Source organism: Filicampus tigris, chromosome 12 (assembly GCF_054856515.1).
Source record: "Filicampus tigris isolate MCC_2025a chromosome 12, RoL_Ftig_1.0, whole genome shotgun sequence".
NCBI classification, from domain to species: domain Eukaryota; kingdom Metazoa; phylum Chordata; class Actinopteri; order Syngnathiformes; family Syngnathidae; genus Filicampus; species Filicampus tigris.
The window spans coordinates 4,005,827-4,150,005 of NC_141228.1; the positions used below are offsets into that span (position 1 = coordinate 4,005,827).

Genomic DNA, 144,179 nt, shown 5'->3' on the forward strand with positions numbered 1-144,179 from the left:
TCATCACTGCAAAACCAATACAACAATATGCAATATTCTTCTTACAGATCGATGTTATGCATGTAGCAAGAAACACAAAACGTTCGACTCTGTTGTCACCCATTGAAACTCAAGCACTCTTATGGTTTGCCAAAGTGTTGCAGGGCTTCAACTAAAAACCAAAAACAAAGGAATGAAGTCGGTAGTAATAATTAAAAAAAAAGTGTCACAGCTGCTTTGATAGAGCAAAAAAAGCCACTCAACGTTATGCATCAGATCATTTACAAAGAGAAAGCAATCGCCAAACACCATTTGAGAGCTTTCTAATATGTTCCTCTTTTCAAGCCCACGGACCACAATCCAGCCCACTCACAGCAAACAGCAGGCATGTTCCATATCAGGAATGGCCATGTAAGGCAGCCCACACAGACCAGCTCACTGGCCCTTGAAAATCACAGAGCTGGCAGCAAAAAACAAGAGAGTCAGTACCTTTCTACTCATTGACACAGTCACAAATTTTTAAAACAAGATCAGTTTAATTTTGTGAGGTTACTGTTTGAATAGTTCAAAATTTGATTTTAACACAAATTCAGTTTATAGAGGATGAAATCATGAGTTAATTACGAGGGCCGAGAGCTGGGTGATACGGAAAAAAAAATCATGACCCAGGCCATTTTATATCACAATAACGATATACAGTACCATGATGTATTTTGAGTTATTCTATAAAAGATATCTACAACACAACATGAGTGCTTGCCTTTTCATGCTTTATTTTGACGTTGCATTAAACAGACCTGCTTCTAATGAGAAATGCATCTAGTAGTGTTGCTTTATACTGTATAACATTATCCAACGTGAACAGAAGCAAAGCAGCCTACATATTTGGGGAAAAATGTACACATGAATCTAAATGAGAGGCATAAAAGTAATGTTTCTGTAACTTGACTTAAAAAAATAAAAAGATGAGCACTACTGTAATTTAATTTTGAGAACATTTATTGTGCAGATCTCAAAAGCCATCCATTTTTCTGAATGTAGTTTTAATCTTCTGGGCCACTCCTCCCGGCTGACGTATGGATGCCGAAATATTTCCTGTTTAGCTGTTTGTGCAGCATTATTTTGCTAGAATTGTCTCCCCAGACACTTTTTAAGATAAGATAAGATAAGAAGATAAGAATGCCTTTATTGATCCCACAGTGGGGAAATTTTCATTGTTACAGCAGCAAAGATATAGGTCACACAGGGACGGCGGCATAATGTGGCCATTAATGTATAACATTGACGGCAAACATTCAGGATCAAACCTATGTAAATATACGCAGTAACATGTGTATATACACATGTATATACACACCAACATACATCTACATAAAAAGTATGAGGAACACTCATTTTGGCCTGTACATAGTACAAAAGAAAAATACTCTAAGTAAGTGACAGTGCTGCAGTGCTGTAGTGAAATGTAAGGAACAGCATTGGATAAAAATAAAACTAGACTAACAGTAGTGGGGAATGTTAGGTATTGCACAATATGAGCTCAGGTGCAGGACTGCACAATTGCACTAATGTCCGCCAGTTTGTAGAGACTACACAATGTTCTTGTTAAAGAGTCTGACAGCAGCAGGCAAGAAGGAACGGCGGAATCTCTCCTTTGCACAGCGAGGGTGTAACAGTCTGTCACTGAAGGAGCTGTGGAGTGCTGTTAGGGTGCCCTGGAGGGGGTGGTCCGGGTTGTCCAGCATTGATGACAGCTTGGCCAACATCCTCCTGTCCCCCACCGAGTCCACAGAGTCCAGGGAGCAGCCCAGGACAGAGCCGGCCGTCCTGACCAGTTTGTCCAGCCGCTTCTTGTCCCGGGCCGAGACGCCGCCTGCCCAGGTGACCACTCCCTGGAAGATGACCGATGCAACCACCGAGTCATAAAAGTTCCTGAGGAGTGTCCCCTGAACCCCAAAAGACCTCAGTCTCCTGAGTAGGAAGCGTCTGCTCTGACACATCGTGTTTAGTATGGATGTAACGATATCCAAACGTCACGGTACGATATCACAATATGAACCTCACAATACGATAATTAACACAATATTGTGGGGAGGATGGTGAAATTAAAAAAAGCTCACATTGCTGCATCACAGCCTGATATCGATTAGTCAAACCATAAATCGATCCCTTTAATACGTTTTTTTCCCATAAATTCGTAACTTTTTGAGTTGCGTGAGATCTCTTCACTATGCAAGGGTAACGTATCAAAACAACATGGCGGAAGCATTGAATTCAGTGCAAACAGGTTTGAAGGCAGATGTCTGGACGTATTTGGGGTTTAAAAAAAACAAAGACGCAAGACGCACGTCGCAAGTCTTTGTGTTTTGTTGAACTGAAACTTTGTGAGACAAGGAATGTGAATGTCAGGTGTTTAAAGTGTGTTTTTCGACTTTATTTAGACAGCCTGCCCTGTGGTTGGAAATGATTTAAATGACTATTTATTTGGTCAGGTCATGTTCAATAAAACATCCTGTGCATTATTAATGTAGCTGCATTGGGTTCAATTTTTTAATGGAAATACTCAAGATACGGGCACTTTACCCTATTTTGCCAATCCGTCCTCCGTCTTCCATTCATGACCTGGGCACCCTTCCGTCATCGCCCCTCCGTCCTTATTCATAAAATTAATCGTCCTCCGATCCCGTCCATCCTCCCTTTTAACCCATTAAGGCCGCGAGCGCATAATCATGTTTCTACCACTAGAATCGGGAGCGCTGTTGCGTCTTTCCACCCTTAAAGCCGGGAGAGTGTACATCATTTTCTTTTCTTTTTTATCCAATTCTCGGTCCCTTAACCAATGAAATGCATCAGAATATATGACGTGAGCCCGGAGAGGATGCTCCTGAATGCTTTTGAGTCATAATGGCGCACGGCGGCGGGAGTTCTGAAATGAGTCACGGTTGTTATGACTGGTTGTTACGTGATGTATCAGTTCCTATGCAGTTGCTATGGTCCTTTTATGCTTTGTCCTTTATGATGTCATATAGGCCTGAAGTCTTACAGTTTAAAAGTTTGAGTTACACAGTGACACGTCAGTACGTCAAACCTTCTTTGAGTGAGGATGCAAACTCTCATCCAGTCCTGATCTCTGTTGTTACTTTGTATTTTAAAGACTTTTTACTCTTCAACTTCCATGTCATATCTGCGCATGGGTCCAAATCCCGATCCTCACGTAACAACGGTAGTGATATAGACGACGCGCTTGTGGACTTTTAACCAGTAGAACCAGTCGAACGTGATATATGGTAATGATCAGAGGTGGGTAATCCAGGTCCAGAAAGTAAAAACCCTGCCACTAGGGATGGGAATTTCGACTAATTTGCCCGACGACTATCTAAAATGTTATTTGCGACTAGTCGACAAGTCTATAAGCAAGAAAGCGTGAGATTTAATACATATTGAATTCAAAGTTTAAAATGCTAATGTTTTGTGTATTTACAGTAAGGGTTATTTTAGCCCAAACATTCAGGACAGTTTGTTGATTTGAATTATATTGATGTAACAACTGACTGAATAAAAGTGAACAATTGAAAGAGAAATGCATTTCTGATACATTTGCCAATGCAATGCATGGCATTTATTATGAATAATGTAATGAGTAATGGTACCGACTCCGAGTCCAGCAGGGTCTCATTCGCCAGCACCATGTTAGGTGCATTATCATGCACACAGGCGACGGCTTTATTCTCTAGTGCCCACGTACCCTTCTCAGCCAAGTTTTCAACTGTGTGTCTTTCCTCCAAGGCGCATGAAGCACACAGCTGCGGAGATGTCCTTCGTCCACATACGTCATAGTCATGTAAGATTCGGTGGACGTCCAACCGTCTGTAGCAAGGCATTGGCCACATAGCTGACCCGCTCAAACGCTCGTAGTATCTCCTCTTTCATTTGGTTATGGCTACTCTCGAGTTGGGGCGTTATTGTTTTGCGACTTGGCACAACATAGCCTACTCAGACTCGATATACAGCATTAATTTTTCTAACCATCTGCCCTCAACAAAAGAAAGCGGCAGCATATCGCGTCATTTTACAAATTAGTTGGGTAAGTTTCGGTGAGCATTGCAGCGCCTGGTTGAAACAAACGCTCTTATGCTCGTCTGACTGGCCCCGCCGCCATCGACCTGCAGGTTCACATCGAGATTTACTACTCCGGGAGAGTGGTTGCAAGCGAGTTTATGCTTACAAAGCCTAGAGACGACCTTGTTGTCATCTGCTGCATCAAAATACTCCCAAACGGTGCCGTTATTTTTCGTGGTAGCTACGACATCTTCAGAATTTACTTTTCTTCCTCAAACTTAGTGTCCCCACCCCAATTGTTAGCAATTCCCTCTCTTGGTGCTCAGCTTGTTGACAGAGGCAGAGGCGTGAGGAACAAGATCGGTGATACTTAATGCAGCATTGAACCGACTAGTAAAATACTAAACGTTTAATAAATCGTAGACGGTTAAACGACTAGTCGCACACATCGCTACCTGAAACAATTTGGCTTTAGCCACAGGTGCTGCTACTCAACTGGCAGGTAAACGAGCTCAGTTGATTAGAAGCACCTGTGGCTAAAGGCAAACTGTGGCAGGGTTTTTACTCTATAGACTTGGATTGCCCACCTGTGTTTATGATATATGTTTGTAGACAATGACAATATTGACGGTTTTGTAACAGCATAGAGAAGAGTAATTACCACTCGATTTAAAAAAAAAAAAAAATAGTGCTTCTCTTGCACTGACACAGACAGCGGCGCTGGCGTGAGCATGAATGACGGTTTGGAGAGATTTTTATGCTCTAGAGATGTCCCAGACAAGGACATACTTCATACATACATGCAAAGGGATAAGGTATGTACTACATTTTAGCAGTTAGGAAAAACAAAATTGCTATCCAATTTTTCCTCTTCAGTGAAGTGGGTGTCCTGTCACGTAATCATGGTGTTACATGTTTTGAACCACTAGAGGGCAGACTATGCCTGTGAATACAATGTTACTGCAGGGAATGCACATGAAAAAGAAAAAAAAAGCATGCTACAGTGTTGCAGACAGTTAATAAAGGCGGAGAACAGTGGTCTTTCTTTTTAAAAGAACCCAACAAAACACGTGTCGGTACTTGACCGGGTTAGGGACAAATACAGGGTGGACGAAAACCAAAAACAAACCAAGTTAGAGCAAGAAGTTTCTACTATTTGCAGTATTGGTTCTCCGGAGAATGTCTTCCATATTAAAGTAAAATTGGTACGGTATGAAATAATTCCTTATGTGAATAGAAAAATTAATCAAAGTGATCGTGAATCATAAATCGAGTCAATTGGGCCCTTGTGACTCGAATCGAATCAATTTTGGAAAACTGAATGGTCAACAAGCCCTACTAATAAGACGTCATAGAAAAATCTTCCCAAACTTACAAAAACAAAAATCCCACTGTCAGGCAGGAGCACGTCGGCGCCAACCGCTTCCTCATCCGACAACGAGACGTTCCGGGACCCGCCCGTCTGGTTAGATGGCTTTGAACATGGCACCCAGGCTCTGATATTTATTTTCTTATTTATTTATTTATACAGAAAGGATGTAACCTGACCCGCGTTACAGACAGGGTTATTTATTATTTGCTGCAGCACCGGCCTCGTCTGACACAGAATCAGCAAAACAGTCGTCGTCAGTGAAGGATTGACGGACCTTCCATCAGTACTGTCTCTGCAAAATTGCGAGAATGATTCAAAATTGTCCGAACCTGATCATGAAAATGCCGCAGTTGAATTGGGGCCGGCCGGGGCGAGACGGCTTTCAACGCCGCTATATCACGGCTCAATTTCTTGCAGGTAAGTATGGCTGCGCATTAGTCGTCATGTAATAGGTTACGTGAGCTATTATAAATTCACTTTAATACAACCACTGACCAGTGTAACCAAGAACACATTTGGACGCAGTTCACACCTGCATAAAAAGTCCAGACCTGCGTGGAAATACACACCCATTGGCCTCCTTAGCAGCAGTGACTGTGTCCTTGACCCACTGACAGAGTGATATGCTGCAGTGAGAAAACACCAGATGAGGCCCAGGTCTACCGGCCAAGAATGCTCGCAGTCAAGATTACAGCAACTGCACTTGTCACAAATATTCTCAGTGCTGTATTACAGAACTACTTGCTCTCAGACATATTTTCAGGAATAGGCAGCACAGAAAAAAGTAGTTGTGTAATTTGCTCAACAATGTGTACACGAGCCATTAAACACTCATTTATTTTATAGGTCCCCAACAAACGAGTTAAGTGAGGTGGCTGTCCACCCCATCCTGTGACTCTGCACTGATAAGTGGTATAGAGTCAAACAACAGAGTTAAGGAGGGTCAACGTTTTCTCAAGTACATGCATTGCTTTAATTATTCACTAGTTATTTAAGCAAGAAAATTTCAGCACAGTTCTTGTCACATTCTTCAGCATGGGTGGGCAATTAATTTTGCAAAGGGCCACATGAGAAACATGAGCGCTAGTAGAGGGCCAAGTCAACATACTAACTAGGGAGTCCCGATCACATTTTTTTTGCACTTCCAAGTCACTTGATTTTGAGTAAGTGGGGGGATGATGGGTATCTTTAGATAATATGTTTGAATTTGGCTATAAATAAGCAGTAGTCGTAATCAAGTAAAGAACTTAAATATATTATTCTTGACTTCTGAAGAAAATTTAAATATTCAATCTTTTCCAGCCAAAACCGATCATCTGAAAATCAAGTGCGGTCCGGATTTCTAATCCAGTCGATGGAATTGAGACAACAATATTACTAACCTCAACTTTGCCTATATTATTTTGCATGTATTTAGAAAAAGCCTATTGTCTTGGGAGCAGCACGATGGTCGACTGGTTAGCACGTCCGCCTCACAGTTTTGAGGTCGTGGGTTCGATCCCGGATCCGGCCTCCCTGTGTGGACTTTGCATGTTCTCCCTGTGCCTGCGTGGGTTTTCTCTGGGTTCTTCGGTTTCCTCTAACATTCCAAAGACACGCATGGTAAGTTGATTGGACTCTCTAAATTGCCCCTAGGTGTGATTGTGAGTGCGGATGTTTGTCTCTGTGTGCCCTGCGATTGGCTGGCAACCAATTCGGGGTGTCCCCCGCCTACTGCCCGAAGACAGCTGAGATAAGCTCCAGAATCTTTATGCGACCCTTGTGAGGATAAGTGGTATAGATAATGGATGGATGGATGGATATTGACTTGGTTCAATAAATTGTGTACATTATAGTATGTAGTCAAAATCAAGCCAAATTAAAATTCAATTTTTACACTTAGAAAATAGTAACATTCATTTTGTGCACCAACCGCCAACTAATATAAGCCATTCATAATCAGGACTCCCAAATATATACAGTGGGTACTAAAAGTATTCAGACCCCTTGGAATTTTTCACCGCTGTAGAAATGTAGAAATCTTAGTAAATTTATGAAAAAAGAAAAACTGAAATATCATATGGTCATAAGTATTCAGACCCTGACGCATTTTATTGAGTGCAAGCACCCTTTTGAGCAAGTACAGCCACGAGTCTTCTTGGGAATGATGCAACGTTTTTCACACCTGGATTTGGGGATCCTCTGCCATTCTTCCTTGCAGACCCTCTCCAATTCTGTCAGGTTGGATGGAGAACGTTGGTGGACAGCCATTTTCAGGTCTCTCTAGAGATGCTCAATCGGGTTTAGGTCAGGGCTCTGGCTGGGCCAGTCAAGAACGGTCACAGAGTTGTCTGAAGCCACTCCTTTGTTATTTTAGCTGTATGATTCACATCATTGCCCTGTTGAAAGGTGAACCTTTGGCCCAGTCTGAGGTCCTGAGCACTCTGGAAGAGGTTTTCCTCTAGGATATCTCTATACCTGGCCACATTCATCTTTCCTTCAATTGCATACAGTCGTCCTGTCCCTGCAGCTGAAAAACACCCCCACAACATGATGCTGTCACCAACATGTTTCGCTGTAGGGATTGTATTGGGCAGGTGATGTGCAGTGCCTAGGTTTCTCCACATATACCGCTTAGAATTAACACCAAAAAGTTCAATCTTGGTCTCAGACCAGAGAATCCTATTTCTCATAGTCTGGGAGTCCTTCATGTGTTTTTTGGCAAACTCTATGCGGGTGAGGCTTCTGTTGGGCCACTCTGCCATAAAGCCCCGACCGGTGGAGGGCTGCAGTGATAGTTGACTTTGTTTAACTTTCTCCCATCTCCCTACTGCATCTCTGGAGCTCAGCCACAGTGATCTTTGCGTTCTTCTTTACCTCTCTCAGGAAGGCTCTTCTCCCACGATTGTTCAGTTTGGCTGGATGGCCAGGCCAAGGAAGAGTTGTGGTCTTCCCAAAATTCTTCCATTTTAGGATTACGAAGGCCACTGTGCTCTTAGTGCTGCAGACATTATTTTGTAATCTTGACCAGATCGATGCCTTTCCACAATTCTGTCTCTGATCACCTTGGACAATTCCTTCGATCTCATGATTCTCATATTCTCTGACATGCACTGTGAGCTGTAAGGTCTGATATAGACAGGTGTGTGCCTTTCCTAATCAAGTCAAATCAGTTTAATTAATTTAACACAGCTGCACTCCAATAAAGGAGTAGAACCATCTCAAGGAAGATCAGAAGAAATGGAAAGCATGTGAGTTAAATATGAAGCTGAGTGTAAATTAATGAGAGTTAAAATATGTATTTTATGATACAGGGAAATTTCCGGGAAAATGACACAAAAAGTGAAAAACTTCAAGGGGTCTGAATACTTTCCATACCTGCTGTACCTCGAGTTGAAACAGTGACAGGTTGTGATGCATTTTTAACACTTACCTCAAAAATAAGTAGAGTGAGAATTATTTTGTTCACAATTTCACAAGGCATTCGACTAGCTGGGAGCAGATTACAGAAGAGTAGACACACACGCACGGACAAGCAACATTGCGTTGAGTCAATATCAATCAAATGAACATATTTGCTTCACTGTAATGGTGCAAATATATTGTCAATATCAACAATGGATGAAATGTGGAGTCACAAATGTGACAAATGGCGTCAAATAGGTCAAGAATATGGTATGTCATGTAAAAACGTATAGTGAATAATGTACATATATTGGCATGTATACATTATGCTGATATAAATATATAAATGCAGGTATTTAACATTAATTCTTAAAATCAGAATGGGCTAATTCTGTGTCCAAAAAGCATAAAGGCTATAAAGCTGCATATCTGGCCTGGTCATGATGAAAATGATCATAACTTGCTCAATGCAGCATTACAGTAGATGTCACACGAATCGCTCTTGAGTGCGACAAATTTTAAAAAATGGCTTAACTAAGCATGGCCGGAGGTGTATTTTAGTCCAGCCCACTATCGGCCCTCGTGCGAGTGACGTGCTCGCGTGGTGGCCAAAATTCATCTCAGCCCACTCGGTGAAAGGCTTATTTTTAGGCTTCTTTCTACTCCCGCGTCGGCGCGAGCGACAACTGCTGTTATAGGGATTATGGTTTTTCCGCCCGGCCAGGACCCCCGCCCCCTCTTGTAATGGTATGCCCCAGTTGCAGGTGGGAGGTGCGGGTTACGTGACGTGACAATGAGGAAATACAAACACGCTTGAGCGCACGTTGCTATCTCACATGTTGCGATGACAGTTTCCCACACAGAGACGGATGCACCACGCAGCTTGTTGCTGCAAAGTAAGCATAAGCAAGCTACTCACCCACGTTCCCCCTTAGCCGCCACCTTCCAGATCGTTTTCGCAATAAAATTAAATGCATTAAATGCAAAACAACTTGTGTCCACGAGTATATTGCTGACTCAACTCAACTGACGTTGGCACATCAAGGTGGAGTTCATGCACTTCTTCTGACGTTCACTACTTCCGGAAAAACAACATAGCAAACTTGCTCTGTGTATGGGTTTGCTGGTATGCTTTTATTTTGAAGGCCGGAAAGGAGAGGAAGTGGAAAATAAATAAGTAACTTGTTGACTGCCATTTCTGGCGGTCTGTTGAACCCAAATAATTATACAATACGAGAAAAAAAAAAACCCCGGGGCTCGCAATGGAAGTAAGCACGTGTAGTTTGGTAAGTAGTAAATTACTGTAACGAAGTGAGTTATCTTTGTTGTGGTTGCATTCGTGTTTTGCAGCGTTATGTTGTTTCCGAGCCTGTTGAATGCATTGCGCGGCTCGCTGGATGGGAGGGGGTGCGGGCGAGAGAGAGGGAGCGGACGACGAAGGAGAGAGAGTGTGTGACTGGGTGGATTGAATGGTTGTTGTACTTGTGTTGGCGTCGGCTACGGCCCAGAGTAGCCGGTTGATTTAATAAAAACGCGTTCATTGAACTACAACTGATGGCCTATCATTCGGAGACGCTACAGTACTACAACAACAGGACAGAGAAAGCGAGCAATATTCCCACCTTGCCTCCCTCCTGTGAAGTAGACCGCCGAGACCGAAAAAATAACAAGCCGAGCTTCAAAAGGGGGCGTGACAATTTGTCGTAAATCTAATCACAAAAAAGCCCTTAAATCACTACAACATCTTTTGGGCGGGGGGGCATTTTAGCACTGATGTCATTTTTACATACAAAACCTATAAGTGCCAATGTAAAGCTCATCCAAGTGTCCCTTTAAGCCTCTATCCCACTGAGGGGCTAACATTTCTGACTGTTGAAGAAAATAGAAAAAAGCATGTTCACATCAGGGTTCGTCATGGTTCATTCAAGGTCACAAATGTTCGCCAAACGATTGCCAGACGTTCGGCAGACACTCGCCTCTACTTTTCATGTTGCAACGGAATTTTGAGTATGTTCTTTGTGACAAAGAAAAAACATTAAAATTGTTAGCAAACTATCGGCGAATGTCTGGCAATTTTTTTGTGAACATTTGCGACATTGAACGAACCTAGAGGAACTCTGACATGAACGCAACATTCTCTGCCTTTGAAAACACTCGCAATTGTTCGCCGCTCAGTGGAATAGGAGCTTTCCCACCCAGCACCAGACGTCTTCTGGACGTTGGATTTTGGGCTGAACCTGGTCGGTCCGTCTTAGACTTGATTTAGCCCAGAAATAGTCATTGAAAATTGGGCTGTGTTTGGGTCATCCAAATCTGTCCAAATTTAGTCCAAAAATAGTAGTTGAAAACTGGGTTGTGTTATAGCCCCTCCAACATAGTCCAAATTTAGCCCAAAAATAGTTGTTTAAATTTGGGTTGTGTTTAGCCCGACCAATGTGGTCCCAATTTAATTCAAAAATAGTTGTTAATAATTGGGTTTTGTTTATCCTCTTCATTGTGGTCCAACTTTAGTCCAAAAATAGTCATTGAAAATTGGCTATTGTTTTAGCCCATCCAATGTGGTCCAAATTTAGTCAAAAAAATAGTCGTTGAAAACTGGGTTGTGTTACACAGCCGGTCCAATGTGGTCCAAATTTAGTCCAAAAATAGTTGTTGATAATTGTGTTGTGTTTAGCCCGTCCAATGTGGTCCAAATTTAGCCCAAAAATAGTCGTTTGAATTTGGTTTGTGTTAAACCGTCTTTGTTGTTGTATTACTGTTTTTTTTTTTTCATATGTGAAATTCTTTGTTAGTTGCAGCTGTTGTGAAATGCACTGTATAAATAATGTTGCATTGCTTTTAGTACTGCATGATGTTAACAAACTATCGTCTCAAAAATGTAATTTTTCTTGGCTATCGTAATTGGCATTTATTAAAGATATTTAAAATCAATGTCGGGCGGCACGGTGGTCGAATGGTTAGCACGTCCGCCTCACAGTTCAGAGGTCGTGGGTTCGATCCCGGCTCCGGCCTCCCTGTCTGGAGTTTGCATGTTCTCCCCGTGCCTGCGTGGGTTTTCTCCGGGTACTCTGGTTTCCTCCCACATCCCAAAAACATGCATGGTAAGTTGATTGGACACTCTAAATTGCCCCTAGGTGTGATTGTGAGTGTGGATGTTTGTTTGTCTCTGTGTGCCCTGCGATTGGCTGGCAACCAATTCAGGTGTCCCCCGCCTACTGCCCAAAGACAGCTGGGATAGGCTCCAGCACGCCTTGTGAGGATAAGCGGTATAGATAATGGATGGAAAATCAATGTCACTCCTGCACACCATTTTGAATGCGGATGGACTTCCTGGCTGGCAGCCAATCAGAGTGATCATCACTGACACACTTTGCAGACTGACGTTGATGTTTTATACATTCAATTCATATCTAAAAAGTACCATGACACAAAATATATGAATTTGCCACAATTCTAACACATGCATTCTACTTTATGAAACCATGACTGAGCACCGCACAACAAACAATGACCTCCCTGCCATGTTAACATACACATATCACAGAGTAGGTTGAGATTGGCTGCCTTGTGACCATGTCACACGCATGCGAGCCGATTAGTGGACCGGACTAAAACTTTTTTTCCCCCAAATGTGTCCGGTTAGGGGCTTTCACTTTTCAACCAAGTTTGGATGTTTTTTGAACGGACACAAGTTACGTCTTTTTAACCAATTTTTGCTGGGTGGGGTGGGTTGGGTTTGTTTCTGTTTGTATTTTGAATATGTTTTGTATTTTTTATTTCATGAAACCATGACAGTAATTGGTCTCACAATCAATGACTTCTCTACCATGTAATCTGTTGACCATCACTTAATAACAAATAAAATGTAGCATACAGACATTTTCTAGTCTATGCATTCAAATTGTTGCCCAACTTCCACAGGCAAAAAAGAAATTCAGATTGTGGTATTTGTTTACAATTTCTTGGAGCCAGTCAGGAGTTGTAAACAAGCCGTTTCGTTTGATGTGTTAAGAGCTTGTCACGAATCTGAAGATAGGAAACACAACGTTGCTGGACTGACATTGCCCTAACGGCCACAGCTGGAACCCGGAGCCAGTTAATGTGGAAGCCAGTTGAACCATAACGCGGTAGCCTCCACATCAGGCTAAAATAATAAATTCACGGCCAACTTATGACTGGTTGTGACTTGATGTATAATTTGCTTTGCAGTTGATATGGTCCTTTATTATGTCATATAGGCCTGATGTCTTACAGTTTATAAGCTTTAGTTACTCAGTGACATGTGGAGTACGTCAAACCTTCTTCCAGGGAGGATGCCTCCCGTCCAGCTCTCTGTAGTTACTTTGTATTTTCGTTGATAAAGACTTGACTCTTCAACTTCCGTGTCATGTCTGCTATCGGTTCCAAATTTCACTCCACACGTGACAGAATGCACTGAGCCATCGTGGACCCAGCCGACTCACACACAATTCATCAAGCCGAAAATGTCACCAGCTTCTCCTAACCATCCCTCCACCTCCAATCAGGCAGTGACTGTCTCACCGGCTGCTGCTTCGCTCTTTCACTGGGAACCTCTTGTGTCGCTCCTCCACGATGGGTCGCCCTCGGCGCAAGTCTCAGTCTGCTTCCTACCGCCCTCAGCCTGCCGACCAGCCCCACACCTTTTGTGTAAATTCTGTCTTTTCTTCCACGTTTCTCTCATCTTTGCCATCTACTTGTCCTAGTTTTGCACGTTCCCCTTCTAGTTTAACACCCGATATTTTGTTTTTAGTCTCAAATTTTTCTGACTCGAGTAATTATTCAAGCCCTTGTCAGTTTTTGTCACATTTTTCTGATGATCCCTTAGTGTCTACCCCAGAACCCTTCCCTTCAGACCCTTACTTGGGCACCCGTTTAGCCATTTACACGGGACCCCAGAGGGCCACCAACGTAGGCGCCTGAGTAGATGTTCTGGTTACTCCCGTAATTCAGCCTTTTCCAAGTCACGTCATACCGAACCTATACCCAAGTCACTCCCTCTCCGCCTTTTTCATCATCTCGTTCACTGCTTACTTCTGAATCTAGTCCCGTTTATCCTGTTTCTTCTAGTTTACCTTCCTCACTATCTGTACTCCCAGCTCCTTGTGTCCCTTGTGCTTCCCAACCTCTATGGTGGCAGGCTGATGAGACAGAGCCCAGTGTCGGCACCTTGGCAGCTGCAGGGCCCCATGCCGGCTCCTCAGCAGTATCAGGCTCCCGTTCCGGTGCCTCAGCAGCGCCAGGCCCACTTCCCGGCGTCTCGACAAATACAGGCCCCCGTCCCGTCTGCTACGCTGGCACAAGCTCTGCGGCCTCCTTCCGAATCTTCTATGGTGGCGCAAGGCTTCTATGGTGGCGGCTGCCCTCTAACCGGGCTCCGGCAGTGCAAGTCCTGCGGCCGCCTTCACCTCCTGTGTGGCCCTCTGGAGGGCCACCGGACGGCCCCGTCAAGAACCTCTCATCTGGCCTCCGGGTCCCCCACCAGACTGGCCCCATCAAGAACCTCTCGTCAGGCCTTCGGGACGGGCTCTGGATTGGCCCCGCTGAGAACCTCTCGTCTGGCCTCGAGGTTGCCCACCAGACTGGTCCCGTCAAGACCCTCTCGTCTGGCCTCCTGGACGCCCACCGGAAAGGTTCCGCCAGGAACCTCTCGTCTGGCCTGCTCCAATCTTTTGTTGATTTTGGTTTGATTTAGAATTTAGTTTCATGCTTTCTTTGTGATTCGTTTATATGTGTCTGTCTCATTCGCTTATTGTATCCACCTGTGCTCGGTTACCAGATCCCTTGAGTTACTCAATCAGCTCCCTCTAACACTATAATTCTTGTCCAGGTGTTGCTTGTTGTCTTGCCTGTTTGTATTTGGTTTATTGTTTTCTTTCAGTTTTTATTGGTTCATTGTCTTTGTCACGTCTAACTGCTGTTTGTCTTAATCCAAGCAAAGATGGTTTCCTCATGTTTGTTGAGTTACTTTCATTCTTGTTGTTTTGTACATATTAAGTATTTTTGATTTTTGGCCTTGTTTGCCTTTTGTTATTTTAGATTCTGGGCTTAAGCTTTCAATTTCTAACAGTCAAAGTTAGCAGAAGGAGATCTTATTCTTACCTCAATGAGAGAGCTCGTGTCTCGGATGAGCTGCCCGCTCATGCACTCGCCGCCACCGGTCAGCCAGTAGCCGGTGTTCTGCCAGAGATTCCGCTCGGCATCACCGGTGCGGCGTGTGATCGTTAATAAGAAGCCCATTCGAGAAAATGGATGGAGGTATAAACTAGGCAGCCAAGATGCTCCGTGTCTACCTTCAGCCGTGTTTGCCACGGCTGGCCAACCAGCCAGCAGCATCGTGTTTGCTACAGAGGCGGTCTGTTGCGGCTTACGCTTTAATTCTGTCCAGCCAGAGGTACAGCAGCGGCGTCCCAGTGTGAGGAGGGCCGGCCAGTGTGCATCAATTTCGGATAAATACAAGCCCCGGAGGTCGGTTAATCGAAATGTCAAAGTTGGACTTTAAGAGCACCGGACCACGTGCAGGGGTGGACCTCTGAGAAAAACTAAGTCAAGCTAACACTTTAAATGTAATCTATAACAACCTATGAGCAATTCAGCTAAGGAAAAAGCTTCTAGGAACGCAATATGTTTGAGTATCTTGGTGACTTATGACATGAAACGACATATGTGGCATGTAGGCTGCTCATTTCTTGCTCTTTTTGGTCACACATGGGAATGCTAATCGTTTTGTGATATTTTCAGCGGTTGAAGTGGGCCTAAGTAGAGATGTCCACATGTATTGGGGCCGATTGATCCCTGTTATTTTCACGATATTCACAATGTTATTTACAACGACTTTGAATGGCAAAATGTAATCGCTCCCCTCGTGATGTCACACAAGGATTGGAGGAAGGGGAGGGGGTGTCGCCAAATGGCTCATTTTTTGTGGGCGGTTCTGAACTCGTTAGTTTTGCACTTATTTCTCCAAAACAAATTGATGAATGTTAAAATGCAAGCTAATACCATTTTCCTGATTAAAAAATACATACATTGAGCTTGTCATTGAAAAATGAACCGTCCTGGCTGAATGATCACTTTAAACTAAGTTTCTGCATTGACGTTAGAGCGTTGTATGTTTTCAAAAGAGTGGATTTATGGCTTGTTAAAACGCTTTGGACAATATATTGTGTAGATAAAGTATTATAAAAGTGCACTTTATTTGCCATTTACTATTGTGATTAAATTGGATGTTTCCTTTTTTTGGACTATGACAGGTTTTCTGCAAAAGTACTAGTAACTCATTCGAACTTAGTTAAAAGGGAAACGAACATCAATCGCAGAGTTGGGCTACCAGCAGCCTATATTAACTCATTCACTGCCATTGACAAAGTTACTTGTCTTTTCACAGTCCAGCCATTCAATCCCAGGAACTTATATTATATTTTTTTCTGTTTTTTTTCAAACGTTGGGGTAAAAGAGGGTCTGAAAATGTCCAGCAGTGAATGAGAGAGAGAGTTGCGGTGGTCGGCACAAGCTGCAAAATAGATCTAAAATTAGTTAGGGTATTACCGTACACCCCCGGTATCATGAAGAGACAGTAAAAGGGTGTAAAAAATTGGAATGCCGCCCAACCCTAATACATATGGAGTAAACTATGCTTTGTGAAATACAATTTACTTAGAACAACTGTGGTAACCCAGCGACAACAGTAAATAAACATGCAACCTATAGTGACATGGTCAGCTGCTGTATGTGCCAGCAAAACTAACAGAACTCCCAAATTCTTACACATATGTTGTTGTTTTTTTCCACACAAACACTCACACCACAAAGCTCACTACCCCTGTCCTCGTCCAGTCCTGCCCTGTTCCGTCCTGTCCTTTTTTACTACTCATCAATTCCTCACAGAGTGTAGTACCGCCTTTCCTGTCCACATAAAATATCCTATGTAACGTTGTTGACTGCATTTCCAATGAATATATATCACGACACAAATAATAACCCCAGAGGAAGTATATCAAGCTGTTCCGGCAGAAAAAAGGCATACTGATCCATTATACTGCATGACCAAGCAGCCGAAGAGAACAAGTTAAAAAAACAGACAGGGGCAGCCAGGATAAGTGTTTGTGCCAATTAACAGGACTGCAGCCTGTCTGTAAGTCGCAGCATCCAACATCAAAAATGGACCTACTCCTTTAAATATTTGGACAGATTTACAGTATGTGCACATTCAGCAGGGCAGACATCATTCCGCTTTGCTCAGGCTGCCGACACATATCACATTGGTTCTGACACACTGACACAGTGGAGAATGCAGAGAAAGACATTCTACTTCATCTATTCCCAAATTTTATCACAAAACCTTTTCTCCTCATGCAATTAAAACAGTCCTGCATGGATCAGCACAAATCCCAGTACACTGTTTCATGCTGACACCCGACAGAAAAAAAACATTTCATAAAGCAAATACACAAAAATCAAAGCAGAGAGGTCAAATGTGATCAATTCTTGCATACTAATGTGTGTATGTGTGGAATTTCAGACATTCATTTCAAAGTGTTGAGATAATGCAAGGGTGGGCAAAGCACGGCCCTGTGGTCACTTACATTCCACTTTGTTTTTTTTAATCCAGCCCCCTGAGCATTTACTTGCATTACAGACCCCTGTATTATTTGCTGCATTCATTCAGCCGGCTTTTTGTCCCAACATTTGTTGATAAAATATATTCATATATAATAATTCATTAAATAATTAATTTATTGTTACATATATGTAGCAGATGTTACATACATAAAAAATTCTGGAAATTTGATCAAATAATTGGTTAACTAAATGTGATAAACATTAATGGAATTATTAATGTATTAATTATTACTTCTATTATTTACCTTTTTGTTTTATACTGCATCTATATACAACCTGGCCCATCTGTCCAATTTGAAAATCAAATGTGGCCAGCACAAAAATGTTCCCACCCCTAAAGATGACCATATGTGAAATGGAAGCCTGTAACTAATGTGTATTACTGGCATCTATACATAAGAGGTGGATGCATGCTATGGTATTCCCAAAACGACTTTTTGGACTAAAAGGCGAACACTTTTAGCACTCGTCACTACCAGGCAGACATTCCACGTAATTCCACTAACAAAATCTAAACATAGCAATCACGCAATGTTGATCTCTTATGACATTATGTTCTGCCATTGATCAGTTGCGGGAGGAAAAGCTTGCGGGAGCGTCAAGTCAACTATTACGCGCGCACCAGGACGCGCATCAAATATGGCGCTTCTTCAACTTGACTACTTTGGCTTTGACTTTGCCAGCTGTAAACTTTCAAAAGTGCTCTACCTGGTTAGTGGTGTCGGGCGGGAGGTTCTTGATGAGTATTTTCCGCCTGTTGCTAAGCCCTTGGCGAGTTTTAGCGAGCCTCTTCTCTATCTCCTCCGGACCCAGCTCGGGCAAGTCACGGAGGCTTGTCCATGGCTCCACGGGCTGCGCTGCCGCCGCCGCCGTTTCTTCATCATCCGGCTGCTGGCTCTCGGTGCAGTTCATACCCGGGAAAAGTGCACTCTCCCGGGCTAGAGAGGAGTGGACGCTTGGCGGCTGGATGGATGACGCTGCCGCCATTTTGGATGTCTGGGAGCAGAGTGAGCGCGAAGAGCGATATCAAGGCAGCGAGCGAGCAGGTGGGAAGCAAGTGAAGAGCGCGGCTGTGTGGCGCTGACTGTGTCCGCGCGCGCGCGTGTGTGTGTGTGCCTGCGTGCCAGTGAGACAGAAGAACTCCACTCGACGAACTTGAGAAACAATATTTTATCGCAACATTAACGCTACTACGTAACGGATACAGTAAACAACAACAAAATGGATACGACAAAATATAGATACGCGACAACAAAATACAAATCTTTTTATTCCCAGAAAGACCATATGTCACCGCAAAGAGATGTAATAAAGAGACAAAATTGTGTTTAAATGATGTCAATATGTTAAGATCAAGAAAGTCATGACAATTTTAGAGGGTTCAAAAAGCGGGGAAACATGTCTTGTTTCTAATTTAAGACAATGGAATGTAAGAAAAAGAATGAAGCTGAGATTTTAAAGCAGGGGTGTCAAATTCCGCTCCTCCGGGGCCACCTTCCTGCATGTCTTAGAGGTTTTCTCCTGCAACACACCTGATTCAAACGATAGGGGTCTGCCCCCTGCAGAACTTGCTGATGAGCTGATCATTTGAAACAGGTGTGTTGCAGCAGGGAGGGATGGAAAACAGGCAGCAAAGTGGCACTCGAGGACCGGCGTTCGGCACCTGTGTTTTAAGGCCTCACAGTTTTCTTAAAGTGGAAGTCAACCGCAAAATTTCCTTTTCAATATGTTCTATGCACCTCTATTGGTCTAAACACAGCATTCTGATTAATATTGCATTCCATTTTTGGAATATGAGTTAAGCAGCAAAATTGATGACCATCAATACAGTGATACCTATACTTACGAAATTAATTGGTTCTGGAAGAAATGTCTTAAGTAAAAAATTTTGTAAGTAGAGACGCGTTTTCCATGTAAATGCCATAATCCGTTCCAAGCCCCCCAATATTCAGACATAAATGTTTTATAAAGCATAAAAATGCATGAAACCATGTAACAAATACATGTTACAATTAGATTATTGCACGATAAATTACAGTTGCGCATAGTGTAAAAAAAAAACAAAGAATAGAGTAAGGAATAAAAATGATGGTCGTTTACCTTTTAATTGCCATCCTCATCGCTTTTTGCCCTCTTTGGTTCATGTTCTCTCTCAGAAGTGGTTTTTGCCTGGCGTTTTATAAACAACTGATTTAGTAACGTGGCGACTGTCGATACATTATGGTCATATTCTTTGGCGAGACAAACAAATGCATCCCCTTTCAAATATCTATTATCTCTTGCTTTGTTTGTATGGACAAAAAAACGATTTTCTCCTTTTTTTCTTTTCCTCATTTCTAATTCACGTAAAACTATCGGAACACCTCATGGCCCGAGGGGCGACTGACGAGGACGTTTCATAGACATACGTATCTATGTATCTACCTCTGCACACATAGACACACATGGTAGAGGTCCCTCTTAGCCAATGGGATGCCAGATGCTAGGCTAGCCAATGGCAGAGCAGCTATGAGTATGTTGCGTTCACGAATCTCCGGAGCTGCGAGTAGCAGTCCATACTGCGAGTATCACGCCATACTTTTACCTTTCGCATCCTGAAATTTCTTTCGTAACTAGAGGCAATATTTTTTGTTGAGGCGTTTCATAACTTGAAAATTTCGCATGAAGAGACGTTCGTAAGTAGAGGTACCACTGCACTTAGAAATGGGCCATGAACAACTGTAATGTCATTTTCAGTCAACAGAATTGACAAAATGGCCGACCTCTGCGATGTCTAAAAACGACTTGATTTTGCTGCTTAGCTCTTATTTGACAAACACAATATTTATCAGAATTCCTTGTTTCAACTAGTGGGCCTGCATAGAACATATTCTTGAAAAAATGTTTATGTTTTTAAACATTTTTTTTTCAAGAATACGTTTCCAGCAGGCCCACTAGTCGAAACACGGCATTCTGATTAATTTTGCGTTTGTGGAATATAAGTTAAGCAGCAAAATGCACTCGTTTTTAGCCATCTCTAGGGGCGGCCATTTTGTCTTCTGTCGACTGAAAATGACATCACAACTGCTCACAACGACCAATCACGATGGACCTGTTTTCTGAATCTGAGCTGCTTAATTTATATTCCACAAACGTAAAATTAATCAGAATGCCGTGTTTCGACTAGTGGGCCTGCTGGAAACGTATTCTTGAAAAAAATATGTTTGGGTTGACTTCCGCTTTAAAGACCATGTGTGGAGTAAATTTGGCCAACCATCTTTTGAATAATACTAACGGCTTCAATGGCTACTAACATCAAAAGTGTTCAATGGTCCAACATGCATCATGCCAATAACCTCCTCTTCCTCCAACTCATCAAACACCTGGATCGCCTCAGATAAGTTTAAAATATTGCTTTCCGAGTCACTTTCTGACTGGCTTCGTACACTTTCCATGTTGCGTACTGCCGTCGTCCTCTTGACGTGACGTGTCGTTTCACTTCCGGGTTGTCGCTCGCCAGGATCTCACTTTGGTGAAACGATTACTTTGTCGAATACACCAAATAGAAATGATTTTTTTGTATGATATTGTATTACTTTACTTAGTCTTCATTTGGCTTTTTCTGAAATTACTTCACACTTGAGCTTTAAAGGACTGTCCACAAATGGTATATTCCAAGGGGCGCAAATCACCATGTATCAAATATAAGACTGTTTTGATTTTTTTGTTCTGATTGTTGTTGTAGTAGTTGGCAGTGGTCGCGATTTCAAGCGAGCTATGAGCTCCCTCAATGCACCAGTATTGGAGAGACACAGACTTAGTACGCTGGTCTCGCTGTCCATTCTGGCACTCGAAACGGGTATCTGGTGCCGGTCATCAATCTCGTTAAGTTCCTGGTGGGTGTAACGAATGTTGGCAGATCTTATGGTGCATAAACAAACAATGAAATAATACAAAAAAAGAGCGCCATAGAGAATAGTTAGCCGATGCGCATGGTTGCGCTGGCTAGCATGAATGCTTCTTGGCTATTATTAGCGCTACTATACACTGCTGCGGCTCATTAATGAATGAGTAAAAGAATTGCGTGTCTATGTACCAACGGGGTGCATGCGAACCCAGCTGTTTAAACGGGTTTCAGAAGCCTTCCCAGCCTTAAGCCCGCATCTCATTGAGCGGCGGGCTTAGTGTTTATGCGTGTGTGTGAGTGAGTGAGTGAGTGCCAACAGGCGGACCGACAAAAGAGGCAATGAAGCAACGCGAGTGAAATTGATGACAAACACGTGTCAAATCGAGTCCGAAAAAACTAATGTGTCCATTTTTTGTCATCGAGCAATACGTCGATATAGTATTTATCGTGACAGGCCTATAGACCCGTGTCCGTTTCGAGTTACACTGCAGGTCCAAGTGCCTAGTTCGGATTTAATGCCTATTTACATGCATATTTCAAGTGCCACATATCCAATACAGTATGTGTGCGTTTACTTGCACAGAACTTGTGAAACATGCACAAATGCTCAAATTGCACATAAATAACGATGCAAATAAACCTGACACGGACATCAAATATACATGAGATTTGCCAGTTTCACATGTGAAGAGGTGTCATAAAGCACATCACTGACACCCCCAACTCATTTGTGCAGGCAGCCCCCTCACTCCTACATCTCTCCTTTATTACATTCCCATCTAATGTCATCTCATCTTCCTAATCCTTTAGACGAATCTACAATAAAAACCAAAAAATGCACATTTTTTAGCCCGAAAAAAGAGATACGACTGCGATGTGCAATCGACACATTTCTTCTCATACCTGGAAACCACCAGAGCTTCCTATTTGCTTTTATGGATAACGTGACTATGAATGGTTGTGTGCTTGCCTCTTCGCTACGCAATGTCATGAAGTGAATGCCAAACCTAACAGCCAAGCGAGCATGCCTGCCCACAGAGGGTGGAGAGCTGCTCCTGGCAAACACCGGGAACACCGCTTCCCCGCAGAGCCCTTCCAACGCCAGTGTAGCTTCTTCAGGCTGCATGAGTTTCTGACGGACAAAACACTTTAGAATCATACATTCACACTCATGCGGGCCCACGGACATGTCAGGAAGCACACTTCAACCCGCTTACAAATATCTCCAGCACAATTACACCCTAATCTGTCTCGAGATACTGAAATCAAAACCCCCACCTTCCAACCTCCATGTTCTCTCTCTCTCTCTGCCATCTGTGTGAAGTGTTTCTTGGCAGATCGAGGTCCAGACAATCACAGTTGTCGGTGGGTGAAAATGATCTCGCATTGCCAACTCAACTGAACTGTCTTTGGACTGGTTGTAGTAAGGGGCCGGAAGAACCTGGGGCCCAGAGTTTGATTTCAGATCAATTGCAAATGCGTTCCTGATACAGTTCATAGAGATGAATTGCGGCAGAGTATAAAGGGATCGAAGAATACTGCATCCAAAGTAGAAGGAACCGAGGCGACAGTTTGCACGTGTACAAATCACAAGCCGCCACCGCCAGCTCATCACCTGCCTAACAAAGCTAATGCTGTCAATTAACACTAATCTGTTCATTTTACACTTAGGCGAGCACTCCAGAGACAACCATTTGCATACAAAACATTTTCCCTATTATGTCACTTTTAAACCACATTCACATCTAACCACTTGGCAAGGTCTACTTATTCTTTAAGTGGAAGTCAACCCAAACATATTTTTTTCAAGAATATGTTCTATGCAGGCCCGCTAGTTAAAACATTATGATTAGAGATAGACCGATATGTTTTTTTCAGGGCCGATACCGATTATTAGTAGTCAAGTAGGTCGATAACCGATATTTGGAGCCGATATAAATTTTTCATAAAAAAAGACAATATTGGCATCAAAATCTAAAGGAAAAAAAGAAAAAAGTCTCAACTTTGTTGAAACGTCTTTAAGCATATGTTTATTGATCAATTTTTCCCATTTGCATAATATAGGTGTTTTTTTAAACATTATTACTATATTTTTTTTGACAATATACATCTTTTATCAAATTCTAACAAAACGTTCAGGGAGTACCCAGGGTCGTAGAAGACAGTAAATGAAGTTCTCCAAAATTTCAAAATGACAGAAATTTAACTTTCACATATCTTTGTTTTGATTTCAACACACTTTTAAATTGATTTATTATTGGCCTTCAGATGTTTTAAAAAGGCAGATGCCGATATTTTTCAAAACGCAGAATATTGCCGCCGATAATCGGCCCGGCCGGTAATCGGCCCGGCCGATAATCAGTCCATCCCTAATTCTGATTAATATTGTGTTTGCGGAATAGCAGTTAAGCAGCAAAATTCGACCATTTTTAGCCATCTCAGGGGGCAGCCATTTTGTCACTTCTGTCGACTGAATATGACAGCACAGATGCTCAGGTAATGACCAATCATGGCTCAGCTCCAGAAAACAGGTGAGCTGTGATTGGTTGTTGCCTGAGCCCCGAGGGTCTGTGATGTCATTTTCAGTCGACCGAACTGACAAAATGGCCGCCCCAGAGATGGCTAGAAATGGGTGGATTTTGCTGCTTAACTCATATTCCACAAACGTAAATATTAATCAGAATGCCTTGTTTCAACTAGCGGGCCTGCATAGAACATATTCTTGAAGAAAATATGTTTGAGTTGACTTCTACTTTAACAAGAATCATAAACTGTTTCACATCCAAAAAGGACATTAACGGCAAGATCTCGTGTGAATGCTGCTGACAGATTGGAGGACATGAATCATTGAGCGGTTGCTCTCTGATAACAAGGCAACGAATTGTTTGTCACACAGGCTGATTTTTGAAATGCATGAATCCCTTGTGCTGAACATAATTCCGATGAGACAAAGGCTGTTGTTTTCACATTTCCCGGAGGCACTCACACTCGGAACAATCAAATAACCCAAACAGCAAAACCACCTGAAGCTGCTCTAAATCATTCCCTAAACTGCATCTCTGAAGGTGTTGGGACAAATTAAACCATGCACAGTATAATTGGCTTATGCTTTACAAATGAAGTAGAAACGCTCGTTAGCCGCTCACCAATTTTATAAACCAGAGCCCTGTCGGCGTTTGAGCCTGTCAGCCATTGAGTCAGAGCGTTTTGAAGTGGGTGGGAGTACAGAGAGGAAAATGCTCGCTGGGACTGAGAGCGTCAAGGCGTGGGTGAGCCGAGTGGCACCTGGTTTGCGCTCGGTGGGCGTCGGGGGCGGGAGAAGAGGGGGGGAAAGAGCCCAGAGTGAACCCTGAGTGGAAAAGTGGTTCTTGCATGTAGGAGTCGACGGCTAACGGGGCCGGGCGCCTACTTCCACTGTGATTGCAGACATCTGCCTCTGTGGATGGAAAATTGGCTTTGACAGTGCTCCCCCTTTGGTGTAACAATGACTTGCTTTAACAAGAGATGCAGGGGCTTGTGACCTATTAAAAACAGCTGACCTGAACACATGGAGAAGATAAAATAGAGAGTTCCCTGTCCAATTGATGCCCCACGCCCCCCCCCCCCAACACACACATTTTCGCCGTCATCAGCACACTCTCAAACCTTAATGTCAGGGGTATTATTGTTATTGGACCACAATATAAATCCTGCATCCTATTTTTTCCTGTACTATCTATCTATCTATCTATCTATCTATCCATCCATCCATCCATCCATCCATCCATCCATCCATCCATCCACTTTTTAGTAGCACATGTTCCCTCAAGCAGAATGTACTGATTTTTGCGTTCACTATGTCCAGACAATGTGCAGGGCTAATGTATAGTTGTGTAAAAATGATAATACAGTATGTCGTCGATGTCTTGTGAAAAACACTTAAGTCCAATTTCTCCGTTTTTTTCATTTTTACGCTAATGAGTTTTCCACATTACAGACGCATTAACGTGAACATTTTAAAAAATGACAAAATTGGACATATGTGTTTTTCACAGGACAATGACGATATAATAAGATGTGTTTTCAAGTCAAGCGAGTAAAGGTAAAATGTAAGTGACAAAATGGCCGCCCCCGGAGATGGCTAAAAAGGGTTGGACTTTGCTGCTTAACTCATATTGCACAAACGCAATATTAATCAGAATGCCGTGTTTGAACTAGTGGGCTTGCATAAACATATTTTTGAAAAAATATATGTTTGGATTGACTTCTGCTTTAAGTTAAAGTTACTTCCCACCACTGAGCGCAATTGTATCACTCACCTAGTATGCTAGTTAGTTTCAGCTGTTGCTTCCAACATGAACTACAATGAAATAGAAAGTCAGAAAAGGTGTCAAAAATAATTGATTAATTGATGACTATTTTGATAATCGATGAATCGTTTAAAGTCAATGTTTAGTCTGTAGTCCTTCATGAAAGCAGACTACTTAATTAGGGAAAATGTGTTCTGTAGTAATGCAAATGGAAGCGTCGATAGAATAATTGATTCTAAAAATATTCGATAGCGACAGCCCTCATAGAAAATGTTCCTCATCAACGCCCCGCATGCCAGACTTCGCATGATCACTCAAGCCAGACGACTTTGGAAAAGTAGGGCTGGGAAATATGCTGCGAGTGCATGCCTGCTGTACTTGCTGGCAGAGCAGAGTGAAATGACCCAAGGGTTCTTGGACACTGAGCTCTGTGCTCTAATTTACTGTCTTTGCTTGGCAAAGTCCAGTGAAGTACTAGTGACAGCAGAAGAGGCAAGAACATTCTTTCGTATGGCTCCGTGAGCATGACAGCTGTACTGTGGCATAATTGCGCAGTCGCCGGTTTGATCCCTGTATCCGCTATTCGGACGATTAACAGTATATCCGCTCTACAGTGGGAGAGTTTACACAAGGCCATTTTGAAATGAAGACAGATTATTTTGCCTGCTCATTTGTCCAAAAACAAACGTGTGTCAACATTTTGGGAAAATGCTGGTACAAGTCAAGTGGCAGATGTGTGCATGCATGCGGACATCGCATTCATTGATGAATACTGCAGTGGGACGCAGGTCTGTTGTTGTAAGTGTGTCGCCCTAGATAATGAGCTTGATAATGCTTTGCAAGTGAAGTGTACATTTTACTCCACCAGCATTTCTCCCATTACTCAAGTTCTCTACTTGAATTTACACTTTTGAAAAAGACCAAAAGATCAAGCATGTGGTGCTAATGTTAATGGAAATAATTTAGTCCATTTCAATAGCCTATTGCAGATATGTGGGGGACCAAAACTGCCAAAATCAAAAGTAAATAAAAGTGAAAATAATAATTTTATTTACTTTTGACTCTGGCCGTTTTGGTCCTGAAATGCGGAAAGAAATGTTATCCGAATGAGGGAGCGGACTTAAAGGGGAAATCAACCCAAACATTTTTTTTTTTCCAAGAATGTGGCATGGGTTGAACTATTCACCTATTTGGTAGGTTGATGGTGCTCGCTGCACTGACATATCGATCAACAAATTGGCAAATAGCTCAACCCAAGTCACACTTGAGATCGCCCCCTCATTTGAAGAACATTTCCTTCTGCACTGCAGGACCAAAATTGCCAAAATCAAAAATGACTCGATAAAAAAAAAAAATAATTGAAAAAATAAAATAAAATAATATCCAGTGGGTAGAGAAAGTATTCAGACCCCTTGCAGAAGGGGTCTGAATTCGCCAAAATCAAAAATGTTCATTTTATTTCTCATTAATGTACATTCAGCACCAGCACCCTATCTTGACAGAAAAAAAACTGAAATGTAGACATTTGTGCAAATATACGAAAAAAGAAAAACTGAAACATCATATGGTTAATCAAACTGATTGGACTTGATTAGGAAAGGCACACACCTGTCTATATCAGACCTTACAGCTCACAGTGCATGTCAGAGCAAATGAGAATCATGAGGTCGAAGGAACTGCACAAGGAGATCAGAGACAGAATTGTGGCAAGGCACAGATCTGGCCAAGCTTACAAAATAATTTCTGCAGCACTAAGAGCACAGTGGCCTCCGTAATCAAAGCATAAAAGGACCATAGCAACTGCAGAGCAACTGATACATCACGTAAACAACCAATTGTAACACTTTTTTGATTTTGGCAAATGGCTGCAATGACAGAAAGTGATCCATTTCAAGGGGTCTGAATACTTTCTGTACTCACCGTATATAGAAATAAGAACAACAAAAAATCTATAATACAAAATAAAATTAAAAATAAATACAAAAATAAAAATATTCAAAAATAAAAAATAGATAAATAAAAATGTGGAAATAAATACAACCAGTTAAATATCAATGTATTTATTTATTTTATTTGTTTCTATTATATTTTTTTACATTTTGGCAGTTTTAGTCCTCCATACAAATAATGTTTTAAGTAAAATGTTGGTGTTATTCATTCTCATATAAGCACAAAGCACTACATAAAGTACATAAAGTACGGTATGTTAATATGTGGAGGCAACAACGCTATCAAAACTGCTACGGCACATGCAGCCCAAGCACTCAGCATAAGAAAAAAAGATGGACCGGTGTTGGGTCGTGGATGAAGCGCATTATTATTCACGACACATTCTAACTATGCTCCAAAATGGTGACCTCACTATATAAGGCACTACATAGAGGAGATGAGTTTCCTGCACGATTTCTAGCCTAAGAAAGAGTGCAGTATATCTTCTGAAAGATTGTCAGATGTGGTGCTTAGATATCGAGAAATTGCCTGCAGCTGTGCTTGGCCAACAGTGCCTGACAAGCTAACGAAGTTTAAAAGACACTTAAGGAGTCACACAGACAGAGAAATGATGCTGCCCGCCTCAAGGATAAACAGTGTGTCCATCAGTAGATAACTACTTACAGTAGCCTATAGTTTGAGTGCTTAAAAGATGAAAGAGATGTGTACCATTTCGCCCAAAAATTCAATGTCCAGTTCAATGTCCGTTACTTTGCTCGTGAAAGTCGGCCGAAGTTTGCAGTCGGAATCCGTAACGGACGCTCCGGATTAGAGCCGCAATGGGCAAGACGAGATCGGTCTAACAAAAAAAAAATGAAAAAAAGTTTGTTGTTTTTTTTCCCCCGTACAAAAATGGTTATACGGCGTACACAATTTGAAATGATCAAAAAACGTATAAAATACAGGGAAAACGTACGTATGTTAATGAGCCAACTAAAACAGCGCACATTGTTAAATACCCTTCTGACAGAGTCAGAAAAAAGTAAACATTGTCCAGAGTATTTATTTAGTAGTTATTAGATTGTGCTCATATGACTGTTGTGTCTGCATGATTGGGTTGACTTCCTCATTGATCAAAGTAAGTAAAGTAAGCTTTAATTACACTGGCATAATCACCTGTTTTCTGAAGCTGAGCCATGATTGGTCGTTACCTGAGCCCGGAGCAACTGTGATGTCATTTTCAGTTGACGCTTCAGTGTGGGCCAAACGAACAACCAGCACGTCTACGGAGAGATCCCGAGGCGTTTGCTTTGTTCAGTGTGCGAGACAGCCAGGACAATATGGTCTGTTTCACCATGACAACGATGCTAGCCACAAGGGCCTGAGCATCCGACAGTCCCTGGCCAAGAAGAACATTGATGCGTAGGAGAAAAACTTTAGAAGCATTCTACTCTGCAGGTACAACTATATTATGAAAAAGTACAAATGAAAGACAACACAAATTTAACTGTAAAATGAATTTTATCACATCCACATTGCAATAAATCTCAATTTGATAAGCTTATATGATACAGTACAGGAGGGGGCGATGTACATCCTTCAGTTTGATTTAATGTTACGTCTGAATGCACATACGGCATATAGAACAGCTGCTGAACACTGTTTAAAAACCTTTGACAATTTAAAAAAAAAAAGAAAAAAAAATTCAAATGCCCAACACAAAAATCTAAAATTAAAAAAAAAATAATACTCTCACACATAAAAAAAACAACAGGTGATTAGTCTGCTTGGCCTGAAATTGAGACTTGTAAACCCCGTTAGCCAACTGAACTCCAAACACTCATCGAATAAGAGTAGTCTAAGTATTGATAAGGAAACAGGTCAATATTATAACAAGATTATAAAGATGAATGAAGTCTTAATATTAAGAGCAAAATCTTAATGTTACAGTGAAAGGTGTAATATGAGAGACAACGTTGTAAATTAATGAGTGCACAGTTATAAGTTTATGCTCTTAATATTCCGGCTATAGTCTTGTAAAATTTCAAATTCATTAAATTAGATGTCCTTACATTACACTTTGAAAAATGACTTTTCCCCCCTAATATAGATACGTTATTCGTGCAAAATTATGACTCCAAATTCTGTTTGTCTTTTTTGTCTTGTCAGTGTGGCCCCTCCTGCTTCATAGTTTGACAGACTCATTAATTTTCTAACGAGGCACGCACGCCAAAATAAGGAAAACAAATGTACTGTAGCTTGTAGGGCTTGTTTGCATTGCTCACAGCAGAATACGACACTTCAGCTTTTTTTTTTTTTTTTCAGTTATTTACCTGCATAAAAATGTACCGTTGTTCTCTTTCCATATCTACAATAAATTTTGGAGCTTTGACAATATGCAATAAAACTTTGAAAAACTGTAAGTCTCATGTAAAAGCGAGTAAGTATGAATTCTTCCAAGTACTGATTTCCATCCAATATGGACCTAATCAAAAATAAACCTAAAACATATCCAAGGCATCCTTAAAATCTCAAGACACCATGAACACTTCGATTTCAAGCCAAACATCAGAGGATCATCAGGCTTACTTGGCAACAATAAAAATGGAGTGAAAGCTATCTATGATTCTCCCTTTATACTACATAAAGAATCTGTGGAAAACAATAAACATATTTGTACCAAAAAGTCAAAATTTGACCACATAATCAAAACCACTGAGAGCTGATCGGGTCACGGTGGCTCTTCATCAGGAGGAAAACTAAGTGGATTAATCAACTATATTCTATAGTACTATCTTGAGGAAAAATACAACAATTCATTCAATAAAAATGCACACGCACACAGTAAACAAGTTCTTCCTGTCATTTTTCTTGTGCGGACCAGCTACCACATAGAGAAATGTCCTCGCAAAAAAAAAAGAAAAAAAACAAAAAAACAAATCATCCACACACACTTTTGAGTGGTTCGACCACAGAAGAGAGAGCAGACAGGCCTCTCCTCTGCAAAACAGCAGCATCACTCCCTCCCATTCTTCTTCTTCAACATATGGTTTTCAAACTTGGCCATTTCTTAGCTTCCAGTACAGTTCTGAAGACACGTCGCCAGAGTCTCCAGGTATCAGGGCGCAGCAAATTTTCAGCAGTGTCTAAAATTGTTCAGCTGGTTGTAAAGGCTGCCAACTTGCTTGTTGTGAGATGATACAGAAAGAATGTTCCGTCCAGAAACTGTACACACAAAATAGTTCCAGTTGAATCACGCAAAGCCGTTTGAGCGTTCAATAGTCTTGACGTCCAGCTTCGGGTCCATGTGCTACGTTGTCTTACGAGTAGTACATCCACAAAGAGTGTATTTGATATCAAGGGCATCACTCAAACGGCTTTCCGTTGTTGAATTGCAAATCACACAGCTCGTGATTGTGTAGAAACGGCAATTGACTCAACAATGCGCGTGTAGACAAATATCACACGAGCGGCTGCAGCTCGTTTCTGTCCGGCAAAGTTGAATAAATATTTGTATTATTTAGAACAAAAAAATCTTTATAGTGTTTTTCTATTTGTGTAAATGATCTTAGAATGTTGTTTCCTTGTAAGGTTTATGAATGTGGATAGCGAGTCCTGTGATCCAGTGGTGAGGACAAGTAACACACCGAAACGATCCACTGCTTTGCGTTCGTGTTGGCCCTCCACGGGAAATGAAGCTTGCTCAAAGGATTAAGCCTGCGGCTGCTCCAGTGAGCTTCCCCCGAAATGGCCTTTTTTTTTTTTCAAGGTTGCTCTTAAGAGTCCGGAAGGCCCGATTCCTTCAGAAAACAAAGTAAAGAAAAAAATGTTTTCCCATGTTCAGTGTGTGTAAAAGAAACACATTTTGAGTTCAGGTCTTTGAAATAAAAATATCGGCAACAATGTGAAGTGTCTTCTTCAAAGCCTGTTTCCCGAAATTGTAGCCCTGTCGCAGATCAGCACTCGGCATCCACGCTGTGAACGGTGACCGCCGCTTGGAGGTGGTGCGTGTGCAGCGGGTGATGGTGTGTGTGCGTGTGTCGGTAGGGGTAGAATTTGTGGCTGAGTAAGGCTGCCGTCTGAGGGGGGGTGTCCAGGTCCAGGTCATCGTCGTGGTTACTGACATCCACGCCCGCCGAAAGTGGGTCGTTGTTACCCGGTGGATTCTCGCTGTCCTCTTGAGGGCTCATGGTGCTGTAGCCTGGAGAAAGCACATGAAGAATGAATGAATTCATCAGCTTTACAGTGTTCCCCCACATATGTTGCAGTTCATCTTTTAGACCCCCAATAAATCGTTCATTTTTTATTTGTTTTTGTTGTTTGTCTTCAACAGTACACAAGCAGGTCCAAATTTAGAAAATGGCAAATTGTTTCAACACATTTCTTTTGTCAGTACCTTCACACTGAGGCAACACACAGAGGCTAAATACGGTAAGCTAGCTAGCAAACAGCGACACAAATGAAGAGACAGAACATGGGATCACCGCGACAGAAATTGTTTTCTAGTCACTCTCACTTTTGAAATCGAGAAATGTTTCCACATTGTGCTGGTGTTAAATATTACCGTGGCATGTCAAATTTGGCGTTTGATTCGAGTGTTACGCTGTCTTCAGATAACTTCACTCACAAAACAACACTTTTATTCAGGCTATTTGTGTTTTGTAAGCAATGTTGCGAGTCGAAACACATTACAAAACTAGCGATTTACAGAAACATTCCGTTTCTTAGCAACTAAATAAGGCAACATATTACACAAAACTACGGTGCCCTATAAAGACATTTCATTACATTATGTGCTGTCAACACTAAATATCGCCATGCACTGGGCCTTCACAGGTGCTTTGGGTCACAGGGGACGCACCACAGCCGCTCATTTAGAACACACCAAACATGCGGAAGAAGGTGCTCTGGTCAGATGAAACCAAAACGCAACTTTTTGGGCAAAATGTAAAACGTTATGTGGTGGTGGCGGCGCCATGGTCCGGGGGCTGCTGTTCTTCAGCGGGGACAAGGAAGATGGTTCCGATTGATGGGACGATGGATGGAGCCAAATACATGGCCATTTAGGAAGAAAACCCGTTGGAGTCTGCAAAAGACCCGAGACTGAAAACAAATTTCATTATTTCAATTAAATTGATTTTCTGTTTGAACAAATTGCCACACAGTTGAGCGCTAACTGCCAAAATGCCGGCCGTAGTTTGTGGGAAGGTGAGTTGCATCAGCGACGCAAGTAAGTTGACATGCTGTAACCCACCAGTGGATTAAACAGAGCAACATTGTAGCAATTTGCGCAGACATTATTGGTAAAACTCTGTATACTCCCTCTCACTGCTATAATTCAGTTATTTATTTATTTTTTCTCCTGTCAAAAAAGGATCCCAATATGTCCAATTTATTGCATTGGCACAAGAAACAGGACCAATTAAAAAGCAGTAATAAAGGCCTCAAGCCTTTAAATACAACCACATAGAGTACATGAGCATTGAGATAACACTCTTTTTGGCACCCAAGTCCCTCCCCAGGCTAGTTTCCACCATATGTTGCCACACAATGATAATAATTAAAAAAAAAAAAAAAACATGGATATGCGTGTATATTCTTGAGCCATTTCTCTTGTTCTTGGACATAACATCAAACCTGAGGTCGCAGAAAGGCTTGCTAGCATAGACGTTAACTGGCCCAACGGGACAACCAGTGATAAAAGTGATGCAATAAAAAACACTGAAAACAACCCAGAGATCAGAGCACAAATACACACAAAAGTACCCGACTCCAAACTTAATGGACATAAGACATAATGGAGCCCCCCCCCCCCCGATTTAAAACAATTCCCTTGCACCTTGATGTCTGTTACATGCTTTCGTGTTTTCAGGAGCTGGCCCAGACTTAGCAAATGAACAAGTGCACCCCGCCCCACATACTGAATGCTATGTCGACACTAAATTGTCCTTTTAAAGACTTTGTAGGAGTATTCCGAGCAGAATCACTCCAAGGCAATACTTAAGAGCAGCCGAGTGTAGGAGGACACCTTTGACCCAGCGCAGAGAAGTGGCGCCTTTAAAGTGTCTACTTAGTAATGTATTTACTTTTAATCCCTGATGGACTAACACCCACTCTCTCTCACGCTATTTTTTTCCAACTCATCTTCCTTTGTGTTGCACTCAGATGTCTCATCTTTCGTCATTTTTGCATCTTGGGGAAAGTGGCGAGTGGAAGTGTCCTTGAGTGAGCCACTGAACTACTATCACCTACTCTAGTCTTGATTCCCTGCATGTGGAGCAGTATGACTATAGCATAGACGTGCTACATGAATGCCAGCCATGCATTGCGCCATTTGGCTTCCACTGAACTTGACCTCATCCTCTGTTACACAACGTGCATCTCTCTATAGCTTCATCGTACGTCGCTACGCTCTTGAACACTGCGCTGAAAGATTCTCGTAGCCCACTCATCTTCATCATTTGTCTGTTATCATCGGTTACGCAACAGCTAGCAGAGACGCTCTGATGCGGTGCCTTACGTGGGTGTGAAGAGCCCACGTGAAAGGAACTGTCCATCCACCCACATTCAGTGAAAGCCAGAGCCTGGCTGCTAACACACTCACAATAGGACGTGTTTAAAAACAAGACGCCCCATGAACAGAACATTACAGTTGAACCGTAAACGTAAAGGACCGTAATTTCGCGAGTATAATACGCTCTCTGTATAATAGACCCCACGACCCAAAATCACCCTTCGGATGCATTTTTTGCACTCGACTCATGTATAATGTGCTCCCCCAATTTTCTGTTATCTATGCCCAAAAGTTGTGAATCTCTCATGTTCATACACATTTTTTTGGGGGGGCGTAAACAGAAGGGTTGTCAACACTTGAGCCAACAGATATGAATATCGGTAGCGGTACCAAGATACAACATGTATCAACAGGGACGTGACAACGGACTCCTTTCGGCCATTTTTCGTGAGGTGACCTTCGTGTGGTCACGTCGCGCAGGTGGGTTTTGCACTCATCTCAGACAAATTAGCTCTGCCTTGTTGAAAAAGGGTTTTCCGCCTCCATTTACAGATATGATGTACAGTGGAATCTCTTCTGTCGCCTCGTTTTCATTTTGATGATTTTCATGCAGTATTTCGATGTTTATCACACGCACGGCGTGATAACTCATCTTTGACCGCAAAAAAGTGCTGACAGCTATCTGCAACATTTATATCGACCACACTACATCATTTTGAGATATTTGGGGACATGCAGACACAGTGACGTCAAATTTGTACAGGGAGGAAGAAAATTGCACACGGAAGAAAATTCTACACGCCTAACCTTGAATGGGGGGAGACGCAGGGGAGCTGTCCAACGGGATAAGCGAGCCATCTGTGACATCGACCGTGTGGGAATCTCAGGTAGCCAAACAAAAAACAGGCAGACGGAGTCGCACTGCAGAAATGGCTTTTATGGCACACGTCGTTGTTACCTCTGCTTATCTCGACTCAAAATGCTTCTCTTTGCTCTTACATGTCCCTAAACAGCCGCAGACCGCTTCGCACAGACACTCAGCCAGAGGCCATTCTATTGTAACAATGGAAAAAGTTTCCAACTTTTCTGCCCGCTTTTTGAAGCCTTTAAAATGTCAGAACGTCTTTCACTCTTAACATATTGACAGAATTTAAACAATGGTGTGTATCTTTATTCCACCTCTTTCCGGTGACATTGATCTTACAGGGAAACAAATATACATATTTTAATTTTCATTCATGTGGATTGCACACACTTGGGCGTTGAGAAAAAAGTACACCTCATGAAAACGGGTGCGAAATGAGCAAGTTACAACTTCATTGCATGGATTGTATTTCGATAGGAACGTCAACCTCCCCAACATGGCCGCCATGTAGACCACGTTGATAGCCAGCTGCTTTCAGAGCTAAGAGAATATCCACAAGCATACAGTGCTAACATATTTAGTATTATTTTGTATGTATGATCAATACAAATAGAGGGGGAAAAAAAGACCAAGACATGCGCCAATTAGTTCCTAAGGTGATCGATGGTTGTTACAATGACTATTTGGAGAAATACTGTTGCTGTTTATAGTTTGAGGAGCCCACTTTTATACAACACATCAGGTAAGACATGTTGTTAAATAATGCTAAGTGAGCAGCGAAAATGATGTACAACTGGAGCACTTAGAAAGGTAACATGTCATTTACAGTAACTTCATGTTCTTTCCATCAGACAAGCAAGTCCACTTTGAAGAGTTGGATGCCTTGTTGTTGTTATGCTAGTGTTAGCCTAACGACCAGAAGTGAGCACGCCGCCCTTCTCCAAATTCGGAACTGGTGAATGCTTATTTTGAGTCCATTATGTTATTGTAGAGCTGAAAAAGGGAGTCGGAAGAGGTAGATCACAGAAAAGAATGAATTAAACATACTACTCAAAACTATGAGAGTTTGAGAGGATAAACTAGGAAGTACTGTAACCCCTGAAGTCCAGTGTGCGTGGAACATACTAATCAGTCCTTAGTTGTACTCTAATCGAGTCTTTTGGGGAATTGTGTCATCACAATTCTGACATCACAGTTGCTCACAACCAATCACGGCTCCCCTGATTTCTGAAGTTGATTTAACTGTTTAACTCATATTCCACAAAGACAGTATTAATCAGAATGCCATGTTAAGACTAGTGAAGGTGCATAGAACATATTATTGCAAATATTTTTGGGGGGTTGACTTCCGTTTTAAATGCAGTTTGTACTTGAGCAATTACGTCAAGTCGAACGACCTCAAAGTTTTGCCACCCATGCATTTTCTATGCTGCTTATTAGGCTCGCGTATGAGCTAAAGCCAATCCCCGCTGAGAGTTGGGGCACAACCTGGACTAGTTGCTTACTTATGTTTTAATAGTTTCAATAGTCATTTCACAAAAACTGCATGATGCAACGGTTTGGCTGAGACAGTGCGGATGCATCCTGTTTGATTTGAAATTAGAACAAACTTGACCACGGTTTGTGTTCATTTTACAGACGTGAACACGGGTGACCTCTTGGTGATCCAACTATTTTCTACATTGCATATCTGTTTTAGGGTCATGGGGGAGTAGGAGTCTATCTCAGCTGACACCTACAGGCAATTCCGAATGTTCAATTAACCTACAAGGGGGCTGGCTCGTGCTGTGGGGCGGCAAAGCTAAGCGTGCACCAACTCGACTGTACTGCAGTCCCGTCATTCAGCGTCAGCAACTCTTCCTGAAAAATTACAAGACTTTTTTTTTTTTTTTTAAACATCTATTCTTCAAGAGTTAAAGTTTAGAGGGAACCAAGCAGTCTCGTCCAACCTGACTGACGAAGTCAGTGATTAAAAGATGTGTCCTTATACTTTTGTGCCAATGAGAGTTGAAGTAAGGTGCCTTACCATGGTCACTCTCTGTGCCAGATCTTCCCCAGTACCGCCGTCGTCGTTCTGGAGTGTGGGTGTGTCTCTCGATCACCGCAGCAATAAATCGAGTATTACTTACTGCAAGCAAGGAAAGCACACACATAATTTAGATGGAACACAATGTGTCAACATCTGCTCTGGAGGCACTCTCAGAGTTTCCAGGAGAAAAAAAAAAGCGGCTATTCTTTCAAAAGTATCCTCTCTTATTCCACAATTGGATATTGTAATTCTTTATCCGATGTGTATTTTGACAGGAGAATGTCAGAGACCTTATTATTAAGTCACCTGGGAACTGTCTCTGATCTCGTCACACTGCAATGCTTTATTGACACTCTCATTTGAATGATTTCACCGTCAGGTGATACCGCGAACATAACTTACTTATGCCTCGGTCCTCGTGGCTGTCATCATCCCTCTCATCTCTGTCATTATCCAGGTTGGACATTCTCACCGACATTTCTGGTGCAACGGCGGGAAAGATAAGAAAGTTGAGTCACAATGTAAGATCAATTCTGTTAAGATGAAAATGTGTGACGCATCACACTGCATAAAACCTAGGAACGCTTCAAAAGAAAAAAAAAAACAAGACTGACAACCAATTAGCGTTTAGAGACACATACTCCAACAACACCATTCCATGCTTTTTAAGTGAAATGCAAAGACCAGAACAAACAGAAATGAAAACAAGGCCTCAGCTGTGCTGATCAAAACAAAAGACAGACTAACAAATTGAGCATCTGACTTTCTCTTTCTCTTCAATAACCGGCACAATCTTCTCTACTTGCAGCAGGGCTCGGTCATTATTCCCCGCCAATAGTTGGATGGGGTTTGTAAATTTGTTGGAGACGCAGGTGATGCTTTTGAGTGCAACAGTCTTACCTTGTGCTGCCAGTGGCGACATGTGCTGATGCGAGCGGCGGTGGATCTGGTGTCTGTACGCGTACACGGCCAATACCAGCACCATGATGCATCCCATAATACCCCCGGCAACCGGACCCACGGGGGCACCCTTGATCATGTTCAAAGATGCCACCTCCTCGTCTGTAAAAGAGACAAAGAGGCGGAGGTTGGAAGTTAGTTCGAAAGCATTTGAGATGATGCGACAGCGAGCCAGAAGCATATTAAACAAAACGACTGCTGTGCTACATTGTACTTGCATTTCTTTTTGCTCTCTAAAAAACATGCAACTGCAGAGGCAGATGAACAATATGCCTGAAGAGGGGGAAGAGTCACTTAGTGCATTTGTGTGGTCTACAAAGACATTTCTGCTGCACCATAAAAAAGAGATGCTGATGTTTTTTGCTACCGCAAGTGTCTGGACAGTTCTAGAAATCACAAACTATGTAGGCATTAAGTGACTGACCGAGGAGGCCCATGGTGTCCACATATGGACTCTTTGCACCGACAATGCCCCCGAAGCACTCCTTCTGCAGGGCACAGTACGGCTTGTCCAGATGGGTCTTGCCATCGCTGTCCACCATGCACCACTCGCAGTCCAAAACACCAAAGCAGTCGCTGAAACAGAATACACTACTATTAGTATTTCATTCTTTTCAATCAACAGGAAAAAATACAACCTTTTTTGGGTTGTATTCTCACAACGATAATCGTCTTCACTGGTGTCTGGTTTTGAGTTCTCAACTTTATACTCAAATGTGATGTAATTGTCCTCTTCTTCTCAATTTTCCCATTTGTTCTTTTGCCTTTTCCACACAAGGCTTCCTACGGGCTTATGATTGGCTAATATACATGTTCAATACAGGTATTATAATATCACCAACTGATCATGTGACACGCTTGACAACCTGCAAAGGTTTTTTTTTTTCATTTGGACTACATCTCCATTTTTGTAGAGCAATTTCTTGTAGCGGTGAAATTGTAAACGTCAGGGGGAATTTCAAAGTCAACTCCAATTTGAATTTCTACTCATGACCACTAGATGGCACTGAACAACAAGTTACAAGAGCATGGTTAGTTGGTCTCATCCTGGAATTAATCTACTCCATAGAACAAGGAGCATCAATTAAACTTTGGAGGACTTCTTTCTTTGCGGCCAAAACGTTGCTAAAGGCTCATTTATGTTGCCTCAAAATCCACACTATTCATTTGCACTTTATTGCTTTGTCCTACCGAGCTCTCTCTGTTTGGTTAGCTTGCGAGTTCTGTCGTAAAAACTCTGGTTTGTGAATCAACTCTTGTTTTAAAGTGGCCACACCTCATCCCGCCTTTTCAATCCCATAAATGACTTCCGGCGAACAAACGGTTTGATTGGTTTATCACAACAAGAGATAACGAAATGCTAAACATGGCTGCCTACACCGCCAGTGACAAAAAACAAATGTCCATGTGACGATGCACAACCTCACTTTATTTAACCGCAAATGACCGTGGGTCCGCATGAGACCTTGATTTGGCCTGGACCCGGACCACAATCCGCAATTTGAATTTACCTGCACTACCACCTAGTAGAATTCACTAACTAGATAATTCAGTGCATGTGTTCATACGCGATGTTCGTGTTCACCTGCTGCTGTATCTCTGGCTGCAGCGAGTGTTGATACATTGAGGCAGTGTGTCTTGTAGACTGGGATCGATCACGTTCAAATTGATTGGTTCCTGATGTACCTCACAGCTCGGATTTCTGTCAAACGCAATACAGAAAATACATTTAGCATGAAATGCGTTGCACTGATTGTTGTCTTTTTCATGTAAGTGAATGCAAAAGAGCCCCCAAAAGATGAGAGTGACAGTTTTTTGATTATAACAAAAGGAGAGAAAAAATATATCTGATGACGGAAAAAAAAAAATTAATTGCACGTCTTCCTGAAAGCGAGGGCGGACGTGACACTCAGAGGCTTGTAATGCCTGATGAAAGAAGGTGGGTGAAAGCAGAGATGCGAGAGACACTGAATGATGGACAGTTCGGCAGCAAGAAAGGAGGACAATTGGAGACAGCGACGACAACAAGAAAGGCACAACACTGAGAACAAGTACGAAAATTCAGTTAAAAACACCCAGACATTGACAATGGAGCTAGGAACATACATCCCTTGACATTTAAAACAAGCACACATGCATTCAGGGCATAACTCTGAGTCGGTCACAAATAATTGCATCTCTGACACTCAAAAAGATTTACAAGAAATGTTGTGTGGATCAGCACTACTGACCTGTTTTCAGAATTGGTGAGGTTGCCAGTACACTCATTCACCTCTAGAGGGCACTCACATGGGCACTCGCACTCATTCTGCTCCATTCTAAAATGTACAGAAAAGTGTTTCAATGAGTCCGAGGGGAGGAAATGTTGATCTTTTAACTCTTCTCAACAGACACCTAGACAAACATGTGTGCACTTCAAATTTGGAAAGAGGTAATTGTCTCGTGAAACGGTACCTGTGGCAGTTGAGACAAAGGCGGTCCACTGTGCTGCAAGCGCAGAAGGCCAGAGAGTCACATGTCTCGTTGACGATACCGGCAAAGGCGTTGGTGCCAGGTATTCGGGTCAAACGATACTTAGAGCAATGGCTGCCGTGGACAAGGTTGGTTAGGTCCCCCTGAGGAAGACAAGACAGTGTGAATATGAATAAGATAAAAGTGAACTGCAAAACACAGCAAATAGAAACACTGGTCCGATTTAATTAATTGACTCTAGCAAGCTTCAGACATAAAGTGAGAACCTCGATGCCTAATTCAATGTTGCACCACCTCAGATGACCACGTGGGGGCAGCGTTAGCTCACATAACAAAGGCTTTCCTTTAGCCTGTCCTTACTATGATGCTTGTGTTGAACTTGTAGAAACGCTGCACAGTTCGATCACTGAAGCTGTTGCACAGGTTCTTCTTTACAAAGTTGGGGTGGTTCAGTATATCATTGGCAACCAGTGGCTCCTGGAAAGAATGATAATAAAATAATAATAATAATTAAAAAAAAATGTAGAATAAGATTTTTTTAAACATGTCAGCGACACTAATATATTTTATGTTAATAATTATCTCGTTTCTATTTTTTTGAATGCATAACAAAATTGTGAATGTCGTGGGCCATATAAATGTCCCAAATGTCAATAGCAGCATATTTTGTTGTCGTAGTCCAATAATCTATTTGTATGTTTTTTGTGCATTTAAGCCTTGTGTCCTAGTGAGGATAAGCGGTACAGACAGGGTCGCTTTTGCCAATGAGCTTATCTGGGCTTGAGCCCAGGGGCCTACTTTACTCAAGGGCCTAACTTTTTTTCTTTTATCCAAATTTGTTGATTTTCCTGTCAATCACAATAACATTCTTGGCATGAGTTGACCAACCCATAGGCGAATCTATGCAGCGCAGTGGCCGTACTTATACTGTCTTCAAAGTCTTAACCGTTTCATATTATTGTGCCACTTGTTGACGTCAGTCACTTTGCCGCTGCATAAACTGGCTTAGAAGCCCGTTCTCCGGGACCAATAGCTGAATGCCAAGTGGGCCTATCGGAAAGCATGAAACTCCAAATTATTCCGCCATTTGTTTATTCATCAGTCAGTCATATACTGTAGTTGCGGCATCCGTGGACCAATCACAAACCCGTGCGATGGACTCTGGACATCACGTGACTGATCCCCACGCGCATGTGTTTACACAGCCAAGCTGACAGGAGCGTAGCAGCGGCAGTCTAGCGGTCAACATTCTGTCCAAGTGACTTCACATCTCACTTTGATGAAAATGACAAAATGAGATACATGTACAAGATGACAGGTTGGATATCACGGATGCAGCACGAGTGCTTTTCCAACTATCAAGACGGCAGACATCACTACACAGGTGAGTCCTTGCGAGCATACAAAGCCTTCTAAGGTTACAAAGTTTAGGGGCATATGTATGTAAAATTGCATGGCTTTAATCTTGTGACAAGCATATGGCAGGATCAAAGAGGTTGCCTCTGAACCAGGGCTGGGCTGGCTGGCTGGCTGGCTTTGCGGGCGGGCAGGCGGGGAGCAGCGCAGGTGGGCGGCTGTGGCAGCGGGTGGCCCGTCGACAGGCCAGGCACCCTCGCCTGCGCGCGCACTTGTATATGTCCGCTCGCATCATGGTGGCTGCTACCAGTGCAGAGCAAAGTGGAGGCCGGCTGGGGCTAACCAGCCTCGCTCGGAGCGTGTGAGAAACGCGGCGCTCGCCGAACTGCCCGCAACAGGCTGGTGGGGCATCTCACCTCCGTTTTGTACGTTTTTGTACTTTATTACTTTTTACGTCCTATTTTGAGCTGAGCAAAGAATTGAAGGCGCAAAAGTGCACTAGGTGTACTAATTTGGGTAAGTGCTATCAAAAAATATTTTGTATTCATAGAAGTGCTAGAAAAAATGCACTATTGGTCTATAAAAACTATAGTGTGTGGGTGAAGCTTTTGATTTGTTGGCTATTCTATTTCGTCCAAATTAATGAATCTGTTTGTCAATGTTGAAAAATGAGTTGAGCATCTCAGTTAGCGTTGGGGAGAGAGGCCTATATTTGATGGTTAGCCCCGGGGCCGATGAGTAGGTAAAGGCGGACCTGGATACAGACGATGGATGGATGGTTGGGTGTCTTGTTTGGGGTTCTGTACCTTGTGTGTGATGTGCTGTTGCTCTGCAGGGGCATGACCTTTTGGGTCAATGAGAGTGGGATGGGCCACCAGGTAACCTCTGTCCTCCATTATAAAGCACCTACAAGACAAACACACACATTATATATATACTGTATATATACATATCCAGTTAAAAGAATGCATGGGATGTTGTTGTATCACTCTTCTCGCCGGACCCAGCAATTAATTGCACACATTCTGCCAAATCCCACCCGCTCCTCCACACCACAGCCTCTCTCGGTTAATCCTGTTTTATATGGCCTCTGAATGACAACAGAAAGGACGTGAAAGGAGTTGCAGCTGGGGGCAGAAAGAAGGGGAGGGGTACTACAGGGAGGTGGGAGTGAAAGCATTACATAAAGTTAAAAAAAAAAAAAAAAAAAAAAAACCTTAAGAAAGTATGTGGGGCAGAGGATACAGAAAGGCTCATATCCAACATGAATACTAAGATAATCAGCTTATCTCCTCTTCCCTCTTTTCATTTTTCTTCTCTTGTGAATTCACCGATGCACAAAACAGAAGAAACTGGGAATTTGGTCAGAACTGACAGTAAAAAGACAGAACATAGGAAGAGAAGCAACAATGCACACCAGGAGGAGAGGAGACCGCATGCAAATCTTCCACCCAGGCCAGTCCACCCACCTGATCTTGTTTCCCTTGTCCTGGTTGCAAATGGGAAGCAGGTCCAACAGAACTTTATAGAAGTAGCGAAGGGTGAAGTCTATACCCATCACTGCAACTGCATAGCCAGGGGCCATCTGAGAGCTAGAATCGGAATGTGGAACATAACCAGGGGCACAAAAAAGGTCAAAACATCTTCATTCAACTATTTGCCCTCAATAAATCCCAGCGCATTTGCATTCTGGAAACTGTTTATACAAACTACACTGTGACAGTCAAAACACGACACTAATCTGGATTGATCAAACGCGCAGATATTGTCTATGGACTTGCTACTAAATAGTTCTTGCTACACTGTTGCAAGTGGTGCAATGGCTATCGTACGTTGCAATTTAGGCTCACTGAAGTGGAAAAGTCAACAGGCTAATCTCAGCTGCAATTACATGCCTCTCAAAAGCTCCGGCTAAAGAGAGCCTGTGTTGAAAAGTTCTTCGCAAATGGTGTGGGTCACTGTTGCATTTAGACAAGGCATGTGGAAAAACAATGCTGTGCTAAAAGATTGTTGGGGAGGTGGGGGGCGGGAGTAAAAATATGTTCGCAGATGAGCAAAATGTACATACCACTGGACACCTTTGGATTTTTCTCATGAATTCCGACAAGCAAGAATTATATTCTAATTGCCCTACTTCATAGGGAAGTCGGTAGCCCTTGTTTACTGGAATTTAATCAATCACGCAAGACGTGAAATCCTCTTTGAATGGCAACTGATTTGTAGTTATTGAATTCCTTCTTCTTACCTGGAGGCATGGATGGTGTGGCTGATGGTCACGACGTAGCCTGCGCCGCCCACATCCAAGTAAGGCCCAGTAAAGGTGATGAGGCCAGGGTTAGCCACAGCGTGCTGGTACCTGGTACATAACACAGCAAATAGCCAAGAGAGAGTTTGCACATCTGGCATAAAACTCAAAAGGAATTCCATGATTTGGCATGGCAGCATTTTCGTACAGTAGGAGGTATAGAACAGCTACATTCATTACAATTTGTCTGGAGAGGGGTCTAACGATGAAATAATTCAAAACATCTTGACGCAAGAATGACTGGAAATCATTGTGCACACATTCAGTACGCCTAACCACACACATGCGCGCGCACACACACACACGCCCCTTCGCTCCATCCAAAGTAAGCCTCACCATTGTCTGCGGGTGGGGTCAAAGGCTTTGTCCATCAATGATCCAGGGTAAATCCGGAGCACCCCACTGGGCGTTGCTATGTAACGGCGCACAATGTAGCAGTTGAGGCTACTCATTTCCATTAGTGTCATCCACTCATCCGTGACGTGACTGGTCGCCATAACCTCGTTCCTGACAGAAGACTGCGTGGTGCAGGAAGAAACAGGAGGGAGTGTGGGAGCACAGAAAAGAAGGTAAACTGGTGATGACGAGGGACAAACATTTCAGGAAACACGTTTTGTCAGACTTTTGGGTTGCTCAGATTTGGGATTTGAAAATAACGGGTCAAATACTCGTCATATAAGCTCCTTTTGAATACACCAAGAAAGTATCGTTGTTGTATTGCAAGGGTGTCATGGATGGACCAGTACTATAAGCTTTAAAGAACAACTACTCCAAATTGTTCAAATTATTTTGGTGCAAATAATTATAAGTACATTCCAAAAATATTCACGTTTATTTATTATTTTGTTGCCATCCATCTACCCATTATCTTCCGCTTATCCGGCCGAGGCCGGGTCGCGGAGGCAGCAGCTTCAGCAGGGAAGCCCAGACTTCCCTCTCCCCAGCAACATCTTCCAGCTCTTCCGGAGGGATCCCAAGGCGTTCACAGGCAAGCCGGGAGACACAGTCTCTCCAGCGTGTTCAGGGTTGTCCTCGGGGTCTCCTGCCGGTGGGACATGCCCGGAACACCTCACCAGGGAGGCGTCCAGGAGGCATCCTAATCTGATGCCAACTCAATTGGCTCCTCTCAACGCGGAGGAGCAGCGGCTTGACTCCGAGTCCCTCCCGGATGGCCGAACTTCTCACCCTATCTCTAAGGGAGAGCCCGGACACCCTGGGGAGGAAACCCATTTCGGCCGCTTGTATCCGAGATCTTGTTCTTTCGGTCACGACCCACAGCTCATGACCATAGGTGAGAGTAGGAACGTAGATCGACCGGTAAATTGAGAGCTTCGCCTTTCGGCTGAGCTCCTTCTTCACCACGACAGACCGATACAGGGTCCGCATCACAGCCTGTCGATCTCCCGTTCCATCCTACCCTCACTCGCGAACAAGACCCCAAGATACTTGAACTCCTCCACTTGGGGCAGAATCCCATCCCCGACCTGAAGAGGGCACGCCACCCTTTTCCGATTTGGAGGTGCTGTGTTTTGGGTAATCATCTTGTTGCATGATAAAGCTTCTCCCGATTAGTTTAGAGCAGGGGTGTTCACACTTTTTCAGCATGCGAGCTACTTACAAAATGACCAAGTCAAAATGATCTACCTTCCGGGTAGAGTATTTTTTGCATATTTGTAGTGGGTAGGTCCTACTCACTACAAAAATGCAAATCATATATTTATTTTCAAATATATTGAGGATTCTTTATTTACAATTTATGTACCTTGCATAACCGCATGAGCCAAAGTTGCACAACACAACATAATTAACTATGAACATCTATTTTTTTTTAATGTCATGCGATCTACCAAAACTACCTTTGCGATCGACTGGTCGCAATCGATGTATTGAGCACCCCTGGTTTAGAGACATTTTTCTGTGAATTGGCAGGAAAATGGTGTGGTAGACTTCAGAATTCATTCTGCTGCTACCAGCAGGGCTCCGGACTGCCCCGAAAGGGTGGCAGTTTGCTCCTAAAATTTGAGACAGTGCAAGTAACATTTTCAACTACTCGCGCCGGTCCAACCAGTAAATTGCACACACACAAAAAAAAAAATTAAATTACTATTCTTTGTCTGGTTCACAATTCAGCTCATTTACCGTAAAAGTAGTAAAAATGATTACCGTGGGCAATCTGTAAGGCAACTTACAGTGTTCACCCCTAAATGTCCTACTTGTGAACCTAAAATTTCAAGTTAGGATCCACTGTGTTCCTGGGGAAAAAAAGTTAGTTTGGAGCTCTGTACCACCACGAGTTACATCATGATCTGAAACCCAAATATCTTCAGTATACAACAAAAACAAAGGAATTACCTGACATTCCGATACTTTTCGAGGGGACTGTAAATTTTATGCAAAATAATGTAATATAAATTTCCCTGCAAAAATGTGACTTACTTACTCAGGAGCCGCTTATATATGTTTTTTTTTCCTCTTTATGATGCATTTTCTGACTGTTACGACTTGTTAAAAAAATATAGTATTCATTTCAAGCTAACTTTATTAGCTATAAGGTGGCCACCACCTTTTATGAGAAGTAGGCTTATTTTGTTCCGAAAACGTGGCATCTTTTAGCCTTCACAAGTGCATCAAACCATAAGTAGCAGTCAAATTCAGAATGTCATTCAAGTGGTAAGTGGTCATCAGTGCACCCTCCAGTAGACAACATAAATAAGCAACGACAGTTACTTTTAATGAAAATAGCAGCGGATGTGTTCTGTAGCCCCACGAGTCGGACTGGACTCCCTGACGGGATAGTTCTGGCCCGCGGGCCAGGCGTTTGACACCCTTGCTGTGTTTCTTTCAGAACGTCTGAAAGGAGCGATTTGGTCATTTGAGGAGGCCTTCAAGACATGCCTGGGCATCTGAGCTGGAAGTGTGGTTGAGTTCAAACCCCTTACCACGCCACCCCCACACCAGGAATGCAAACAGACTGCCAAAACCACATGGGGGTTTTGTCCCCTCCTTAAAGATGCAGAGCTTCATTACATTTTACAGATCAAAACATTAGAAACACTCCACTAAATCTCTCGCTCTTCTGCAGGCACACACTGATTGAGTGTTAGTGTTGCGGTATTAGTCATGAATAGAAATATTTGTATTACAAACAACATTAACGAAGGCATCGTTTGCATGTGTGTTTTCTTGTTGTTGTTGTTGTTGTTGTTGTTGTGTACCTTGAGGCCTGGGTTGGCGATGAGCCGAGTGTTATCACTCAGATAGGCTGTGTAGTGCTCCACCATGCGCTTTGTTTCTGGCTGACTGAGGTGCTCATAGGGAGATGAGAAGCTACCAGCTGCCAGCATCACTGTGGGGGATTCTGAGAAAGGCAAAGAAAGGGACAGAGAGGTTTTCAGAGCTGATATCGGCACACACACACACACACACACACACACAAACACTTGGAGTTCTGAGGAATTTAGCTTGGTCTTACCAACAGACGCAAGCTGTTTAAAATGGAGGCAAGAGCTGGGCTGGCCCAATAAGTCCAAACGATGGTACAGGAGCTTGGAGCTGGGTGCGGTGTTCAGGTTTTTGAGCTGTTTCACTGGAATCTCTGGCTGCACGTACACGATGCACAGGATGAACGACGTGTCCTGAACCTAAGGCAAGATAGTCAGTCATATTACAGATTTGCCGATTTAAATGCGAGAAGGAGTTTTGAGATCGTATCCGACATATACATGTTGCTTTGTGTTTTATAATGTCTTCAAAATGTTAATGTAATACATGATGTAAGTGTTAAACAGAGGTACGATTTACATACGTTTCTATGTCTAGCAGTAATGGACAAAGTGTATTGACTGTGCAAAGGAGTTAGTCAAAGCCATCATTCTCCTGCGTCACCTACCAGCTTCCAAGCATAGCTGACATTGTACGCATCTTTGCTGTTGTCTCTGAGCCGGTTCGTGTGCCAGGATAAAGATGAGTTCACCGGCACAGCGATGACCTGACTGCCCAATGGGAGACTGCAGGAAATACACAGTGTTTGTCAATAACAGCCGATGGACAGTCACTTTTTTACATTTTGATTTCCACAGATATTCTCACTTGAGGATGTTCTGTCGCACAACATGGAATCCAGGAATATTCTCATAGTGGATAATGTCCGTGTGAAGAGGAGGCTCGGTCATCAGGTAAGGCCGCGTTAGTGATGGGTGCATCAGGGTATAACCTGGGAAAAGCACACCTGCCTATTAAAATGTGCTATACACAACACCAAAAAAAGACTACCAACTACCGATTTAAAGTTCCTGATAAAACTGCCTGCATTTGAATGATGATATGCTCTCCAAGGTGCTTGAGAAATAAATGACTTTTATTACATCACACAGCACATCAAAGTACAAGCAGCATGCAAGTATGGCCCCGGGGGGCGAGCAGCCGTATTGGGAGGATATCAGCAGCCGTATTGGGAGGATATCAGAACAATCTGATTGGAAGAGAGGAATTCACACTTGCTCTTCTCGCGCAAAAAAACAGACATTTTTTTCTTTGACTGAGGATCAATCATTTGAACAATGGTTTGGATAATGGATGGATGGATGGAACATTCCCAAGTTTGAGACAAATAAGTATAATAAGAATTGCGGAACGATGAATGAATTTCCTGCCATCCACACAAGGCGGTGGACGATGCAACGCTAGCAGATGTATGTGGCGTAATTTTGAGAATAACACATTTTTTCACAAAAGAAAAAAAAATCATAAACTGGGGGACTGTACAAACCAAATAAAGACTCCATCCATCTACTATCTGATTCTGAACCGCTTATCCTCACGATGGTCACGGGTGTACTGAAACCTATCCCGGCTGTCATTGGGCAGTAGGCGGGGTACACCCTGAACTGGTTGCCAGCCAATCATAGGACACACATAGACAAACAACCGTTCACACTCACAGCCACACCTAGGGATAATTCCGAGTGTCCAATTAACCAACCAGGCATGACTTGACTTAACCCGGTTAGGGTTAGGGTTAGGGGTGACTAGAGGGATGGATGAAAACCCACTTCCATCCTTGCTTAGTCCGTCCTTTTTAAAAGACTTCTTGTCCTCCCTCCGTCACAAAATGGGCATCCCTGGGACGGAATGCCCATCTCTGGCAAATACTTTTGCAAGCCATTGTATTATGATATAAACTAAAAGTGTAAAAATGATAACGGCAGCATCAAGTTATTTAAATGTGAAAAGTAAACATTTCCTGTTAAAAGAGGCAGAAAGAATCTGATTTATTATTTCTGCTTCTTTTCATTCAAATTTTGCATTTTCATGCAAACATGTCTACTTTTTCTTCTATGTAATGAAATAAATTATTTTTGTTATTTTGATACCTATCATTGTTTGGATCTCAAATTCTAGCACTCTAGGGTTCAAAATAGAGCAAACAAATAAAAATTCATAGCTGATATTACAAATGTACTTTTGACCCTAGAAAGTGCCTCATCCTGACTGACTTAACTGATTCATTTCGTTTTCTGCTACCCGTACTATTTCTCTCTAGTCACTGACGTGCTAATTTGCTGCTCATAGCTGGTTTCTCTCCACTTTAAGGCCATTCCGGACAGACTGGTGAAAAAGTGTACTGTGCATGAAACACAAATCTGTTGTGTTTGGCGACACAATATTGCATAGCTTAATGATTAGCATTGGCTTTGCCTGTTCTCTCTTGCTTGGTGTTGCATGCTTAGCTACTCCTCATCTGCCTTTTGTGATAACAATGCTGATTATAACCACGGTAGTTTATTTGCTGCCACGGAGGCGAGGATTAGTCACTTAGAGGAAAGGACATGCACCGCGGGAGGATAATGCTTAGCCACGCCGGCTAGAAAGCACAGTTCGTAGTTCGTGCCTCGGTGCGGAGCACGTTAGTGTCAAGTATTCCACCCAGTTCACGAACAGCAGCTTGGAGCTGATTGGTTTGAGTGACCTGTCACAAGTACGAGATAGTTGATACAACAGATTCTGTGTCAAAAAATGAAGCTTTAGCAATCACATGATCGTGTTGTCTGGAATCATGACTTCAATGAAAAAAGAGAAATCAATCAGCCCCACCTGCCAGAAAGGTTACATTAGACTATGTGGTTTTAGTAGTAACACTGCAAATATGTATGTGTACAGTATCCAGAGCATATCAAACAACATGAGGATGAGGATGTGACATTTGAAAAAAAATCCAAATACCTGTTACAAACTCTAAAATACATACTGTACATTCAACCGCTCCCTAAATTCTAATCACAGAAATGCATTCCCTCTAAAAACCTACTTTTGTTGGAGGGGAGGCCTCTTGTCAGCAGGGTATTAATTGTACAGTGCTGGTTTAATGCCAGCTAATAACTTTAATGGTCATGTTTGGGAAGCTGCTTCACTAATAAGACAGTGCGGCAATTGCTTGTAGTTTGACAGCATAGTTATAGCAATAGCAAACATTTTAAAGGGGTATAATGTGACTCTTTGAAAAAGACAACAGTGGTTCTATGTTACAAATCTGCAGCCATTGACTGATATCGTTGAATAATATATACAGTACGAGCGATACAGTAGTTAAAAGTTCCGAGGACCAAATCAAACCGTTTTAGTAACTCGGAATATTTCAACTGTGCTTTCTAGTCAGAAACATTCTCAACTAGCTGTAAAGAGTGCCTCATGAGGAACTTTTCTTAAAATGTTGTCCTACGAGACTTTGTTTGGGCTGACCTTTGTTGTCAATGAGGAAGGTGTACGAAGCCAGAGAGTCTTGATAATATGTGACATCCTCCAAAATGTAGGCCAGGTTCACATCCACTCCAACCACACCCAGGAGCAGGTTCCCGAAATAACAGGGCCGACTCACAGTCATAATAAAGCCTGGAGAAAGAATGTACACAATGTGCAGCATTACAAATCAGTCGCAGCTTATCTTGCGGTTTGGTTTTATCTGCAAACACCGTCATTCGAAACACAAACAATTATAAATGTGCTGCCTGTTCTCAACAGACCAGAGCATGAATGTACTGTAATTTTTGCAGTTGGTTTAGAAAAAATATATATATATCTGCTTGTGCGACAAGAACATGTCAACTAGGGCTGCTCAATTATGAAAAAAATATTAATCCCGATTATTTTGGTAGTAATTGAAATCACGATTATTAAAACCATCATTTATTTTCGGTGCAAAACAAGAAAATGTTTAAATGTAGAAAATATATAGACAAATACATTTGTTTGACACACTATAATTATATAAGTTCCTTTTAGGACCAAACTAAATTTATAAAATGAGTTATTATAAAAATCAAAAAAGGTACAAATGTACAAATTCAAGTATGATTTCCTTGTGTAAACAAAAAGTGTGTTGGATATAAATGCATATTAATAATCGTTTTTTACAATTATGCCAATTGTGTAATCGCGGAGTGTAATAATTGTAATTGTAATTGAATTTCGATGTCAAAACATTTTACTACAACTATCAGCATTTTACACCATATTTGCCAATTTTAGATTATTACTTTGTATATCGTAAGATCCCACTGAATTGAAAGGTGATGATGTCAATTACGAGATGATATAATTCTACTCTCTTTCACTCTCACAGGCTGTTAAAAGCTTCTTCATCATAAGCCTAAAACGCAACACACACATTCAGATGCCTCATTATGCTGAGTTTGAATGCGCTTTCAAACTGTACGCATAAATGAGACAAACCACAAAATGTTTGTTGTTCTCCAAGGTTTTTGTTCTGGAAGTCTTTAGCTATATACAGTATATATATTTTAATCAATATAGCTCCTGTCAGGTTGTAGGTGGTCAGTTGGGACTTGAGCACGCACCATCCCCCATGGGGTCAGCGTAGGGCAGACTGAAGCGGACGAGGTCGATCATGCGGTTGGGCAGGTTGATATAGAAGCGGCCCACTGTTGTCTCCAGATTGCTGAGCTGGTTGAGCACCATCATGCTGCCCTTCACGACAGGCATCATGACCGCTGCGGATGATCCAGATGAGGACGCCACAGGAAAACGGTCAACGCCATACTTCACCGAATTCTGCTCGGCAAGGTCTCGCAGGAAGGCCAGCTCCTTCAGACCTGTTATTCCCTCTGCAAAACGAGGGCAGGACACAGCAGTTAAGCACATTACGATATTCCATCTAGATGAGGGGTTTCCGAGTCTGGTCCTCGTGAGCCCCTATGCAGCTTGTTTTATATGCTACCCTGTCCCCTGATTCAAATGATCAGCTCATCAGCACAAGCCTGATAACGATCCTGATCATTTGAATCAGGTGGAACAGGGTTACATATAAAACAGACTGGATACATGCATTACTACATTCCAGATCTGGTGAGTTGGGTAACGCCTCAAATTTATGCAGGCATGTAGCCAATATGTCAATGTACAGCCAATGTTCCCTCCAAGTTGCGTGTGTGAGCAATCGCACACTCCTCCAACCCTCTCAGCATAAAGCAAATCTACGGAGTGCATTAGAAAAAAAAATTCCAACCTGAGCTGTATTTACATTTTGTATTTTGTATTTTCATATTCTCCTCAAATAAAGAAATTGAAACGTTTATCAGAGCCTCTCATTGAACGAACTTCGCTGTTTGCATCAACCATTTCGAGTATATCATCTCAGCAACGTGCATCCTGACTTGCAGAGGTTAGGTTTACATTTCGTAGCAAATTTTGTCCCGATGAGCTTTGCTTTCTATTCATTCATTCATTCATGATTCTGACAACATGATGCAGACCAATCTTTGAGTAGCGCTCATAGATATACCTTGTCAGAGAACATTTTAAATCACATTCTTACCGGTGAAATGTGCATGTAGCGTTTCTTCCTGTGGCATTTTTGCCATAGAGACAAAAAAACGCAGCAGGAAAATAAATGTATTCAAGTTAGGCACGCTTAGCGAGGGGCAATGTAAGATGGACGCCAGTGGCTTCACTTCTCGCTACGGCGAATAACGGCATTGTTAGTCCATTCATTTCCAAGTCCGTGGACGTAGCCGGTCCAAGCAATGCTCAGGGAGTTTGTGTGAATGCTCAGACACACGGAAAATTAGAGGCAACACTGAGTCAAGCCAAGCCTCATCTCCTGCCTTTAAAGGTCATTAAATGTAGCCGGGATAACCACCGCTGCCCCCCGCAGCTGTCACCTGGAACAGTTGGCACCTCGGATGGAGCGCAGAACGTCTGCCACAATCCAATCACGGACTGGATTACCGACGAATCCCTAATTAATGCCAAGGCTTGTCTGTGGCTCATCGTGCTGGGCGACTGACACAAGGCAAAGTCATCACGGGTGGCAATGTCAGATGAACACAAAGGGGGACTCTTGCCGACAGCCAAGCTTCGCTTCAATGAACGTGGATGGTAAACACGAACATCTTCAAGGACCCAGGCCAAATATTAGAAATATAAAATGACGACCTCCACTATTTTAGCACAGTGATGTTTTTAGCCAGCGCTACTCACAAAATATACTGAATTGAGTACCTCTGCGCGATCAGCAGCACATGCATCACTAATAAAACTCAGGATGATAGATGTTTGCTTCCTTTTCATCACGGACCTCTTTAAACTGGTAGTTTAGTCCTCTGTCAGTCACACACATGCACAATGAGCCATGCGTCCTTTGAAGTCTCATTCGCTCCCCTCTTAGATGTACCGTACCTAATTTCCATTCCCCGGGTGCAAAAATTATTTGTTTGCTAATGCATGCAGTGTGTGTGTGTGTGTGTGTTGCAGAGAGGGGAGGCACTTCGAAGGGACGCATGGACATACACGGACAATAAAATAGGAAAAGGAATCGCGCACAAACAAAACAAAAAGGCCTTTGAGGTTTATGAGCACTTCTCTATCCTCCAGTCTTCACCACAGCACACGCACAAAGTATATTTATCATAGCCTGCTGCTAATACACAAGCGTCATGCAGAATTGAACTCTTTTTTTTTTCACCCTTTGAGGGCAAAGTATGTAAATGTCCATTCAAGGTAGTTTATGTAACAATAGTGTTGCACTGTGTTTGAATTATTCTATGAGAAGGGGTCCACATAATTTTTTTCATGCGGTACTCGCATGAGTACCAGGAGATTTTCTTTGGTACTCACTAGTGGTCCAACGGATCACATAAGTCATGGATTTTGAGTCACGGATCGGGTCGTTTTTTTGTATGAGAGAAAAAAAAAAGCTAAATAGAACTTTGTCTTCATTTATTTTATAAAACGCTTTTGCGCATTAAAAAAAAAAAAAAAAAAAAATCAACTCCTAATGTCTAATATGGCCATTTGGGATTTAAGAACACATCCATCCATTATCTGTACCGCTTCTCCTCACAAGGGTCGCGGGGCGTGCTGGAGCCTATCCCAGCTGTCTTTGGGCAGTAGGCGGGGGACACCCTGAACTGGTTGCCAGCCAATCGCAGGGCACACAGAGACAAACATCCGCACTCACAATCACACCTAGGGGCAATTTAGAGTATCCAATCAACTTACCATGCATGTTTTTGGAATGTGGGAGGAAACCGGAGTGCCCGGAGAAAACCCACGCAGGCACGGGGAGACCATGCAAACTCCACACAGGGAGGCCGGAGCCGGGATCGAACCCACGACCTCTGAACTGTGAGGCAGACGTGCTAACCAGTCGACCACCGTGCCGCCCATTTAAGAACACAATTTGATGCAATTTTGTAAGTGGTACAGTGTATACATTTCAAGGTATCCTGAGAGGCATTTTGAGCTGAATGTTTTAACAATTATTAGGCAAAAGTGTTGTTATATTTAAATGAAGACAAAGTTTTATTTTTATTTTATTTTTTTTCATATTGAAAAACACTTGAAGTGCAATTTAAGACACTTTTCTTAAAACATGGACAGCACATTACAAAGTGACCTAGGTCCACAATTTAGAAAGAGAAGTTTAAAAAAAATAAAGCAGCAGCTATTGAACTACCAGTTAATGATAACAGCTGTTAGCCACTAACGCCAGAGACTTGTGCCGTATCATACAATGACAGCGTGATTAACTAGCGCTTTGTTCGTGTCCTAAATTAGCGACTGAATATGATTTTGAGACAGCATTGTGTTGGTGTTGGTATCAAGCGCTAAAACTGCAGATACGTCGAAAACGGAAGTCAAGTTAGCCGTTATGGCACCACGCGGGGCAACTTCAAAGTAAATGTTCACTAAGGCTATTGCCTTGGCATTAATGACTCAATGTTAGGGATGTTCCGATCAGGTTTTATGACACCGATCATGCATGAGTGATATCGGCCGATACCGATCACATGGAATATCTGTATATTTTTCCATTTATTTATGGTGACTGCTATTATGCAATATTATCTGGAAAAAAAACCCAGCCATATTATTGCCGTAATTTTGACAAAGATCTATATATATTTTCAAAAGCATGAAGAAATACAAAACCGTCGTTGGCACAATACAATTACTCCGTTGCAAAAATAACTGAAAAACTTAAATTTACCAGTTTTTAGTAACACAGTTTTTAACGGATCAAAATAATCAGCAGTGTCAAAAGATTTAATTATGCAAAAAGTCAAATAAATAACATGCTACCTAAACATTGCATGGTTCAGAATATAATCAAAGTAGGCTTCACTTGAATAAACGATTCAATGAGTTCCTAAATTGAAACGACTCAGTAACTTTATTGTCTTGTGCATAGACAAACTATCTTATGCATTTGAAAAAAGTCACTGTTAATCTTTTTGTGAATTATAAAATGATATAGTGGGCCTGTTGCCCAAAAGTGACCTACAATGCCTGTGGCAATAATGCCACTTGTACTGCGCCATGTCCGCCCTGACTTTATTCAATGCAGTGAGCCTCATAAACTCACATTAGTCTCCCAATTGCTTGTTCATCAAATGTCGGATTAAATTGGTTGTGTTGAAACTTTTGGCCAGGCTCCCCGCGCGAGGTACCTTTTCATGGCATATACAGTATTACAAGACGCAAACTCCACACACTCAGCAGACAATGTAGGTCGCGCGGGCGGGCGCGGTTGCGTGCAGGGCGGCGCGAGTGATGCTTTTGGACGGAGGGACGTCGTCGCGTATTAAACAAATCAACTTTTTGGCCATTTCGTCTCGCGGCAGCCAAGCATGAGCTGCGGGTGATCGGATGTTTTGCTCGGCAATAAAAGGCTTTGATCGACTATTCCGATCACGTCATTTTTCACGAAAATCGGCCGATCATGATCGGTGCCCGATCGATCGGAGCATCCCTACTCAATGTATTATGCGCTAAGATTTATTTTGAAGTTAGCCTTTGTGGCGGCGGTGTGTTTGTTGAGTATGTTTGCAAAACGTCTTGTACAAGCAACAAACGTGATCTTGAGAGTATTCACCTTCCTCTACTGAATGCGGACTAATCACGTTGCCTTATTGTGAACGCGCAGTTTTTTTTCACCAATCATTCTGCGGATCCTGAACCGATGCTTGATACTTGCCAATCAGAGATGATTTGTTGCACTGCACCATTAGTGCGTACAGGTACGCAAATGCACGTTGAACAAAGGTCAGATAAGGAAGTACGATTGCCCCTTTGTGTGGACCATAATAATTCGAAAGCCCGTATTCATTTTCCGAAGGTCTGCTGAGTGGTCAACTCACCATTCATGAGTGCATACGTGAGGATCATGACCGAGTTGTTGAAGTGTCTGTTCTCTTCTTTGACCACACCGAGCGTGGCTTTCTTCTCCTGCTCGGATGACTCTCGAGATGTAATCCCAGAAGACAAGTAGATGATAGCCATGTCTGTGGCTGGTGGAGGACAAGAGCAAAAATGTCAGATAAGGGGCTTGTTTGTGAAGTGAGTAGTCCCTTGGTGACACAGCGTCATCATATGCATCCGTTCCCTTACTGGCGCTCTGCTTGCTGAGGCTGCTGGTGTTTCTGAGAAGGTGGAAAGCCCTCTGGAAGCCCGCTGCATGTTGCGTGGTGCCATCGGAGGACTTGATGTTGGAGATGAAGGTGCTCATCTTCCTCTTCGTCTCGCTAGTGGCCGGAGAAAGCAAACTCTTGTAGCACTGGTCTAGAGAGCAGGAGCGGACCATCTCTGCCACTGACAGAACGGCGATCTTGACAGGAATGAGAATGACAACATTACATGAAAGAAAGGGTCAGTGGAACAACACCATTGTGATTCAGCGCCATTGGAGTACTGTATATAACGCCTTTCAAAAGAAACAAAGTTCACGTTACACATATTTAACTTTATTACACTTTAAGAATGTTTTCCTGAAAGAAAACATGGAAAATTCATATCGTAGTATGAAGTTTAATTAAGGGTTGCTTTCCTTACCTTGTCATGTTCATCAATTGCATTAAGGATAACCAGTGCTGAGTCTCTGGCAATTTGAAGTTGAGTTTCAGTAACAGACGCGCCGTGATCCACCATCACAACAATATGTTTGGACTGGGGACGCACAGCGGAAACATATACAGGCCTGTGGGAAACACACACAAAGACACACAGCCATATTAATGTCCTGATTCCCTTCTCAGTGATTCCAAAACTCAGTGGAAAAAAATAAAAAATAAAAAATAAAAATATATATATATATATATATATATATATATATATATATATATATATATATATATATATATATATATATATATATATATATATATATATACACACACACATACAAAAACACATCACACCACTATGGCTTGACAAAAAATGCTGCTAGCATCAGATTGTATCTTTGCTATGCTTGTACAAACACAGTGTTTAGAACCTCGACTGTTAATCATTTTCTTTTTTAACTTCAGTAATATTTATGTGATATTTCTTTCTATGATTTCAATTCATGTGTCGCTGTGTGTGTGTTATGTGGACTGTGCACATTACAGCTGAGTGGAGTCAGGGGCGGAGCCAGAACGTGGTTAATGGGTGGGTCTGAATATTTCTCTCACTGAGCGCAATCCTCCCAAACCCGACACATCGTATATTCAAATAAAATGACAAACTGAATAATATTAAGTTCAGATCCTGCTTAGACAACCACAATTATGCCATTCTTAATATTGAATACAATAAAAACCCAACGAAACACAAATTCAAAAATAATTTCATAATAATTTATAAAAAAAATTAAAAGTATATTTTTTTTCATGAATCTCACTGGGTGGACGGTCTTGTCAATCTGGGTGGGCCTGTGCACATCCAGGCCCACCCATAGCTCCGCCCCTGAGTGGAGTACAAGGGATCTCAGAGGCTAGAGGGGGTTAGCTACAGTGTGTGTGGTCTGCGGACAATACCACAGAGTGGTATTGCCTCATTCACACTTAAAGCAAGAGAAGAGACACAATCTCAATCGTGGGTACGTGACCGAATAAAAACAAAAGACACGACTGAAAATTGTCAAAGCACTTTTTATCCCAAGTAAGTGTGAAAAACACATATAAAGGTAAAGGACGGAATTGAAAGAGATGTTCTTTCAGTGGTAGTCAAATAAAAACCACAACAGTGGAGGTGTGAAATTCCACTGAGCCTCAGTGGTACCCAGCCACATTCCGGTCAAGGGTACGTGTGGTCAAGGAGCATGCCGCCAACATGCCGCCTGGCCCCCCGCAGCAACTGGCATACAAGTGAATGGGTGAGGAAGAGGAGGTGCGAGGAAGCGGGTTACAGGGAGAAGGGAAGAGAGGGTGACGCTGGAGGGACAAGAGGAGGGTGGCTAAGGGTAAGGTGAATAGATGGTTTGGGGGTTGGCACAGAAGCAGAAATAGGAGTGACAATGGCAGAGGCTGAGGGAGAGGAGGACTGAGCGTGACAGGGTGAGGAATCGAGAGTAGTAAAAAAGAGGAAAGCTGTGGGTGAGAATGAGGAGAATAGGCGAAAGCCGACTGCATGGGGTGAGGAAGACTTGGACTAGCTAAAGTGGCAAAAGGATAGTGAAAGTAAGGAAGGCAGAGGGTGAGGAAGAAGAAGGCAAGTATGGCCTACAGAGAGAAAAGTGAACAAAGTTGGTTTTCTACCTGCTGCGGTGTTCATAACTTCCTTTACAGTGGAACTTGTGGGCCGGGAACACAGTGAAGATGCCCTCCTCGGAGCTGAAGTACTGCCACTTGATCCCTGGGTTGGATTTCAGATTGTCTGCCAACACTGCGGAAAGAAAAAAACACAGTTGGTGACCAATGAAAACCTCCAGAGGACATGAACGTCATAAACATGACTAAAGAGTATAGATGATACACTAGCAGATGCAAACCACTCGTAAACAAGAACAATGGACAAGCTAGGCTGGAATTTGCCACAAAAGTACATGATGAAAAAAAAAAATCTGGGACCAAGTCCGATGGACTGATGAGACAAAGAATCATCTTTATCAAAGAGGTGGAAAAGCTAAAGCTTCGAGAAATGAAATGTGTTACTCAGCATCCCAGCACATATAAGCGCTCAAACTCAATGGAAGTAAAGACAATGGTGATGGATGGGCTTGGATGGCTTCCCTTTTTTTTGCCAGTTTAAAAGAATCTTAAACCTTCATCATGCATCAAGATAATGACCCAAAATGAATTGCCACAACAACAACAAAAATCATTCGGGGTAGGTAAAAAGTCAGCAAAATCTTAAAGATCGCTTTCATTTCAATCAGTAAACTAAACAGTTGACTCACAATCGAGGTTATTCTAGTTATAGATTAAGTCAACCCAAACATATTTTTTCCATAACATGTTTTATGCAAGTGCACTAGTTGAAACAAGGCATTCTGATAAATATTGAGTTTGTGGAATAAGAGTTAAGCCACCCATACCTCAGGGCTCAGGTAATGACCAATCACGGCTGACCTGTTTTCTGAAGCCGAGCCGTGATTGGTCTTTACCTGAGCCCTGAGCGGTTGTGATGTCATTTTCAGTCGACAGAAGAGAAAAAATGGCTGCCCCCTGAGATGGCTAAAAAGGGATTCACTCTTATTCTACAAACACAGTATTAATCCAAATGCCTTGTTCCAACTAGTGGGCCTGCATAGCATGATTTCGAGACATGCATGCCCACTAGCAGCAACATATTCTGCAAAAAAATATTATGTTAGGGGTGACTTCCTCTTTAATGAAAGCTAACGAAATCACTAAAACTAAAATTAAAAAAAACATTTTCGTTCGCTATATATAAATGAAAATGCCTTTAATTTATGTGATCCTACCTTGTGTTAACTCTTTTTTCATAATCCAAAGATTACACAATTCTTTGAGGAGTATTTCCCCCTGTGGATTGACTGGGCCAAACCAGAAGTAAGGGCTTTTTGGCAGTGACTTTTATCGGTTTGTGCACAAACAACTCTCACCATGTATTGGGGGTGTTGAACAATATGGTGTGCATCCTTTCGTGGGCTTCCCACCTCCCATAGCCCCCCAAAAAATATGCATCTAGGGATCGAAGTTAACACACAGTCACATGCGGACACACGCACACACATAAACGCGCCTGTATATAGCACAATGATTATATCGGTTTTTTTGCAAATTCTAAATAGATATTTGAACATACATTGTTTTTTGCCATCAAAACTGCTTTTTTAGAATAGTTTTTTTAAATGAGAAAAGTACTGTTTATAAATCTGAGATGTAATAAAAGCAAAAAATATTGGTGTCAAAGCTGAAGTTTTACCTGAAATAAGTCTTTTCACAAAACACTCAATTTCTCAGTTTTTTTTTTTTTTTCAGAAAGTGGATTTTCTGTGAAAATTCCCTGTGTTCTACTGCAGATTACTAAAGAATGACAAATGCTAGAAATAAACTTTTATTTCTGATGAAAGAAGAGAGTCTTATCTTTCTTTTGGTATGACCCACGTCTACTGTATATAGCCATAAAACACAATATTCTGTGGGCCTTCAAAAATGGGCCAAAATCCTTGAAAATGGCTGGCACTCAGGGGCTTAGCTGCGATGCGAATGGCTGGCATTTAAAACATTTAAAACTAACTATAATCATATTGAAAATCATCTTAATCAATATACACGAGCTTTCAGGGTTCATTTTAAATGTGTTTACTTCAGCAACGGGAAGTGAACGTCTGTACAGACGAAGGACTGTCAAAACAGTCGTTAGAGGATTGTCATTTACTTCATTACACATTACGAAGTGATTGTTTTAAATCTTGCACTTGAAAAACACGCTATATATGCTACTTAAAAAAACTAATATGAATAAAAAAACAAAATTAACAGAAAACATTTGCAAAAAAAATTAAAACTGATAAAAATCCAATAAAGTTGCTCTAAAAACCAATTCAGACCAGTTGAATTTAAAAAACAAAAGCCAAAATGGAAAAAAAAAACTAACTATAATGAAAAATCCAAAATGATTATAAACCTGCTCATAATGACATAGTGGCATTTCGCAAATGTTTCACAATTTTGCACCTCTCTGTTGCGATAGTATTACTATCTTCATAATTGTAGTTTTGGCACTCTGTTATTTGGATGTGCTGATCACTATTCCACACAACTGGACACTTTACATTGCTTAACGACTCTCTGCATCTTTTGCACAGCTGCCATTGTTTGGTACTACCGCAATAATGGTCTCCTTGTGTTGCTTAACAACTCTGTCATTTTGTTTTAGTTGCTTGTTGTTGCAATACTAGAACGGCTCAAACTACTGGAGACACATTCCTTGTGTGTTTTTAACACTGAACACACACCAATAAAGACTATTCTGACTTGCCACATTTGGATCTGTGCATGTCTCACTGCAGAGAGTGGAGGAGCTGAGACAACAGCATCAACTCCAACCTCAGAGGTAAAGGGTATTTGCTCGATGCTAACTGAATTTTCGTAGGTCACAGAGTCAACATTATGCTTATAGAGATTTTATGGCAAAGCCAGCGACTTCCTTGCCGCTCGCAGCAACATAACACAACCTTTCACGCAGAGCAGGGGGAGGAGAGAGGCGGCACAATCAGAGAAAGTTTTGGGGCCTCATTAAAATGCCGCAAGACAAAAAAGCAACATTCGAGTCTCACATGAGGACAAATCGTACAAGGCTGCAGTTCGTCTTTCTTGGGTTCCATTTGCAATCTTTGCCAGACAATCGCAAACAACAATTGTTATGCCATAATAACAGCATAATAAAGACCAAAAGTGTAAGGAATCATTGATTAAAATATTAGTCAAATATTTGGATTGTCTTCAAGGAATTTTCACAAATTCATTATCACAAACAGCAGATTTTGTTCCATTTCCCATGTAAAACCTCCTCTAGAACAAAGGTTTTATTATGTGTTTTGTTTTTTACCATAAAGTACTTTGGTACAAACTGACGTCATTTTACTAGGGGTGTTCCACTCATGGTTTTATGCTGACCATACCAATCATTCATGAGTGTGACTGGCCGACACCGATCAGCTGGATTCAGTGTAAAATTTTCGATTATCAATCTGTTGTATTTTCTTTAATTAATTGTTTAATCAGATTTTTTTTTAAAAAGTTAAATTTCTATCTCTTCATTATTCAAAAACACTACATAACTTCAAATTGACAGTGCATAACATGCACAAACAAATTATGATTCAATTTCTATTTCGATCAGTAACATGACAGAAAGTATGTTGCTATATGTAAAGGAGAAGTCAACTCAAAACATATTTTTTCAAGAATATGTTCTATGCAGGCCCACTAGTTGAAACAAGGTGTTCTGATTAATATTGTATTTGTGAAATATGGGGTTAAGCAGCAAAATCCACCTGTTCTTAGCCATCTCAGGGGGGGCGCCATTCTGCCATTTCTGTCGACTTAAAATGACATAACAACTACCCAGGGTTCAGGTACCGACCAATCACGGCTCAGCTTCAGAAAACAGATGAGCTGTGATTGGTCGTTACCTGAGCCCTGAGCAGTTGTGATGTCATTTTCAGTCAACACAAATGACAAAATGGCCGCCCCCAGAGATTGCTGCCTAACTTATATTCCACAAATGCAATATTAATCAGAATGCCGTATTTCAACTAGTGGGCCTGCATAGAACATATTCTTGAAAAAAAATATGTTTGGGTTGACTTCCCCGTTATTGCTCACATTGATGCCACTTTTTTGTTTTATTTTGTTTTTTAAACAAATTGTGTCTTTAGGTTTTGAGTAAAATAGTAGCATCCAGGTGAATTCCGTGTTTCCATTTAATGGTTATTTCCAAGGAAATTCATACAGTCAAGAAAATGTGTACATTTTTCCCTTTGCAAAAAAAATAAATAATTTTTTTGGTCTCTCTCTCTCCCACAGTTGCCAGTAATGGTGGAAGACTGTGCCTTCACCAAATAAGGCTCAAATGTCCCGGGAATGGGCGGACTAAAGAACAAATTCCCAGCTCCATTATTTTTTTGTTTGGAAATTTAAGGATTAGCTGATTTTCAATAATTTTGCTCTCTTTTCAAAAAGTCCCCCACAGTACCTTGTTTAAATTGAATGTGATATTGTATATAAGGAATTTAAAAAAGACACATTCAATTTGGCATACAGTGTTGCACGTTTATATAAATGAATGAAAACTGTATTTTATCCGGGATATTATACTGGGTAAAATGTACGCGACTTTAGTGATGGTGTTACTAATTGTAAGGTTAGTGGTCTAGGGTTAAGAACAATTGGCCACTTAGTGTGATCAAGCGGCCATTAATTCTTTGTTCGGTGATCACCAACCACAGAGTTTTCCACGAAAATTGGCCGATGACAATGGGTGGCTGATCGATCGGAGCACCCGTACAGTTTACTAAAAAAAGAAAACATTTTAGATCCGCATATAAGTGACAGTAGAAAAGATAATATGTCCTTTTCTATTCCCCCTGAATTTCATAAATCTAAGTACCAGTATATCTTTCCAGTAGTGACGACATATAGTTCTTAACCCACTTTTTTTTTTTTTAATAAGTATTGTCTCAGCTTTGGTGCAATACTGCTCAATTGTAATGCTTGAAGATTTGTTCTGCATTTCTATTACATCTTAATTATTTTTTTAAATGTACTTTTCCCCAGCTTTAACCACTGCAGCTTAAACAACAATGCAGCCTATTTGCACAGTTTCCTGATATCACAAGCATCAAGTTCTCGTCTATTTTTAGCTTCTCTTGAACCCATTTAATTGTGATTGTTGTTCAGCAGTGGCTCATCTGTAAAGACTTGTGCTCCGGATCCAAAGGGTCACAGGTTCAAAATTCAATGCATACAAAAAAGACATGGCAACTAGATGTTGGAGTGAAGCTGGTCTGCTTGCTGGCTTATGCCGAGCTGCCATTGAGCAAAGGACTGCCCCCCCTCACCCCCTCAGCTCAAGACTAAATGCATCTTAGAATCAATTTACATCAATGTAGCAAACTCAGTGGCATTCAATTAACTGTCCAATTAAAGTCCGGCTGACACAGAGTAACAATTCTTCATATTACAATTTTGGACGGCAGATGAAGAATATTTTAAATAGAGAAGTGGGAGAAAGCAATGCTTTTTGGCCATAGCAGCTCAGCCATAATTTTTTTATGACAGCTTATAGGGACAAACAAAAGTGTTGACATACAACCCACAAACCAAAACAATGAATGAGAAATGAAAGAGTAGTAAAAGCCGAATAAATGGAAGTGAAAAGATGGATCTAATCATGGAGCACTCTGACCCAGTCTTCTTGAATATATCTGTCTTTTACTGTGTTGTCATCTGTATTAATACGTTTCTGCGATTTGTTTTGTCGTCATTCATGGTTCTTTGCCATCATCTCTCCTGCTTGCCTTCTGTAGCAGATTGTTTGGATTGGCCTGAGACAAATGGCAGAAAATGAATATGAAGACAGCACGAGGGGGGTCAAGGAGAACTAAGCAGAGGGAAGAGGTGTTAGTGTAAATTGAATGTAGCGTGGGAGACTTACAATAAAAACACAACCTGCTAATGGGAAGGGACTTTGAAGGATGAGCTGGGAGAAGAGCAGCCTTGTATGTCTGGAAAAATGTGGAGCAGTAGAGAAGTAGATTCAGATGTGACCAAAAAAAAAAATTGGGGACAAGGAAATACGATGGCAACAGCCTCTCTTCAGTGGAGAACTCAACGGTTTGGTATGGTCCTAACCCCACCATTAAGACCTTTTAGCTTTTTAACTGGAATCCTAAAACAAGCTGTACAATTTGCAAGCCAAACTTTTTAGGGAATGTTTCAAACATCACAAAACCTAAAGGGTTGAAACACTGTCACGGATGTTACGAGAGGCATCCCACCTCAGTTCTGAAAGCATCAAATGGGTCAAATATGCATGACTGTGATTTTCGATGTTTAGATAACATGATGAAAAAAATGAAAATTGAAAAATTGAAAAACACCAACTTTGTGGCATGTTTTCAAACATTTTCCAAAATGCAAAGTAGAGATGGAGCAATATGGCTTTTCCAGGGCCGATACGATACCGATTATTATTAGTCTAGGAGGCCGATATCCAATATTTGGAGCCGATATTCATTTTTGACAAAAAGGAAAATATTGGCATCAAAATCTAAAAAAATTAAAACTCTTAACTTTCTTGAAACATATTTAACCAGATTTTTTTTCAGATTTGCATAATGTTGAGGGTTTTTTATTATTATTATTATTATACATTTTTGACAATATACATCTTTGTTGTAAAATAACATAAAATAATAATTGTTGTAATCTAACAAAGTTCAGGGACCTACCAGGGTCATCAGCCTATCTTATAAAGTTAAATGAAAATTTACATAAATAGTGATACCTGTAGTTCCTTGAAGTTAACACAGTTTTAAATTGATCTATTATCAGCCATCAGATTTTTAAAAAGGCCGATACGATATTCGTCAAAATCGCCCTGCCGATAATCGGTCTATCCCTAACTCAAAGTATAGGTTTTGTTGGTTTGAAGTTAAAAGGGCCTCATGGAAACAGCCACTTCGACCAGCAAAATACACAAATGCACAACAACCTGCATTTTTGGAATATACGATCTTATCTTCAGACACTGGTGGCAAAATTAATGACCACCAGCTTCAGCATTTGACCTGCCGATTCACATTTAAATGAGGACACAGACAAAGGACAGACAGACCTGAACAACAGGTGGCACAAATCATTACAATTTCAGAGACAGTTCAAAAGCAAAGAAAGTATTTGATGTCAGGCTGTGAAAAAAAGTGATTCAAATTAAGTGCATAGACCAGGAGTGACAAATGCAACATTTTCCAACATCCTCTCTGTCACTCGCAGCTCATTCTTTTTATCTCTGTCTTTGCATTACACTACATTTGCACATAGCCCAAAAAGAAAGGAAAGACAAGTTGTGACAAAGCATGCAAAGGTCAGTGCAAGAAAATATCTCAGCAACATGCAACACACCTGAGTTGAGGTCCCTTCCGGGGTTGAAAGCTCGGCTGTTGACGGTGGGTGAGAGTCTGTCACAGCAGATGGTCTTGGACACATTGGCGTTGAAATTTCCATCAAACCTAAAAGAGGCACAAACAGGCATAACATTGAAGAATTTATGGAAGACTTCCAAACCCATTTGTTGGCGGAGCGGCTCTGGCTTCTCTCTCAGCACCAACAGGTTTACTACTCCCAGACTTTTACGGCCAATAAAACTCAACTAACAGGTATTGCATGTACCCCTGACTGTGGGCTAATGTGCATGTGTTAGAATTTCAGTCATCGTTATTGGCATGAATAGTAAAGAAAAAAATGTTTGTTGTGAATCAAATGAAATGAAAGAAAACATCTGGTGAAAAGTTATACCCTGTTTTTTATCCATTGAAGCTACATTCATCTGCTGCCCAGACCTCTTATTAAAGTAGGATTTATGACTCTTCGTGAAGAACATTTTCCATGGAAAACTGCCCAAAATGTGTTTTCCCCAACAAAGCAATGTTTCCAGATATACATAAGACTAGAACTGAAGAAAATGCTCTTTATATAATCAGGTAATTGGATTCACATGGCCCGAAAGGCCCGTTGTGAAGGACATCTATAAAAGCACTGAAACCAGATTCACAAAAAAACTGCATTGACCAACACACTTGTAATGGTTGCAAGTCTTAACCCATTAAGGACTAAAGCGCCTGTCTCAACAGCTCCCCAAAACTTAAGGTCGCCTTTGGAACCCTTGAAAACCTGAAGATTTCCCAGAAATTCACTTACAAAATGATTAATATATCAGCCCCTGTAGCAGGCAGAAACATAATTCCAAAAGAATTAAAAGCCAGACAAGCAAAATTTATTATTATTTACTGTTTCAATCGATGATGTAAACATAATGTGTCAGTGCAAGAGAAGCACCATTTTAATTAAAAAAAAAAAATAGAGTGGTAATTACCATCCTCTATTCTGTTACAAAGACGTCCATATCGTCATTGTCTACAAACCATATCATATCACGTTCGACTGTTTCCACTGGTCGTGCGGGTCCGTCTATATATCACAGCCGTTACTTATCAGAGCTCCGGGCGATCGACGGCGTCCGCCATTAGCCTACCTACGGCTCGAAAAAATTCCACAACATCCTCCGTGGTCTCGCGCCACCCTCATGTGTATATTCTGATGCATTAAATTGGCTAAGAGTCGTAGAATTGGATTTAAAAAAGACACCGACGTATCCGCTCTCCCGGCTTTAACGGTAGAATGACGCATCAGCGCTCCCGCCTCTAGTGGTAGAAACGCGGTTGTGCGCTCCCGTCCTTAATGGGTTAATATAACAGATTCTATTTGCATATTGATTATTCTAGCCAGTAACAGTATTATTATGAACAATTCTGTAGCAATATGGGCTTTTAACAAAATGTTCTCATTTCTCATTTTAAATTAAATTGAGCTGATTATTGCAGTCGACATGCAATGTTAAAAGTGGCGAGAGCTTCCTGCGGCAAAGAGCTGAACAGACAAAACTAACCCAAAATATTGTATTTGGCCACAATTTAACTCATTCACTGCCATTGACGTATTTATTTGTCTTTTCACAGTCCAGCCATTCAACCCCAGGAATTTATTTATATTTTTTTCAAACATTAGGGTAAACAAGGGTCTGAAAATGTTTGGCAGTGAATGAGTTAAAATCAGATAGCGAGGGCATATTCATTACATTAAATAAACACCACTACGTCACTGAATGAAATCCTACTGGATTCTAGTTAAGTTTGTTTCCTAAGCATCAAGTCTTTCTTTTTCAATTAGTGTTAGTAAATCATTTACAACTTGAAATCAATGGTAGAACATTCATAAAAAAATAAGCAAAAAAACTGTATTTAAAATTGGACATATAATTTAAAAAGTTTACAGGTCTCACTTTGGTCCGTTAAATTAAAATGTATGAGCATCACACAGACTTCCGCATTCACATGCGGCAGCTGATTCGTCACGGCTCCACCTCTTGCAGGCAAGTATGTCTGTGTGCATTAGCCGTCATGTAATAGGTTTGGCGAACTATTATAAGCTTGCTTTAACCGATTAAGGATGGGAGCGCATAACCGCGTTCCTACCACTAGTGCTCTGTTGTGTTTTTCTACCTTTAAAACCGGGACAGCGGATACCGTATTTTAAGGACTAAAAGTTGTGTTTTTCTTCATAGTTTGGCCGGGGGTGCGACTTATACTCTGAAGCGACTTATGTGTGAAATTATTAACACACACCTGTATATCATTTCACATCATTTATTGCAGGTCCATCGGCCCACGGGTGGGTTTTTGCGTCGTGCCCGCGGGAAATTCGCTATATACAGAACAACTTCAAAGCATTCCCGGGCATGTTATATATGGTTAGAAAACTGAGTTTCAGCAGATTCGAATGATACCAAACATTATAATATACAATCATCTGCAGGCCCGGCGAGCATTTAAGTCAAACAATCGCTAACCACAAAAAATAAGGAACTCTCCATTTCAGCCTCATAAATGTCCAACACAATTTCATAATCCATCATCAATGATCATATTACGTCGACAAGGGTCCAGTAAAAGTATTCCAGTAATATAGTTAGTCCACAACAAGCCTGAGATGCACATCCTTCGATGGCTTTAAACATGAGATTTCAAAACATAGGCAGGACCTTATGTTTGATTGATTGCTTACTTGATCCAATAAACAAATGTTTCCTGTGTCAGGAGTTCAACAATAGCCAATGAACAAATTAAATGCGTAAATAGTACCACCCATGCATAGGGACGATTCGTCAATTGTGTTTGCAGTCACAACCAAACTTGCTAAGCTGGTGATTGACGCATTTAACGGCCAATGAAATTCTTAAAAAAAAAACATGGAAACTCGTGCGTAACTTGCGTAACACATACTTCTAAAGCGATCGAATCGATCTACAACCGTTTTGGTGAGTTTAAAGTTATCTTACCTGTTGTAAATTCCTCATTAGTGCTTCGTTTATACAGCCGTTGGTTTACTGTTTAATTTGTGTATTTTACACCAGGCATGTTTTTGGGCAGCTAATGGGTCCTTTCATTACGTTGATTTATGTCAGGCAAATTGTTGGACAGCTAAAAGGGGTCCTAACGAGAGACGTTTGGAGTCTGTTAGCCGTTAGCAGCAGATGCGCGCCTCTTCGTCGTCGTGTACGCGCCGGAATTGAGCTAGTTGTTGAGCTCTGTGGAATGGATTGGAGTGCTATTAAAGCCACGTTGTTCCCTATCACTGTGTCCGGTCACGCTCTTTGATTCAAGTGACTGTGTGGATGAGGCGCTCCGGTGAATCCCCCCAAATTCACATACAGTCCTAACTCTGCAACATTACCATAACTTTCTTTCTCTACATGTGTGTACGATTTTACTATTTTGATTTATATGGACACATTTATTTACGTTACGCGAAGGCGACAACTTGGCTTCCGGGGAGTGGGGGGTGGGCGCTGTGTAATGTAACGTAAGCATACCGTTCAGCCTTTTGTTGTCTCTATTATATTTTTATTTTAAATTGTTCGTCATTTAAATTTTAAATGACATGACTGTTTTTGGTGTTGGATTTTATCAAATAAATTTCCTCCCAAAATGCGACTTATACTCCAGTGTAACTTATAAATGTTTTTTCTTATGCATTTTATGGCTGGTGCGACTTGTACTCTGGAGCGATTTATAGTCCGGAAAATACGGCACGACTTTTTCTTTTTTTAAACCAATTCTCGGTGTCTTGCCAATTTAGTGCAGCAGAATAAACACGTGACGGTGTCGGGAGACCACGGAGAAGTTTTTCGAGCCGTCGACTAATGGCGGATGCCGTCGATCACGGGAGCTCTGAAATAAGTAACGGCAGTGATATAGTCCAGTGTTTCTCAACCATTATTGAGCCAAGGCAAATGTTTCACACCAAAAAAAATCTCACAGCACACCACTGAGGGAAAAAAAATATTTACAAAAAGTGGCTATATAGGGTCATTATGTACCTTCTGTCATCTACTGCAGTGTTTTTCAAACTCTGTCGGTGTGCCGCAAGATATTATCAGGTGTGCCGTGGGAAACTATGTAATTTGTGTGCCTGCACGGTCTCTAGCGCCTGGCAGCGCAATCATGTAGTTACTACATTGTAGTACTCTTCCATACCAGTAGGTAGCAGCAAGCAGATGCAGGTAACTCAGTGTCTTTGTTTATAGAGACAAGCGAATTAGTGACGCATGTTTATCCAAACAGGCCCATGTTTCACACTGAGTATCAATATGAAACATTTATAAAATACTTTTTTCTTTGTGTTTGTTTAATTCCTATTCAAGACGTTATAATATAACGTCATTCTTCAATGTTTAAAAATGCTTATACAAACAATATAACACTCATATTGTCAAAATTAGCTTTTTTCACAATTTCAGCTGGTGCTGTGCCGCGGGATTTTTTCAATGAAATAAATGTGCCTTGACTCAAAAAAGTTAGAAAAACACTGATCTAGTGGAAAAAAACATTGGATTATTTTGCCTGTTACTATATGTGGTTGGCATAAATAAATTAACAAAACTTGATAATTTAACAAAACTTAATAAATAAACTTTATTTACAATACATTATTTTATTGTTTAATATAACAAATTAAATTTGTAAATGGACTCTTATGAAAGACTATGTTGTATTCACAACCTCAACGCCACATTCTTGAGGTTGCTAGAATTGTGTATATTTATCAGCAAACGCGTTTATTTAAATGCAATGTTCTCCTCAATTACCAGAGCTCAGAACACAGTTCATAACCACTTGCCTTTGCCAAGACTTAAAGATGGCCCAAGAAAAACTCCACAGATTCTGCAAATGTGTTTTCAGGGAACAAACACAAGGATTAGGTTGTTTTGGTTTTAGGTGGGTTTTTTAAATGATCAACTAAAGCACTGGCAGTTGGGATTAAAAAAAGAATTATAACCCTACTTCAAGTACAGAAGTGAACTCAGAGACAGAAAGTCATGACTTCCAGTAAGTCGGACACATGATCTACTGTACAGAGTACAGTACCTTTTCTCAATTCTCCATGCTCTGAAGAATCCCGAGAGAGGGGAAGGGAGCCAAAGAAATGGCAACAGGGGGACTGAAAGGCGGTACAGATGCTCGGCCAGGCAGTGATCAGCCCATGAGCGTAGAGTAGGCACAAGCACATGTGTTAAAGAGGTAACAAAAACAGCTGTGTTGCAGCTAGGACATCCATAAGTACAATGTTTCTACAAACCACATTATAAATGGCTGATCCTAATCCTAAGAATTAAATTCCAATAAATATGCCCTTTTTTCAGATTGTTTGAATGTCTTATTTGTATATGTTGACATTAAAAAATGCTTTCCACAGCACATATCTCTGGAATTAAGGGGCTGACAAAGGGGGAGGTATGCAGAGAAGCAGCCTGTTCTGCACTGCACCAAGGCTGAGCGCTTTGATCCTTCCATTGCTTCAGACCGACTCACCCCCCAACTCAGCAACACACACATGCACCATGAAACACATGCTCTACACACTTATTGGCTCCCTCTGCTAGCCGACCTAGCCCTGGCCCAGTTTGATTGGCAGGTGCTGTGATGTACGACTCGCGTTTGTACTTCACTCATTTAGAGTCCCATAAGGCCAAAGTCATTACTATTCCCCTTAAATCCGGTTTGCATAGAAGCAGTGGGCAGGATGCTCAGCGAAATGTGCGCCAGATAAAAAATACATTTGCAGCTGCTTTGAATTCCACATCAAAACCTGTGTAACGACAGCGAGAGAGAGTGAGAGAGAGAGAGTGAGACAGAGCTGGGAGGGGGCTTCCATTCTGATCAGGAATCTTAATGAAGCCGATAAAACAAAAATCTATTTTTGCCTCACAAGCGCACAGAAATATTCCAGCACAATTTACTTTGCAAAACATGACATTTAATTGCGTTAAGTTGGCATTCAACACTATGAAACATCTGCAGACTCTTGCGTTAGCATGTCAATTTAGAATTTTCATGGACATTCCTGCATTGATTACCATATACCTGCCCAAAAGGGGAATGTTCTCGATGCACTAATTAGATATGAGCCTGAAGAAGTACAAGATAGCGAGCACCAGCGAACGACTGACACGTTTCTTTAAGTATTCAGACTGACTGTCTCCTCTTTTCGGGGGACTAAATAAGATCACAGCAAGAGGGAATATTTTTAAGCAGAGTCTTCTCACGAAACAAATGAAATCAGGTGTCTCCTCGCATGGTAGTAAAGATAGAAAGACAGACTTCATAGTCATGTTCAGCTGTTACATTTCCTCCACTGTTTGTATAAATAAATTAGATTAAACTGCACCCACAGAGCGGAACATCAAAAATCCCTGGGAGTACATTTATATTGAAGAGGCACACTGTTGCGCCAGAGCCCAAGTCAAAATGAATGTGGATTTTCAAACACGTTTCAAAGCACTGCATCAGTAGAGCCACGGGATGAGGTTTGTGGAAAGAGCTACAATACATAACACAATACATTCACGATGCAATTAAATGTTTTTTTTTTAATGAAATTACAACACAACTATTCATCTGACAGAAATTGTGACTTGATAACGTTTTAAAATGACTGTTAAAGAATTGTAATGAGCAGAATTCACAGGCATATTCTCTCATTGGCACGTAAGTAATTTATTTTTGCGTCTGGCTTATGCACTTTCAAGGTACGCCGATCCTCCCGTCTTCTGACACACCCTCTATGCGTAACGTGGAATTTGTGCGCAACCACCAAAGAGGCATCGCTCGGTGAAGTCTAAGGATGGAATAAAAATTCAGGATCGTGGAGTTCTCATAAGACGTCAATTCCATAAAGATCCACTTGGGGGGAAAAAAAAAAATCACAGTAAGTGACAAACTTAAGTCGATGGCAGGATCTGCGCAGCCCAAAAATGTGCAGAGCAGCACACCTTTTCTGACTTAAGCACACAGGAAAATGCCTTTTACTGCATTAGTATCTTTAGTAGCGTACAAAGTAGCTTTGTAATATTCCTACTTGAACTTACCAAAGGACTACAGATGGAAACAAGCCGGCAGCTATAGTATATTTCTATATAGCATATTTCTATATATGTATATATTTTCATGTAGTATATTTTCATGTATAGTAAATTTTCAAAAATAAGCAGTGTCCCTTTTTAAGTGGTCCAATTTTTGTTTTTCATAACTTCCCATGCACAGTTTCTGCTTATCTGCATTGTTCGGGGGCAAAATGCTGACAGTCACATGGATTGCATTAGATTTGATTAAGCCATATTTCCATCCAAAGATCAACAAAACAATGGACCTGGTGACTGCTTCTTCTTAAAAACACACATCACAAACGTTTCTATTTTAAGGAGAAGCCAATTGTAAAGGGAAGACAGTGATTGTAGCAAACTACTGAAGGTTGAGCACTGACCTCAATGGTCTCCTTCTAAAATTATACTATAACTGATAGGGACACATTGTGGATCCTTACTTGAGCCCCTTCTAAACTGATTCTAAACTTTCAGACACAGAAGCTTAACATGGACTAAGTGTCATCTACTTTTATTCACAACATGCTGTCTTTTTTTTTTGTTTTTTTGGTAAACACATACTGTGACTAACAAATATGCTATTGTCTTAATAATAACAACAACAAAATAGAGACACCTAAAGCTGGAAGAGCTCTTTAAAAGATTACCTATAAATAAATCGAAGTCTGAATCTTTAAGCCTCGCAATGACATCCTGATGTGACACACAATGACGGCTCATAAATACCAACAATATTTAAAGTGTGTCACTCCCCAAGCTCTCAATGTTGCCCTCCCTTGGAAATTGAAATTGTGACATCCTATTACACAATTTTGTGTGTGTGTGTGTGTGTGTGTGTGTGTTAGGTCTGACAGCTGTTTTTAACAAATTTTAGGCGCGGAATCCAAAACTTAAGTTGTTTTTCCATCATGTCAAGATTTTGAGCTAGTCCCATATAAACAGAATAAATGTGTATGGATGTAAATAGGACACCCAAGATGAAATAGTTACAAGCTTTGAAAACTTAAAAAAAAAAAAAAAAAATGAAGAACTTACAATAGTATGCCTGTGGTTACTTTGTCGGCTCTGCACTAATCCTCTTAATTCCAACTATGATAGCTTTCTGTTTGTATACATTGATAGTACTGGCCTATTAGGAGCCGCACACACCTCTCACCACACTGGCTCAATTGCGACTGTGCAAACAAGTTGCTACGTAGCTCTAGGTCGAGGCACACAACTGATGATGTGTCAGGCGGGGTGCACCACATGAATATCAGTGCCAGGTCCCACTCCACTCAAGAGGACATTTCCAGACCTTCATCTGTTGTGCTGAACATTAGGGGTTTTAACATCTAGTTCTATAAAGAAGTGTAGAGAAGTCGAATTTGAGCTGGGCGATATGACTGTATGACTGGAAAGTACTTCACGATATAAGTGTTTCATATTTGTCGATATCGATATCTAAAGAATTTTTTGTCTTTTTTTTAACGATTAAAACTAGGGACCCAGCAAAAAAAGGATGAATTTAGGTTATTTTACTTTAATAAGAGGTCAACGCAACTATGAAAGAGTGAAATAAACTTCTCAATATAAAGATTACCTGTACATAAACAATGTCCTTAGTGGGGCTGGGGGATATGTCTGAAAAACTCAATTATACTCACAATTATATATCTATCATAATTATATTATAAGTATTTTATATCAGTCAACATTGATAATTATTGTTTTTTTTTTAAACCTATTTCTTCAAAAAACAACAGTTAACTGTCTCCTCCACCAGTGGATTGTAATGCTTATTTGCATTAGGTGCTACCCCAAATAAATACATTAGCCTTCATTCAATGTTCATCCAATGTAAGTTAACTAATACTCTCTTGCAGTGCATACTGTACATTATCGTTGACCAACCGTCTTAGGACTACTTTATCTTTTTGGCAAACTCATTATTGCCATAGTCCATTCATATTTTACTTGCTTGATTTAAACTTGAGTGCGATGCCGAGGACCGGATATGGCTAACTGGCACTAGCATGTCAAAGAGAAGGAACCCCTTTACTTGTACACCATGTTTCCATGTTCAATCGGGTTATCATGTATATTATCATTTTATTGTAAGAGTTGTACTGAGTTGATTGGTCATTTAATTAAACAAAGTTACGTCAATCTCTGGCTCGAATATGCGAATATGCCGCACGTATGCGCCGTTGGGTTAGCTGCTTCTTTGTGTTTGGAGGTGGCTGCGTGCTGCCTACAAGACGCACAATGCCGCGATCGGGTTTGCTTTCAGATTTTTGTTTCTCTCGAACATTTTATCGAAGGCATTTTCTATTGGTATTGATCACGTGACAATCGCGATACATATGGATTTGAATTATCGCCCAGCCCTAAATCCCATCCTAATAATTTTCTGGGACTATAGTCTTACTACAGCTAATCTGTGGAATTTCGCTTATCTGGAGGGTACCTGTGGAGAAAGAACTTGAAGTGCTAGAAAAAAAACTGACTGCAAATTTGGAATCAGCATGCCAATTTTAGATTAAACCACCATAAAAATCGAACTCAACAGACTTTTTTCCCAAATTGTTCCCCTGTGTTAATCACGATTAAAATCATTATTCAACACATAGTGGCATTTCATCTGCAGACTCCCCCCACTCACTCCCAAAACCGCATTATTTAAATTTGCAGGCTGCTCTGATGTGCAAAAAGAAGAAAGTGAGCGCATGCATGTCCCATATCTCACAATCCTGCACAAGCAAGCGAAAATGAAAGTGCTTTGCCTTTTTCCTCCCCCAAGGAAAATGCTTTGAAGTTTTTGGACACATCACACTCTACTTCATTCTGCTATGTCCAACCTAACGCACTGACCCAATGATTTCCCACGTCATTCCAACCCAGGCCCTGCTCCATTTACAGCCACTATTTTTTCAGCCGGACTGTCTGCAAAAGGATGTAAATCCATGGCTTAAGGACTGAACACGAAGCTCCATAAATATAAGCTCTTGTCTGTGGAGGATGTATGTATACTGTTTGCATGCTTTGGCTACAGGTGGCCAGTTGGTCCTGAACCAGACGGCCTTCCCCTCTAAAGGACTGAGGTGACCTTGGAGCAAGTGAAGTTTGCACTGCAAAAGCAAACAATCAGAGGGCAATAACTGCTTATGGCGAGTCGAGGGAAGTAGCCAGAAATGGAGAATAAGAGGGATGAAAGACGGAGACAGCTGCACCACTGTAGATTATACGTGAAAGGAGCACTCCTTTGCTTCACTTTCAACTTGATTTCAGCCCAGTGAAGTAAATAACTGGCTGTAACGGTGTGTCTACATTTTGCTACATTCTGTCTGTATCCTAGAGCAAATGACCAGCAGTATTAGTGCTACATATTCTAAAAGCAGATGCAAACACCCTGAAAGCCTTTTCTGTTTTCGTCTTACAACAATCCCCATTTCCACAAACCATCATAAAAGCCGCTACCATACACATGCCAGGCAGGTGGTTGGCGATGTGCATTTTCTAAAGAAACACAACATACAGGGGGCAGTTAAAAAGTAATAGCCCCAAACTAACTTAACCCACTAAAATATGATTTCCACCTCCCCCGAGATATTTTTGTGGCTTGTAGTTTAAACATATTTTTGAAGCTTTGTTTAGAAAGAAAAAAAAAGTGTTGTTAATGTGTTCAATTATTAGTAGGCTAAATTAAATTGGGCTCATTACTTTTTGACTGTCCCTCGTCCATGCAACTACAAGCTTGAATGCAACAACATCCCTGTGGTCCTCCACTTTCCTTCCGGTTGCAATGTACTCGTGCATATCTACACTGAACAACTCAGCGATGACTTTGAAATCATCCGTTTTTATGTTGCATTTCAGATTGCAGGGAAGTTGGAAATATCCAACCTGGAGCTTATTAGGTCTGATCGCAATGTCTTCCACTTGAAAATAAAACAGCGTGGCTCTAGCTGACAACAGCAATACGTACAGTGTTTTGTCCAAACCCAATGGCATGTAAAATGTCCCCTCAGATATGTTTATGTTGAAATTAAAAGTGGTATATTATTACAGAATATATTATCTCAGAAGGACTTTGCAGACAAAACAAATTCTTAAAGTGGGAGAGCAAACAGCAACATATAGATAAGGTAAGATGGTGAAATAATGCAGTTGTTACTCACTCCATCATAGATGTTGGGATGGAGCAGCAGTCCTGTATTGCAGTGAGAGGGGAGGTGAGGTGGGCAGTGTATGAGGCCTCCACCACCTGCTTGTTCCTGTTCACCACATCAAGGTAGCGGTTAAACTTCTCCCGAATCTTCTTGGCCAACTGCACAAAGGAAACAGGGTCACGTTACAGCCACAACAAACATCAACAAAAGAGTCGGCAACTTTTGAATTGAGTCGAACTATATAGGGTTGATTATATTAAACACACAGGGGCCAATAAAAGTTCAACAATACATTCCTCAACCAGCACACACCAATTGCCACATACTGTACTTGACATCAAAGTTAATGGTGTTGGGGGCAGCTTATGTTGTTTATAACTTTTACAGTGAAGCGGTTAACCTCTTGTCTACAATTGCATCGCAGGTAATAATATTAAAAAGTGTTTCACATTAAGTAGATTTTTTTTCTCAGAAAGCCTCTCCTTGAAAGGTGCTGTATTATGGAGAATTGACTTTTTCTAATGGGACTAATATGCAATGTCTTTTTTACTGTAAATGCCACATCTCGGTCATGCACCAACCATCACAAATGAATAGTGAATTTTAGTGGGTTAGTCTTACAAATTGGAATGCACCGATTTTTCGACAAAACTGAAAATGAGGAAACCAATGCAGTAAATCTAAAGAAATTAGAATGTTGTACCTCAACCCGAACAATTTTTTCATGAATATGAAACCAGACATTCAGATTAATATTGCGAGCCCTGAGCAGTTGTGATGTCATTTTCAGTTGACAGAAGTGACAAAATAGCCGCCCGCCTGAGATGGCTAAAAACAGGTGGATTTAGCTTTCCACAAACACAATATTATTCAGAATACTGTGTTTCAACGTGTGGACCTGCATAGAACATGCACATACCACAGGTAATTTCAGATTTTTTCTTTTGCCCGTGTCAAGCATCTGATTTTCACATGTCAATGTGAGCAGTATATGTACCCGATGTGAGTGCAGGGGCTAATGGGCACACCAGATGAACCATCAAAGACGCAGGACTTCAAATTACATTAAATAAGGAATCCTTTGTTTCTGTTATTCCTTGATCAAATTTCAATATACATATTTACCTGAATCTCTTTCTATTTGGGGTAGTATTTGATAGAAAAATGACTTAATTATAGTGGCTCACGGTTGCTATGCTTAAGCAACATCCTGTTTCTGAGGTTTGTAGTAATTAGGCTGATGCATTTGGCCACAAGAATAAAAAAAAATGTAATGGTGCTACACAGTTTGTGCATTCATCGTAATACATAAGCAACATATCAATGCTTCATAAATATTTTCAAAATAAGTCACTCCACGCACGCAAGGCAGACATGCTTGACTCATTCAGTACCAGACTTTTTCAGACCCTCTGTGAAATGCAGAGGTGGGTAATAATCCAGGTCCAGAAAGTAAAGACCCTGACACAATTCGGCTTTAGCCACAGGTGCTTCTAATCAACTGAGCTCGTTTACCTGCCGGTTAAGTAGAAGCACCTGTGGCTAAAGCCAAACTGTGGCAGGGTTTTTACTTTCTCGATCTGGATTACCCACCTCTGCATTTCACAGAGGGTCTGAAAAAGTCTGGTACTGAATGACTCAAGCATGTCTGCCTTGCGTGCGTGGAGTGACTTATTTTGAAAATATTTATGAAGCATTGATATGTTGCTTATGTGAGATGACATAAATATGTCACAAGAGGAGCAAGGAACGATGACCTAGGAAGATGCAAATAGAGAAATGAGATGAGCCCCTACACACAGGGACCATATTTATTTCCGTAAACACTGTGCCACGTGCCAACATGTTTTGTGAGCATGCTCGTCACTACACGGATGCATTTCATTAACATTAGAAGTCACATTCGTTTTTATAATGTGAACGAGTAGATGAAAAAACTGGATTTAACAAAAAAAAAAATCCTAATTGGGCATCATGCTCTGCATGCAGTGTGAACGTGTTCTCTGGTTCCTTCCAAGCGATATGCACGCTTCCGCGGCAGCCGGCAGGGGAATTTTGTTCCGAGCTCATTTCCCCATGTCAAAACATCGCTCAGTACAACGGGCAGTCGATGCATGCTTGCGTCATCACATCATGGTTTGGCCACGTTGTTTCGGCAAACAAAAGTAATCGTACCGAAACCGAAAATGCAGTCTTGGGCACCTCTCATCCGAAAATCTTCGGTGGATGAATTTTCTGTGCATCCCTAGTTACAATACACAATGGTGAACTTTAAAAATAAATAAATGAATGAATGAAATGGTATTAAATAAAGATAGTTAAAATGTTACTTAAAACATCTGTACAGGCAATAATAGGTTTATGTTTGTTTAAATGTTCCTTATTAAAAAAAAGTTGAAATCGGGGGTTTAGCTTTAGACCAGACATGTCCAAAGTCCAGCCCGACGGCCAAATGCGGCCCGTGGTCAAATTTCATCCGGCCAGCAGCAGCCTCTGTCAAAAAAATTAATAATATCTGGCGCGTAGCCTCATTGGCAAGCATATAAAATACACTCTAAATGCAATTCCACATTTACACACAAGAGGACAGCAGTACTCTGTCCAACTCCATAACCCTGTGTGACCCTTTGCGGACATTTCTAAAATGGCGACAATGAATAAAAAAACGAAAGCTGACAGCGAAGGCCAACAATTTAAGGAAAAATGGAAATTGGACTATTTTTTCACTGAAATACGCATCAGCTGTGACTGCCTCATTTGCAGCGAGACTGTTACTTATTTCCCTGTTTTTAAAAGTTCAGTCAACATTTATTTTCAACAATATAACGATAAACATTTTAACCATGTGCTATTTTTCACTTTAAAATGCAAAAATATACATATGAAGTTGGTTAATGCATTGTGAGTTTAACTGTATAGTTTCACCATCAAAATTGTTTTGTATAAAAAAACTCCCTTTATTTGTGGCTGCAGTTTGTCCAACAAATTCCTGAAAACATAAAAAGACAACTTTCACTATGAAGTGAATACTTTTCAAACCTTGGGGATACAAAAAAAATACTGTGAAACAGGAACATCGCTCAAAAGCAAAGACTACCTATAATGAAGTAGCAAATCCTGCAGCTGAGCACAATCTAGAGTGTGCAAGATTGAAATTAAAATAACCTTTACTTCCATGGTTACTAAAGCCCTTTGTTCACATCCCATAATTATCAGTGCCAGCATAAGTGTTGTGATTTGAAAGAGGAAGAGGAAAGTGTTGCGTGGCCCACTGACCGCTTGCCCACCTAATCATGCCACTATTAAATTCTGTCAGGCATTGAAAAGAAACCTCATGCACAGCCCACAATTACTTCTACAGCACCACAAACACATGTTGCACACATAGCTCCTGAGATGTGCACTTAGACCCAGACAATAAAGTTAACACAAAAAATGTGTTATGACTAACACACATAATGTCTGTTGCAGCATAGCAATTAGCGGCAATGAACTTTCTATAAAAAAGGAAAATGGGCTAGTGTTCAGCTGGGGAGTGTTTCAGTGATTGGGGGGAGGGGCAGACTGGTATAGAGACTAAACTCCACTTTTAACAAACTGACTCAAGAGAAACCAGAAGCTTTGTGCGTGTGAGCTAAAGCTCGGGTTACAGTTTACCTCGGTGCAGACAAAGAAAGCCATTCCAACCTGCGCTGCTCCACACTTTTACCACAGTTTTGCAAACACAGAGCTCCTCTCTCCTCACACGAAGTCCTACGCTGAGGATTTTGATGACTGCCAGACAACATGCAACCACAGCCACTGGCAGTAGTGCAGATGGCAACACTGATTCTTATTTTGGAGAGCATGGTTAAGATTAATATAGGGATGAGCAGGCCCGTGACGAAAACTGCATGACCGCAATACCACGGCAAGGCAGAGCGCCATCTGATTGGCTCACAGAATCAATCCATTTCAATCCGGGATTGTTGGTAGACGGCACAACACAGAATGATCAGGAGCATATTTTTTTAAATGGTGGTTTATGACATATTTTTGCAAAAAGACATCAATTCAGAGCTGGATTACAAATTATGTGAAAGCACTATTTCAATAGTAATCCCTCACCTTAAACCCTGCAATGTGTTAAGAAAGAGCCAACAAATGAGCAGTGACTTGATTTTTTTCCTTTCCTGAAAGAATTCCATCACGCTAATAGATGGTGATATCATAGGATTGCTTTTTTCTGTTTCGCTGTTTTAAATAGGAAGTCAACCCAAACATATTAGAATATGTTCTATGTAGGCCCACCTGTTTGAAACAAGGCATTCTGATTAATGTTGTGTTTGTGGAATATGAGAATTCCCCCCTTTTTTAGCCATCTCAGGGGGTGGCCATTTTTGTCACTTTTGTCGACTGAAAATGACATCACAGTTGCTAAACGCCCAGATAACGACCAATCATGGCTCAGCTTCAGAAAACAGGTGAACTGTGATTGGTCGTTACCTGAGCCCTGAGCAAATGTGATGTCATTTACCACAAATTCAATATTAATCAGAATATCTTGTTTCAAATAGTGGGGCTGCATAGAAGATATTCTGGAAAAAAATCTATTTGGGTTGGCTTCTCTACAAGATAAGATGAAAACAACAATCATTTGTTAAGCATGCGCTCTGGTACAGGAGAAAATTCAAGCTGTGGCTTGACATTCAAACTTGAAGAACAGTTCTGTTCCTTGTTCTACACAGGTCATTGTTCTACACTAGTATAAAAAATTGTCAGAGTAATACAAACTTTTCACGTAAGAGGAATGTAACATCCAATTTGGCCAAAACACTAATAAAATTTAAGAAATGTTCCAGCTTGTCTCATTACAGATCACCAAAATAGGCTGCAGAATGTTGACCGTAGCTAGTGAATGGACATACTGTTAAAATATATATTTTTTAATTGTAATTATTTTATGATCATGATTTTATTATGTAGTTTAACAGTGTAAAAATGTTGACGTTACAGAGACAATAATGATGATCACTAGGGGTGTAAAAAAAACCGATTTGAATCCTAAAATCGGTTTTTGATTTAAAAGATGCGAGTCCATCAAATCGAACCAAATTGTTCCTTTGTTACATTTATCGAGATACTTATTGAATCATCTTTTACTGAAGAGATATATCTTAGAAGGAAATGGCACATTTACAGTACTGACAAGTTCGTTGAAATGCACTGACTTGCACCTAGGTTTAGTAGGTGCAAGTGTACCATCAAGTAGCCAGAAAGTGTCAATTGTATCTGAAAAGAACAGATTTGCCAAATACTCCAAATATAAAAATAGAACTTGAAGCCAGCAGTTCTATGTTCACAATATCCACTCTGGCAGTGTAGCAGTCAGGGAAGCAAATCAGACTCTTAAAAGAAAAGAGACCCAAAAGCGGAGCGGGCGGGGGGTTGGTTTTGGGGGGGAACAAATGTTTGCACTCTGCATATCAACCCAAATGTGCCCCCCCCCCCAAAAAAAATGAATAAATAAATGAATTCAAAGATGTCAGAGAATTGTCTGTGTTACTCTTTTCCCGCACATCCAGTTCTAATTGAACCTCACTTTGGCTCAAGCAAACGGTCCCTCTGCCCAGGCGAAGACAAGCCAACTTTGTGAGAGAAGCCGTCTGATTTAGCAGCTTCCGACTTCAAAAAGGTTTATGGATAGAATATATGGCCATGCAGTGAGATGGCCAAGGTAATAAAACTATTCAATCTACCCTGCTGATGAGAAAGGAGCCAATGCTGCTGGGACTAATTATTTACAAACAGTAAACCAACATTTTCTTAAGAGAATTTTGAACAGGATGTTTGCAGCAACATGAAAGTCGTTGCAGCTGTGTGAGCTCAGGGCACAGGTGCACACTTCCTCAATTGACACCCTCCAAAAGCAGGCAAGTACTGATGCAACACACTCAATAAACCTGACAGACTTCTGAATGGTATGAATATATAAGGATTAGGGGAATAACAAAATAACGATTTGAATCAGAAAATTGATTTTAGTTTGACGATCCGAACATTTTAAAATCACTGCATCATTGAATCTAGGGCTGAAGGAGTAATTGCATTTGTAATATAATCGCTATTTGAGAATACACGATTTTGGAATTGCGAAGGCTGCGGTTTAAAAGGTCATTACTTTATTGACAGCGGAATCACCGAACGCTAAGCTAACGCAGCCCTCACTTTCATCCGCGGTTAATTATTCAGATGATGAATTTGTCCATATTTTTCGAGCCACTGGCGCTTGATATAACGTCATAAGTAGGCATTATCTTACTTTTCCTGGTGTGTGTTATGTTAGTAACTGGAGATCGTGCAAAACTTTGATTTTATACATGTAAGCTTTATTCATTTATGCGTCTATATGATACGTTAAGTCAGTGATTTAAGAAGTGCAGTCCACTAGGGCTGCCATGATTAGTCGATTAATCACGACGACGTCGATGATCAAAATCGTCGACAATTACTTTTAATCGTCAACCCGTCGTTTATATATATATTTATTTATTTGGCACATCGAGACTGCCGCGTCTCGCTCTTCTCCCGCTGGCTGTTTTCCTATCTGCAACGCACATGCGCAGTGGTGGTAATCCGGGTGATGTAAACAGAAGCATTGTGGGTAAAGTAGTGTAAGCCTTACACCGTAAGGGCTAATTCGTACGGAGCCCCTAGGTGACAAGGAAGTAAAAAAAATAAATAAATAATTGTGTTCCCTCGCAAAGATTTGCGTTCCCTCGCAAAAATTGTGAGATAACGCAAAGTTTTTGGCAAGGGAATGTATTTTTTTAAATGCGTGTTAGTGTACTTATGGGTCATCTTCCGGGCAAACAAAAGCAACAAAGGGAGCGTTTTCAGCCGTGGGCGAGTTTAATTGAATTGCTTTGAATTTGCTTGGAATACAAAGACAAAAAGCAAAAGACACCTGAAGCGAGTGCTAAACAATAGAGGACATCTCTTGACCGCAAGGAGCGTTCCAAGTCCTCCTCCATTATTCTTGCCGGCCGTCTCCGACATACTATCGTCTCTCAAACAGCCGCGCATTAGAGGCTAGGCTAGGCTAGCTGCCAAACTGACCCGGAAGTACATAAACACGCATTTAAAACAAAATGCATTCCCTTGCAAAAAAATTTGCGTTATCTTGTAATTTTTGCGAGGGAACGCAAATCTTTGCGAGGGAATGTACACTTTTTTTTTTTTTCACTTCCATCTTACTTTAGGGGCTCCGTAAATTTGTGTTGGCAACAGAGTCCAAAAGTTACGGCGCATTTCACCAAATATACTCAATACAATGCAAACTTGCATTTCATGGCAGCACGATGGGGATGCCCAATCATTTAAAAAAAGGAAGCAGGTTATGTCTTATGCCTGATTTCATATCTGACATAGGCACAGTTGTGTCTAGAAGCTAGCTGCAGTTAGCATACACACATTACGGTGTGTTTGATGCAACGCTCCTATTACGATGTAGCATCTTTTATGGATAAAGCAGCCATTATTCAGTAAACCTGCGTTGATTAACAACCAAAACTCTGTGTGTTTATGCCTGTGGTGGAATCGAAGCGGGAAGCAGACGCTTGCTCTTGCTCTCTCTTTTTCTCACTCGCGAATGCAATGATGTGTTCATGAACTGGGAAATATCAGTGCTCAATACAAAAACGACATAATGTGCCACTCATCGGCATGACATAACAACAAAATCCATAATTAAGTTTGTTGAAATACACTATGTTATAGTGCAAAAAAAGTCTTCCTTTTTTTTGTTACATGTGCATTTTGATTGTGTAGATCAATTTAATACTTTTAAATTATGTATACTAGTAAAACGAATAACAAAACCTTTTTAATAGTTTAAATTAACACAAAATGAAAAACCAATACAAGTGTTTATTTTAGTTTTCTCTAGCACAGAGCATTTGCCCAATTTACTCCTCTGATTTCACTACCTTCCGTTAAAAAAAAAAAAAAAAGTCTTGGTGCCCAAGAAGAGTGAAATATGTATACAAGTAGGGATGTGCGCGACAAGGCGTTTAACTGTTTAACCATCTACGATTTATTAAATGTTTTGTATTTTACTAGTCGGTTAAACGCTGCATTAACAATCACGCGTCTTGTTCCTCACACCTTTGCCTCTGCCAACAAGCTGAGCACCAAGAGAGAGAATTGCTCCCCCCCCCCCCCCACTCCCACCCACCAGCCCGCCCGTACGCACACATAGTAGGGGGCGGGGACATTCTGAAGATGTCGAAGCTACCACGAAAAACAACAACACCGTTTGGGAGTATTTTGATGCAACAGATGACAACAAGGTCGTCTCTGGGCTTTGTAAGCATAAACTCGCTTGCAACCACTCTCCCGGAGCGACGAGAAACTACATCCAAAGTAAATCTCAATGTGAACCTGCAGGTCGATGGCGGCGGGGCCAGTCGGACGAGCATGAGAGCGTTTGTTTCAACCAGGCGCTGCGATGCTCACCGCAACTTACCCAACTAATTTGTAAAATGACGCGATATGCTGCCGCTTTCTTTTGTTGAGGGCAGACGGTTAGAAAAATGTATGCTGTATATCGAGTCTCAGTACGTGGTGCCAAATCGCAAAACAATAACGTCTCAATTCGAGAGAAGCCATAACCAAATGAAAGAGGAGATACTACGAGCGTTTGAGCGGGTCAGCTATGTGGCCAATGCCTTAACTACAGACAAATGGACGTCCATAGCCACCGAATCTTACATGACTATAACGTGTATAACGTATGTGGATGAAGGACATCTCCGCAGCTGTGTGCGTCATGCGCCTTGGAGGAAAGACAAACAGCTGAAAACTTGGCTGCTCTCCTGCGGAGTGTGATGGGTACGTGACACTAGAAAATGAAGTCGTCGCCTGTGTGCATAATGATGCACCTAACATATAGCGAATGAGACCCTGCTGGACTGGAAGTTGGTACCATTACTCATTACATTATTCATAATAAATGCCATGCGTTGCATTGGCAAATGTACCAGAAATGTATTTCTCTTTCAATTCAGTTAGTTGTTGTTACATCAATAGAATTTAAATTAACAAACTGTCCTGAATGTTTGGGCTGAAATGGCACCTACTGTAAATACACAAAACATTTGCATTTTACACTTTGAATGCAATATGTATTAAATTTCAAGTTTTCTTGCTTATAAACTAGTCGACCAGTCGCAAATAAAATTTTAGACTAGTCGGCAGGCAAATTAGTCGAAATTCCCATCCCTATATACAAGTTTTTGTATTCATAGATAATTTCACTGTATTAGTGCAACTCTGCATAGTGTATAGTTTTGGTTCAATTTTAAAACGCACTAAAGAATTACAGCTAAAAAATTTAAGGCCAGAGTATCGCCATCAATTTAAGTCGCTCCTTTATTTATGAACATGTCAGGAATGAGGGCTTAAGTTGCAAAGTCTAATAAAAGTTGAATGTACTATCATCTTGATCATGATAAGTTTGTACATAAAGAATTGTAGTAGAAGAAAAGTTGTAAGCGAATGATGCTTATTATAAGAGCAGCAGCTTGCTGCTGCGATTTGCCGCGATTTATATAATCTTATTAGTCAACTAATCACGACTACTGTTAGTGATTAGTCGACTAGCAAAATAATCGTTTGTGGCAGCCCTACAGTTCACATTTACATATCACGTTTCATAAAGTGAAGTGACGTGTAGAAAGTGGTGGTAGAACCACTGGATTATTGTTTATCGTCCTATGTAAGAAGTTGAGTGATTAAGAAGTGCAGCCCACGTTTACATCATGTTTCATGAAACATAGGAAGTGGCAAAACTACTACTTTCTTTACATTATTGTTGTAATCTGCACTTGAGTTTGTGCATTTTCAGTGTAGTATCAGAATACGTATCTTTACACCACACCCGTGTGGCAGAATTATATTGTCATGGTGAACGCTTACCAAACAGCACATCAAAATATTTAATAAATTTATATATCTACTGTAATTGCAGTTGGTAAACTGTCTTTCTAATGAATTAATGCTTAATTTTGCCTTTACCTGTGTATTGTATGATGCATAAGAGATCTGATATTGTTTGCTGTAATAAAGATTAATTGTTAGGGGGGGTCACCTGGGGGAAAAAAAAGAAACACAAACAAACATTCTCACTCACAATCACATCTAGGGGCAATTTCGAGTGACCAATTAACCTCAGACTTGTTCACGAAACCTCGAAGCAGCAGTTGGGATGAAATGGTTGACCAAAAAAAAATTTTTTTTCCCCCATAATATGGGAATCTACTCAGTCAGTGTGTATTGCTCATCTTGGTTTTCTGTTAAGTCCCGCCTTCCTGCATGGTCTGACTGTACCAACAACTAACTTTACCAGAGGAGGGGAACAGAAAATAGTAACACAGATGTTACATTTTGAAGTAACTTGCCCAACATTGGTAGCAGTAAAAAAACACATTCAAAGAGTCCTTATTGAAACATTCATAATCCGCTTATGCACAAAATATTACCTTCCATGTTCTTTCAAATATTTGGGAAGAAACAATTTGCAAGCAATCAAGAGAATTTTATCTAAAACAGAAATGGAACCAAATACACAGTTTCTAATAGTCCAGACTGAGTTGGCTTTGGATTTGTAAATATCTGGCAGCTGAGGGATATCATATGAATTTTACACACACAGACACAGGTGGACACACTCTTGCAAGTCACTCACCCCGCCTACCCCCCCCCCCCCCCCCCCCCCACACACACACACACACACTGCAGTCACAGCACAAATGCAAACATCAAGCTGTCTCTTCCTTCTGTTGGCAGTTCACCAGTCTGTTTTTTTACTGCCACTTTTCAGAGACCGCAGCCGCATATTCATGTACACCGGGAATTCCTACAGTTTTCCCATCATATTTTTCTTTACTATAAATTTCCTAATTGAATGCCGTTGTCACTTTCAAGTCATCTGACTGTCTTGAGGACAGCGCTACGCTTGTTTTGTGAGCAGCGGGCGACAACACAGGAGAGTCCACACACAGGCACAACTTCAAAGCCAATGAGACAGAATTTTAATACCCTTCAAAATCAGTCTGTCTCCCCTGGAAACGGCTGGATAACATGAGTAGGGGTGTGTGGGTGTGTGTGTGTGCGTGTGTGTGTGTGTGTGTTGCTTCAGAAATTAACTCTGCCCTAGACAAGACCAACACACCATCTGTGTGACAAACCGAGGAAAGGAGAAGGGCCTCTGTTGCTCACCTGCTGGACTTCTGTCTCTCCATTTGATGTCTTCTCGGTGTACACAAACGAATTGAAAATCCTCTGCAGAGAAACAGATCGGGAACAAGACAGTGAGGTTAGATCAATATGGATCCATTTTCCCCAGACTTCATTGTGCGCTGACTTGTATCTTTATTGACCTGCCTGGTCAAAAAAAAACATTTTGATGTCAGATTTTGATGATTTAAGGTTCATGAGAAGCAAAAAGAGTAGCACCTTCGTGGAAAGTGATGAACTGAATTTCACAAATTTTACAGCAGTGCAGACATCAATATGGGTATGACATTATTCAACTTCCATGTTTATGAGCTTGCTTTTCAGTCCCTTTACACCTTAACTTTATGAGAAGCAAACTACATCCTTCATTGTTACAAAATATTGCCTGAATACAGCACTGTATGCACTGTATCGTTAGAGTCTCTGTCTAAATCAACAAATTTGTCACTCATGAGGGTGTCACAGAAGTACTACAGTATTTGTTGAATTGCCAAACTATCAATTGAAATAAATAGAATACATTTGTTAATGTCCTTAGAATTATACACATTTGTACAAAAGATGAAATTGGAGAACTAAACCGCATAAGGTTTTCTCACAAACACTAGTATTTACTGTATATGTTGACCTTTGTGTGTGTACGGCTAAAATGTGCATTATTACAATAAATTAGATTTGACTAGATCAAGGGTCAGCAACCCAGAGCTCCGGAGCCGCATGCAGGCTCTTTCATCCTTATGTTGTGGCTCTTGTGGCATGGGGAAATTAATTATAAGACTTATAATAATAATAATGATTATAGTATTATATAAGACCCTTTTTTGCCGGTCCGTCCTCTGTGGTCCGTCCCCGACCTTATTGCGATATTTTGCTAAGGCAATGTTATTTTAGAAGGAGAACGAATGTCTTCCATTTCCGAGTCATAGCTTTCAGTGTTTTTTTCAATAAAGTTTTAAAAAAAACAAAGGACAGGATACATACAGTACCTTTGGTTGTTAAAAAAAAAAAAAAAATGACAATACTATGCATTACAAAATAATTTCAAAATATAAATTGTAAAGGACCACACTAGTCCTTGTATGCGTTTGTTTTGTCTGGACTAAAGCAGGTTTTACTACTTAAATGTGTCTTTGTTTAGATTGTCTTTTTCTATAAATGTAAAAAAGTGTTTTACCATAAATGTTTAGTGTAATTTAAAACAGAAACAAAAACTAGGCACTATGTAAATTGCACTATGAATACTGTGTATCTCTCTAAATGCAAAAGAACTGCTTGTATTGTTTACAAGTATATATGTCACTCTTCTCAGGGATCAAACATTTTGAAATCGACAAGTCCCTGTGCTAAAGACAACTAAAATAAACCTGTGTGTCTTGAAATGGTTTTTATTTAATGTTATTCAACCTTTATTTATCCAGGCAAGGCAATCAGATTCTCATTTGCGATAGCTGGCTGCTGAAACCAGAGTAAAAAAACAATTTTGCATTAATAATCCATAAAAATGTTACATTTGATCAACAAAATCTAAATGAGGTATGCGCAGGAACAATATCGATATAAATGACTAGGAACATATTCTTTTAAGTTTTGACTGTAGTGTTATCAGATATTAGCAGAGCTGGGAATCTTACTAAAAATTGAGCGGCAGTTATTTGTCATCCGTCTGCAGCGTGTTTACCCTATCGTCATTCTCCTTTTTTTTACGATAGTACCCGTCTATAAGCCGGTCCGCCTCTAATTTTAAACAGCCATCTGTTGGCGAGTACGGCTAAATTTTTTGCCTGGTTTCACTGCAGCCTTTTCCTGACGCCTTTTTGACATAACACAGAACAGCAATTACATTGCACAGACCGGTCCACGCCTAATGAACCCGATTTCTTTCAGATTATTATCATTGGCCATAAACTTTCTCACCTCTGAGTTAAAAGCAACGTTAACTCAAAGATGTCAACTGGTGCAATTCCAGATGATTTTCTAAACATCAGCTGAATTTGAAGCATTGCTTCCACCAGTTTTTGAGGAAAAGTGTCAACCTTGAGAAACATCTGAATTTGAACCAAATGCTTTCAATGTTTAATGACTTGCCAAACAGTGTATTATTGTTTTGCAGACTTCACAGAATAAAAAAACAAGGGCAGGGTTTTTTTTCCCCAAAAGTCAAACAAACAGGAACAAGCAAACACAAACAAGATTAAAACTGAACCAGGATAGAAACTCCTGCTGTTGATTAGCCGTCTTTTTCTTCCAGTGCCTCCAGTGTTTGTTGTTGGAGCTGCGTTGTGGTTTTCACAGCTATGGTGTAGCCAGGGAGGAATGCTCGCCTCTGAAACCTGAGAGGGCTGAAGTTGCCTAGGTCACTGTGGGCCCGTGGCCTCCCCTGACCCACAATCAAACGCTGACTTGTCCACAGCCGTTCAGAGTTACAGTACAAAAACATGATAGATGCTAAAGACCGAGCCATGGCTTCTAGCACACTGCTTTTTCTAAGGTCTACACAATACAGAGAAAAAAGACAACTTCAATCTTTCATTTAGTCAGAGCTGGGCACTTGACCCTTTTTTGCTGGTCCGGCCTTAGCCTGGGTTCCCCCTCCGGCCGCGACCCCCCGGCCATATTCATAAACATTGTTGGCCCCCCGCCCCGTTCCGTGATTGTCTCAAAGCTAAAGAAGGAATGTAAATCATAACGGTTAAACGGTACCAAAAAAAAACCCCTTCTCACTGTGATGCTAAATCGTCAAGTAATTTGCAGAGTGGCAATCAATTGGCATGAACTCTGAGAATCAATGATGTCAGCTCTTTTATGAAGTTCTGATTAAAAGAGGGCGAATTCAAGATGCACTGGTGGGACAATAGCTCTAAATAGCTAGCTTTGTTCAAACACTTCTATTGATAACAGGGCGGTGGTCTCTTTTGTCTGAGTAGACCAGTGCTTAAATCCCTCCGCCTCGGGGTTAATCCAACCACAGCTGATTGGCTGAAAGGAATTCTCAATTTAAATAGCAACTCAAACTACAGAATATAAATATAATTTCCTAATCCCAAATCGGTTTGGTTTAACTCATTCTGGTGGACCAGATATGGGGATTATGTTTCATTCCAAAGCGGTTGATGATTGGCTGAAAGGAATTCTCAATTTAAACAGCAACTCAAACTACAGAATATAAATATAATTTCCCAATCCCAAATCGGTCTTGTTTAACTCATTCTGGTGGACCAGATATGGGGATTATGTTTCATTCCAAAGCGGTAAAACAGGCAGTTGAACCAAGGAAACCACTCATTCAGATGGAATCCTTTTAATTGGGTTTGCTTCTCAGGTGCCAGGCCCTCATGGGGATAACACAAACTCCCACAAGAGGTTCTTCTCCTTTATGGTGATTATTTTATTGTTGTTGTGTATCCAGAATACAGTCAAAAGATGATACCAGTCAAAGAGTAAGAGCCATGTATGGACCATGAGGAAAATGGAAACAAAGAAAAGGAGACTCATGAAACAGTTCGTGAGGGATGACAAGGGCAAACTGTGTGCCATATTCATTTGGAGTTGGGCTCAAGCACAGTAATCATATTTCAAGGGTTTATTGATCAGTAAGCCATGCTTTTTTCTGAACAGACAAAATGACACAATGGGTTCGTATGTACAAGCCTGATGCACTGCCATTGCTCTTTCACCACTTTGTCGACATCACCTCTCTCAAAAAACCTTTCCCATCACACATTTAGGCGAAATGTACTGAAGGCCAAGACATTGGTTTTAATTCAGATGTTAGATAAAAGTTTCAAACCCATGGGACTGGATTAACTGCACCCTCCTTCATGCTGCTAGTGTGGAGCTCAGCCTTTTTTCTTTGGTGTGTGCCTTTTCCTTTCTACCTTCTTCCTTACCTCCCTGCTCCCGGCCAACTCGCCACACATTGCACTACAAACAGCTGAGGCCAGGAATGCAGCATTAGGCTTTGCCTCTGATGTGTGTGCAATACTCCCTTTTTCTATGACCCCGTGCCATGACTTTCTCCCTATCCTTAGTTTCTCCAACTAATACCCCCCACACACACGCGCGCGCACAAAAGCCACAAGGTAAAGAAAAAAATAATAATAATTTTTAAAAAAACGGATAAAAAGAATAAAAATTGTACATCTGCTCTTTCCAAAGCAAAACAGGAAAAATGCATTTGCAGTACCAAAATACACTACCACAGAGAAAAAGAGCATTCTGACTTTTGGGGGGTATCAGTAAAGCAGCTGCAACCGCAACCCAGAAAACACAGTTTTGAATTATTTTATTGGCAATCGAGTTTAGACAACCGGTAACTACATCGTAGTTGAAAAATTTACTCTAGTGGTCATCTCAGACCTGGTAGGTTACGTGTTTAATCCCCAGTCGTTCTTAATAGTGCATCGGAGCTGTATTTCATCTCTTTTGTGTGGGGGGCGATAAAAGAAAAGTGGAGTACTTGATAAAGTATATGCAAAATAAATGCAACTCATTACCGATAAATTTGAAATGATGCACAGACATCAGAGCAAAGGTTTGGTGCCTATAAAAATCAGAGGTAGAAAGACGACTGGTTGAAGAAGAGGAGGAAAAAGCATGTCAAAAGTGGATCTCTAAATGTCATTATAATGACCTTACAGAAACCAAAGCCTTGATAATTAATTCTGTCTCCCTTTCAATCCGGTGGAACAGGTTGACTAATGAAATGACTGGCCAATAGAGTCTGCCAACTGCACTCTGTTGCATTTTGCGGTGCTGGGGTCAATTTAATTTGCTTCAATGTAAGTACCAGACAACTTCAGGCAACAGCGCCATGTCCCAGCGCACAAACTGCGGACAGGTTTTGTAGGTAGCATGGGAGTCGAAGGACAGGGCGAACGTGGTCTGATTGACTTATTATTTCCAACTACATTTCGTCGCTATCCTGTGAAAAACACTTATGTCCATTTTTTTTTCAATTTTTGTTATTTTTACTTGAGTGGGGTATCTGCGTTACAGACATCCCATTAACGTGAACATTTTTTTTAAAATTACAAAATTGGACATGAGTGTTTTTCCCAGGACAGAAATAATTTGATACCTTCGGTGCATCTATGTGAAATTTGTCATGAACCGAAGTCCAGTCCTACTGTAGCTAGTGCTAGTATTGTCTTCAATTGGTTGCCATGACAACTCAAATCTAATATTTGTTTGAGTTTATTATTTTATAAATGTGTATTTGTTGCCACATAAACCTTGATGTTTATGGCCTTTGTTGAAACTTGGTAGAATTATTTGTAATATTTTGTGAATGATCACTTCCAGTTTGGAGTCACATGTGCCGCGATGGCGCGACGGAATCAGACGGAGAGAGAAAGACAGCGGGAGAAAAAGACGAAGGCGTAATATTGTGTGGTGGACTCTGTTTTGATTTATCTGCTACTGGTTTACAAAGGTGAACACGGTCTATTATCTTTTGTTTATTGTTTGAATGTTTGTGTCAAACAGGTCATGGTAAATGTTTATGTTAATACTTCAAATGTCTTTTGGTTTTCACGGTGTTCCATGATGAATGCGCAACGATTGTGGACATCAGTACGAAGCGTGGTTCTTGACCGGAGTAAATACACCCATCATTAATTTTAGGTTTATTCTCCTAAGTATATAATGCTGGTGTCATAGTAATTTCACTGGCGGCAGGGTGGTTGACTGGTTAGGCACGTCCGCCTCGCAATGCAGTGGTCGTGGGTTCGAATCCGGCCCCGGCCATCCTGTGTGGGGTTTGCCTGTTCTCCCCGTACTTGCATGAGTTTTCTTCGGGTACTCTGGTTTACTCCCACATCCCAAAAACATGCAGGGTAGGTTAATTGCATACTCTAAATTGCCCTTAGGTGTGATTGTGAGTGTGACTGTTTGTCTCTGTGTGCCCTGAGGTTGGCTAGCAACCAGTTAAGGGTGTACCCCGCCTACCGCCCGAGGACAGCTGGGATAGGCTCCAGCACGCCCGCGACCCTCGTGAGAATTAAGCGGATTGGATAATGGATGGATAGTAATTTCACATGCTGTAAGGGGTAAAACTACTAAAATGTATTCATAAAGTGGAGAGCTGCCCTTATGGGGGTAAATTTGGTGCCAAAGTAACTTGTATAATGGAAATGTAAGAACTTTGTGTTTGTATCATAAATAACCCTAACCGCATAAAAAAAAGAAATATTTTTAAAAACTTGTATTTGTTTTAAAAATATAGCCGTAGAAATGATAACTCTTGCATGTAAAAAATTACTACTCGTGGCAAAAAGGACTTTTAGGTGTGGAAAACGAAACACCTCAATGTTTGGAGGAAATGTTGTGCTCTGTGTCAAAAATACAATAGTTTTTGCGCTGGTCACCTGTATTAGTAATTATAAGCAGCATGGCGAGATAGCGAGATAGCTGTCATAAACAGAGGTGGCCATTCCGTCAGACTGACGGACCGCTAACGGACGCCCGTTTTGCTGACGACTGACGGGACACTTTTTAAAAAGACAGTTTGTTTATAACAGTAATAATTAAATGTTGCACTGCCAAGTATTACAAGTTAAGGTCAGTAGGCATTCAAACTCATCTCAGATCAGCAATCTCGCCCCCTACTTACACAACATGAGAACCTTTCTTATCTAATTAGCTGTCATTGATAATAAGGTACATTTAATTCCTCAGTTTTCTACACCACATCAGAATGTCTTTATTGTCCGTAATAGGAAGCAGTGACAGCTCCGAGGAAGGCTGAAGCAACAGCCGAAACTGTCAGCAAGGTAAGAGAGTTTCCTCTTCACTGGAATAAGAAGACCATTGTCTGAAAAAAAGAAACCTTAAACCTACTTAACTAATAAGAAGACAAGATGATCATTGCGCTATTACAGCTTACAAATGTTTGGTCCAGAACTCATACGAAAAAGACATTATTACTATCAGGTAGACTTACTGCAAAAAGTGATTATTTCTAGACAAAAGCATTCTAGATACTAAATTAATTTTAATTTGAAATGATGCGCTATAAACACACACGAACGTCTCAGGGGAGGTGACTACAGAGCGGCCATGCTCCTCTTCTAGGTTGTGCTGCAATAGTTAGCAGAAGATTACCTCCTTGACCGGTCCTGCAGCTTTCACCTCTTCTCTTGCCATTACGTGTTCATTCCCCGCTTGCAAGACCAGCTTGATCCATTCTGAGATGTCTGCTACAATCCTCCCATGCACACTAGACATATCTCCCTCCAAACCATCTGTGGGACACGATTTTAAACGGGCTTTCTTCAGCGATTCCAACTGCAAACTTAATAGCCTAACAAATAGACTAAACACAGACTACAGACAAAAGACAGATTAAATACATGGACTTCCGACTATGCTTAGTCGGTCTATTTTAAAGTTTTTCCCGCCATTCGTCAGCAAAACGGGCATCCGTCATAGGCGGATAGACGTACTAGTCCGTCACATAGACTGAATGCCCAGCTCTGTAATTCAGCTAATGCCCATGCATTATTCCTTAGTCTTCCTGCTTACATTTTGCATAACAAAATGCCAATAAATCCAATAAAATATCTTGTATCATTACTGCACATAAATAGCGGCTTAAAACACATCAAAATCAGTGATCATTCCATCTCATAGTGAACAGTAGTACAGTAGGCAATAAACCCACTGAAACTTTTAGAAAATTCCACCGAAACTTTAATTTCACCTCTTTCATAGAGGGTCTGGTTCAACTAAAAAATGGGGCTGGTTGAAGCCTGTCAGTGATCAGGTGCTATGATTCTGAAATAAGGACTCCTTTTATCTAGATAGTGTTAAGACTAGTCAAGTTTCACCACGATGCGGCATCAGCCTGAGAAGATCCCAGTCTCGTCCCGGGATGTTTGCTCACCCTCTCCACCAGACAGAATATAATGCTTTCCATGTGTTGGGGGTTGGGGTGTAGGGTCAGATAGGACAGGAGCTGGAGAAATTATGGAAAAGTGGGGGTAGGTCAGCTAAGAAGTGGAAACGCAAATAGAAACTTTACATGGTACAGTCGACCACCGCTATTCACGGGGGATAGGGACCGGGCCGGCCTGCACTCTTTCAAGAAGAGGGACTAGCGGGCCCCCTTCTTAAAAGTTCCAACTATAGGAGATCACGGACAGACGTCCGTTTTGCTGACTGGCTCAGACGAGGCTGGCACGCAGCTCATGATAATCAGCCACCGCACGCAAAGGCGTAAGCCTGTCTGTGGGGCAGGTCAGGTTACATCCTTTCCGTTTCAATAAATATCCATCCCTCATCCGAGCCGCTTAAATAAATAAATAGTTATGTCCCAATACGATATTGATGTCTGCCCAATATCAGCCAAAATAGCAGTATGGGATCACTCTACATTCAAAATCTCAGATAGTAGCACTCATATACAAGTAGTCCATTCCAGACTCCACTCTTGCTTTTCCATCCAGTGGTGTGAATGTAAAAAAAATATTCTGAATGTACTGAACTTGAATTACTTTGCAGAATTTTCATTTCCAAAATATATTTTGGTTTTGTTTGTTTTTTTGTTTATTAGGGTTATTTCTCAGGGTCCTTTAAATGATTTTGTATTTATTTTATTCAAGTGCAGTACATTCTCATGTTAGAGGTAGAATTTGTGTAACTCAAATAATTCATATAAATGGGGCATATTTTCTCATACCGACTATTTTTTGATGACTATTCTTTGTTTGAATCACTTGATCAAGTCTCATCTAACATTTAATACTAAAAAAATAAAAGCATGCATCATTCCTGCTGATCGACAGCACTCTAGGCTACAATCTCAGTATCCTATAAATAAATATCTGACTCTGATTACCACTTACACAGAAAGAAAAAAAATAAGACGACAGATTTACATCCATAAGCAAGCGATCTGACCTTTAACTAAGTAGCAACTAGTGGGTGCAAGAGACGGCCAAGTCAATGCCTTGACGTCAAATCCATTCCTAACATGGCGCCTTGCATAAAAATCAACCAAGGACATTGTTTTGTCAAATACAAGACTAGACACAAAAAGAGAAACTCCAGATATAATCAAACTTTACAAGATTGCTTCGTTTGCTACCTCAAAATGGGCTGCCGGAGGTACACTTTAAAGATACATATACACAATGCAATATTAATCAGAATTCCATGTTTAGACTAGTGGGACTGCATAGAACATATTGTAACATATTGTAAAGGAAAAATTGGGTTGACTCCCCCTTTAAGAGGTCTGTGTTTTGTGGAACCGGTGTGACCACTGAGAAGTTTATTTTTGTCCTTGTTCACTCTGAGATTTTATCATCATAATGGACGGGCCCAGGTATGCGGCCTTGATCTTCCTTTGGAACGTTTTCACGTTGGCTCTACTTTAACAGCAAGTTGTTACTCCCAGGATGAATTGCGAGGCTGGCGCTAATGCGACTACAGTACTTGTTTGTCACTGTTTTTCCAACTAAAATCTTGCCGCTGAAAATCAACAAGTCTGATTTTGAGTGCTGGAGTTGTATAGTTATCGCATCTTGTAAAGCAATTGTATCCTTCACACCCACTCTGGACTTTGACTGGCCCATGTATATCTAATTATCATTTATCACATTTAGCTCTCACAACATAGCATTTTGTATTCTGTTTGTGTGACACGCTTCTGTACCCAGCAGAAAGAGACACATTTTTTACAGTACCTTGCAATATATATATTTATACACACACACACTAGGGTTAGGAAAAAATATTGTTTTGTGATGTATCGATACTTTCTACACTTTTTGTATTGTCCTGTGTGTGTCTGTGTGCATTTGATGGGAGCGCTATTCACGCTGTGCACAACTTGGCCACTTGGGGGCAGTGTGGGTCCTCGTATTGAGATACATGTAGTTACATTGGGGAGTAGAAGAAAATCACGATCGAGTTTCGTAGTTACAACTTGGTACATGGCAGCGTAGGAAGAGCATATGCCTTTGAGTATGGTTTGGACGCTTGTCTGTGTGTCTTCTTGCAGCGTTTGTGGATAAGTGCCCGTTGTTTGAGGGATTCAAGTGCAGCGAGTAGCACGCTAATTTTTGTTAGCGAGTTAATGGTGTTTTCATTGTGCATTAGCCATGAGCTAACTAAGTACGGGAAATAAAGCTAAGTACTGTGATTTATGTTCAAATGTGCAATATGTGTAATTCTCTTTGTTTTGTGTGTTTAGTTTTACAGTTAACTTCAACTGGACTGTAATAAAAAGCTTGAACCCAGCAACATTGGCCTACTTTTGAGGAACCGTTCGCTATCTGCCAAACTTTACTCGGTCTGCTCAGGGAGGGCAGAATACTTATGTTTTGCACATTTTCTAACGTACTTCTGGAACATTTGAGGTCCTTGAAGTTGAGCTTTGCGACTGGAGTTCTATTTATCTTTTTCATTTATTCTATCTTGCATTTCTATGTTTCGAGAACAGTTACTGGAACAGTATATGCACTTTTCAATCGTGACACTTGAAAAAAAGTCAAATGGCACTTGAGTTAAACTTATGAAACACATGTCTCAGTTTTTTAAATATATATTTTTATCATTAAGTTAGGGGTGTCAAAATAGTGCATTAATTGCGATCAATTAATTACAGTCATAGTTAAAGCATTATCTTTTTTAATCGCATTCATCTAATTTTTAATCCACCTTTACTGTTTCTGTATGATGACATCCATTTTCTTGTGTGGGGCTTGTGCTTGAGTTGTTGGGGGTGTAAAAAAAATAATGGTTAATGCCACATCCTGAAGTGGACACTGACTGGCTGTCATTGTGTTTGTCATAACCTGATAGGCTCCTGTTGTAGATGGGAGGGCAAGTTCAGGAGCAGAGAGACGACATGAAAATGAAGGAGCATGTGAGAGTTGTTGGTCCGATGAATGGTTCATTTAAAAAACGCCCTGACGGTACTATTGATAAAGGCAGAGTGATATGCCTTCTTTGTAAGAAGGACTTTGCTTACCAAAGAAGCAGTTCAAGCCTACCACATCCATGCAAAGCCACCAGGTCTTCGCCAAACTAAACTCGAGAACAGCCCCCATTTGAGCAAGTCAGCGACCAACAGGCTGACGAATGTTCTTGTAAAGCGAATAGCGATGAACGGCAGGCCGGTCAACAAGACAAGGGATTAATTGAGGTGTTGCAAACGGCATCCAATGACCCATCACACAAGCCAGGCGCTTTAGGCTTTAATGCGTTAATCATAGGTGTGGAAAATATATTGGTATGCTTTATTGTTTTGAATCTTTACTCATTCATATTATTCACTGTGATAATAAAGGGTACCAGCAAATGGGGTACCTCATTATACACAAGTACAGAGAAAAAAAACAACATTTTAAGGATGATTGGGGGGATTGGTACTTGGTATTGGTCATTTTTCTGCCAATGATTGCAATGTTAACCCTGTTTCGCACGGCAGGATAATTTACCCGATTTTAGCTCCAATCCTCCCCTCCCGACAATCATAAGGATGCGCTGATTATCATAATGGCTTCAAAGATAATCTTATCAGATATTCCTGACGTGTGTGGTATTTTCAAACTGATCTCGACCGCTTGGAAGAACGTTTGGGCCGCTCCGATCTCAAATCGGGAATATTCAACATGCTGGATTATTTTGGCCCGACTTCTCACGTGTAGTGCCTCGAGGACAAAAGGAGCAGGCAGCCTGTTGACAGTGACGTGCAACCAATCAGAAGGCGAAGAGGCGGCAAGGAAGCATGGTAGGAATCCAAATTCAAAACAGTCATGGCGCAACAGAAAGTCCATGCTCAGACTGTCTCCACTCCTTTGATCAAAGCCTTTACTTATATTCTTAAGCTTTTTTTCTGCTAAAATCAAACCACAAACTATCACCATGGCCCCCTCTTCGTCTTCCATGTTTGTTTACGCTGAAACAATGTTCCCTCTAATTTTCCATGTGTCTGAGCATTCCCACCAACTTCCTGAGCATTCCTTGAACCAAGGTGAGCAACATCAGACATCAGCGGGGTGGTTGGGGTGCGATTCGTAGAGGAAGACTTGACTCACGTTGCCTTTGTGGTTTAAGATCATAAATGGCGATACAAATAGCAATTCTTAAAACAGAACTTCTGTCAGTGCAAAATTGCTGTGCAATGAAATGAATGTCTATATAGAAAAGCACAGTCAACTGTAGTAATCTTTAAGACGTGCAATGATTAACTGGCTCTAGAATTTGTGTTGGCTGCTTGGTATTCTGGGGACTACAACTTGGGGGGGAGCTGTGGTGAGTTAAGAAAATATGGAACCAAACTGTACACACAAATGTATTGCCATTGAGACTTGGATTGACATATTATACACTCATACAAAGTAACGCTTCCCAGAATTAAATAACTTCACTTTGAAAACTAATATTATAAAGCCTGATTGCATTTTATGTTGACACCTCACCTAAGTATCAACACAAATGCACGCATGCACGCCCTTGCCAGTTTAAAGTGAGAACACTTCATGGGTTGTGTCCCAAACTTGCAGCAGGAAGCCACAAAGCCAAATCAAACACCTAAAATACATAAACACTGCACAATTTTTTTTGCTCTGCGCTAAATACAGTTTTGTAAATCAAAAAGCAGGGAAGTCATGGTGAGTGTTAAGGACAAGGGAGGAATAGGTTAAAAATAGAAATGAACTCCTGAGGAACTGCTTTAGCTTAACCATTTTCCTCGCAATAAATCACTAGTGGTGCAACGGATCATCATTGATCCGTACAGATCAAGCACGACGGTTCGGACCGGCCGATTGGCAGAATTGTTGGTGAAAAACAAAACTCAGTTAACATTAAAAGGCAAAGTCCACATTCACTGCAGCAGAGGAAGTTGAACACCCTCGTGGATCACATAAGTCGCATGTATGGGAGCATTTTGTCATCTTGGGGTGAAACGAATCCTCAAATTAATGATACAGGATTTTTTTTCTGCCTCTTGCCCCAACACTGTCTCTCCGTCATTCGGACAGACATGTCAAAGAAGCTACAAACATAGAAGACGAACACGCAGACAACTTCAAAATAAAGTTTACCATATAATACATGAGTCATTGATGCCAACGCAATAGTCTTTGTAGAACGTTACTTTGAAGTAAAGGCTAACTTGATTTCCGTTTTCGACCTTTCGGCTTGGCTTATCGCAATTGCCGTCAACATGCCATCTCAAAGTCATATTCAGTCGCTAATTTAGGATGCTAACAAACCCCTAGTTGCCGTGATTGTATGATATGGCACAAGTTTCCGACGTTAGCAGCTAGCTGTTAGCATTAGCAGCAAGTGCTTTTAGTTCAACAGCTGTGTTTTTTTTGTTTGTTTTTTTTTACTTTTTCAGTATTGTTTCTCTTGATTACTTTGTAATGCACTCTCCATGTTTAAAAGAAGGGAATGCGTCTTAAATTGCACTTTGAGGTCTTCATTATGGGTAATATAACAGTGTCTTCATTTATTTTGTAAAACATTTTTACTCAATTAATTTTAAGAAAACATTCAGCACAAAATGTCTGGCAGGCTACCTTGTTATTTTATACACTGTAGCATGTATAAATTAAGAATATATTCTGCTTTATATTATGTTAAATTGCGTTCTTAAATCCTAAACGGCCATATTAAACATTAGGAGTTGATTTTTTGTTTTTTATGAGCAAAAGCTAAAATAAATGAAGACAAAGTTCATTTCTTTTTTTTTTTTTTTTTTTTGCTGATCCGAAAAACGATCAGATCTGTAGCTCAAAATCCGTGACCGATCCAAACCGTGACTTGGTTTTGTTTAAAACATGTTTTTTTTTTTTAAAAGTACAGTACAGTAAAAAAGTTACCGTATTTTCCGGGCCTTATGGCGCACCGTTATACAAGCCGTGCCCACTCTATTTTTAGAACATTTTGGAATAAGCCTTGAATAAGCCGCACCTTTATATAAGCCGCACCTATCTTTGTTAAAAACGTTTATATTTACTGCATTTAAAGAACGATTATGAACTGTAAATGTACATGTATGTACCTGAGCAGATTCTTTCCTAACAGTGCCTTTTAACACTCCAGCAACGTTGCAGATTAAAACAGAAGAGAACCAAGAGAAAATAAACAGTATTTATCTTAATTTCACTGCCGCTCCAGTTTGTCAGCTAATGTCCACCAGACTCCATCATCTATTGTTCTACTACATTCTACATATGCACCTGTCTTGTTTTATGTTAATAAAATCAGCCAATCTAACACACGACATGCTAAATCAACAATAGCATTTCACGTCGAAACAACAGAACAGACGTAACATCAGCCAATCGCATTCATGTGCACTTCACGGACCTCTAGGAAGACATCAAATCAAAGCATTACAGCACCTAATAACTTAGTCTATGGCGCCCTCGCCTGTTGAAGTCCTCCACCTGCAGTCACATCCAGTTAATGGGAAATGTATTGTATTGAATTGTACTGTCATTCCGGTTAGAGCGCCCCAAGCGGTGGAAGAAAAATCCACAGAATAGCCGCACCAGACTATAAGCCGCATGGCTCAAAATCTAGGAAAAAAGTTGCGGTTTATAGTCCGGAAAATACGGTAAATGCTTCCAAAGTAATACAGTTTGGAGTTCAATTAAAATTTGCAGGGAAATGCATAAAAAGATGCACAAAAACCTGAACGTCTCATTGTCATCATGCATGACATCAGGTGAGACATCAGCAAGTTTTGCAAAAAAAAAAATCAAATATTGTGATCCTTCAGTCAATATTGTATGTAAACTCCTGTTTTGTTCTACGCTTTTTTTTTCTTTTTACCTTTGGACCACTATCACCATCGCCTACTACAAGGTTTTATTACTACTCACTGTTCAAAGAAAGCAAATCAAAAATATTGTTTGGAAATTAGAAATCAAGCAGCATTACAGAATGCTTTGTGTTACTGGTGCTGCTATTGTTGTCACGATCAGTACACTCTTAAAAGAAAGTAATCCACATGGAGCGTTTCCCCATTCCCAGCATCTTCAATGCACAAGAGATCTTTCCTTTTACATTTAAGCTGATTTACACTGTAAGGAGACCCATCGAGATACGTGAATAAGCCTATTTAAAGCTTTACTATAATATCGTTAAGTTAAAACTCTACCATGGAAAGCGAAAGCCACATACACAAAACACATCCAGAAATGCCGTCGGCTTCTGTAGATGGACTGGCGCAAAGTGGTCTGACTTGTGCACATTTCAAAATGTTTTTAGAAATCTTGGATGTCGTTTACTCCGGCCCAAAGACGAAAGGGACCATCCGGATTGTGGTTATCAGCGCAAAGTTCAAAAGTCGGCATCTGTGATGGTCTGGGGCTGTGCTAATGTCCATGGCATGGGTAACTTGCACATCTGTGAATGCACCATTAATTCTGAAAGGTACATACAGGTTTTGGAGCAACATAATACTGCCATCTTAGCCACATCTTTTTCAACGCCATCCCTGCTTATTTCAGCAAGACAATGACTAGCCACATTCTGCCACTGTTAGAACAGTATGACTTTGTAGTAAAAGAGGGACTTGCCAACCAGATGTCTCCCAATGAAAATGTGAGGCGCATTGTGAAGCGCAAAATTCGACAATGGAGACCCCAGGCTGTTGAGCAATTCAAGTAGTATATCAAGCAGGAATGGGAAAGAATTCCACCTACAGAGCTTCAACAATTAGTGTCCTCGGTTGCCAAATGCTTATTGAGAGTTGTTAAAAGGAAAGGTGATACAACACAGTGGTAAGCATGTCCCTGTTCCAGATTTTTGGGAGCTTTTTGCTGCCATCAAATTCAAAATGAGTGAATATTTGCAAAAAACAAAGTTAATCAGTTTGAAAAATAAATATATTTGCTTTGTAGTGTATTCAATACAATGTGTGTTGAAAAGAATTTGCAAATTGTATTGTGTTTTTACGCATTTTTACATTTTGCACAACATCCCACCTTCTTGGAATTTTCATGGTTTCTCGACTAAATCAACTATTGTTCTCTAAGCCCAGCACAAATGGAAAACATACTGTATTACTAAGCATACACTGTGTTGCTTTAATGTGTGGCCTTTCTAAAAGACATATTGCTTCCATCATAATACTAAATAAAAAAGTCTGACAATTCTTTATTGTCTGAAGATCACTCAACCCTGTCCCACACACCTGCAAAGGAATGTAAACAGACACGTTAATACCACAACAGCACAAGCGCGCAGGTGAACACACGCACACGCTTCTTCTAGCCTTCTCACAGAGCTCAGTGTGTTAAAATTCCTTTCATTCATCGACCAAGTAAAACTGATGGATTAACGTTTGAAGAAGAGGCAAAACCATCTGGCCTATTGATGTGATGACCTAAGCAATACGTACGCTTGCAGATCGGAGCTGGTTGAGTCATTGTAATAGTGGCTGAAAGCCTTACATTCCGGCACTCGTCTCAGAAATGGTATATCTTGTCCAAAACACAAACAAGCGAATTATTGTGTAAAGCCCATTTACATATTTAAAACACATACATGTATTTTTCCTCTTATAATTTGGATTCATCAGCTCCAGAAATCATAAACCATTTAAATAAATGTTCCTATTTCTGCACTGCACATTTTCATTGCAACATTTCAGTTCCCTAGTTCCTGGAATATTTACTGGCCAGTGGAAGTGTGGACAAGAGGATGGCTGTGTGCAAAAAAAAAATACTTTGCATATCACCGTTAAAAAATAAAAGGATGCAGCGGGAAGCATGGACACTGGAGCTATCGATAACAAGCAGTTTAAGTACGAGCAAGGGTAGTTTGTCTCAGTAACAGGCAAATTCACACTAAAACGCAGAGGTGGACATTTTTCTAAATTTTGCTGGTCCGTCATTCATCATCCATCAGCGGCCAGGTACCCGTCTATTCGTCAGTCCGTCCTTTTTCGTGACGAAGTGAATTATAATTGCCAAGGACATATTTGTCTTGACATGTAAATACGGTACATCTTTGGGATTGAATGAGTTAATCAATCAATATTCATTTAACTCATTCGCTGCCAAGGAGATATTTATTTGTCTATTCACAGTTCAGCCATTTAATCCCAGGAATGGATTTTTATATTTTTAAATGTTTTTCAAACGTTAGGGTAAAAGAGGGTCTGAAAATGTCACTGAATGAGTTAAAGACATTAAAATAAAGTTCATGGCGTTTTAATTATTCTTTTTTTTTTTATGCAAATATTTTTACTGAAAATGAATATGAGCTCCAAATATCGGTTATTGGCCTCCTTAAAAAAACAAATCTGTCTATCTCTAATTTATAACCACTACAAATATTGATATTGAAGTCATTTCCATACAGTGCATGTTAACAATGGATGTTGAATTGTGGAAACAACTGTAAAATTGATGGAGGGGTACAGAGACTAGCCTCTGCTTCACAGCAGTCAAGCAATACCAGCAGATACCCCAGCTGGCAGATGGTGCCAAGGCCTCGTCTAGACAAGACTGTGAGAAAATTGGCAAGACATCAGCTCTACAGACATGCCTATGATCTAACTTTCTGGAAGAAAAAAATGTTCCACTCAGATTTGCTCTATCCGTAAACCGCAAACCATTTTCATCCCTATTGGTAAAACAGTAAGTCCATTTGCATGTGTACAATCTCAGTCGCCCAAGCTATAGCAATCAACAAACGACAATTGGAGTAATTCCTGATTGTTGAAAGAACCCAGGGATCTACATGAACAGTGGCCCGAGGCCACTACGTGACTGTTGGGCAACCTGAAGTTCAATGATGCTGGCCAGTACAAATAAAATCATCAATAAAAACGATGAAATCAACACTGTCTTGCTTTTTCACGATTAAATACTCAATAGTTTTACTCAAGAATTGTATCCACTTCAATTGATCAATCATCATGAATGGTTTTACCATACGGCACATAGTTTTTGCACATCAGGTTCAATCTTTTTATAATGAATGGTTTGAACAAGACAACATCCGGAAAATGTCTAATGTTAAATATCCGGTTCAATTTTATACTGGAAAAAAAACAACACAATATTTGCTTGGAAATAATACAGTAGTAGCGCTACATATGAAGTATTTTCCGGACTATAAGCCGCTACTTTTTTCCAAGGTTTTGAACCATGTATAAAGGTGCAGCTATTCTGTGGATTTTTGTTCCACAGCTAGGGGCGCTCTAACCGGAATTAGAACCAAACTAAGAAAAGAAAAAAAATCAATGCAAAGAAGAATACTCTACTTTTTCTTTAGCAGATAGAACACGGACGGCAAATTACAAACAGTTAACAATTCAAATCCTTCCTCCTTCATCATGGAACCCACACAAAGAAGTTCGCATGATGCAAGTTTTAAGTTGAAGGCTATCGATCTTGCTATCCAGGAAAGACATCGCACTGCTGCACACAAGCTTAGCGTCAATGAATCTATGGTGAGACGTTGGAGATAGCAGCGGGAAGTGAAATGAAGATAAGTACTGGTTATTTTTTTCTTGGTTTTGTTCCGTTTTAATCAGCTAAATTACTGCCGTGTTAAAAGGCACTGTTAGGAAAGAATGTGCTCAGGTACATACTTGTATATCTACAGTTCAAAATCGTTCTGTAAAAGTAATATCTAATTTTTCAACATGGATAGATGCATCTTATAACCCAGTGCGGCTTATACATTATTATTTTTAAATAGAGTGGATGCGGTTTATATAAATGCTTATAGTCCAGAAAATAGAGTAATCATATTATGACGTCTGACAGGACCACCACAAAATGGCTGATGGTGGCCACACAACCATAGGTGTTTATAGCTTCTCGAGTGTGATTTGACTTCACCATGGGACATCACAAAAAATATGCTAATCAAAAACTGAGAAAGTAGCCAAAAGACATTTCTTCCTCCCATCGCCCCCCCCCCCCCCGATAAATAAAGCAGCAGGGAAACAACGTTGGCCCTAGAAGTAAAATCTTGGTAAACAAACAGAATATCATATATATATATATATATATATATATATATATATATATATATATATATATATATATATAAAACTAAATGAATAGATGCTATTTTCTCCCTTTTTCTGCGTTCGGTCTTTGTCTCACACCCATGAAATATAACCAAACATAACATGCAACAGCAAGACAAGAAAAAACAACGGAGGCAGCTGTAGAGGACAATCAAAGAAAAATACATTTCTTACAGGAGAGGCCAAGATGTAAAAATGGGCTGCAAGATGAGTTCAAGATGGTCCTTTCAATGCAACAAGACCAATGTGTTTTTTACAAGTCTGACAGTCAGGCATTAGACATTATAAATATCATTTGCATGTTGTCTTCTAAGGCTCTGGCCTCTGTTAGGTCCAGACTAAAATGAGCTCCTTGTCAGTGGTTGTGGGTTTAACATTCAAAAGCAAAGGAAGTGTCTACTTGGTGAACTGAGTTCTGAATGGAAAAAAAAGTGCAATGGTTGGAAATGTGAATATTCTCATTCAACCCTGTTATTTCATTCTCAGGGAATTTCCTCAATCACAACTGGACTGTTCTGGTTGCCTTAGATTGAAGATGTTTGGCCTCTCATCTGAGCAGGCTTCCTTCATCAGTTCATGCAACAAGACAAGAAGCGCAATAGTTTTTATGTATAAATCTCTTTTTCAATCAAATACATTTTGACTAAGAACTAACATTTAGGCTGCATACATTTTCGAGAAAAGGTCCAACCAGTCTTTGTTACTATTCCTGTGCCTTGTATTTATTGTGAGTCAGAGAAAAAAAATTACCTGTTGACCCATTTTTCATTATGCAATCCACGACCTGGCACACCGCTTGTCTGTTAATCACTAAGCTGTAACACATTTCCTTCCCTAACATTTTCAGTATGAGAATAAAAGCGCTGTATCCATTTTCATCTGAATGACACATGCAAAAAGTCAAAAGGTCATCCTATTAATTCAGGTCATTTCCTGATTCATCTCCAAAGGAAGGTAACTAGCACAAGAACAAATGGGACTCAGACACAGAAAGAAAAAAAAACATTAAGGAGATGTGGTAAAGAGAAACTGAGAATCAAATCGAAACAAAGCAGCTGAGACTAAAGTGAGAGAAAGTGCAAGTCTAGATGGACATTTGTTAGAACAAATCTTTTGTCGATTATCAAGAAAATGAAGTCAATTACTCATGTATTAGAGTAATTGTTATTTTGTTTGTGTCCAAAACTTAATGTGGGTGTATTTGCTCTTTTAACAGTGTGGTCGACAGAGATATGTGTCTAAATGAAAAATTAACTTGGTCTATGTAGTACATGAAGCTTTCACAACAGTAAGTGTGTCCGTCAAGTCAATATGCCAATAAATCTATCCGGGTCCTGCGTTTTATTCACTGCCTGCAATTGTGAAGTGGCAAAAAAGTGATTTGCACTTAAAGTTGACAACAATGTTTTCCTGCAGAAGCAAGCTGTGTTGCCCCAGCTCCTCCCCATCGTGTACTGCAAGTAATGAGAAGAACAACCACTATTTTGAAGACATAAAATAGTGGGCATGTTTCTCCTTAACATTCTGCTTTCATTCCAAGGACAAATTATGTTCAAACGAGACTTTTCACAGTAAAATACAACCTGCCTGCTGCTCCAAGCAAATCCACTTGACATTCAAATGAAGAAGCCAACTCGAACAAAACAAAGTAGTTCCACTGGGCTTGCTGACCAGCATATCCGAGGGGGTAGCACGAAACACTCACAACACATAGGGGTGCAAGGGACAAGGATGACACACCCGAACGACGTTTACATTTTAATTTATTTTTCAACCTCTTCAGGCAGCTGTCATATTACGTGTACTTTTGTTAGCCACTCTTTGACCCCAATCAATCCCATCATCATTTATTCATCTGTCTCCAAATAACGAGGTGCCATCTGTGAGCAGGATCTAGAAAAAAACTACTACATGTAAAAGTATCTGCATACCTGATTCAGGGCGTGGTGGATGGCCAGTCAGTGAGTTGGAGATGAATTTGAAACAAGAGGGGGAGGGGATGCCTTCAAAATGGGTGCTAAATGTTCTTCATAAAGAATGGTTTACGTTTCACAAATGAGGCAGACGCTGCAGGGGGGAGAAGCCTTGGTGAAGAATGTCAAGACCTACTTGACCTCCTCAACTGTGTGATCTCAGGAGATGCTAGCAATAATTCCAGTGTAATGACAGGACTTGGTTGAAGTCTACGAGAACATCGCAAGGCTTGGTTATGACCATAAAAACAGAAACTTCTCCACAAAAACGATTGGTGCTTTTCTGATCCCCCAAAATAAGTTGAAGGGAGAACTCTACACTACATCTGCACTTGGGGAAAAAGCAAAAAAGATAAAAGTACTCAAAAACGGTTACGTTTGTGGTTGCCACTCACCACCGCCCTGGTTTTGCGCATACACATACAGGAAAAAAACGGAACAACAACAAGAAAATAATCTACAGTAATGTGCTTCTCCACAATAGGAGGTCCAGCACTCACCTCATCTTCAATGGCTGTGTGTGCGTGTGTGCGTGCGTGCGTGTGTACTGTGGGGGATGGGGGTACTTAAAAAGCTTAATGTCTGGGGGAGTGAACCAGTCCCTCTTCAGTCCTTGCCCTCCCAATGGGATATTTTGCTCGGTGCCCCTTTGACTCTACACACACGCACAGACACACACACACACACACACACACACTTTTACTTCTATCACTCTGTCAAGGATCGTTCATTTCAAGCTGTGCCCAATGAAAGTAGTGAATGGCTAACTTGCTAAGTCATTCCCATTGGGGCTAAATCACACTGGCACGAAGCAGGGAAAATGAAGCCTACATCACCAATAAAAATCATTTTCTCCTAGTCCTACTGGGCATTTATTATTGTTTTGTGTTGTGTTTGCAGGGAGTGTGTAAATGAGAGGGCTATGTGGGTAAAGACAAGGCAAAATGCGTGATGCTGAATGGGAGAAAATTGAGGTGACATAAAAAAGGATGGCTCAAACAAAAGAGAGGCTTTTATTTCTTTTAATTTGTAAAATGTATTGACACTAGTATAGATAAAATCCTCTGTGCAGTTCATCTCCAATTGTTGCACAGACATGAGGGGGAAAGTATGCACAACTGCAAGCAGCATCCTGACTTTTACGGTAAAACAGATAAGGACTGAATGTTTGCTGGAAAGGGAATCTTATTTTGAACAAGTATGAGAATCTTGACCAAAGATAGCAGCCATAGAAATGTTCATATAGTTTGGCATTTGAGTGCAGATCAACATCAGATGATGTGCAGATGGAAAACAGGCAAAGCAGAACCTCAAATTCAAAGACAGACAAGTCTGCAAAAACACATCAAGCAAGTCAAGGCCAAAGAGAGAAGCCATCTTCAACTGAGGAATATGGGAAACCCATCAGAAAGCAGTCAGATAAATGATCTATCCACAATTGTACAGAAGGATTTAAACCACAACAGATGGTGCAAAGAGGAAAGAACCTGCTCTGGTCTGACCACAGTCCAGCGGAAGCCAAGGGGGAGTGCACAAGGCTGGCAAAAGAATTAAAGGGGCTTGATTGAAATGAAAGTGAGTCCTGTTGTCTAGAAGCTTGGAGGGGGACAGACATTTCTGAAAATATTTTTCTCCCTATATCTTTCTTCCCGCAGGCCTCCAGTAGAAAGGTAGCCAAAGCAAAAAGGCTGCAGGTACATTCAAAGGTAGGCAGCATTAAGTGATACTCTTGAGAAGCAATTTAGCGCTTTTTACAAAGAATATCACCATTCTGAACGAGTTAAATTAACTTTGGTTAGCTCTATCTTCCGCACGTCCCCGGAGTTTATTCATTGAAAACGTAAAACTCTGGCCACTGCAGAGATTTGCAGATATCTCCGGACCCGCGTTTGGCTGCGGACAGTTAGACCCGGAGATTTACGTCGTCACTATGCGACAAAAATGCCCCGACGTCACTTGCGCGGCTTGCGTTTTCAAGAGAGTCAACATGGATGACCGTGGAGCTGCGTTGGTTGGTTTATAGCCAATCTCGAGGCACTTTTTGCTTACTTATTTGTCCGCAACCAACTACTGCTTCTCGTTGAAAGGTTTAAAGGCAGTTCTGACCTCTTGTTGCTTCTCACGAACAAGCCTGGCGCCGTGTTTTTGGTTTCGTAGAAGTGACGTCAAAGGACGGCAGTTCCTTCTGAATGCACAGTATTTGGCTAACTACTGCCGCCTGGAGGCTTGGGATCCGCGGTGTAGTGGATAAATCCACCGGAAATATACATTTACTGATAAAAAAAACATGGCAAAAGCTAGAGTAAGAACGACACCACACTTTTAAAGCGAGGTGGAAACCGTCTACTTCATTCGTGCTGTGAGTGACATGAATACAATGTGTTTTATTGACGGAAACAAGTAACAAGAAGAGATGACGTTAATTGCGCCATGCCTTCCGTGCGTCACCATTTCGATCAGATTATTTATATGTGGGGGGGAACTCTCTCCAGTCAAGCCATGTAAACATGTTATTCTGAATGACTCAGAAATCAGAATTTTGACCTTAACCCAAATATTGACTGCATGTATACGCAGTAACTGTATTTTGTTGCACTGACCTCACTCATGAAAAATAATTGTCATTGTCTGGTTTGGGTCAGATCAGAGGTGAGAGTAGTGCAAGATCATGATTACCACTTGCAACCTTCGATACAATATATTATAAAGAAGCAGAATTTGCAAGCGGATTCCTGTCAGTAGACAGCATAACATAAAAATCACATAAAATGTACTTCACGATAATGTGGCAGTCAGTTCTTTCCTGAATTGTCTTCTGAATAAAAGTATAATAAAATTTTAAAAAGTTTTAGGATTTTTGGGATGCAAGCTGTTGAAACTTTTAATAAATTTATACTTCAACTGTGCACAAGTAGAAACCGAAACATATTTTTTTCAAGAATATGTTCTTTGCATGTCGACTGAAAATGACATCACAGTTGCTCAGGGCTCAGATAACGACCAATCATCTTCAGAAATCTTCAGCTTCAGAAAACAGGTGAGCTGTGATTGGTCATTACCTGAGCAACTGTGGTGTCATTTTCAGACGACAGAAGTGACAAATGGCCGCTCCCAGCGATAGCTAAAACCGGGTGGATTAACTCTTATTCCACAAACGCAATATTTATCACAATGCCTTGTTTCAACTATTGGGCCTGCATATAACATATTCTTGAACAAAACATGTTTGGGTTGACTTGACTTTAAAAAATAAATAAATAAAAAGATCCTACTAATCGCATTCAAGGAGACACTTAGTAAAAGAACGGCTGTAGAGTTCTGCCAAGGCTCAAATGGCTCATGTACTCTGGATTCGCAGAGCAATAATGAAGGAAAGTGTTGCTCCATGGTAATGTAGCACGGACACTTACTTAACTTTGACAATGTAAACTTTCCAAAATGGTTGAGAGGAAAACAACCCTAAGACACTGTGCAGATGAGCTCACGCCTGTCTCCACTGACATTTTCAACAACTCACTGGAGTCATGCCATGCGCCAGCCCACTTCAAGTCCTCCACTAGTGCCCCTCTTCCCAAGAAGCCACGCATAACAGGACTTAACGACTACATATTGGTGGCAATGACGTCTGTAGTCATGAAGTCCTTTGAGTGCCTGATCCTCCCCCACCTCAAGTCAATCGCCTCCCCCCTCCTGGTCCCGCTGCAAGTTCACCTACAGAGCCAGCTGGTCTGTAGTCGATGCAGTCAACCTGGCCCTCCACTCCATACTGTAACACCTAGACTCCCTGGGAAACTATGCCAAGATCTTGTTTGTGGACTTCAGCTCTGCCTGCAACTCCATCCTCCCAGCTCTACTGCAGGACAAGCTGTCCCAGCTCAACGTGCGGGTAATCACAGGCTGGGGAAGACTGTTTTGGACACAAAGACCATCAGCACCGAGGCCCCTCAGGGCTGTGTACTTGAAACTGATCAAGACTGCGGATGACAACGCCCTCAGCGGACTTACCCTAGAAAGAGATAAGCCCACCATCAGCTCCCTCAACAAGTTTTTATTTGTAATGCATTTCAATGAGCGTCAATTATACGATGAGTTTCGCTATTCGTGGGCCAGCCTGTCACCCCCGAATAGCAGGGGTCCATTGTAATGTCTTTTTTCCCACCAAGTCGACTCAACAGAGCTCAAACTGTATGCAGCTTTTGCAATGGCAAAGGAAGGCACTATTAGGTGTTATTTCACTTAGCTACTGCTGTTCAGGGCAGGCCAGGAGATAGGCAGGAAGAAAGAACATTTGATATAAGCACGTCAGGAACACAAAGCCAAAAGATAAAAAGTACAGACTACCCCATCCTAGATTTCACTGAATACACAGCGAAAAACTGTTCCAGATAAACCTCAATTTTCTTTTTCCCTTCACAATTTTCTTTTCCCCTTCACAAACACCCTCTACCCTTCAATTACTATCATGTTCAATTGTGGAAGTTGAAGGTACCAGATGAGCAAGCCTTAATAACAGCTCCCAGCACTCAGAGGATTAGGGTGCTTAAAATGAAATGTTTCCTTTGTAATCAATCAGCCGGTAGTCCAACATTTTGTCTGGTTAAAAGCACTTAAGTCAGTGTTTGTGAGATACTTGATATAGTTGTTGTGCACGTCACTTTTTCGGACAACACATTTCCATAACATTCTAAAACATTCAGGAGCTCTTTAGCACAAGAGGAGCACCGGGTCAGTTTTAACGAAATGAAAATGGAAGATTAAATGATTTACTTTAATCCAAGGCTAAATCCACCATGACTTTCTTTTAAAAGCCAAAGCAAATCTGACATGAAATGAGTTATGTCGCTTAAAAGAAAGAAAGATTGATTTGAGTTAGTCATGATAAATTTGACAATAAATGATACATTTCCTCCTGCACATTATTCTTTCTCAAGAATTACTATAATGGAAATATTTTGAAATAAAGTATTGTGTGTATATGTTGAATCAACATACCAAATGCATACACAGATTCCTAAGTGCCAAGTGGAACAGTATAAAGCCTATGACAACAAGCAGATTACTTTTTATAGTTTACAAATTGACATCAAACTTCTTTTCGTCGCCAAAACCATGAAAATGAATATTTTTAAAAGATCTTAAAGGTTATTCACCAGCCTGTGGCTACAAAGCAAGTGTCCAGCAACATTCCACTGGTTTACCGTTACTGTGGACAAAATAACTACTGAAAAATGCCACTGAGGGACCAACAAGTGAATGCATCTGATTAATTTGATGTCCCAGCTAAAGTTTCACGACTATTTTACATTATACTTCGTACAAATCAGTTGTTTGCAGTAAGATTCCAACAGGCTTGGTAGACAGAGGCCAATTATGTGTTTACTGTCATCACATTAAGGGTATTTGAATAACAAAGCTTAGTTGCGGCGGAATAATTTTAATAAATAAATCAAAGTCCTTCCTCTAGGATTTTAAAATTGTCGGCAGACTTCCAAACTCTGAGAAACCCCACACGTGACTAGAAAAAAATCATGTGTATTACAGTTTTGAACGTACAGTGTGTGGTGTGCAGCCACATGGCAAGGTCAACACATCACACACGAAACACATTAATTCACAGATATTCTCACGTCAGACTCTCAAGATTAAACCCCCGAGATTCGGGGCTAAAATCGGGCCGATTATCCTGCTGTGTGAACCAGGCTTTAGTTACCGGTGACCTAATTATGTTGAGTAGCAGCCAAATACCCTGACATCCTGCAATTATTACGCAAGTGAACGGTAAATTGAATAAGGTGACTCAGACGCATTGGCACGGAAATCCTCAGTTTCATGTTTGATAGAGAATGAAGGGTGGGGTAGTGAAGGCTTGCATTACATTTTAAGGAAAGATGCTCTAGCCTCCATAACAATGTTCAGGAAGACAGCAGCATGCACTCTTGTGTCTCAGCCAAGGGGGGTTCGGGGGCTAGGGGGCACGTAGTAATAAAAAAAAAAAAATCATGCTAATCAAAAACTCATACCAATCCAAAACATCATGAGCAACTAGAGAAAGGCCGATCAAAATCAATTAAGCTAATTTTCCAAATACTACCAGGAGGACATTCACTGCCGGCTACAATTCCAAAGGGTAGATAGACAGGAGTTCACGCCAACAACACGCAATATGCACTAACAACTGTTTCACTGCTTATGAGCAAATTTTTCTGGTCACTTCAACTCGAGCGTAAACGCTACACAAAGACACAGACCAGTGTCGGTGAAAGTTGTGTTACAGATACTCAACATTATTTACTCATACCTACTTTGGTCTATTTCCGATCTGAAAGTAAAGACACAAAAGTAGAACGGATGTCAGCAGGATGCATATAAATAGACATTTAAAGAGGAACAGACTGCATTACAAGCAAGGTAATAACAAGAGACAAATAAGCGAGCGATGGCCCAAGCAGAGCTCAGGTGAGTGAGAAGGAGCAGTGACAAAGGAAGATCCACAAGGATCAGAGGAAGCCCTCAAAGCTGACTCCCAGAGTCAGGATAAAGGCATCTCTGTGTGGCAGCAGGGAAGATGAAACACCATTTGGGGCCGGGGCTCCCCCACTGCCTCGCCTCTGTGTTCAGGGCCTGTGAGCTCTTCTGCCTCTGAAGTACTCCCCCCCTCGGCCTTCCTGCCTCACGCTCTCCTACACCCCAGCACTGCACCTCCTGCCATTTGGCAACCCAATGGAGCTCTGCTTACATTGGCATGGTGATGTTTGTACTTTACACACAGATTTTGTGACAATAACCAATCAATGCTTTTGCAATTTAATAGTGAAGTAAGTCTTTTGGAAATGCAGGGTCTCGTTAGGGGGAGAAAAACATGCTTTGTGTCCCGCAGGGCAGAAAAACAACATGAAAGCATCTCTGCTCCTCCGCAAAAGCTCAGGATGACCTCTTCAAACAGCACAATTTGCCAAAGCCGAGGAATACTGCATTAATTGCTGATTAGCTTTCCATTCAAAATCAATGAATCCATCATCAAAGCAGTCTGACCTTTTGATTGTGCACTGAGTCATCGATTGATTATATCAGCTAAAATTAAAACATTTTTATGGATTAAAAAATATATATCTGTGGGTGCGTGTTTATTCCAAATCTTTCCCTATTTATAAGCTGAGATAACGTATGTAATCTTGGATGCTTGATTATGACAATGTCAAATCAATTACCGTTTATCAATCAGCATGATCCACAGCTTGGATCTACTCATAGATAAACCTATAAAGCCTATAAATACATTGGTAACACAGCCACCCAACAGAAGATAATACAGCAGTTGCAGTCAATGTAATTTTCAATTCGTCACATTTTTAGGGTTTTTTTGGAGACAGAAAACAGCACTGCAGGTCTAATTAACATAAATGGGATGGGCAGCACAGCACGGTTCAGACGGTACCACATATTATCAACAGACATTTGATTAGGTACACAATCGAAAGAACGAGTGTGCAGTGTAAAACATTATGCCTTGACAAAGACATTAAAAATATATGTAATATTATGTGAGCTATTACGGTTGCGGTTTGCTCTGATGCAGAACAACAATACAGTGAGGTGTTCTTGTATAAGTGTAAAACAGCGTGCAATCATTTAATGCAATTGTACTTACTATATCTGTAAATTCTGTAAGATTAAATATTGTAGATGATGATGAAACACACAAATTCGCACACGAACAGCATGCGTATGTGTTGTTTAAGTTATGCTTTATAAAATAAACTGGCAAACCATGGGAAATACAACAACACCCACCCCCCACACCCAGCACACCGCTGACACCTATGACACAGGATGGTTCTTTTAGGCGTTTTTGAATGACACATTAAAATGTCAACAACGCTGAAAAATCTGATTTTCCTCGCACATGCTGTAATGTAGTAGCTAATGTGCAGTGCAGGCATCCTTTTGGGGTCTTGTGGGGTCGAAGAGAACCTCCAATGTGTTGATGGTCCACATAAACACGTCCGAGTAACTTCAAAGCTCGCGTTGAGCTTGTTTGTTTCGGAACAATCACGTTTCTGTCACCACCCTTGCCTCACTGATATTACAGTAGTGTAGAGACAAAATAATAAAATAAAATAAATTCTTATTTTCTTTACTTTTCTTTTTTAAACGTTTTAATGCCAGTTTTTGGGTCTGCTCCGCCCACTCCAAAGTGGCACAAGTAGTCCCCACAGGTTTTCATGCAAACTAAACGACAACAAAACCACATTTACCTGCATAGTAAAGACTCCGAGCTCCTCAGTAGACAGCTTCTTCATCTGCTCGGACAAAACTTGTGCTTCTTCCAGAATGGAAAACTCCGTGTCGGCTCGACAATATCCCCAAGAAAGAGCCGAGCACATAAAAGCGAAGCTCCACAAACGAGCCGACAAGCTCCCGCGAAGACGGAGCAGCGTATCCCGAAAAGGAGCGCGGCGTTTCGGCGTCAAACCCCAAGTGCTGTGCCTAGTCCGCCTCGCCATGATGGTCGGGGGGTCTTCAAAGCGGACAAGCACCGAGTGGGAGCGAGTGGGAGAAGGACACTACTTTTTTTTTTTTTTTTTTTTACAACTTTGTGCCGTGGAGTACGTGTGGCCTTTCCCTCTCGGATGACACTCCGAAATGCCTGGCGACGCAAACCATTGCTCTTCTTCGAAATTCCTGTAGAGAATAAAATATATCCATGAGTAAAAGAGAAGTCTTTCTTGAAAAGGCTCGGCCTCGCAGCTCGTCCTCCAGAAGGTCTGGCAGCGTGTGTGTGTGTGTGTTGTGTGTGAGCCCGAGATTCTCCACAATGGGGGTGAAAGTAGGGGGCGTGGAAACGCGGAGTCCTACAGACGTCCGGAGCAGAGATCAATGGATCGAGGTGCTATGACGCCTTCATGTACAGCTGGGAAATCTTTTTTTCAGCACAAATGCTGTACAACTTGGTTTTGTTTTGTTTTGTTTTGTTTTGTTTTGTTTTGTTTTGTTTTGTTTTGTTTTGTTTTGTTTTGTTTTGTTTTGTTTTGTTTTGTTTTGTTTTGTTTTGTTTTTTGTTTTGTTTTGTTTTGTTTTGTTTTTTTGTTTTGGTTTGTTTTGGTTTGTATAAGAAACTATTATTAATATTTAACCAGTCGCATTACGCAGGCGCAGAGATTTAGTGTGAAAAAGCAACATTAACAGAATAGCATTAATGTACTGTATTGGATTTATTGTTTGGAATCCAAGCAATATAAACAATCTGATCCAAACTTAAGATCATTTAACATTTAGGAGGAACATTTAATATTTGGATTTAACAATTCACTGTATCCCTAAGTTGACAAATATTGTTCTAAATGTGAAAACATTGACTTGAAAATAAATACAATTTTGTTAAACATTGTTTGTTGCTCTGTACAAATACTGTACTGTATATACATACTATACTGTACAAAATGAAGAGTTTGTAGTTTAAAAAACACTTCCCCATCTTTTGCCTATAATTTTTATTTTAATTATTATATTAAAACTTGGCGGCACGGTGGTCGACTGGTTAGCACGTCCGCCTCACAGTTCAGAGGTCGTGGGTTCGATCCCGGCTCCGGCCTCCCTGTGTGGAGTTTGCATGTTCTCCCCGTGCCTGCGTGGGTTTTCTCCGTGTACTCCGGTTTCCTCCCAATAAAAGTAGAAGTACTGAATGAACGAATTAGATACAAGTAAAAATGTACCAGTGGCGGCACGGTGGATGACTGGTTAGCACGTCCGCATCACAGTTCAGAGGTCGTGGGTTCGATCCCGGCTCCGGCCTCCCTGTGTGGAGTTTGCATGTTCTCCCCGTGCCTGCGTGGGTTTTCTCCGTGTACTCCGGTTTCCTCCCACATTCCAAAAACATGCATGGTAAGTCGATTGGATACTCTAAATTGCCCCTAGGTGTGATAGTGAGTGCGGATGTTTGTCTCTGTGTGCCCTGCGATTGGCTGGCAACCAATTCAGGGTGTCCCCCGCCTACTGCCCAAAGACAGCTGGGATAGGCTCCAGCACGCCCCGCGACCCTTGTGAGGATAAGCGGTACAGATAATGGATGGATGGATAAAAATGTACCAACTGAAATGTACTGAACAGGGAGGTGCAGAGGGGGAGAGAAACATGGGTCTCTGAACACATAGCCTTAATGCCCAAAGTGCCATTTTGTCCCCCCAAAAAACTTTGCATGGCCAAACACAGAAAACAGGTGAGGCGTGATAGGTTGTTACCTGAGCCTTATACTCCCACGGACGACGTCCGTGCACACGTCACTGCGACAATGCCACGCACAGTTTGCCCTAATACTCGCGCACAACCCAAACGCGTTATTTTGAAAATGTGTTGCAGTTTCCAGAGCTGGGCACTTTACCCTGTTTTGCCAGTCCGTCCTCCGTCCGTGACCTCCTTCCATAATCGCTCTCCGACCCCGTCCGTCCTCGTCCTTTTAAAGCGCTTCTGCCCTTACATTCTATTGTCCCCACCCATCCCCTCAAAAAAAATAAAAAAATTCCGTGCACTCATAAACATTATTTAAAGCTCATTAGCTGGCTAATTTCCTATGCACATCCATATCCATTTACCGTCTAGGAGAATCGTGAGTGGATTGAATTGTATGTCAACTGTATAACCAAGATAGCATTTAGCTGTCAACACAAGACCGTCGTGATGATGATGATGATGATGATGATGATGTTGTTGATGATGATGACGATGATGACGATGATGATGATGATGATGATGATGATGATGTCGGCGTTGGCAGAAATTTTACGCTCAAAAGATGTTCCAGTCCCAGATAAGGACATACGTTGCATGCAAAGGAATTGGTAAGTGAATATTAACAGTTAGTAAACACAATAAAATTGCTATCCACTCTTTTCCAACACCCTATACAAACCGCATCCCGGATTACACACACAAGACAGGCCGGGGGTGTTTCTGTCAGTCGTCTGTGTGGTGTCCTGCATGTGGCGTTATCCATGGTATTGCATGTGTTGAACCACTAGAGGGCAGACTATGCCTGTGCAATTTTACAGGGTTGTTTCAGGGAACGCAAGGACAACAAAAGTGTAGTGCAGGCAGTTAAAGGTGGCTCCGTGGTATCGCAGGAGACAACAGTGGTCTTGCTTTTTAAAACCCAACACAACATGTCAGTCGGTACTTGACCCGGTTAGGGACCATTGGAGGGATGGGTGAAAACCCACTTCTGTCCTTGCTTAGTCTGTCTTTTTTAAAAGACTTCTCATCCTCCATCCGTCCTTCCACAAAATGAAAGTACATCCGGGACGGCTCTGTCATCACACTCACATTTGCGGTCTATAGAGTGGGAAGTGAACCCATGTCGAAGTTAGATGACTGCACCAATACCTCAACCGGAGCCACAGAAGACCACATTTTTTGGTTTGAGAATGAATTGTATTAAAACGATTGTACACTCCACAAATAAGAAAGCGCTCAATATTTTATTTTTATGAGAGCATTCTGATATTTTTGTAGAATACATTTCTTTTCCTGTTTGTTTGTCCCCTGGCTGTTATTTTGATGTGTTGAACTGTGTTCTTCAATGGAGCATTTTAAATAAATACCTTTTTTAAAATAAATACTTGTACAGTTACCTAGGTAACTAGGTACCTAGGTAGTGGGGCCAGTTAAAGTTATATGATTTGACTGAGATATGGGCCTTGTGTGGCCGACATTGTGGGAACCAGATATGGACCACTAAAGGACCGTAATTTAGGTGTGTGGGCCAAGTGCAGGTGGGTTTTGCTATTTATTTTGTTATCTGGACTTCTTCCGCGGACGTCATTTGACCTTTAATGTAACAAACGTGGCACGTCATAATGGTGTGTGTGAGCGTGTCTGTGTGTGATGATGTCATAAAATTCTTATGTCTATGATGTAAAATAATACTGCGTGTAGAAAAAAAAAAGAAACTGCATTTAACCCATTAAAGCCTGAAGCCCCTCGTGAGACATCTCTCTACAACCTACGGTCGTCTTTGGAGTCACCCTTGAAAACCTGGCAATTTGCCGTGACTTATATCGGAGCTCGACTGTGCCTCCATTATTCCTTGAAAAAATTTCGGATATCCTCCGACAACTCACGACACAGTCACATGTATATTGTGATGCATTTCATTGGCTAAGAGTCCGAGAATTGGATTAAAAAAAGAAAATGATGTATACACTCTCCCGGCTTCAAGGCCCTGATACACCAAACCGACGTCGCAGGTCGTGAAGCGTCATGGCGTCTTTAAGCGCCGTCTGATTGGTATAGTGGCCACCGTCGTAGTCTTGTAATCCGTTTGTAAGCGTCTTGGGGGTGTTTACATATGTTGAATCGTTGTCGCCAGTTGTGACATTTGGTCACTCTCATTGGCTGTTAGCTAGCAAATCAGCGCTTGGAGCGCCAACGGGATGTGACAAATGCGGATAAACAGTGAGCAGTGAGCACGCCTTCGCTGCCTTAATCTTCTTACAAGCACAAGAGCGAGGGTTGACAATGTAAGTATTTCTGTAAAATATTTGCTGGTATGACTGGGTTTCAGACGTTTATGAGAGTGATAACCGCTGTAGTATGTACGGCTAGAACATTATACTGTCCAAGTGAGCAATAATCATAACAGTTTTGTCTCTGCAATCTTTAATTGGCTTGAATATGGGTGTGGTTTCTGTAGAACAAATATAAATAAAAAAAACATGAGCAAATGCACTAAAATGCTTCGTCAACACGATACCAATTTACTGCGGTCATAACCATACACAAAGTTCAAAACGGTACGACCAACGTCGACTGAAATGTCCACAAACAAAGGGGGTAAGCGTCTGTCACTGTTGGTAAACGTCGTTTTGGTGTATCAGGGCCTTTAAAAGGAGTGTAACGAAAATGGATGTCAGAACGGGTAAACACAGGGGCTTGACCTCCTAGCCTCCTCCGCCAGACCTGAAATACCTGGGTGCCAGCACCCAGCCTTTGGAGCGACCTGCCGGAGCCAACGGAAGACCAATGCATGGTCTTTCCAATCCAACCCCCGATGGCATGGATGTGCTATCTCAGCAGGAGATCGCAACTGGAGCCAAAACCAGCATAAAGACACCAGACCCCCTGGGTCTTGATTGAATCAAGCCGTCTCTGGCGGAGCTGGCCGAGACATCACACCCACAAGACGTGCCCCCTTTGGCGCCCCCAGCAAACCTGGAATAGACATTTCAGCAACCAAACTTCACATTGGTAGAGCATGTGCCACCCCTAGTGGCGAGTGTGAAGACGGACTGACCGGTGCCTGCAACTGAAAACTAATTAAAATGATGTTTTAATTTGCATCCAATGTGTTGACCTGCCACAGGACATATGAAATGAGAACAACACCCAATGCATGATGTTTGAATTATATTGCAGTTGTAGTTGTGTTCGATTTCTGACCACTTGTGCAAGAAAAAAACCCCCACAACAACTATTATGCGTTCCATCATCCCGGAATGTGACCGACCTGTTGTTCAGTGATTACGAAAAAAAAACACAACAACAGGTATTTTAACTTTTCTGCTCACGTGTGCCAAGCTCAAAAAATTTTTTTATTTCACAAAGGTGGGGGAAATCACTCAACGCGGCCCGGATGTGGAGGCGGGGAGGGGGCACAGCCCGCTTCACTCTCTCCTGGCAATACACTCTCTCTCTCCTGAAAGAAAACACTCACTCTCCTGAAAAGAATCTCTCTCTTTGGAAACTCTTCTCAAGACTGACAAAACGCTTCCAAACTCACTCTCTTGAGAACCACCGTCTGATCCGTCCCGGGTCAGAACATTTGCTTCTTTTTGTTACTTTTTGAGTCGCCAGTCGACCAACCACGGCACACGTGGGGACCTTCAAATTCTTGTTGGTCCGATCACGGTTCTAGCCTCACCAGCTTGCCAGCACAGCGCCAAGGTGCGCCACCTCCCTCATAGCGGAGTGATAGCATAGAGTCCCGGCAAAGCCGACCAGCTATCACGACCTGTGTCCGAAGCGCCCTGAAACGGGTAGCCCACCTGGTCCAAACCACGGCGCGCGCTGAGCCGCAGAACCCCGTGGCCGTTGCGATCAATTTTCCTTGGTTGAACTTTTTCATTTTGTTTTGGATTCGACTTTTCTTATTCTTCTTGCCCCCCTGTGATGTCACTCTCTGCAGCAACACTTCCCACCCTTTAACGTTGAGCGACGATAACCAACACCTGTAAGTGCAGCTTGCGATCTCCTACGGGCCATACGATTGGTGCATAATTAAGTCAGGAATCAAGTAGAGCTTGGTATAAGTCAGCTGATTTTAGCCTGGTACGCTAGCTTACTGCTCATTACACGCACACGCATGCACACCCGCACGCACGTACGCAACCGCCCCCCCCCCCCCCACACACACACACACCGGCCCACTTCAGAGTCAAGATAGTGCCTACTTTGCCGGTCCTGGGCTCCGCTCGGTTCACATGCCGTACGCCAGTGCCAACTGAATACCACCTGTGCCAGCTTCATGCCAGATCTGACCCAAATGCCTTTTCTATGTGGGTAGTTTCACCATAAGTCGGAGGGTGTTAGAAGTATCAGCTATAGCTGATATAAGCTAGGACACCACAGACTCTAAAAATAGTTGGGTTAAAAATAATGCAATTTGGGGTAAAAAATGGATCGATCCACTAATTGGGTCAATTTGACCCACTTTCTTGCATTGTTTTGTACAAAACATCCCAATTTTTTCTTTGTACAAAATAATAAAATGGGTAGTTTTAGCTTTCTTCAAAAACAACCCAGAAAGTGGGTCAAATTGAGCCAAGGATTAGATCGGTCCATTTTGGACCCAAAATGTTGTCATTTATAACCCAACTATTTTTAGAGTGCAGGATGGAATTTACTTCCTTTTCTGGTCCATTCCAGTCAGCGTTTTACTGTCAAACAACAAAGAAAGCGACAGCGGCAACAATGGAAATCGTGCCTACAAGAACAAAGGGACCAAGATGACAAGATGATGTATTCAATTGTATTGCGAAATTGATCAGGAAGGTGGTACATGCATGTGTAGGCTTCTTTACACACACATAAGTGATATAACACTCATGCCGCTGCCAAACTAGTTTGTTATGCAGCAACAACAAGCTGCGTGGTGTGGATCCTCTCCTCCGTGGTGACAAATAAATAACCCTTAAAGAACCGAGCCGGGGAAAACTGTACGTTATCGTAGCATTTGACATAACGGACTTTTGGAATGTTCGGCAGGTCTACAGGGCACTAGCAATTTATAAAACTTTCAATCCGTGTTCGTTTTATCTTTCAAGAAGGCATCCAGTGTAAATGAAGACTCATACAAGTGAATTTAATTTGCTCGTCTGTTTTCTTTATGTATGAAGTTCAAGAATCATATAATCATCAGATCCGGGCTACTTTTCCATCCTTGCGAACGCTCTCGTCCTAGACGCCCTAGAAAAGTGTGCGCTCTAAAATGCAGCCCTCACATTTATAACCTCTTCCTAACCTCCTCCTAACCATCTCTAGACAGAATGTCAGCTGGTCTCCTCCCCAGCTGGTCTCAAAACCCTTTCTCCGGCGCGCTGACCCAAACGCTCCATCCATCCATCCATCCATTCATTATCCTATAACCACTTGTCCTCACAAGGGTCACGGGCGCGGTGGAGCCTATTCCAGCCGTCATCGGACAGTAGGCGCGATACACCCTGAACTGATTGCCAGCCAATCGCAGGGAACACACAGACAAACAAACATACACACTCACAATCACACCTAGGGGCAATTTAGAGTGATCAATTAACCTACCATGCATGTTTTTGGAATGTGGGAGGAAACCGGAGTACCCGGAGAAAACCCACGCAGTCACGGGCAGAACATTCAAACTCCACACAGGGGCCGGAATCGAACCCATGACCTCTGAACTGTGAGGCAGACGTGCTAACCAGTCGATCACTGTGCCACCCATAGCGCTACATTCCTTCTTAATTTGATACATTGTAAAATCTCTGTACACAATGTAGTTTGCCTCTCATCAATTTACCTAGTGCTCGTACTGAGAAGAGTGAAAAGAAATCCTGTTACATGTATGTTAAGAGCTACAACACGTTTTGCCACGAACCATTCCTGTAGTTGTCAACATGAATCAATTCTCTTCGTGAAAGGCTAATATCTCACTTCTCCAAATCTGTTGTTTTCATGTTTTGTTGTTGTTGTTGTTGTTAATGCCCCCGTTTCACTTTCCTCTATCCGTATTTGTACGTTACTTCCTTACACTGATGGCTTTGCTATAAGACTGTAGCTCTATTTGCACTTATTTCTGAGATTTCAATTAGAACACATTCATGTAATGATTGTATGACAATTGTATGACATCTCTTCTATTCGCACTTTTCTAGGGAGGCATAATTCATGGCACAAGGTTGAACACCATTCTACGTGAAACAAGTTCCCATACAAAATAGTCAAAAATATATGAGATCCCTGGGATTAAATGATCCTGTGATCTTCCTGAACTGTGCAGACAATTAATGAAGTCACATTTTAACCTTTGAGTGGAAAATAAAATTTAACCACTGATAAAATCGATCCATCCATTGTCTGTAACGCTTGTCCTTACTAGGGTTGCGGCGTGCTGGAGCCTATCACAGCTGATTTTGGGCGAGAGGTGGGGTACACCCTGAACAAGTCTCCAGCCAATCACAGGGCACATATAGACAAACAACCTACACCTACGAACAATTTAGAGTTTTCAATTAAACTACCGTGCATGAAAACAGAAAAACAGAATACCCGGAGAAAATGCACACAGGCACAGGGAGATTATGCAAACGCCACACCGACACATGGACCTTTAACTATGAAGCAGATGTGTCAGCCGCCATGCCGTCACTGTCAATATTAAAACGCCAAAACAAAAATGAGTCTTTAAGCACTCTTACCTTTAATGATTATGTCATATTGCAGGTGCACTCACATAAGAATGTTTCAAAAATGGATGCTCCGCAACCCACCTCAGCATGATTTTGTAACACTGAGGTTAGACATTTTAGTCAATCATCACTGTTGCCCGATAATGTTTCCTAATTGAAATCTTAGAAATAAGTGCTACAAACACAGTTACAGTGTAAAAAGAAGACAATCACTGTGAAATTGGAAACAACACTTAAGGGGAAAATCAACCCAACCATATTTTTCCAGAATATATTCCCAGCAGGCCCACTAGTTGAAACACAACGTTAAGATTGTATTTATGGAATATGATTTAAGCAGCAAAATTTCTGCCATCTCGGGGTTGGGCATTTTGTCACTTCTGTCGACTGAAAATGACATCACGACCAATCATGACTCAGTTTCAGAAAACAGGTGAGCTGTGATTGGTCGTTACCTCAGCCCCGAGTAACCGTGATGTCATTTTCAGTCAACAGAAGTGACAAGATGGCCGCCCCCTGAGATGGCTAAAAACATTTGGATTGCTCATATTCCACAAAGGCAATATTAGTCAGAATGCCTTGCTTGAACTAGTGGGCCTCCATAGAAGATATTCTGGAAAAAAACCTGTTTGGGTTGACTTCCACTTTAAGTAAACCCACTGAAATATTTAATCCCATAATTCTACTCCAACATACATTTCCATAATCAAAAGTTTTGGAAGGCTGTGACAGTGCAGCTATATTCACAAAAATTCTCATCACAAGTTTGTCTATTGTTGCTGGAGTATTTTTGTGACGTTCTTCTTCGTATTGAGTCTGGTTCTTTAGCAATAAAAAAAAAAAAGCCACACACAAAAAAAGATTTCCAGGATTTGCTGAGGTCTCATGTGACTTCATGCATGATAGATGGTGAGAGTGAGAGAAAGCAAGAGAGAAGATGGAAGCCAAATTGCTTCTGAGTAAGACACTTAAGCCTAAAATTGTCTTTTACCATATAAACTGCTAACGCTTTGACATACAGTAATGTTTCAAAATCAATATGACAAATGATTTGAGAAGAGAGCAAAGGCTTGTGTGTGCGTGGGCGAATCTGCTTTGGTCGTTTACAGCAAGTGAAAGAAAAGGTGGGGGGACTCTGACAAAGAGCTGATTTGTGAGAACCCTCTTATCAGTAACGATCTTTGCTTAACAGCATTACAGCGCTTACTTGACTTTATCGAATACAGCGTGTGGTTTGCATCAGTACTACTGGCTTTGGTTCCCTGCCGAATTGTCGCTGCTTCCAGCAACTTCAAAAATACACAAGCACAAAAACAAACATATTGTAGGTACAAAAATATGTTGTAAATGTGCAAATCATAATAGTCGTTATTTCAGGATATGAGATTATATGGTTGCAAGTATTTGACATTATGTGACATTATTTGACTGACTAAGTGTGGTAAAGTGATGTCTTTACTGAAAATAAAGTACCATAAAGACCAGTGAGTCACAATCATCCTGGAATTGTCTGAGAAACCACACAAGAGTTACAGAAAATGACCTTCTCTCTAATAATGTTGTTAGACAGTGGTTTAATCTACTACACTGGGACTAGTTCATAATTTTTAAACCAGCCAGCCGTCTTAAAACTTTAATGTCTCGACTATCCATCCATCCATCCATCCATCCATCCATCAATTTTCTTGTTGTTGCTTGTCCTCATTCGGGTTAGGGGCTAGCTGGAGCCTATCACAGCTGACTGGGTGGGTTCCACGTTGGACTAGTCGCCACACAAATGTAGGGCACTATAAGTACTAAGTACCATTCTGTGACACATTAATTAAGATCTATGGACAATTATAGTAATTACGTCTTCAGTTAACCTAACATGGATCAATCCATCTGTCAATTTTCTCTTCCCCTTATCCTCATGAGGGTCGTGGGTTACACTCTGGACTGGTCGCCAGCCCATCGTAGGGCACATGTAGACAAACAAACATACTGTCAGAAAGGTAATTCTCACGGTACTTTGCAGAATGTGTCTGCCACAATAGCGACTTCAGCTTTCATCACCTAAATGTACTAGGAAAACATTTTACTTGCTGTATTTATTTCTTAGAAGGAGATAATTGTAATAGAAAGAGATTACTGTTCGGCACTTCATGAGCATGACTGACCCTTTGCTTGCTTACCCAATGGATTATCTCTGTGTGTTTGGCTGCGCCCTCGATCAGATGTTCACGTCGGTCAGATGTTTGGACTTTGAAGAAGCACAAGGATGTTTATTGATGGGTAAGACACAGTGTGCCCACAATTACACATCATTCGTTTCTCTGAAAAAAAAAAAAGGAAAAATACGAGTTCCCCTCTGTTTTCTGAGTCTATTCCATGGTCTATTTGAAAAGATGTGTTCATTACATCTCAGTGATAGTGTATAGTGGTGTACTGGCCTGAATTCTGCACAGTGAGTGGCGGTTCATTTCCCACTCAATGACAGTGGGAATGTGACTGTCTTTCTCAAAATGTACTGTGTGTGGCAACCAGTCCAGGGTGTAGTCAACAATCATTGTGTGTGATTTTTTTGCCATAAGTATCCACCCACTAAAGTTTTCTTTTTTGAAGGATCTTGCTCACTAACAAATGGCTATGAAAACATTACCTCGGTGGCGGCAGATAGACCTGTTAATATCCATGAGCTATCACAAATGTAGCTTTATGGCTAAAATATAAATTGTAACACTAATGTTACATGCTTTACTCATATGGCCCTAGTTTCATGCCAAGTGCAATGCTAGCACAAAGCGTAGTCTAACTGTGCACATAGTGGAGTTTTCTTTCTTGTGGTGTTTTCCTAGACAGACGCAGGTAAAAGGGGACATTTGCGCCGTTGTGGGATGGAACGCTGCCGACTTCTTTGCCATCCAATGCAAGCAGCTCTCCCCATTCCCTTTAGATAGACGCGTGATCTACATGGCATGTACTGTAGATGCAGGAGATCGGCGCGCACAAAGTACATTTAAAAGGAACTGCAAGAAAATCTCCACTCGCAGTTGACGTAAAGTTGGCTGCTGTGGAGTGAGCACTTGGAGACCGCCTTCTAGCCCCGATCATGCGTCGCTGTGTGATAACGCACCCCATTCATAGTTTTGCTGCGGTCAGTGGGGTGCTTTCAAAAATATTTTCAAGATGATAAAAATAACATTGTGTTCAATGAATTGATTTCTACAGTGAATCAGAGGGACTGTCCCATGCTGTTGTCATACATGTACTGTGTTTATGAACTAAATCCTGCCAAAATGATAGCACTGTAAAAATACTAATCTTCACTGACTGACTGGCATCCCTCTCCCTTTCTCTCTCTCTCTGCTGCTGCCATTTATACAAACTAGTTAATTTCATTACAGACACAGGGATTGTTGTTACAAGATTAATCCATTTGCATTATTTTAATTGCAGCACAGAAATACAACGCCACCTGGCTTGGAAAGATAAAGGGGAGCACAGAAAGAAAAAGTAGGTCTGATGAGCCCAACACTCTGGAAATTAGGACATACTGTATTTATTGAGCTGAAGGGTGAGGTGCTCTGATGTCTTGTTCAAAGCCAGAAAAAATAGACTTTGCGGTGGTTTTAAAGTTTTCGCCGACTGAAGGTTAAGATATATGTTTTATAAATCCATCCTTTTCTGAAATTTGGCTCATGAGCTAATGAGCCCTTGTTACCTGGGGAGACTAGATTTACACTCTCCTCCAAAAGTATTGGAATGGCAAAGTCAATTCCTTTGTTTTTTTGTTGAATACTGCATTTGGGTTTCTGTTCAAAAGCTGAATATCACACAAAAGTTCAGAATTCCAGCTTTTATTTCATGGCATTTACATCTAGATATGTTAAACAACTCAGGACAGAGCACCTTTTGTTTGAAGACACTCACTTTTCAAATGAGCAAAAGCATTGGATCCGACATTACTAAATGAACTTATTAAAGGGGCACTTGAATGGGCTGAACACTGGCACTTGTACAGTATGATAGATCTGTATGTAAAAATGATGTCAGCACTAAAATTCCTAATCGAATATGTAGTGATTTAATTATTATTATTATTATTATTTTTTATTGTGATGACTGTTACCACGGATTGGCACACCCGCTTTTGGAATGTGGCTTGTTTTTTTTGTTTTGGTTATTTTTTTTACCACCTCAGCCTGTCCCCATCATAGAGTGGAGGCAAGCATTGTGTATTGTTTCCGGGCTTGGTTTGTCACATATTGTTGTCACCTAGTGTCTGAAACGGTGATTAATCGCCAGCCAAATTCATCTGCACATTCCTACTCTTGTCCACTTTAACCTGTGAAAATATGAAAATGAGCTGCACAATATCTGGGATTTATTGACCTCAAATGTGCGCTCCTATGAGGAAAACCCACTAACACCTCCACAAAATCAAAAATAGCGCGCTGATCGTGTGCTGACAGCAGTCATGACAGACGTAGCAATTCCGAATGATAGCAACATCTGGAAAAAGGTACACGAAAAACTAGAGAAATACCAACACACCCCTGGTATAATGATATCCTGAAATTATGGGTTTAAGTTTTGGTGTGCCACCCCAAGAATTCAAGTGTCCCCAACTGCGCACCCCTATGAAAAAAATCTGGAGGCGCCACTGTTAAAGGTCCATTCTTTATTGAAAAATGTCATAACTATTGCATCCAGTTCATGTCATAGAAAAATACAGATGTCAAAAAATGAATTCTGTCATCTGCTTAAGACATTCAAACCTCCGTTATTATTGATGATTTGACAGCAAGGCGGCACAATTCTGCTTCACACTGGTTGCATGGCACATTGCTTGAGTGCCCCTACCACAACTCTTTGCTTTTAACAAACTATTCTCGGGTCAGCATCAAATCCCTTGAGGTGGGATGTTCCAGGAGAAGCCACTTCCTCGTTGATTTAGAAGTTGTGGAAGCCAAGTTACTTTAGTTGCCCTCCATATGTCAAAGGTTGATGGTGAGAAAATAATAAATAATAAATCACACAATCACATTTGATAATAGAAAACCTTTTTCCTTACTTCTCTGGTGTTCTCCTTGCATGCCTCTGTCATAATCATGAGCACAATAGGCTCATTTAAAATCATTACAAATCATTCACATTACTTGGGAAAATCAATTTCTTGACAATCTACACTTGACATGAAGCAAAAGACCGGTCTCGATTGAGTAAGTGCCGCTTGGTGATCAGTCGATGTCGGTGTTCGATGTAAACAGCCTCTCTGCTCCCAGTCGACTTCCTCACTGGCAACTTTAGAGCATTCGAGCTTCAGAGTCTCTGGGCAGCCGTCCATCTGCTGACAGGAAAAGCTCATGGGACAAACTAGCTGGACCCACTTCCTTATAATGTATCCCAAAGCCCTGCGTCACAAGGCTTCACAAGAAACAGATCTAAAACACAGAGAGGCTCACATTGTGCAGCGTTGGAGAAACAGCTGCACATATTGTATATTGATGACACCTTTTCAGTCTTTACTCTTTTTTATCAATGGCATTTTCACCATCCAATTATGAGTGTGGCTTTTGCTGCATGACAATGCATGAATATCTAAACTGTTTTGTAGCACGTACAGCTGTACTGTACATTGAGCCTAATGAAATATGCTTACAGTTGGGAAAGACAAGGGTACAGCAAAATATTTACTGGGAACCAGTTGATAAATGTATTGATTTAACATGTTTTTTGTGTTTGTAATTTGCAGTGGTGTAGAACTGCACAACAACATATTTATAGTGCATATCACACAGAAGCAAATGATAAAACATATAGTGTATGAATATTTTGACTGAAATCTTAGTTTGGATTTTGATATAGTTGCAGTACTTCTACACCACTTCAAACCACACACAACACAAAACATCTCTGACAGTATCGACCAAACCTGAGCATTTTTTTGTGGCCTGAAATACGAAGCATATTTGTAAGGACACACTTTATTAAAACCTCTACTAACTACCCAGAGAGCAAAATATGGATAAATCAATGTTGAAATATGGTTCAGCTTAAGTGTTGAATCTATGTAGAAACCTAAAGTAGAAATTATACAGAAAGCGCAAGGTTGATAAAATGTTGGGTCAATGTTTGCTTTTCAACCATATATCACACAACATCAATGTTGATTCAACCATCATCTAGATTGGAATTAAAACACTGTAAATGGTGAATGGGCTGTCACTTATATAGCACTTTTCTACCTTCTGTGCTCAGAGTGCTTTACACTGTACCTCATCTACCTACTAATGACGCAGCATCAGGAGCAACTGGGGGTTCAGTGTTTTGCTCAAGGACACTTCGACATGGTCACAATGGCCGGGGATCGATCCCACAACCTCCGGGTTGGGAAACGACCACTCTACCACTGAGCCATGCCACCCCACTGTAAGCAAAAGATTGGCTTAGTCCACTACAAAATGTTAGCTTTTCAGCTTACCCAAATGTATGAAAAACCTATGACAGAAAACATGTTTAATATTCAGAAATGTATTAGAAGAGATCAAAATACTGCACGGAAATGGCTAAGAAATGAAAACTTTTCATGAAACAGCAGCAACACCAGTGTGCTCAGGGCAACAAAAAAAAATCAGTCAGAAAAAAAGTGGTTAAAAAAAAAAAAAAAAAATTTATATATGGAGAGTGAGAGCATGTGAGAGCGAGAGCGAGAAACAGTACACACACGTTTGCTGTTGAAAAAGGCCTGTCCCCCTCAGAATATGCCCCCTTCCCACCTCCCTCTGCCAAAGTAGAAAAATAGAGAAGGGCAACCGTAGATAACCAAAGATTCAACATTAATTAAACATTAACCTTTCAAATGTTTTAATTCAACCAAAATACAATGTAGATTCAACAGCATCTTTGAATCACAAACGTCAATGCAGACAAAATGTTGAACCAACGTTGATTAAACATCAGTCTTCAACTAAAACCAAAAATCGACCTTCTTAACCCTAATTCAACATTGAGTTAACATCTTTTGCTGTCTGGGTAGAAAGTAGCTTATGACCGGCCAAGAAAAACAGAACCAGATGTGTTTTTTTTTATTACCCTAAATGTTTGATTTAAAGTGTGTGATAGTAATGCAGTCTGCCAGAAAACCTCTATAGGCCCTTCATCTTTGAAGGGTGAATGCTTTGCTTATCAAAAGAGCAATAAAACACATTATGCAATGCAAAACGGAAGGAATGGATTGAAAATGATTGCAGATGGAAGTTAAATCAACATGGCAGTGGAATGGACATATCACCTTACAATCAGTGATGCTAAGATAAAGACGTATCCTTTTCACTGCCAAAGTTGTGTTCACTTGACCTTGACAATAAATGCCATTAATTTTTATGAATCTGTTTCTTAAGTCTGTGTGTGTTTCTGTGTGTGAGTGGGGTGGGGCGATAAAGTAGGCACCATACTGTTTCTATGGCAACTGGATTCTTTCAAGTTTTGGCCCCCTTTTTACAGCTGGATATAACAACCAGATCTGCGCTGCTCTCCCCCCTTCCTTCTGCCTCCATCTCTCTCTCTCTCGCTCCCTCTGCAACATCAAAATGTTCTCTTTGAAGACTTAAGCTGATTCCAAGTCAGATCCAAAGCTATTTCTGGCTCTATTCAGGACTGAGGTTGTGTGCAGAGCTGCGTTTGACATGCACAAGAAAGACAAAAAAGTGCAAAAAAAGGAGTCAGGGAGTCAGTGGACTTTGTGGGGGAGATCTGGTGGAAAAGCTGCACTTGCAGCGTGTACGCACATACAATAAGCTACAGTATGTATTTGAAATGCTGCCTGCTGGTTGCTGATAATGATGAGTGTCGCTTCATGTGTTTGAACGCATGTGTGACTGAATGTGAGTATGAGTATGCACTGTGCACCAGCATAGACAGACCTTTAAACAAAAATCCTCAAAAGCAAAGTGGGAGATGGGGATGGGGGAGGCGGGGGGTGCAAGGGTGGGCAAGCAGAGGTATATTGTAGAAGATGAAAGGAGCAGACAGGGGGAAGGAAAAGAAGAAGCAGAGGAAAGCAAATGTTTCATGTTATGTTGTGTCATGCAGCGCAGTATCAATGGCACGTATCACCCGAGTACGCATGAAACATTAATTAGAAGATCCAGAAATGTTCACTTTTGAAAAAGCAGAGAGAAAATTCTTCCAAAATCATCCCACGTTATTTCAGGAATCAGTTTGGCACACCCATTGCATAAAAATGTGGAATGTAGGATTAAGAAAGAAAGAAAGAAAGAAAGAAAGAAAGAAAGATTATTTGATTATTACTTACCTTTGTTAAAGCTTACTATACATCTACTCTATATCGATCTCCAAAGTACATCTTTTTTGACGAGAACCATTTACAGTTCTTTCGAAGTGACTGAATGTGTGTCCTCCAATTCGGATATATTCAACGGTTAATAGTTACAAATATGGTGGCTTAATTGGACAACCAGTTGTGAAGGGAAAAACCTCACTGCCCTATTGTGCATTGTGTTCACACAGGTGAGTGAGCCATCCTTTTCATTTGTGAATTTGGAATGACATGTAGGGCAAACATACGGTAGTATAATATTAAAATCTATGAGTGAGTTGATTTTCATGACACATAAAGTTCTTGCACTTTATGTTGCTTTGCTGTTCAGCAGTTGTGTACCGTTGTTGTACTTTGGAGGGGAATTTTTATGCAAGAGAGCCCTTTGCACAGGAAAACAAAAATCCCAGCGTGTGGTATATTTTTCTGTAGCTGAGGAGTGGATCCTTTATATATGCATTTGAGAATTAAAATATATTAAGATACTCTTCTCTTCATTGGTGCAATTTAAAAAAAAAAAAATCAGACAAGAAGTGATGACGATCCCAGGGGCCCACTACTTTATCCCTTATTTTGCAAAAATGAAAAACAAACTATCGCACAGCTTGCTAACGGATGATCTTGTGCATCATGACAGTTAAAACTTCTCAGACACATTTTCCTTATATTTTGGTTGAATTTTACAAATTGTGGGGCATTCGAATTCGGAGCTTAGACTGCATATTTGGAGGTGGAGCTGGCTTGAGAGAGAGGAAAGTTCATATAAGGAATTTGATTATTCAATAGTAGACAGGAATATGGCTGCATTATCTCTAGAAGTGTCAAGACATATATGCATGTCTTAGGAAAAGGGGCCGTGCTGAATATCAACCATCTGATCTCACAGTGCAGTTACTTACTGAGCTATACACACCACAGTGAGCGCCACTTAAATCAAAATGTGTTATACAAAGACTGTTGTTTTGACACTGCAGTATTACAGTGCCTGCTGTGTAAGATGGAAGGTAAAGCATTTCAGAAAATAAAAAAATCCCCCACCATCCATTTCTCTCAAAATTCAACATAGTAATGTCAAAAGAAGAAACCTAGCACAACAATTCCGATTCACTTGGCTCTTCCTCGCATCACCATGAAAGTTTCATACATTCACATCATGTGCATGCAATCAACTACAGATTTGGGGGGTTTCGGAGTGGATTTTCTCCCTCTCACTTTTTTTGATTTTTATTTTTTTAACACACCACCACAATAATACTGTAAAATATCATACTTGGCTGTGGTTGTTCTCCATAACCACAGTAAGGTGGGTTCTTCAATTACTTTCAACAAATACAAGTGTAATTTTCTTTATCAAATGGGAGCTGTGCTATGTTTTCCAGGTTTATGTGTGGATCCTCCGGGTATGTGATTAATTGGCCTCTCCTCGTCTCATAGTGACCCAGAGTGTGGAGGCAGAGTGCGCACATCCAGGGGCTTGAGCCCCTCTCCTCAGACAGCCTTGGGCCACAAGGGGCCCCAGCACAGGGGGGAACTCTTCAACGGCTGAGTGGAACCAGATTCTGGTCTTTTTGGAAAGAAGTTGAAGTGGAGAGGGGGAGTGAATGAAGAATGGCAAGCCTTACACTTGAAGCCCCGCAACTGATTCACACAGATGGAAAGCATTAGACTTCCATTCCACTGCAAAGATGGATGGGTTATTAGATGGAGAGGCCGATGCTGTGTGGAGTGAGAGCAGGCGGAGAAAGAAAAGGAAGAAGGGGGAGATGGAGAAGAGAGAAGTAAAGGGATGAGGGAGGTGGGGGGTGAGGGCTCCGTGTTTTAGGGCATTCAAACTGAGGAGATTGCTTCTCAGTTTTGAATGTCAGAGAGGCATGCATTTAACAACGTTTATTATTGTGCTTGTAATTTGCAGTGGCATGTATTGAAAGTGATACCATTTATCAAGATCATCAAAATTTTGGGGGAAATGGCTTGCAAGTGACTTAAAAAAATGAATTTGAATGTCAAACCAAGTATGGGATTGCTGACGGGTTCAGCTGGGACACAGGTGACTGCAGCATTTTCTGAAACGGCCTCAGCCGAGACCTTGGCCCTTAAAGGCCTCACAAGAGCTCTTTGCCTTCCCCTTTGTGCCTCGTTGCTTCTTGGCTAGCATGATCGATGATTTTGGCGTGCTGTGATGTGTGCTGATACGAACGAGTGTGAATTAATGTGTCAATATATTGAAACATGGTCACGTGGTCTCTACGGTACTGACGAGTAAAAAAGAACTTTAGCGACACGGTTTACGACGGTTTTGCGAACACTTGTAATCGTTAACCAAACAATGGATTTGAACATGTTCAAAATGTCCTTGCACAAGAAAAACAAACTTTTACCCAAAACACAACATTCGCAAAAGTTCACCACTAAGTGGGATAGAGGCTCAAGTTGTGCTTTTCCCAGTAGACTGGAAGGTCTCATGTGATTTCAACCCCGTGAGGCATGAATAGAGAGCAGGAATGTGCATTCATCTTCCACTCTGTTGCTCAGCTGCCATCCTATCTCTCAACAATTGTGAGGGCAGGTTTTAAACTATTATACTTCAACCAAAATTATTTGTTTCAATTGTGGAGGATAATATGGCGGTGACATGAAAGTTAATAATCACGGTCACAATGAATAGTTGATTTAGATCATGTCATCTTGTTCAAACTGAGATGAAAAATAAAAAAAAATATGAGCAGCGCAGCCAATGACAAAGTACGATAGTTAGCCTCCGAGGTCCTGCGTTCAAATTTGCATGTTGTCTGTGTGCTTGCGTATGTTTTCTCCAGGTTCTCCAGCTTCTTTCCAAATCCCCAAACTAGTTTAATCAATTGAAGACACTAAATTACCAATAGGTGTGAATGGGTGATTGTTTATATGAGCCATTCTACCGAAGTGGTTGAAATTGCTGTCCCACAATGAAAATTAAATTTTAAAAAACAATGAAGTGTTCAGAACTTGCATATTTAGTCAGATCTTGTTATGATTTATTTCACCACAAGCCATTAATTGAGATACTATTAAACTGAATGTATAAAAAGTCATCTTTTATATGTCACTCCTTATTGGGAGGTGGCTGTCCCAATCTCTAATTCATCCATCCATCTATCCATTATCCGTACCGCTTCTCCTCACAAGGGTCGCGGGGCGTGCTGGAGCCTATCCCAGCTGTCTTTGGGCAATAGGCGGGGGACACCCAGAATTGGCTGCCAGCCAATCGCAGGGCACACAGAGACAAACAAACAACCGCACTCACAATCACACCTAGAGGCAATCTTTAGAGTGTCCAATCAACTTACCATGCATGTTTTTGGAATGTGGGAGGAAACCGGAGTACCCGGAGAAATCCCACGCAGGCACGGGGAGAACATGCAAACTCCACACAGGGAGGCCGGAGCCGGGATCGAAACCACGACCTCTGAACTGTGAGGCGGACGTGCTAACCAGTCGACCACCGTGCCGCCCAATCTCTAATTCCTGGATTTCAAGAAAATGTAGATGATTTTTGCCAATTGACAAAATACTTTACTTTAATAGAACATTTTGGTTGCTTTTAAATGTATGGTGAAAGATTTACATTGATTTTGTAGATTTTTTTCAAATTAGAAGTTTTTATGTAGAAAAACCTGTCCCAACTTTTCATGTCACTACCGAAACGCAAAGAGTATTTGTCTGTAGGTAGGGCTTGGTTTTAGCCACATCCCCAGAAATTTCACCAGTAAGAGACATTAGCTTCAGGTTCATCACTGGCCACATGGTGAGTAATTAGTTGACAGCATTATTAAGTTATGTGCCCTCCAAAGTCTGAAAATCAGCATGTGGTTTTAAGGACTGTCACTACCGAACACCTCATTTCGGCAATTAAATGAGCACTTTTGATTTTAATGCTAAATGTACTGTTTTCTGTCTCTGTACATATGCTCAAAACCGTCTGTGGTAGCTACATTGTGCCTAGCATTGTTGAGTATTGTCAACAACTATCATAAAACGTCACTACGGAAACGGTCACTACCGAAACGTTTCGGTAGTGACAATATGATGTTTCTTTTTGAATAAAGTAAGTTTTGAATAATATAATACATAGATACATGTCATACATAGATCTTTCTGACTTTAACAATATTCTATTTCATATTTTATCTTAATTTGAAGGGAAAAACACCAAACTGCCAAAAAGCCTAGCAGAGACAGAGTACAGGCAAAGGGTTAGAATGACCCAGAGAAATCCAAAGAATATTTAATAAAGAAAAGAGAAAGAAATAAGAGATGGTTGGAGGAAGGAAAGCTGAAGTCCGCCAATCAAGTATCCAGCAGAGAGCAAAGGAAAGTCAGAAGAGCATGAAGAAAAAGACAAGACCACCAGATGTCTCTCAAAAAACAGAGAGAGAGGGAACATACATACAGGGAAATGTATGTTACAAAAATGTTTGTCATTCCAATTAAATTTTCATTTGGAAGGTGAAACCACAGTATTTCAACGTTGAAGAGCCCTATGATGGACAGGTGACCGGTCCAGCATGTACCCTGCTTTTGTCCTAAGTCAGCTGCGATCAACTCCAACCGCCCGCAACCCTGAGTACAGTACAAAACACTCGAAAATGGAAAAAATAATGTTTCATTAGTTATAATACACGTTAAAAGTTAAAATATAGCAAAACTAGTTAGATAATTACAATGCTACCCTCACACAGTATTACTGCAACAGCAGCAACAAAATGGTCACATCTGAAATTTTGCAGTCACTACCGAAAAAACTGATGTTTTAACAAAAATTAAAAGTATGTAATCATCAACCAACAATTTTTGATAATGATTGTTTAAGGGTATGTTTGTTTTAATTAATGATGACTTTTCAAGTTAATATGATCAGCTTTCTACATTTTACAATGGAAAATAGCATATACATTTTGATTTATTTCAGAAAAACTATATTAAATTCTGTTAAAAATGATTTTAGATTGATTTTGATGTCAAAACCATGTATATTAATTAATGAAAATACTTTGTAGAGGGGGGAATGGAAAAAAATATGAATCGGCTAGTAGAATAATTTTTATTCTTCTGTAATTGTGTGTTTCGGTAGTGAAACATTTTAGGGACAGGCAAGATATTTGGGAAAAGCTAGAAAATACTATTTGAAAATTGACTGTACTTTTACTATATTTAGCAACAGGCAAGATATTTGGGAAAAGCTAGAAAATACTATTTGAAAATTGACTGTACTTTTACTGTATTTGTGCCCCTTAGATATGGTGCAACATGAATACAATAAAAGTTTTTCTGAAATAAAATACAAATTTCACACATTTTCCAACTCTGAATTTGAACCAATTCAGTAGAATGGCCCATATACTGTATGTACACTGCGATTGGCTAGCGACAAAACAAAGGGTGTAGGGTGTACCCCACCTCTTGCCCTATAGCTCGGTGGGACAGGCTTCGGTTACTCGTGGCTTTAATGAGGGAAAACAAATGAATGTGCACAGATGAGTGTCCAAATTTCCCAACAACAGAAAGTACATTTTATTGAGAAAAAAAAATCCACACATATGGTAATGGTCAGTTCACAATTTAAAGCCATGCAAACATATAAAATATAGTTTTTAAAGAGGATAATAAACAGCATTGGCTTTGCATATGGCCTCAGAGCAAAAGAGAGCAGGTAGTGACAGATCGCTCGACAGCGTTTACTTCACTTCCTGTCTCCAAGGTCATGACCAGCAGAGGTCGAGCACCTGTCAGCCCCTCGACACAACACCTCTCAAGTTCGCCAACAATTAGGGAGCAATGCTGAAACAAGATCTTCTTCGGGCCCTTTTGCTCCTCTTCCATCATTCTTGCTGCTTTCTTTTTCTCACTGTTGGCCAAAACCGAAGGTAATGTGAGGTGGCGTTAGCTCGTTTAATGCAATGATGCTAATACTTGAATATGCTGCAGCCATATAAATTCGACTTCAACATCAAATAAGTGAGAACAGTCAATGTGCAAGCTGAGAGAAAGATGTAAATTTGCTTCACTGTTGCGCAACAGTGCAGTGAAAATGCGGAGCAGCTCTCTGGCACATTTTCCCTAATAGGCAGATGTAGGATTTTATCTTGTTGAATTTGACGGGTAGGTGGGCACTCAGACTATTTGTATTGCAACAGTAAAAAGTAACTATCCCACTCTATATATCCCCTGTGATATTTTGGTTTCTTTAACGACATTGATAGGGTCAATATTTTACAAGCACCTATCTGTATGATACATGACAGCTGTAGATTGTACATATGTAATATCGCTGTCAATCAATAACCTTCTTGCAGTTGATTGCATTCAATTTAGCAGGTCTAATACCTAATGTTGAAACTGAGGAGTGTATTCTCATTACAAATAACCACAATAAAAAATAACGCCAAAAGTAAAATATTTACGAAAGTTAAAAAGATATATAATCAGACACAATTAAAATCCACAAAACCCTTTTCATTTTAGAAATAATGAATCCCCCAAAGACATTTATTCCCACAAATTGTGAAATTAAACAAGTTCAAACGGAATAAACGTGTTGAGGCTTCTCTTCTTTCCAGAGCAATCAACTGAATTATCTTCATCAATATTGCATGAATTTACAAATAAACATTCGCTCCATGTTCTAGTTAACTGCTTCAATATTCACGTCAAACCTCCGAACAGTTGAAGAGAATCTTTCAACTCTCTTTCTGATCCTCCCGGCGGATGAGGATGCGGCCTGATTCCAAAATGAACACTTTTTCTTAATCTCTGCATTGCACCATTGACACTTCGCACTGCTCCTCTTTTCTGCGTCAAGACACGATACCAAAGAGTTAGCCGCCATTGATTCGGATTCCTTCCTCTATAGGTCGTCGTGCTTTGAAGACACACTAATCCCGCTTGGCCATTTACCTGGAACCCTCCACTCCCTGCCATTATTCAGACAGTCATTATCTTCTTCTGGCTCTTCTTTACTTTAAAGAAAACAACAAAAACTTTACATCCACACAACTCCAGAGGCTAAATGGGGCTCTTGTGGCTTAAAATGCACTTACGGCTTGACTGATAGGTGGACTGAGAGTAGTTGCTTTGGGGTAATGTACAGGATGTTGCTCCCTTTGCTTTAAACAAGAGGTTGGGGGGGCATGGACTACTACTTCTACACTTCTGTTCATGGGGTCCTCAGCCTACGATGGAATAAGATGTAATGTAACTTAATGTAGGTTGGACTTGGAACAAGCCAGTGGTGGGAAGTAATGAAGTACATATATTTTTCTATATTCATTTCGATAGATTTTTCCTGTTATTCCCTACATTCCAAAACATAGCTCTACTTTTTAGTCCTTGTCTTGACAAAATAGGCTTGTTAAAATTTCAAACCCTTTATTATGTTACCTTTATTCTGTCACATAGGTGTGATGTCTCACAGTATATAAACTGGGGTTACTCAGTGACACATTGTCAGTATGTCAATCTTTCTTCCATATCTTCTGAATTCAGCTCAGCTCTAGTTACTTACTTTGTATTTTCGTAGATAAAGACTTTTGTTTTTCAAATGCTGTGTCAAATTCTGCTTATCACGTGACAGCTTTGTGAACATGTTTTGATGACAAAAGCCGGAGCCAAAGATTTTTTTCTTTAGTCAGGGACATAACCAGAAATGTTATAGTGGGGTGGCAAGGGTGACATAACACCTCGGTGTGAGGTGGCCTGAGATGGCCATGCATGTTTTGTTTGCACATGTGTGTATGAGTCATTCTTTATCATACCACCCATAGTCAGGTTTCATGAAGTAAAATTCACACATAGCCAGACAATTGCCCATCATACTCCTAATCAAGGAGGAACAAGTCTAAGTAAAAAGCAATGCTCTGCGGAGCTTAACTCATTAGACAATGCCAGTTTCTTTGCCGTTGCTGTGCTTTTGTGTACCATCTCATATTGTACTGCTCATTGGTTTGCTAGCTGACAGCCAATCAGAGTTATCAGTTGTCATCAACAGCCGATTATTTTCCGTACTGCAATCAATGGCTCATTCTTCGAAATCATATCTGAAAAGCACAACGACATAAAAGTCTCTTAGTTTTTAACAATTTGAAATTTTGCTTTTTACTTAGTTTCCAGAGCTGGGCAGTCCTTCCCGGGGCCGAACTGGCAAATTTTAGAAAAGGGCTGGACTAAGCATGGCCGGAAGTGGATTTTAGTCCGGCCCACTAATCGGCCCTCATGCGTGTGACGTGCTTGCGAGGCGGCCAAAATTCATCTCAGCCTACTCGGTGAAAGGCTTCTTTTTAGGCTTCTTTCTACTCCCGCGTCGGCGCGAGCGACAACTGCTGTTATAGGGATTGAGGGATTGTGAGTTCATGCACTTTTTCTGGCGTTCCCTACTTCCGGAAATACGCCATAGCAAACCTGCTGGTGCTTGTGTGGTTTGCTGGTACGCTTTTATTTTGAAGGCCGGGAAGGAGGGGAAGTGTGCAAAATAAATAAGTAACTTGACTGCGACTTCCGGCCGTCTGTTGGACACAAATAATTATACAATACGACAAATCCAACCCTGGGGCTCGCAATGCAAGTCAGCACGCAGTTGGGTAAGTACTAATGGCGCATTTGAAGCGTGACCACAGCGGGTTCGAATAGTAAATTAGCCAGCTAATGATCCTTAAAAAGCCTCTGCCGTTAGCGTCTCTCCCGCAGCGATGTCAATCACGGACGCTTTTTTTTGGGGGGGGTCGGGGGACGGAACGGGGCGGGGGCCGACAATGTTTATGAATATGGCCGGAGGGTCGCGGCCGGAAGGGTACCCAGGTCAAGGGTGGAGGATCGCGGCCGGACCGGCAAAAAATGGTCAAGTGCCCAGCTCTGAATAAAAGCATACCAGCAAACCACTATACACAGCAGGTTTGCTACGGCGTATTTTCGGAAGTAGAAGACGCCAGAAGAAGTGCATGAACTCCACCTTGATGTGGCAGCG

General features: G+C 41.0%; 2 protein-coding genes and 1 long non-coding RNA gene across 4 annotated transcripts in view; 1 reads left to right on the forward strand and 2 right to left on the reverse strand.

Moving 5' to 3' along the window:
* Nucleotides 1-18,513, reverse strand: part of raver2 (ribonucleoprotein, PTB-binding 2) — an 88,639-nt gene extending 70,126 nt beyond the window's left edge. Inside the window, exon 1 of one of the 2 annotated variants that reach the window (XM_086046879.1) lies at nucleotides 18,143-18,513. In XM_086046879.1, the coding sequence (XP_085903005.1) occupies nucleotides 18,143-18,421 (279 nt within the window). In that variant the 5' untranslated portion in view covers nucleotides 18,422-18,513. Of the gene's footprint in view, nucleotides 1-2,562; nucleotides 2,909-18,142 lie in introns of those variants that run through there. The other variant, XM_086046881.1, reaches the window with a different exon arrangement.
* A 10,527-nt stretch (nucleotides 18,514-29,040) lies between these two features.
* On the reverse strand, nucleotides 29,041-118,749 carry cachd1 (cache domain containing 1). The gene is made up of 27 exons (XM_086046873.1): nucleotides 118,183-118,749; nucleotides 88,919-88,981; nucleotides 77,669-77,817; nucleotides 66,413-66,519; nucleotides 59,072-59,198; nucleotides 57,387-57,531; nucleotides 56,946-57,162; nucleotides 56,696-56,845; nucleotides 51,893-52,159; nucleotides 50,778-50,927; nucleotides 48,129-48,252; nucleotides 47,929-48,046; nucleotides 47,512-47,680; nucleotides 47,255-47,397; nucleotides 44,376-44,557; nucleotides 43,980-44,090; nucleotides 43,204-43,326; nucleotides 42,541-42,640; nucleotides 40,739-40,855; nucleotides 40,361-40,521; nucleotides 40,138-40,224; nucleotides 39,492-39,608; nucleotides 38,331-38,482; nucleotides 37,847-38,008; nucleotides 37,349-37,426; nucleotides 36,944-37,045; nucleotides 29,041-31,739 (listed from the first exon to the last, which is right to left on the reverse strand). Exons 1-27 carry the CDS (start codon nucleotides 118,429-118,431, stop codon nucleotides 31,495-31,497), a joined length of 3,915 nt encoding a protein of 1,304 aa, XP_085902999.1. The 5' UTR covers nucleotides 118,432-118,749; the 3' UTR covers nucleotides 29,041-31,494.
* On the forward strand, nucleotides 41,586-52,627 carry LOC147138107 (uncharacterized). Its single transcript, XR_015088932.1, has 3 exons — nucleotides 41,586-41,762; nucleotides 48,119-48,214; nucleotides 51,990-52,627. It is a non-coding gene; the product is annotated as an uncharacterized LOC147138107 (long non-coding RNA).
* Nucleotides 118,750-144,179: the final 25,430 nt, after the last annotated feature.

What these genes read in the sequence shown, in the direction of transcription:
- cachd1 (XM_086046873.1), bottom strand. Translation starts at nt 118,431, where the DNA reads ATGGCGAGGCGGACTAGGCACAGCACTTGGGGTTTGACGCCGAAACGC. An exon ending in GAGAGACAGAAGTCCAGCAG is followed by an intron (nt 77,818 to 88,918) that starts GTGAGCAACAGA and finishes TCCTTTGTGCAG; the next exon opens with TTGGCCAAGAAGATTCGGGA. An exon ending in AGTTATGAACACCGCAGCAG is followed by an intron (nt 57,532 to 59,071) that starts GTAGAAAACCAA and finishes TGTTTCCCACAG; the next exon opens with GCCTGTATATGTTTCCGCTG.